The 140,720-nt window shown below is 47.0% G+C and overlaps 3 protein-coding genes and 1 non-coding gene across 4 annotated transcripts; 2 read left to right on the top strand and 2 right to left on the bottom strand.

Moving 5' to 3' along the window:
• Positions 1-18,022: 18,022 nt before the first annotated feature.
• LOC144097937 (putative transporter YutK) lies at positions 18,023-49,103 on the top strand. The gene is made up of 11 exons (XM_077630533.1): positions 18,023-18,235; positions 22,801-23,159; positions 30,525-30,672; positions 32,539-32,823; positions 35,371-35,532; positions 38,449-38,574; positions 39,315-39,442; positions 41,484-41,652; positions 44,193-44,345; positions 45,846-46,026; positions 49,033-49,103. Exons 1-11 carry the CDS (start codon positions 18,023-18,025, stop codon positions 49,101-49,103), a joined length of 1,995 nt encoding a protein of 664 aa, XP_077486659.1.
• A 9,956-nt stretch (positions 49,104-59,059) lies between these two features.
• LOC144097335 (26S proteasome non-ATPase regulatory subunit 6-like) lies at positions 59,060-74,955 on the bottom strand. The gene is made up of 8 exons (XM_077630077.1): positions 74,710-74,955; positions 73,684-73,889; positions 71,507-71,652; positions 68,871-69,090; positions 67,727-67,835; positions 64,326-64,494; positions 61,709-61,814; positions 59,060-59,206 (listed from the first exon to the last, which is right to left on the bottom strand). Exons 1-8 carry the CDS (start codon positions 74,849-74,851, stop codon positions 59,138-59,140), a joined length of 1,167 nt encoding a protein of 388 aa, XP_077486203.1. The 5' UTR covers positions 74,852-74,955; the 3' UTR covers positions 59,060-59,137.
• Positions 74,956-91,533: 16,578 nt separating this feature from the next.
• Positions 91,534-127,692, top strand: LOC144097334 (uncharacterized). Its single transcript, XM_077630076.1, has 8 exons — positions 91,534-91,933; positions 100,409-100,497; positions 102,517-102,748; positions 104,558-104,677; positions 105,587-105,675; positions 108,713-108,929; positions 111,002-111,047; positions 127,615-127,692. Exons 1-7 carry the CDS (start codon positions 91,748-91,750, stop codon positions 111,011-111,013), a joined length of 945 nt encoding a protein of 314 aa, XP_077486202.1. The 5' UTR covers positions 91,534-91,747; the 3' UTR covers positions 111,014-111,047; positions 127,615-127,692.
• An 11,936-nt stretch (positions 127,693-139,628) lies between these two features.
• Positions 139,629-139,699, bottom strand: TRNAG-GCC (transfer RNA glycine (anticodon GCC)). Its single transcript has one exon. It is a non-coding gene; the product is annotated as a tRNA-Gly (tRNA).
• Positions 139,700-140,720: the final 1,021 nt, after the last annotated feature.

The raw sequence follows: 140,720 nt of genomic DNA, 5'->3' as shown, positions 1-140,720 counted from the left end.
TGCGGCGGATTAATCGCGCCGTCGCTTCTACCGTGCATTTTAGCTTACTGAGTGTGTCATTATTCTTTTCATTTGTTTGTAAATACAACTCCGGTATTCTCATGCTTTGTGCCTCTTTGAAGTATCGTCCATTGACATATACGTTTATTTGCGAGGGGGGGGGGGAGTTGCAGTTCTCCTCTTTTTGTTTATGGCGTATCACGAAGAGTTCAGATTTTTGCTCTGAACAAGTGAGGCCGGATTCCCATTCGCATGACGATTTTGTGATCATCGGTCGGTAAGCGCGGTAGAAGGGCTTTCTTGCTGAGTGCAAGTAGCTTTTTCCCGTTCTTTCGCGATGGAAAATTCGAGTTCGACTTGCCTTGGCCGTGCCGCTGTGCAGGCTCGTCGTCAGTCGATGAGAGCCCTTCATTCGTCAGGCCTCGTTGTCGGTTGTGGTTTTGAAGAACAGCTTCCCATTTTTCGTCCGCGAGCTCCGACAGTGATATTTTCTTGCCTTCCACGGCGTATTCCATCATTGCGGGTCCCTGGGCGCTCAGTTCTCGGCGGAGAGGTGACGAGTTGGGTCTAGCTCAATGGCTAGGCCGGCAGTCGGCCGGCAATGTGACTAGGTTTCCGTAGGTTGGCAAAATCCGGTTTCAGCAGGCACAGGACGATGGTCGGAATGTCTTCCAAAAGATTCGAGCCCGCAGGCTGACTCTTTCCGCCGAAAGTGGCTTAGAGGCGGGAGCCCATGCGACACACGTCAGCACAGCTCCGGTTGATATCCGCTGGAGGTCTAAACAAGGAAATCGCCCGTCGTACTTTCGTCATTTTCGATCCGCCTCACCATACGCAGTTTAGGTTTCGTTCTAAATTAGGAAAGTGTATCTCGAGGCGATGATGGCGATCCATATTAACGGTCAAGCCGACGCTCGGCACTAAAACTGTAAAACCAGTGTTTTTTATTCTTTAGGTGATAAGCTGTGACCTATGGAGACACGCGCTTCCCTCCGCTGTGCGTTTCTTGTTTACGGCTCTTTAATGGCCCTTACTTTAAGAACTCTTGAGGGCTACAGTTCTCGAAGAAAACTTTGGGGGCACATAACGCACTTTAAAACTGGATCGGTGAGCTTTAGAGATCCCCACTGTTGCGACTTTGGGGTTTCTGTGTCTCGTTTCTTGTTCTATCCTCATTTTCCCATCATTTTTCTCACTTCTCTTCTTTCTCGTTCTTGTCCTTTCCGTCTTCTTTCTTCGATGGGCTGGTTGTGATGACCTCACAAGGTTACGTGACACCTCTCTACCAATGATTATTCAATTCCCACCTGCCACGGTAGGCAGGCTGCTCAGAGTGGTGGGTTATGAGGGTATCACAACGGTCACGTTGGGATGTCATGTACAACAGGTTACGTTCTGACGATGACATTACAGCGTAACGTGACCTCTCTCGACCAATCAGCGAATTTCGAGACACATGCCACCTTTTCTGCGGAACATGGTGCCTAATGCTATTAAATTAATATTAAAGTCTCAGGATGCAAGCTAGTGGCAGGAGGAAAAGGAAAAGAAAACCTTCGCAAAAATGGGAGAGGACACTTAAGCTCCGCCTTAAGGATATGACGCGATAGTGTAGTAGGTTATACTTTCCACTCCGAGCAGTTTGATGACTTTGAAAGCATTTTTTTTTCAAATGATTCAATCAATTAATTCATCAATTACACATCAGAAATTTTCTTAATTAGCATAATAAAGTACTGGCTTTTCATTCTGGTAACTTTGACTCTTTTGAACAACCCTTTTTTCAATTTAACAATTTTTCATTTCTTTAAATAATAAATTAACTACAATGATTTAATTTACTCATCGTCGCCTATCACACCGCAGCCAATCGTCAATCACTACAACCACAAATTACCATGATACGATTTTTTTACGCAGCCCCTGATTATTTCCGACACGCGGTGCTGACTACTGCTGCGCCGACGGCTTCTCGAACGAACGAGCTGTGTACGCTATCGTGTAATATCGTCGGCTTTCCATTTATGTCTTTCCTGTTGTACTTTCCGAGCGAAAGCTCTACTTTACGACCAAAGCTGCAAAAGCCGGGCCATCGCTGAAGCCTTGACCTTCATCTTGAATAAAGAAATAAATATTACCATGGCTGGGTTTTGAACCCGCGGCGGCGCCAACAGGCGTGCCGCTAGCCACTGCAAGAGAGCATTATGCTGTTACCGCTGCCGATCACACCTCGTGTTGTTGTTGTTGCCTCTAAAACGGCGGCACATACTGACAGTTAAACTTCTTTCGTAGTCGTCTTCTGGCTCTCACCCGCCGTGCTCGCCTCTCTGGGGCGCCGGTGCTCGTGAGAGGGTCCGGCGGTCTGTTGGGCTGTGCCTGCTAACACCTTGGAGGCAAGCTGGGACTAGCAGATTTACTTCGTTTATTGCATCTCGATCGTCTCTCCATGGTTCCCTTAAAACACATTATTAAATACTGTTCCAAAACAAGCACACCAATGACACATATGCCCACGCCCTGGGGCGGAGCGATAAGTCCCCCGCTTCTGTTTTTACCGTCGTCCTTGGAGCGGGCCACCAGTCCCTATGCCATGTACTCCCTCGGCGGTTACTACGTCGCCGCAAAGTTGCCGCGTCACGTGGTCGGCTATACGTGCACCGGCGAGCTGCGCGTGACTCCAGGGCTCCAGGAATTCCGGTTCGTTGCCAAAACATCTTTCACCGCCGCCGGTGGTCCGGAGCGTTGCCGTCAACATGCGGCTCGTCACAGTGGCGTCCGTAACTGCGGAGTCGCGGGCTGGTCCGGCCGCAGAAAACCGCTGTGGAATGTCTCTCCCGAATAATTCCATAATAGACAAAGAAAGACCCACAGGATGAGTCGGGCTTCTCGTTCCCACGGGGTCGCTCAAGAGACGGTGCGTTGAGGAGCGCAACACCCACGATAGGGGATTGGCCAGGGTTTGCTGCAGAAAAGTGCAACACACTCTCGCGCTTTGCATTGCACATCGTCGTCTTCATCAATTTCCATCTGCGGCGCGAACAGATCAAATCAGCTTCAGCTTTTACACGCCTACTCGGTTCAACTATGTTGAAACCTTATCATTTCTTTCTGTGTTTACTTTTCATTCTCCAATCTGTCTTTCGAACGGTTGGATGGAGAACGCTGTGCTCATAGTGACGACGGTTACCGGGCTGCCTTCCTTGCTAACCTCCCCTGTGGTCACACTGTGCGTAGTAATTCACGCATCGCTGTTAATATTGCCATCGTACGAACCACTGCAGTGGTGCCATACCGAGGCCGAACTGTATTACGTGGCACTTGGCACGCCTTAGGCACTCTAGGGACTGGACGTTTTGTTGTCTTCCTTGCTCGAGCTGTCTGCTGTCTTGCACGTCCCAGTACGTCTAATTATAAACCTGTTATGTTTACGTCAACCATTTGTCGGTCACAATATGTACAACCCCCGTCAAAAGTATACAGTCCAAAGGGTTTGCTTGCGAGGCCTTCAGCGTGCCTGGTTATGCATACAAAGCGATTGTAATCTCTCGAACGCTAAATTGTTTGGAGTCCTGAATCATCCCCCGCTTTGGATTGCTAAATGCTCTAGAAAGCCCCGCTAAGCAGCATAGAGCGAACCCCTTGGGCTGTATACTTTTGACGGGGACTGTGCGTACGTACAAACAGGTTTTCTGGCGTGCTGCACCCATCTTCTTCTTCTTCTCCTCAAGTAATATGGCACATACCCACGTGGGGGGATTGGCCAAGGTATAGGGTAGAATGCCAATGAAGCATTTGCGCGGGGAAGGAAACGTCAGAAGACTGAATCAAGATAAAAAAAAAAAAAAATTGGGAAAAATAAAATGAATTCAAGAGGTATGAGTCATCCGGAATAGAATCAATCTAGCCTTTTTGGACATGCGAAAGAATTTTGTGTATAGCTAACAGGATAATCGATTAGTTGCACTTATGTAATCGTGAAGGTAGCCGCATACACTGCTTAACGGGAATCCCTTGGCACTCGCACCGAACGATAGAAGAACTGTAAGAGACAGAGGCAGTCCAAGTCTCGAAAGAGGAACCTCCAGATATTGCTTTCTCTGAACCGCGAACCGCCGGCAAGAGAGGAGAAAATGATCGATTGATTCAACTTGCCCACATGATACACAAAGGTTTGTCGCAGCGAACCCGCACCTGCATAAGTACAAGTTTAAGTGAGGGATTCTACATCGCAGGAGCGTCATGGACACTTCACAAAGCCTTGACTTACACCACCGGATATTCCATGGGTACTTTAGGTGTTGAAAGTCCACGGTATTCAGCAACGGATCACTCAAAGTGGCTGAAATATGTTGGAACCGCTGGAAACGTGAAGCTGCTAACAGAATGAGGTGAGGGACGGGATATATTACAGGTGCGCTGAGAGCTGACCTTGCCAATAAATCAGCCACCTCGTTAAAATAGACGCCTGAATGCCCAGGTACCCAGACCAAACGGATCTCGCGCACTGTGCTCGGAACAAAAAACCTAAGTGAACGAGTCAAGAAAGATTTTTCCGAATTTTGGAGAGAGACAATAACTGAAAGGCAGTCTGTGAGAATAAGAACCCGTGCGACATGTCTGGGAATTTTGAGAAGAGCCAAACCAATGGCCAAAAACTCTGCGAAGAATATAGGAGTATAATCAGGGATACGAACGGAGTAGCTCCAATCTAGATCCTGCGAATATATGCCAATCGCCGCCTTCTCACAGCTGCCGGAGGCATCAGTGGAGAGAACCGTATGATGTGGAAAATTCTGTAGGTGTTCAGAAAGAAGACCATTTAGGGTATGTGCGGGCATATGCTTCGCATGGGACGGGAAAATAAAGTCGTAATAGAAGACGGGATCAGCCTGCGTGTCAGCAACTCGTTGCAAGGAGATCAGATCAACCTGAAGCGGAGCTAACAGATTCTGCGTGAACCTAACTTGCGGAAGCTGATAACGTGGCCAGTGATTAGTCAAAAAAAGGTGTGGTTGGGATACAAAAATTGGAACACTAACGCCTGGGGCCGGGTCAAAAGACTTGAGGAAAGTACGCACTGTTAGAAGTTGGAAGCGGGAATAAAGGTTGGGGATACGCGCTTCCAGATAAAGGACAGCGTTGGACGCTGATTTTGGGAGCCCGAGGCATAGCCGTAGGGCACGTCTTTCCAGTAAGGCTAATGGCTGCAGCTTGTAGTTCGCGCTACCAGAGAACAAGGGGCAACCAAATTCCAGAATCGGTCTCATATAAGCCTTATAGAGCAACAGTAGCGTGTCATGACGCATGCCAAACTTTTTATTGCCAACTCGGGTCAAACGGCCCAGTGCACGTTCCCCTTTAATAACATTATTCTTAATATGGTGTCTCCAGTCCAAATTTTGGTCATAAGTAACACCTAGGTATTTAACCGACTCCACCTGCGGAATTGGAGTGGAGCGGTAGGCTAGCGAGATGTACATAGGAGCGTCGGGTGGAAATACCAGCACGCCGCATTTGCTGACATTAAGTGATAAATTGATTTGGTCCAACCAGACTTCAAGAGCATTCAGATATGCCTGCAAATACCCGTAGAGCACATGAATATCATTTGCTGCTGCGAAAAAAGCTATATCATCTGCGTATACATAAACTGTAACGTTAGGATGAATGGGGATGTCCCGAACTAATATGTTGAAAAGCAGCGGAGAAAGAACAGAGCCTTGCGGCACACCTCTTGATTGACCATAGGTATTAGAACAAAAAGATCCGTCTGTACAGAAGAAAAATCTATCTTTTAGAAATTCACAAATCCAGGCGTAGAGGTAATGCGGTGGTTGTAGTTGAGCAAGCTTGTTAATGAGGACTGTGTGCTCCACGCTGTCATAGGCCTTCGCAACGTCAAGCGTCACCAAGGCCGAAACTTCTCTCTGGCGCATTGAGAGTCGTATTCGGCTCTCGAGATCCACATGCGCGGACCATATGGAACAACCGCGACGAAAGCCAATCTGTGCGGGGCTGAGGCCGTTAATATGATGAACATGCTTTGTGAGGCGACTGTGTACTACTCTTTCTATTAGCTTTACTAAATTTGAGGTTAAAGCAATCGGCCGAATATTGTCTAATTGAAATCCATTGTCTGCATTTTTTAAAAGTAAAATTATTTTCGCAATTTTCCAACTGTGAGGAATCCAAGAGGTTTCCAATGACGCATTTACAATATCTAGAAGGTGAGTTGGAAAGTCGTGCGCTAAAATCTTTAACATGCCCACAGTAATCCCGTCAGATCCCGGAGCAGCAGAGTGCATCGAGGAAACAATTTGCAGGAGCTCCGACACGTCGACCTCAGGATAGTCCGAGCTGGGGGTGAGAGTGTGCAAAGGTTCTGCTTTCTGTACCTGGAAACGTAAGGCCAGCCCCTGCGCGATGCGTTCAAGGTTTTGCTTAGCCTCCTGCGGAGACATTACCATTGACCTTATGCGATTGGAGGCCGGAGAGCTGTTATTCCGCGCCATGAATCTATAGAGAGCCTTCTTATTCTGGGGTTTTGAGAGATACGTGTTTAAATTTTGATTATAATCCTCCTTTGCCTTTTTAACAGTTCGTTTGAAACAGGCAGAGAAGAACTTATAATTTATCCAATTAGCTGGGCTCTGATTATAGGAAAGGCTTTTCCAGGCTGCTTTTCTACGACGATAAGCTTTCTCGCACTCCTCCGTCCACCAAGGAGACGGCTGTCTGGCAGGAGCAGTAGTGCACACCGAGAATACAGAACTCTCAGCAGCATCTTGCAGAAAGGTAATTGTCCGCTGAGCTCTTTGTGCTCGACCTGAGCTAACTATGGAGGGGAGTGAGGCAGATATCAATTTTTTGTACATAATGTGGTTTAGAAATTTCATGGTTGCACCACCTTTTCTGATAGGCGAGGATATAATAGAAAAGGTTATTGGAAAGTGGTCACTAGATGTACCTGATTCTTCAGTTGACCATGCAGATACGCCAACCCCACGAGATGCTAATGTTAAATCTATGATTGAACGGGATCCTCCACGCATAAAGGTTACTGCTCCGGAATTACAGCAGCGCACTGCATTCATTGACATCCAGGACCACAGAAGCTGGCCGCAGGAGTCAGAGCGACTATCCCAGGCACTGTGGTGCGAATTAAAATCTCCTGCGATGACTGTGCTGTTTGCGCCGCTCAGTAAGGTGTCCAAACAGTCTGTCCTGTGAACACCGATTGGGAAGTAGACGTTAGCAATAGTGACTTTGGCGCACTGTGGAAGGGAGATTTCAACCGCCAACAACTCACAGTCAGGGCGCATAACTGTCTGCGAGATTGATGCCCGGTGACATATTTTCGTAGAGATCATAGTTATTAACCCACCACCCCTGCCATTAACGCGATCTACCCTGAAAACACGAAATTTTTTAAATGTGAATGATTTAAGTGGTGAGAGCCACGTTTCTTGTAAAATCACAATATCTGGATTATGTTTATGAAGAAGTAATTCAAGATCCGGTAAAGAAGAAAGTACGGAGCGACAATTCCACTGCATAACTTTTAGACCCGCCATGATTATCGACTGGTTAAAGAGGCATCAACAGCCTCCTTCAGCACATCAGTCTGGGGAATTAATTTGGGGGGTCCTTTCTTTGCTTTGACTTGCGGAACAGCTGACTTCGAGGGTGAGGAAGAAGCTCGACGCTTCTGGGAAGTGGTGAGCATTTCAACGTCCATACTACAAGGATCTACGTGAGCGACACTGTCAGGAGCGCTGTTGGCAGGCGGTACTTGGGGCACGGTAGGAGGCGACATGGAATGATTCTTACTAGCAGCACTCGGGAGTGATGCCGGCGTAGCCGCCGAAACATGTGATTCAGTAGGCAGAGATTGGCTAGCAACAAGTTGAGATAGAGCCTCGGTGAAACTGCCCAGCATTCGCTCGACCACCACAGAAAGAGCCTGTTCTACTGAGGACACTATTGAAGTAGTCAAACTTGACGGTATATCAGCAACAGAGCTTCGCGCACGGCTGGCATATGTATTACCCCTCCGATCCAGAAGTGCATAAGCATCTGCTCTCGAACATCGTTTCGCTTGAATGATATCGAGCAGGCTTTGTTCGTCGGCTCGTTTCGAGCAGTTGACATCATCAGCTGAGTGGTTGCCCTTGCATAGGCAACACTGGGGCTGATCAGAGGCGCAGCTGTCATCTGAATGCCCTTCTCCACAAACCCGGCAGCGGGTCGCCGACTTACACGCTTTACCACTGTGACCGAAACGCCAACAGTTGTTGCACTGAAGAGGACGGGGCTGCAGAGGGTCCACACGATACACTATCGGCCAAACCTTGAGTTCAGAAGGACAGGAGGAACCAGCAAACGTAGTGATAACTGACTCTGTCGCAACACGCACACCATTGAATTCTCTACTGCACCGGTAGACAGAAAGAACCCCCACACCTGCATCCTGAAACTCCTTCAGTATATCCTGCGGGGAAGATGCTGGGTCCACGCCACGAACAATACCTTTGGAACATGCGAGCTGTTCCGGGATGAAGGCTTTAACCGCTAAGGACTGAAATATTTTGCACTGGAGCAGGTCTGTGACACAATCAATGTCAGCGGACCTGCAAACAATGCCTCTCCGGCCGAACGGTCGCACCTCAGAGATCTGGAGGTAGTGGGTAGTGAGAGATCTTAGCTCCTGCTGAAGGACCTTGGGGCTTTTCATCTTGATCGTTCCCTCACCGATCGGCACAAAAGCCACAGGGATGATGTCAATTCCATTTTTACGAAAATTTTCTAGCGGCAAGCTTTGGGTGGGCAAGCTGGCAAACCAGGTTGCCGTCCCTCCACCCGGGGAGGTCAGCGACATACCTAAGCCAAACGCACCCTCAAATGCACATTAACCTGGCCTACAGACCTAACCTGAGACCTGGCCAAATCCCCCACAGAGAACGGCCTCACCAGAGATGACCACGTAGGCACCACCAGGGAACCACAGTTGAGCTCGAAGCCAAGCACCAGCAAGAACACGTCAGCAAGAACACGTCCCGGCGGCACCGTCCAGCGGCACCGTCCTTCTTCTCGGCACCCATCTTCATGAATATCGCCGTCGTCTTCTTCGTCGCTGAAGAAGAGGCTTAGAAGAAGAACAACGTGCACCGCGAAGCTTAAGGTGCAGGATTCCCAGTTTGAATTTGTATCTATGCAGGTGTGGGTTGACACCGACTTACCTATGTGACGCATGCGGGGAAGTTGAATCTGTAGACCATTTTCTCCTCTACTGTCCAAAGTTCGCACTTCAGAGAACGAGTTACCTGGAGGTCCCTTTCTCTAGGTTAGGGCTCCCGCTATCTCTGCCAGTGTTATTATCGTTCGGTCCGAGGGCCAAAGGATTTGCATTGGGTTCAGTTTGTGAGATTCTACATGATTACATAATTACAACTGGTAGGTTGATTTGCTAATTATTTTAAATTCTAGGAGCTTTCTTTTTTCACCAAAATGCTGTCAGTTATATTACTTTAAATATTCCTATGTCGTTTTTTATTGATACATTTTTCAAAATTCACGCTTGGTGCTAAAATTTTGTCGTAATCTCCTATGGAAATTTCCTTGTTTGTGCCACTACACTTTGGCCAATCTCCCCATCTAAGTATGTGCCACGTTTTAAGAGCAAGAAGACGAAGGAGAAAAACAGCCACTTAGGCCTCTGCATCAGTTGTCAGCCACTAGCCTTTTTGCACGACGGGCTACCCCTGAAAGGCTAATAGCAGCCAGCATTTATTCCCGTGAGTAACCTTTTATGACTGCCGCTTCCTCATTCACATTGTCAGCCGGTGTTCACTGCTTAAGAAGTCCTTTTTTTTCTGTATAAAGCGATGCTACTCTAGGGACATTCATTGGGGCATCCGGTTTCACCGGCAGCATTATCTGTATTTACCGAAAACTCCCACCTTATTCCGCTGGCCAAAGAAAATGTTTTCAACGTGGGCGGATACATGGAAGGGGGGTAGCCGCTCTCGAGAATGTACGATCTCTAGTGGTTATGCGACTGAAGTAGGCCTGCCAATAGGTGTGCCTAAATGTGGGCGAGCTACAATGCTGTTATCCCTTGCTAGCCCTGGATGTTATAGTTAATCATTGAAGTTTTTGCCGCGGCGTCAAGGCTAAAAGCTATCGTCTAAAGCTCTCTCTCTCAAGTCTGAACCCAAGTTTCGAGAATGGCTAGGACAACAGCCTAGCGATGCCAGCGCGCAAACTATGCGTCGTAGCCGTCTATAAGACGCACTTTTGCAGACGACACACACGCGCACTTGATCCCCTCTCACTACAGAAAGGAACCTACGTGAACATCACCGAAAGGCCAATACGTCGATGGCCAACCGGATATAGCAGTAAGATAGGAGGAATGGAGGATGGTATGCTTCTGTGCGGTTGTGACACCTCACGCTACCAGCACGCTGTGAGCGGTTAGTGACCGGATGAGTGAGTATGTTCGAACACATGCGTCTCTGTACAGCAATTAAAAAGACAACTGCACATTTGAGAAACCGTGTTGCACATTGTTTCCCGACTCTTACCTCGCTTAAACGTGGCTTTAACGTGAGTTTTTTGCTCGCCAGGCGTTACTCCAAGATAAAGGCTTCTGAATCAAATCTCCAATGCGATGCTATTACGCGAATACTTTAACACGTATCTATATTCGTGAATATTAAATGTGCAACACATCTAACTCTCTCTTTGCTGTCTGCCTTCTTTGCATCCAGTTCGCACAAGCAGGTTTTAAGACTGCAGCCTCGACAGGTGGACTTGCGTCATGAATTCAAGCCCCAGAGCTCAAACTTTGATCATGTCTGCTCTCGAAGGGGCACACATCATCACTTGCCCTTCTATTATATTTATATTGGCGTCGATTCACGTATGAAAATGCAAAAAGCAACGTCGGTGTTACTGCACGAAAAGAAAAAACTCAAGTCTTCTTTATTCCGCAGTCCGACGAGTGAGCGCGTCAGAAGCGAATGGCCTCGAGTACGTCCAAAGAGCACCTGCAAACTGCGAAGTCGCCAGTCATTTCCTCAACAGAAGAGGTGGTGTCTCGACCGGTTACAGCAGCGCCGGAGTCCGGTGCTGACGCCGGCAACCCGACGAGTCCCCTGACAGAAGAAAAACCGCGACAGGTCGAAGATGCCCAAGCAGCAAAGACGGTGAGCTACGTCTTGATTCCGAGCATCACTGTAAGAATTCACAGAGTGTGCAAGCTGAGTCAGCTGTTCGTTGTAGGACTTCACGACGTGTAGGAGACAGAAAGTCTAAAAGTTTCTGGTACGAAATCATGGCAGGCAGAGCTCGCTGGCGCTTATTAACTCTTGTGAACGCATCTCATACATACATACCCGAATCGCTTGAACAAAATCAATGACACACTGTACACTTAGGTGCTTAAGGGGTTATGATGCCACGTCTGTTGTGACGGAGTTCTTTAAGATCGTCTAACGCTTTAATGATTTGCGAAATATCTGTTTACTTGCTCTCTGGAGGTCCCGATGCACTATATGCCAGAGCACACAATGCTTTAAGATGTCGATAGCAGTTAGTTTCTTTAAGGAATAACTAAACCGAGGCAGAAATCTAGCAAAAACCACATTGTATTGACACAAACAGATATTGGCGTTGACGGAATGCTTCCTAGACAAAATTCGTAGTTGTCACGACGTGACGTTGATACTTGAAATGCAGAGGGATGGGTGTTCACGTTGAAAGGTAAAAAAAATTGGAGGAGACGATTAAGCTTCGTTTAAAGCATACCCAACAATTCTGGACAAAAACATTTTTGAACGGGGTAGAGTTTATGACCGCAATTTTTTCATATATTTTAAAATTGCACCATAACAATCAATATATCCGTACATCTCCGGTCGGCAGGCTTGCATTTATTGCTATTTACGATTTTGCTATTGTCAAAAGCGCTCGCCATTGCTTTTCTATGGAAGTCTTAAATGCTCAATGCGAGCGATGGAAACACAACAAATGAAAGACTATGTTACATATTAGAAGAATGGGCCATTACTTTAATATTTCTAAACCACTACCTTACCGTCGTCCAAAATCCAAAATTTGTGTCCAGGAATGTTGGACATGGGTATGACACGATAGCGTAATGGGTGAATACCCACACATGCAGAAGGTCATCCTTTACTTTACATTCATAGATTCCTGGGGGTCCTCATACCAGTACTCCTGGCGCAGTGGCGCAGCGGTTAAGCGATGCGCCACTGCCCTGCGATGGCCCTTGTGCGACCTAGGTTGCTCTTCCGTAGTGACCAATCACTAATTTAACTGTCACCTGCCACGGTGGGTAGTTTGCTTTGTATCCGTTCGTCTGGTTGTGATGACGCCGCAACGTCACGTGACCTAGGTGGCCCACATGCCTCCTATATAGTGCCTTCTGGGCACCACCTGCCAGAGGGATGCTCGTGATTTTTCGCTCACAACGCCGACGACGGATTTTCTGCGTAACGGAGCTTTTAACGTGATAGCGTTAAAATAATATTAGTTACCCATGCGGCCGCAGTGAGGTAGCATATGTTGCAGCTGAGAGATATCGCTCACGCTTACTTTAAGGCCTAAATGAGGCTCAGAGAAGCCGATCGACCACAAAACTGAAGAGAATTATGAAAAATAAAAAATGCAACCGATATGGTTCTTTTTAACTGCCTATCAGATATTCCTTGATTTAACGTCTTTTTTATGACACAACAAGAGTCGATTTGCGACGATTTTAGCAGTGAATTTGAGCTGCACTGGTGCAGTCTTTGCAGCCCACGGCTTGTGTCGCTCAGTGATGTTCATTTCTGGGGATTTTTTTTTTGAGCGGAATTTTTGTTCAATGTAGGGACTAAATGGAAAAGGGAACCTTTCCGAGATTTCATGAGACAGTGAATATTATCATAGAAATCAGGGCGCTTTTTTCGCTTTAAGCTATTGCCGGCTTAAAGGGACACTGAGGAGAAATTGAAGTTGGTTTGTATCGATAGATTACCAGCTGCTGATCACAAAAACGCCACTCTTGCTGAAAAGAAAGCTCTTGTAAGGTAGAAAATAGCAAGAACCAAAATACAAGTATCGCCGCCACAGGACAGTCTCGCAAGTACAGCCGTGATTACGTCATAGGACAAGAGACGCCACCTTGGAGGAATTTTCCTTCCTACATGGGGCGCGAATCTCTGAGGCTGACAAAGGAAGGTTGCGGGGTTCAGTATTGAAGTAAGTTTTGCTTTAAAACATGTAGTGCACTTTTATCACACAAGGAAGACAGACAAAAGACAACCAGAATGCTGAAAGCAAAGAAAACCGATGCTTGGCGGCGCCGCAGGCGGCCAGGAGAGTTTCGATTTGTTATGGCGCTTCGCGTCTATGAGCTTTGCGTGCCCCGTGGTTTCGTTTCTGACGCGCCTCGATTTACAAGCGCTGAACAGCAGAGGAACTCCAAGTGCCGCTTCAAGTGCTAGTTAACCTTTGAAGGAGCCTCTTAAGGCTGGTCAGATGATCGCCAAAGTCGATGAAAAACTATGATGGCACGATGGTCGGTGATCGTACAAGGCAGTTAGCAGTATAAAAAGCACTTGTGTCTTCGTATGCTCGCCCAGCGAAACGTTCCCGGCTGTGCCAGTCAACTTCAAACTACTTAACGGAAATTGCTTATTAGGGACGGGAGTTAAGATACAAGGCAGTTTGGAAAAGGAGATTTGGAACCTGCAGAGACCGTGATTCCGCTCTCCTCCAACTCGTTTGTTTGCGACTCCTTTCAATAGCTTCGGCAGTTGGGCGGAGCTGTTCTATTCTAGCTCTTGGCTAATTTAATCCATTCACAGTACATATCTGAAGTTACGTGCAAATGGGCGAGAGAGCCCGATCCAGTGGACCCCGTACCTCCGGAGATTCGCGGAACCCGTTGAAGCGTCGTGCGTCGGCTTTACTTTCAAGCTGCCAACTTTAAACGAGAGCCCCCTTGAGCTCCCATCCGTTTTTTTTTGTGGAAAAAATAAATAACTTGGCCCTTGCAACCGTGGGAAACCTCCTCGACACCGCCTGCTGCACCGTGCAACCACGCCGCTCAAGGAATTACAATCCGTTGGCCCCATAGCACCAGCCAGCCTCCGATGGGCGCAACGCGCCGACCTTGTCCTGGCCCCTCGCGACACCCCGCACTGGGTTATGATATATAGTTCGCTAACGGCTGCTCACGGCGGAAGGGGGAAACGACCCGCCAGCGCCTAACCGAACCGTGCTCCCTCAAAAGCATCGCACGCTCTGTGGGGCTGATGTCGCTGAAATGCAGGCTGGAGTTTTTGCGAGAACTTCATGGTCGGGTTCGGGAACGGGATCTATCGTAACGCTGGCAAGACGCCGGTGCAGACGTAAACGAAGCGATGGTAGTGACCCCCCGATAGATGCCTTGAATGTGTAGCGGCGGTAGCTTTCATTTCGGCAGCTGCTAGACCGCACCGCGAGCCGCCAGAAATCACGGAGTCTCCGTTTACGTCACGTTTCACGTCACTCCGTCCTATGACGTCATAAGAGGTCGCCGTGGCGTCATAAGAGGGCCCCGAGTTTGAATCGGAGCGGCGGGAAATATTTTTTCAACTCCTAATCCAAATTTCTTTGAAATAAATGCATCTTTCGCCCCCGGACAAGCGGCAACAAAGCCATGAAATGCTGAACTATCAGATTTTGCTAAGAAAAAAAAATTGATAGAGTTCTCCTCACTGTCCCTTTAAGATAAGGATCATAGTGGCAGGGTCGGACGCGAACCGGGCTGCAAACGCGTAACACAAAAGGAGAGAACGGCGCATTCGATGAGAGTGCGGAAAGCCTCTGTTCTTTATGCCCACTTTCGAGCCTTCTCAAAGTACGACATGCGGGCACTGATTATAGGGCTCAAAGAAAACTTAGACCATAAATTCGTAACATGAGTCGCCTCAAACGGATTGTAGAGGGACGTTTTTCAAAGCTGTCGTTTCTCTTTCTCGGACAGTTTTTAGCGCGATAGCACCCGTAGAGGCCATTCCCCGCATTTAGCCGTTGTGTGTCTTGCTGAAGCCTGCTTTGTGGCAGGCTGTCCACCTGCCCATGAGGTTCTGGGCACCCCGCCAAGCGCATTAAATTGAAAAATGTTGCTTCCAAATAAGAACCGCGCACGAAAAATTTTGAAAAAAGTTCGGCCCTTACCCGCATGTATACGGTATATATACTGCCCACCGACACAGGTGGCAGTTCAATTAGTGATTGGTCGTAGAGAGAGGTTGCTCGGAAATAGCAATGGAGGACTCACAAGCCCCACCAATGGCAGCAGCTGCCATCGCAGGGCCTTAACGCTTCGCTTAACCGCTGCACCATTGTGCCAGGAACGGCATGAGGACTTCCAGGGGTCCGTGAAAGTAAAGTAGCGAATGACCATTGCCCCATATATGGGCATTCACCCGTTATCAGTATCCGAACAACTTGATCCGTGAACGATGGATTCGAACACCGGAACCGAAGTGACAACCAAAGTGCTGGCACGCATAACTGTCATTTGTCCTAACTACGCGAATAGACCGTCAATTTTTTCTGCTCCCTTCGGCGCTGAAACCAAAGGCAGTGCGGCCAGTAGGACGTCGACGTGGTCACAGAAAATACGTCGACAAAGTGTGTTACGTCGAGCAGTGATTGCAATGGAAATAAACTATCAAAGTACTAAACTGGGCAGCATACTTTTGAGAAAGAGGTTGATGATGTTGCTGGCTACACGCGAGTCTAGACTTGCGAATACGGCCGGGAATCGCTCGGTCGTACAATTCCAAATAAAGAAAAAGAAACATTGCCGTTTGTGTCCAAGTTCAGTGTCTTTCACGTGGCATGACAACGCCTGGAAATGGGTATCTTTATAATTGCCGTAACCCGACCGCGGCGGAAGCGTTTCCATGGAGGCGAAACGCAAAGGCGCCCGTGTACTGCGCGATGTCAATGCACGTTAAAGGTCCCCAGGTGGTCGAAATTATTCCGGAGCCCTCCACTATTGCATTTATTTCTTCCTTCATTCTCTCAGTCCCTCCTTCATCCCATCCCTTTCGGCGTGGTTCAGGTGTCCGCCGAGATGCGAGACAGATACTGCGCCATTTCCTTTCCCCAAAAACAAAATTTACATTTTTCATTTTCTAATTGCCGTCAACACGGCTCGTCGAACAACTCTGTGGCACAGATGTATCATAGTAGATGCTGGTAAGCCTGTCCACTAGATTATATAGCAGAGATTTATTTGAGTCACGGCATTTACCATATTGTTGTCATAGCGCCCTATCACGACGAGAATGTCGAGTGTGTAGCTAAGCGCTCTTGTCGACTGCGCTTCTTCTAAGGATAATAACGTGCAACGGTCCGAATACCCGCTCTTTTAAAACTCGCCGGTATTCCGCATAAATGACTGCGAGAATACCGTTTTAAGTGCTTTGGGATTCTACGACACCATACCATACCATACCATACCATACCATACCATACCATACCATACCATACCATACCATACCATACCATACTGTTGTAAATAAAAAGTGACCCAAATTAATCGTTTCCACAAAAAACGTGCTCTACACACTGCAGGCTATTTTTATAGTGTTAGGGGTGGACTTAGCTGATGTTTCTGGCTCAAAACGCTTGGATATTCCGAAAGCGAAAGGCTGATAAATCAGACTTACAGCTTTAAAAAGACGCTGCATTTTGCTGAACTGCACCCTTCTCGGTTTGCAAGTAAAGTTTGCTGCATATTGAATGCGCACGCAACCACATTTTCTCTCTTCTCAATGTATTTTCTCAGTGCACTGAAGACAGCGGGATGGAACCGGTTTAAAAAGGTAGCTCAGAGATGTTAACATGGCTTCGGACAACTTCGGACCCGCATTCCCCCCTACCCGTCCGCGTCACCGCACAAGGCTGTGCCTTCGCCCCCGTCGTATTCAATCTTGCTCTGTCCGGTCTCCTGGTACCCCTTTCGCCGGTAGTGCAGGCCTTGAGCGATGCGCCTCTGCCACCGGTGGTGCTTGTGAGACCCAGGCTGCTCGGCCCGAGCTCTTGTAAGACTCATTTTTTTTTTTTTGCACAGCAAGTTCATCAGGATGCTGTGCTGCTATATGGAAATGAGAAATGAGTGCCATTCAGGGCAGGTGGCAACTGGATTATTTTGATTAATGTGTGAGCATTAGAGGGAGCATGTCGCGGAGAAAGTGAAGCCCCATAGGAGTGAAGCCTTATGATTGAAACCCTGCCTACCGGATTGCGAGCAAACAGCCGACCGAGGCACGCGGCAGTTAAATTGTTGATTGGTCGCGAGAGGTCGCCCGGGAAGAGCAACCTGAGTAGCACAAACCCCACCAATGGCAGCACATGCAATCGCAGGGCAGTGGCGCTACGCCTAACCAGTCCGTCACTGTGCCAGAGGTCGTATGAGGACCTACGAATGTAAAGTAGAGAAAGACGGATATCGCGGCTTTGAAAGGTTGTGACGAGAACGGAGGCGCCAATAACGAAAAATGAAAAAAACTAAAATAATCGGTGTGGTTAATTTACGTATTTCGAAAGTAACGGTGATCACACACGCATTTCCGTCGAGTCGCCGAAGCGGGCGTCACTGAGTTTTTTTAATTGATTTCATTGCCAACTGCCTCAGTGGGTAGGTTGCCTACAACCCGGTGGGCACGTTGCGCCTGCTTTTTCACGACACGAACAGACGGATGCCGGCACTGCTTGTGAACGGAATGATCCTATGCAGTTGCATTAAATTGTTTAGAGCGCTGTTTTCTCGTGTTTCTAGTTTCCGAAAGTAATAAGCAAGTGCATGATCGGTTTCTCTTCGATCACCCTTCCTTTTGTTCCAATTTTCGTGCTCAAGGCAAAAGGAAACGCCGGCCAGGTGACCTCGCCGGTGCTCACAACCAGCAGGGGCGCTGGACGCAAGGGTCACCGACAGAAGGCGAGAGCCCAAATGGGTCTCCAAGCAGTAGCGCCGTTGTCCCAGCCGGTCACAGCCGAGGCGGCCGCATCCGGGCCGGTCGCAGCCGAGAAGGTCATAGCTCAGCCGGACACGGCCGAGCCTGTCCAAGCCCAACCGGAGCCGGCTGCGGAGACAGCCATGCCGGCATCCGCCGTGGCAAATGAAAACCTGCGACAGGCCGAAAATACCTTCGCAGTAGATTTGGTGGGTTACGTCTTCACTGCAAGGTGTGACGGATGAAGGCAATTTTTTTATCCTTGTATAAACTTGATAATCGCTTCACAGTTCAAAGCTGCGCTATGCATTATCATTGAAAACCTTTGCTCTCGCAAGCCCATCAAGCTCCGTGAGCTTACACGCTAAAAAAGCGAAACAAGTAAACTGGCTCTTGTTAGAGGACATATTCGTGTTACAAAGCACGTTTTACGAGTGTGCCTTTTACGCAGCGCAATACGATGAGTTTTTAATGGTGTGTACTTTATATGGCTCGTCGAATTTTGTGTACTGTATATGCCATCTAACTTTTTACTTGCCGACTTCTAACGCGACTTTTTCATGGAGAGAAAACACTCTAGAATGATGAAATTGTCTGGCGAGAACGTGTGACTGTCAGCGTGATGTGCAATGCGAAACTTTGAATGAAAAGTATCCTGTGTGACAGCTCTTGGCCAACACACACATTGAATTGCAGTGCTGCACCTTCAACAAGCAGACAGACAGACAGACGGACGGATGGACGGACGGACGGACATAAAATATGCTGGGGCAACAAAATGAAAAAGATATATAGGCCTCACCCACCCTACATGTGTATAACCACTTTATTCTAAATAGTAATATAAAAGATGTGGCCCTTGAGCATTTGGAATCATGCAACCCGAAGGTGGAAAGAAATCAATGGCGGAAGTACTACTATAGCGACCCACCACCGGAGAGTTTACCCCTGATCTTCGCTGGGAAGTAGCGGATTGAGATGGGACGTGGGAATGGGATATAAGAAATATAGGTAAGGTTGTGGGAATTAGGAGGGCTTGGGGACAGCGGTAATTTTGTCCGTATTTATGATCCCTATGAGCTCCTTCCCAGGCCTCCGTAGAGGGCGAGCACTCGAATTTCAAACGATAGTGCGGCCCTCGGCCTCAAAGCGTACTTCCATACTACAAACAACGTTTTCCGGAGTCTCCGACCGTCGGAGACAGGGTAAACTAACAAAGGCTCAAGCAAGATCCTCTCCCACAAGCCAGGTTCCACCACCCCGACTGTCCATCAGTACTAAGATGGCAGAGCTTTCGCTCCACTCGTTCGGTGCTTCGGCTCTTACTCTACGGTACTTGGACTCAGTGGGAACCCTTTCACGGTTTTCGAATGGCGTTGCACCACCGGCGTTCGCCCCCTGACAGTCTGTGACACTCCACCTCATGCTACATAAGGGGGGTTTCATTTTATGTCCGCAACTCACACCTCATGCTACCGCAAGATATATATTTGCGTGTGCTTACCAAAGGCTATCAATCAATCAATCAATCAATCAATCAATCAATCAATCAATCAATCAATCAATCAATCAATCAATCAATCAATCAATCAATCAATCAATCAATCAAATTTTTATTTACATCATCCAGATGTTAGGGGCGCAGACAAAAAGCTCTCACTGGAGCTTGATTGCGCGCCTGCGCCCCCGTACAAGGTTACAAGGTTTGTTTGATTACATATATTGGCAGCAACTAACATAACAATTGCGTTTGAGGAAAAATAAGCGAGACACAACTGACTCGGAAAAAATAAAAAAGAGATAAAAACAGACAAAAACAGGAAAAGAAATAAGATGCAAAAATACTGGTTTGTAAGACTAACACAAAGCATTTAGCAATAATGGTAAGAGGTAGCTGAGCATTTGACGTCCATAGTTAGTTCGTATTTGGGGAATGAACCATTTATCGCGGTTTCTTATGGCATAAGTGTGTTTTCTAGGTGTTAGTTGAGACAAAGTTTCAAGAAAATTACGATAGGTATTACTTCTCCTATATCGTTTTATTAAGTTGACATTATATAGCTCGTGTATTGGAGTTATGTGGAAGACATTAAAAAGGGGTTTTGTCGTAACGTCGCGGGGGATGCTTGCAATGCTTCTTATGGCTCGTTTTTGGATTACATGTAACCTGTTTAAGTTTGAGAGTGTAGTAGTTCCCCATACCGTGAAACCGTAGTTTAAAACGGAAGCAAACATGGAATTATAAAGAATTAGTTTCACTTTTTGTGGCAAAAAATAGCGTAGTTTACTTAACACACCAGTTATTTTTGACAGCTTGTCCGCTGTTTTATTGACATGTGTTGACCACGATAAATGCTTCTCAAAATATACTCCAAGGCTTTTTACGACGGAGACAACTTCTAAAGGCACAGACCCAATCCGAAGTGAAATGTCGCTATCGCACACTATTTTATTTCTTGGCCTAAAAAGCAGTGAGTTGACGATCGACCAATGATTTAAAAGATGTAAACACGTGTTTGCTTGTTCAGTCAGATTTTGTATATTGCTAGAGTTGAAAAATAAACTGGTATCATCAGCATATATTATAAATGTTGGGCGTGGGTCAATGAGAACGATGTCATTATTGTAGATGATAAAAAGTAGAGGGCCCAATATGCTTCCTTGCGGGACACCTGCTAAGACTGATTTCGGGTCGGATAATTTATTGTTAATTACTACTAGTTGTACTCGCGCAGATAAATAAGAGTTCAATATGGTATGAAAAACGCCACGGAAGCCATAGAACTCAAGTTTAGCAAGTATTGCCTGATGATTAATAGAATCAAATGCCTTTGAGTAATCTACAAATACACCGAGAGTTAATTGGTGCTGTTCGAAAGATTGCAGGATTATTTCCTTTTGAGTTAAAAGCGCTGTATCTGTGGGATGGCCACTTCTAAACCCATGTTGATGAGGTGTCAATAAGTTATGTTTGATACAAAAGCTAATGATCCTTTTGTACAGCAGTTTCTCTAGGCATTTTGAAAAAATGGAGAGGATCGATATGGGACGATAGTTCGACAAGTTATTTTTCTCGCCACCTTTAAAAACTACTGTCACCCTAGCAACTTGCATGGCTTGTGGGAAAACTCCCTGCAGAAAGCATAGATTAAATATATGCTCTAAAACAGGACTAATTAGATCAATGGTATGTTTAATAGGTTGAATTTTTAGATCATTTACGTCCCTTGTACTACTCTTTCGGAGAGCAAGAAAACAGCTTTCAATTTCACTGCAATCCGTTGGTGATAAAAATGCACTACTGTGATTTCTAGATTTCAGATAGCTCAGGGAATCAGGATTATGTACGCTGTTAACTAAAGACACGAAGTAATTATTAAAAGTATCTGCTAGTTCTTTTCCCGAAAGTTTCTGATTTCGGACTAAGATATCTAGCTCCACGGGTTCCTGTTCTGTACGGTTTAGAACTTTATTTATTTCTTTCCACATGAGGTCGCTTCGATTTTGTACATTACCAGAAAATAATTTTTCCATGTATTCCTTCTTGGTTTCTCGAAGAAATGAAGTTACATTGTTGCGATATGATTTAAATCTGGCTAAGTCGTCGGAAGACCTAGTTCGAAGAAACCGTTTAAAAAGATTATTTTTCTTTTGAATCATATTTAAGCAACGACGATTTATCCAGGGCTTGCGCGCTTTACTAGGCTTCTTGCGGTCGGTTTGCGATTTCGTCAGGTACACAACTGGCACTCGGTATTAACTACCGGGCTTTCCCGAGTTTCGGGGCTTACTGGCCTCCCGAGTGGGCTACTGACTATCTCTTTTCCTGTTTTCTAGCCTAAGGGCGACTCCCCCAAAACCCAGGCTTGGTTCCCCCAGCCGCCTGGCCCCGCTTGGTACCGAGCTCTTCTAAATCGGAAATCAACGCGTCCGGGGCTGGTTGGGACGCCCTTCGTACCGAGAGGAGACTGTGCGGCTTATTTTTGCCGAAAGAATTTCAAGCCACTGTTCTGCTTTCTGGCCATATTCTACGTGTCCAGTGCGTAACCCTTATGACCTAACCCCTCACACGGGCAGCGGGCATCGTGGGCTTCGACACGCTCATAATGTCGCGGAGAGGCCGCTGCACCCTCTCCTGGTGCGTGGCAGCCCCACAGAGTGGGACCCGGCCGTCCCACTCTGCCCGCTGGCGTTGCACCAGAACAATGCCTAGTAGCGGAAACCACTCCGGCCCGAATCCGGTGGCGGGGAGGGCCACGAGCAGGACGCGAATCGGACAGACTGACTGACTGACTGACTGACTGACTGACTGACAGACAGACAGACAGACAGACAGACAGACAGACAGACAGACAGACAGACAGACAGACAGACAGACAGACAGACAGACAGACAGACAGACAGACAGACAGACAGACAGACAGACAGACAGACAGACAGACAGACAGACAGACAGACAGACAGACAGACAGACAGACAGACAGACAGACAGACAGACAGACAGACAGACAGACAGACAGACAGACAGACAGACAGACAGACAGACAGACAGACAGACAGACAGACAGACAGACAGACAGACAGACAGACAGACAGACAGACAGACAGACAGACAGACAGACAGACAGACAGACAGACAGACAGACAGACAGACAGACAGACAGACAGACAGACAGACAGACAGACAGACAGACAGACAGACAGACAGACAGACAGACAGACAGACAGACAGAGACAGACGTTTGGCGTTTACTTCTGTTCTCGGGAACCGCAGGAAGGAGGTGAACCTGTTGCCGTTCTCTCTGCCCCGATGAGTAGCCTGTCGCCGCTGACAGAAGGGAGGAAGGGAGTAGAGACCCCGTCAGCGTGGAGGGAGTGGCTGCCCTTCTTGGCCAGGGTGATGGCGGCGGTCCTTTGGCACGTCTACCTGGCCACCGCCATATCCCTGACGTGGAACAGCGCACCAGACTTCTGCCACGACGTCAAGTTCCTCACGCTAGTCACATGCGCCGCCTACCCCTTCGTCCTGTGGCAAGCCGTGACCGCACTGCTCGAGAAGTCCGCGAAAGGAGCTCACGTGCGGGAACGCGTCCGCAAAGTCGTCCATAGCATACATGACAAGTTCCCGACGCTGTGAGTTGTCCTGAGATGTCTTCTGTTTTGGCGTTTAGATAACCAGATTGATGCGGTGAGCGACAAGCATTAGTTCAGACTCCAGAAGGGCAGTGTACCAAACGGTCTGGCCTCTCTTATGTAGCTCAAGAAGGTCCGATAACAACAACAAAGCAGGTGGTATTTTTCAGGTCAAGGGCGTGAGTAGAGTTTTTTCGGCCACATCTTATCAGGAATTTGGGACAGCTGCTAGCTAGCGCTCCTAAGCCTTGCTGCTTATGCAGCTTCAATGCAAGAAGTGACGTTTTGTTGTTTAACGAGTCATGCAGGTAACAGACTGGTTTTTCCACAGGACGTAGGTGAGGGTAACCTCCCGCACACGTCATAGGCAACTGCGACTCGATGCCTAGCCTAATGTTTGTTCCAAAACCATTAAATGTTTAAGCCATAGGCGTCTATGGAAACGAAGATAATCAGAGCTCTTTTAGTTGGCATAAACTTGATTTATGAAACATTTATAAGTCTAGTCGGTTTTTTCTAGTGTCCTAAAGGAGAACAGGGAGAGCGCTTTGCATTATTCGATATCAGTCGAGAGAAAAGTAAAAATTGTCCAAGGTTGACATTTTCTCAACACAGGCGCCCCATCTCACGCTGCAGGGCTTTATAAGCCAAACCACGTTCGCCTATACGTTGTGCCCTAGCCGTATGGCGTTACGCCACTCAGCACAGATACACACGTGCTTCGATAAAACCTTCTGTACGGACGTTTTTTTACGCAAAAATATACAGCCATTCGCCTCTCGCCGTGGGCCAAGTGGCGAAAAAACAAGTGAATCAATTGGTGTCACGGATTCCTGGTAAGGGCAAATGTGCAGACGAAGTGTCTCTCGCAGTGGCTCATTTGGGAATCAGTTCAGACTTCGTGCCGCCCTCACGGTAATGCTTTTTTAGGCCGGAACCGAGAGTAGTAGTAGTAGTAAAGACTTTTATTCGACCATAATTTATAGGCCGAGCATGTCGACCGCCTGGGCGACCAGAAGCCGCTGTTCTTCTTCCCCTTCAGCGCCAAGCCAGTCGAGCCAGGTGGTGATGGATAGAAAGGGTGGGGGGAAGGAACCCGACTGCTGAGCAGCCGGGCAATAGAAGAGGCAATGGGCCAGGTCCGCATAGATGCAGGGGCAGTTGGGACAGGAAGGGTCCGATCGATAGCGATAGAGGAAGAGGCGGGACGGGGTGATAACTGCATTCATCTGAATGTGCCGAAGAAGGCGAGACTCCGGCACCGTGAGTGATGGATGAGGAGGAGGGTAAAGGCGTTTGTCGAGGCGGAGCTCAAGGTAGACCTCTTTTATGGTGCGGCGAAGGGTGAGCCTCCCACCGTCCTCCGAGGGCTTGGGCCAGGGGATCAACGGTGCCCGGAAAAGTGTGTCGCGGGCGAGCTGATGAGCCAGCTCATTGCCGTCAATCCCTGAATGCCCAGGGACCCAGCGGAGGAAAACGATGGAAGGCTGCAGTGCGGAGACCGCTCGTTCGACCTCCTGTTGGAGAGAAGGGGTCAGGGTGCGTTTCTGTATGTGGTGTATAGCGGCTTGTGAGTCTGAATAGACTGTGTACTCTTGGAGAGAGGGAAGGAGGGCAAATGACTGGAGGGCATGCGCAATGGCGAGGACCTCGAGGGACAATGCGTCTGGAGGGTGTAGATACGGCCCGCTGGTGTGGGTTTCAGGAGCAGGGAGGTGTGGATGGTACAGGGCGTAGCCGCAGGAACCTCGAGGAGCCACGAAGGAGGCATCCGTGTAAGCTACACCCTGGGTATCAAAGAGAGGAGAATGGTGCTGTGCGGCCGCATGACGACGTCCGGCGTGCAGGACGGGGGACATGTTGGTCGGGAGGGGAAGGATACGAAGATTGGGAGCGGGGGTGGGAATAGGAGAGGTAAACGGGGAGATTGGAATGGGCGAGATACCCGCTTGAGTCAATAACCACTGACCCTGACGGGTAAGGGAAAGCCGGGCAAGTTGCAAGTCACGATGGAGACTGAGAAGAGAACGAAGAGGATGGAAGAGGCCTGTGGCAAAGAGCTTAGTGGTAGAGGTAGTGATAGGGAGGTTGAGAGCTGCCTTGTAGAGGCCCACAAGGGCAGTCTCGAGAGTGTTAAGTTGAGTCTGATTGAAGGAAGCGTAGGGTGCAAAGTACAAGACTTTGTTGAGGGCCAGCGCGTGGGCAACGCGGCACGCGTGAGCCTCGTGGAGACCTGAGCGTCGAGTGACCACGCGCCGCAGGAGGTGAGTTACAGAGTGGCAGGTGGTGACAGCGCGGTGGAGGGCTTGCACATTCTTAGCCGCATGCAAAGGGAAGCCAAGAACTTTGCACTGTGTGACGACAGGAATGGGAGAGCCAGAAAGGTGGAGAGAGACGAAGTGGTTGTGTGAGCGCTGGTAGGAGGAATGGTTGAGAAGGAGAAGCTCGGATTTCTCAGGAGCAGGAGAGAGGCCAGCGGTGGTGAGAAAGGAGTCGATGAGATCTAGGCCACGTTGCAGGGTGTCCTGTACGTGACCGGGAGAGCCAGATGAACACCAGAGAGTGATGTCATCGGCGTAAAATATATGATGCAGGTCGGGAATTTCAGCTAGCTGGGAGGCGAGAGGGGCCATAGCGAGATTGAAAAGGGTAGGAGAGAGAACAGCACCTTGAGGAGTGCCACGGGTGAGGTGGTGTGGGTTAGACAAGTGGGTATCTACACGAAAGCGAGCCACACGTTTAGAGAGGAATGAGCGGATATAGGAGTACATGCGGGAGCCACAATCCAAAGAGGCGAGTTGAGAAAGGATGTGATCGTGGCAAACACCGTCAAAGGCCTTGCGAACATCGACAGTCACAAGTGCGTAAATTTGAGTGGGTGTAGGGGACAGGAACGTTTGCTGGAGAATCAGAAACATGTCCTGTGCACAGACGCGGCGTCGGAAGCCAATGAGAGAATGGGGGAAAAATTCCCGTGCCTCAAGAAAATCAGAGAGGCGAGTCAGAGCCATTCGCTCAAGGGTCTTACCAACGCACGACGTCAGGGAGATTGGAGCTTCCTTAAGCAGAGCCGAAAATTCCTGTTTGCGACCCTTTTTTTCGTGCAGCTCTTTTGAAATTTCTTTGATTTGAAAAAAAAATTTTCACTTCGCGAAATTTTCTTAGCAGCTATAAAAATTCCTTTTTTTTGCCAAATTTGGCTTATGAAATGTCATGAAGAAGAGAGTAGAACATCATTGCCTCATTGAGAACGATAGCCTCAGGTATCAACATGACCATAAATGGCGCTATTTCGCGAGGCGAACCACCCGGTTGCTTGGCTTTTATGGCTCAGGCTTGACTGGAGTGCATGGCAACATGTCACAGCACGACCTGGAACTCAAAATTCCGCCCCGTCTAGCGCAACGTGATGCGGCATTGCCATGTCGCCTGTGACGTAGCGTTGTGCTCACGAACCAATACTCCTTTCTGACAGGCATAGCTGACAGCCCTTCCGCCGTTAGTTTCAGGTGCGACAGGTCTATAGAACACTTATTCTGTGATCCTTGATGAACTAGCGCAAAAGGACGACGCACAAGTAGAAAAAAGGACGAAGGAGGACTTCTGTCCACGTAGTCCTCCTCCTCGTTGACCATTGTCCTTTTGCGCTGGTTCATCATGGATCATGGAAGACCAACTAGCCCAACAAGGGTTACTTACTTTGTGCATGTCCTGAGTATTGCGCCGATAGACATTCGCTGTGCTGTGCATTGGACCATCCCTCGCCTGCTGAGATAGATGAAGGTCCTCACTTGGACGGTAGAAGCTGCGATCGTCGCTTCTGAATGCTATAGGTGCAAGACCCTGTTTCGTTTCTTGAGGGCGTATACTGCCTTCGAAATAGGCTGTAGACTTTGTTCCACTATTTTAGTGCGCTAGAGATTCTAGTGGCCATTCCCCGCAATTAGCCGTTGTATGTTTGCCTGTCTGTATGTTACCCTGAAGCATATTTGGTGGCAGGCTGCTCACCTGCTTACCGGGTAATGAAAGGCTTGTCCAGGCGCGTGTGCGTATATACATGGTGTTCCGTATTTATCTGCCCAGGTTGTAAAAGTATCTGCTGCGTAAACTACTGGCCTATATTGTATCAAGCACAAACCACAGGGTAGCTTATGATAGTCTGCGCTTTCTGATGATAATTTAATATCAGATATTTCCTCTATTGTCCATAATCAGCGAAAAACAGGAATGGTTTGCGCAGACGACTGCAGTTTTCGCCGAAACCAGGCAGCCTAGGCAAATTCCAATGTTAAATGACTTATTACAGAACATAGACTATAATAAGCTACCTTGTGGTCTGGTCTGTAGTTGAGCACAAATAGTCCAGTAGCTTGCGCAGGACAGCTTTTTACAACCCGGACAGACAAATACAAAGCACCCTGTATATACACCTAGGATCTTTCTTACGTGACCGTGTCAGGTGCAGCTCAGTTAACAGCGAGAGGCTGCTCTGGAAGCGCAACCTGGGTCGCAACCCAAGTCCCGCCGTTGGCAGCATCTGCCTGCCGTAGAAGGGCAGTGACCGCTTGACATCCGCACCACTGCACCAGGAGTGGTAGGAAGACTCCCAGGGATATATGAATGAAGAGGATGGCAGATTCAGCATATATGGAATTATTAACCCTTTATCACTATCAGCATAACTTCCATCCGCGAACACAGGATCTGAACACCGGAACCGAAGGGAAAACTGATTGCTTGCGCACCTAGGTAATTCGCATCTGGCCTAACTACGCAAATCGATCATAATTTTTTTTAAATTTAAACTTTGTCTTTACCCTTCATGTGCCCTACCCCTTTTCCCCAGCGTAGGGCAACAAACGCATAATTTATCCTGGTTAACCTTCCCGCCTTCCTTTCTCCCCTCTTTCTATATTGGCCATGGGATGATGCCAGTTTAACTCAATGCCTTTACATAGGCATAGCTGTAATGAGACATGCGTGAAACCGCCCAAAGTGCCTATATTTACACTCTGCGCTACCGGACATTAAGCACTGTGAGCAAACGTGAAGGAACGAAGAAAGAAGTGAAGGGCACCTGCTTCTTGACCAACAGACGTCGCCGCACTCAATGGTTTCAACGTGCTTACTTTTTTTTTTGCCTACGTGCTCATAACGTAATTTTCTTTGCCTCTCTTGTGCATTGAAAAGGCCAGAGGGTATAGTGGTTCTGCGACGCAACGGATGGCGTGCCAATGTCGTGAAAGGTTAAGCGGGTTTAAAGAAGTGTACACAAAAGCGGGGAAGTGGCATCAAGGTCCCAAATGGGTCCTACGAAGCGGTAAGCGGTGCTGCGTTTGAAGTATTACTACGAGTAGGAATGCTGCATTTATTCAATTCTAATGCCCCTCGATTGTACGCGCAGCCATTTTTCATGGTAGAAGAAAAAACAAACTGCATTGGCTTCGATTGTAACTCACACCAGACGTTTATGCTTCCCGCACAAAAAGCGGACAACATGTGGCGAAAGCCCACTGGAAGAGCCTCCATGGAAACAACCACACGAATGGAAGTGGGAGAAATGTACAGGCGCAGCTGTTTTGGCTTGGCTCGCTCTTGCGCGGCTGGTAGCCGCCGTTCCAAAGGGCTGGCCCAAAGCTCAGGAAAGCGAAACCGAAACTAAGCAGTCAGAGTATTCTCGGAGGTGAGGCCCAGTCTGTTTTTCGTCACGCCTTCCGTTGCACGCACGTCAGAGGTGCGCGGGAAACTCTGCAGCATACAACTGAGTTTAAGAAGGCCTATTTTGAAGATCGCTTCCCATGCCGACCACACATTTTCAGACGCCTCCAGACCCGCTCTCTGTCATCCCCTCAGCTGTTATCCCACTATTGTGGCCCGTCCCCTGCATGCTCCCTATGCGGTAACCCTCACGCCACACTCTCCCACATCCTTTTCGGCTGCTCTGCTGACCCTCCCCCGAAGGGACAGCACGCCATCTCGAGCTGGGAGGACCGGGAGGTCCTGCTCACGTCTCACATCGCAGCTTGCTGCGGTGATTCGGGCTGCCGACGTCATGTCCCGACATGACCTACTTGATGCAGTGCGGGACCGCGCAGTGGTCCAGGGACCAAGCAGGGTCTAAAACTCACTGCAGAAATAGTTTTTCGTCTGTTTGTACGTGGCCTCTCTTCATGGAACTGTTAGAATTAGTCGGTGCGAGACTCGTAGCGTCCGAATTAGCGAGCGTTCAATGACATAGACTTACATGGCCGCCAACCAGGATCGCGCATGCTGTTCGATTTATCCGGATTTTCTAATTTATGCGGGGCCGAATAAACGATCCTCTACTGTATCGACGCACACGATGTATTAAGCCCCCATTTTGTGTTGCCGATGAGAACAGAAAGTTGCTGGCGTATTTTCTTTTTCGTACTAGATTCTAACATGCACCTCATTTCTAGACGAGTTATTGAAATAAAAGGTGCGCGTTGGAATCGAGTGAATAGGGTATTTGCTGCGGTTTCAGGAGCTCATTACCCAATACACTATCCCTTCATGCTCTTAAGGGGAGCTTAAGTATCCTCTTCAATTTTTTGCTCGTCTTGCCTACCGCGAAAGCAAGTCAGCTTGAAATGCTTAGGGCTAGCGTTCTTTGATCGTGTGAGGTCACGCTTATAGCTTGTGTTCCGTTCTACTCTTAGCGCCGAATGCTGTGAAATCTGCGCAAGTAGTGCTCTAGCAGCAGGATGCCCCACTCGTCCGCGTATCACTCCTACTTCTCGGTGTCTAAGTGAGGGACCGCATGAGAACATGCTGAGGTATACAATGGTATGCTGGACGCTGTAAATCGCAGAATATTTTGCACTGTCACAGCGATAGATACTTGCAGTGACCGCAAACTAGGTTTTGAGCACAGAGTAAGGTCGAGCAGGCCTGCTAGCTTTGGAAGCCTCGAAGGCCAAGTAGGAAAGAGGGCGCTTCATTCGATTAGATGAAAATGTTTTATAAAAATACTTCTCTCTAACAAAGCACTGCTTTTGGGAATAATTTACCTGGCCAGGCGCACACTATGCCTAGGCGAGACCAGGTATATTTCAATAACGCTCGTCGTTGGGCTAATTGGTTCACAATCTTTATTGCTAATAAATGTAAACCCCCACAACGACTGGAAGACAGGAACGCCTGTGCTGTGCCTGTCTGTTCTCGCCTCTGCGGCGCGCTGCGTACATTGGTTATAAGGAGACATTTGTTAATATTATTTAGATAACCTTATTTATTAGCTGCCTCATAAATCTGTTCTTTTACTCTGCATTCGATAAAATGAATCACTCTGCATGCAATTACAGAGCGTGCAATGCTTCGCGCTTTCCGCATCACACATTGCAGGCTCCCGCGCCTGTGGCTGTCGATGTGGATGTGCGTCGCCGTGTTCGTGATCGTGGACGCCATGTACGACAGGTACCGCCTGACTTCCCTCAACGGCATCGTCGTACTCATCCTGATCGGCTACACCTTTTCCAAGAACCGCGATTGCGTGAGTTTTATTCATAAGGGCGCCAAACATGGATATTGTAGTAGTGATAATAATTGGTTTTTGGGGAAAGGAAATGTCGCAGTATTTGTCTCATATATCGGCGGTCACCTGAACCGCGCCGTAATTATTCCGGAGCCCTCCACTACGGCACCTCTCTCTTCCTTTCTTCTTTCACTCCCCCCTTTATCACTTCTCTTGCGGCGCGGTTCAGGTGTCCAACGATATATGAGACCGATACTGCGCGATTTCCTTTCCCTAAAAAACAATTATAATTATAAGACAAGGGATAAAGGAGCGAGTGAAAGAAGAAATAAAGAAAGAGGTGCCGTAGTGGAGGGCTCCGGAATAAGTTCAACCACCTGGTGATCTTTAACGTGGACTGACATCGAACAGCACACGGGCGCCTTAGCGTTTTGCCTCCATCGAAACGCAGCCGCCGCGGTCGGGCTCGAACCCGGGAACTCCGGATCAGTAGCCGAGCGCCTAACCACTGAGCCACCGCGGCGGCTGGAGATTGTGCCGCCATCATTTTCCACCCTTGATATTAGTTAACGTCGCTTTGAGCACGGTTTTTCACACTAGCTGCGGAGTAGGCACCGCGTGCCAGTGGGATAAAAAACTCACAGGATGGTTACGACTGTGTAACGCGAGATTTAGCTATAGCTTTTCAGGCGTTTAATTTTGGGGATATATTTCTGGTGCACTGGTGTAGTGGTCAAGTGATGCACCCCTGCACTGGCCGGCGGCTGTAGCAAACATAGCCACTCGTACGCTTATGCGACCCAGGCTGACCGGCGGCGCTACCGGTGGGTGGGTTAGACTACGAGGCTAAACCCAGGCGCGGGCACTTAAGAGCTATCGCTGTTATCCAGTTCGGCAACAGTGCTCAGCTCAAAAGTGCGCTGCTCGTAAGCGACCGACGTGCACCGGATAGCAGTCACGATGACATTTCTTGGCCTACAGGGTCCAGATGCAAAACTATGGTGGCAGCGTATTGCAAATCGCATGGACACAAAAGACAAGCAACAAATGAACGCTGATGACCAACTAGTTCGGAGCAAAAGCAATCTTTAGTTTAAAGAAAGGGGCAATATACCAAAAGAATGCTGCGCCGCCGTCGAGTGTCGCAGGTGTGGTACATCGCCTTGCAGCTATGATACCACTTTAGCAGATGCAGCGTGATGACTACGACGTCATGATCATAGTACCGAAAGTAGGGCAAGTTTGGAATTGTTCATGATAAAGTGCAGCACGGAGGGAACATGGACGGACAGGAAGAAACGGACGTATGATAACTGTGAGCTTTCAACAAAAAACTTCCACTCCCTGTACGCGTTCTTCCTGACCGTCCTAGTTCTCTTCCAGCTGTCATTGTCATTCATCATGACAAATCTATGATAATGTTATGTGACGGCAAGCAGGTGAAAGCAGGACTACAAAACAGATGGCGATGGAATGATTTGATGGCGGTGGCCCTAGCGGGAGCGCTCCGTGCCGCGCCACTGCTCACTTTGTCGTTTTCTAGTCCGTGACAATATGTCATGAGACTTCAACGGCACAAAACACAATATGGGCCATGAGAGACGCCGCATTGGATTCCTACGGATCACTTTAAGCCGCCGGGGTTCCTTTAACGTGTACCGACAATGCACTACCCATAGGCGTGCCACAGGCAGGATTCGATCCCGCGAACTTTGCATGCCTCAGCAGCTGAGCGCCATACCACTAAACAACCGCGCCGGATATTCTGACAATAGCTCGACGTCATGCGTTCTGGGGAACCCGTTCAGCAGTCTGCCACTCTACACTTGATTGGTGCCCAACTGAAGTGTTTCCGAAGTTCCTTACGCTGCCGGCACCTTTCAGGTGAGCTGGTACCCGGTGATGTCGGGCCTGATGCTGCAGTTCCTGCTGGGTCTGTGTGTGCTGCGCTGGAGCACCGGCCGCGACGCGCTCCGCTGCCTGTCGGCCAAGATGGAGAACTTCCTCGGGTACACGACCCACGGCTCGTTCTTTGTGTTCGGCCACTTGGCCTCCGGCTGGAACCTCACCGACGCCCTGGGAGACCTGGCCTCGCTCATGCCGCACCGTGACCTGGAGGCCCACGAGCCCCGGGATATCAGGCCGCTCCTGCCAGTCTTCGTGTTCCAGGTGAGGGTTCCCCAGTACCGTTGTTCCACTGCAGTAGCTGGGTGCTCTTACCTGAGTATCGTGTTCCTTCCCTCCGCAAAGCCGAATATGGAAGGCATATGGCTTCCGCTGCCCGATGTGCACTTCACAACAAGGACCTTGCTGGAGCCCTGCGCGTATGCCTCCGCAGTGTCGTTATTATGAGTGATAACGTAAAGTCCTGTGTACTTGTAACAGCGAATGATCAAGAGAAAGGGGAAACATTTTCGGGCTTCGTCTAAGCAGCAGTTCGTGCCTCTGTTCAGGTACTAGAGAAAAACACAGAGGTGTTAGGTAGACGCCATTCTAAGCGAATTACTTTTATAAGGCGGTGCTCACCTTTCTGGCAACACTGAGCTGCTACAGCTGTGTACAGAATTGATACCCGGCGGTGAAAGGAGAAGGAATTAAGCGCGAGAAAATCATTTCCAGTGACTTTAGGTCTCTCGTGTTCGCAGTAGAGCTACCTGAAAACGCTCACAGTTCCTGTTTTTTTTTTAGCAAATGGTCAGGCAAGGCACTGTGCTGTGCCACATAGCCGCAACGCTGCTCGGATTCAAATGCAAAAACGAAAACCGAAGTGTAGACTCCAGTGGTAGGGCCGCTGTTGGCTGACGACCACACTCAGCGCGCTCTTTGAATCATGGCAGCAGTACTGGACAGTGCAGTGGCCTGCAGAAAGCCGAAACTTTTGCCTTCCTGCATGAAATCGCGGCCTCGAAGCATTTATTGGGACACAGTGTTCTACACCCTGGGTGGCGAAGCTAGGCTTCGAGACGCACTGGTGTAAACATTTTCGGTCTCCGCGTCGTCGTCGTAGTACACGAAAACCCGCGTTCGCCCGCTAGACAGCAAGCATGCTACCAAGACATTGTTTTGCCATGAGGGAAGTGAGTCCGGCCACTATGTATGATCTCGAGAAAATTCACCGGACGTTTACTGTAGTGGTAATGTAGACTTCTGGGACAGCTAGGAGCTGCAAGCGACGGTGCGTCACGCGTATTCACGTGGGTCGCATGTACACCTTTCCATATCCATCAGTATAGAGCAGGCGTGACAGACGTAACAAAGGAAAATGATGGCGCGTGGAAGGATGAGAAATCGTGACGGACGAGTGTGTTCCGACGAGTTAGTGATTGGCATCATAGCAAATCAGCGTGGTGGGTTGCCATGACGTCATGGGTGACGTCACTCAGTTCTCATCAGTCAGCTTGCCGCTTTGTCACGACGTAAATTGTTAAATGCCACCGACAACAGTGACGCAGAAACAGGAAATGTGACCCTAAGAGCTGTCGCTATTGATATGGGTGATCTATGGGCACGTGATTAAGGCGGGCCCGAGGCGCGCAGTCCGTGTGGGTTGAGGAGTTCATTCACTTGTTAATGCGTGAGTTAGCTGGTTACGTTGTCTGATCGTGGTTGGGAGTGGGCGGAGAGCAGGTAATAATCTGCGAACAGGTGCATGTATTCTCCGCTGTGTATTCATTCACTTTGCGCGTGCTCGCGGAAAGTAACAACACCGTCTTAACATGTTTATATGTTGGTACATATCTGTAAATATGCTGGGCGAACGCGATTATTATGCGAATAAAGTGAAACAGGATTACAGGTTAGAGGCTCAGCAAATGCATGCCCTTTACTTGTGAGGCTTTTGTCACTAAATGCGTGCGGACCTGTGATTATGTATAATTAAATAGATCTCCTCACTTCAGCTGAACTGACACCATGATGTCTTCGCATAACATATAAAAGAATTATAGCGCAAGACGTGCACCACACAAGAAAGAAGACTGAAGACAACACGGGCGCTTACTCACAACTGCCTAATGAGCTGAAACCTTTCAGAAAAGACATGGTCAGCGTTTCGTAAAACGTGCCACAAGTGTAGTCTACATAATTTCCCTGTCTTGAGGAAAATTCTACATTGGCCAAACGGGGCATTGCATCATTGACTGACTTAGGCAACATGCGAAAAATATAGAAAATAATGAGGGCAAGCGACTTGTTGAACACTGCAGGGCTTGCACAAACTGTAAAGCATGGTTCAGCGATGTGAGGTTTCTCGGAAGAGGAGACAACGAGCAGCTCGAGAAACTTTGGAAGGCTTTCACATAAAAAATGAGGGTTCAAACTGTGTCAGTGACAACTGTGTCTACCTCTATAAGGGTGAGAAGAAATTCCTTTCACGGCTGCTACGATAAGACCTTCGGTTGTGTTTTTTTGTTACCTTGTACACGTGCGCATGTGCAAAGGTTTCGGAAGGGTATATATGTCCATCGCTTTCACCTCATTAAACAGTCGTGAGTAAGCGTCCATGTTGTCTTCTGCTTTCTTTCTTGTGCGTTGTACGTCTTGACGCTACAATCCTTTTAGTTTGTCTGACAGCCAACTAGCCCAGCAGCTACGTCTTTTGTAGTATAATTTTTCGTATAACGAATGGGCCCAAGTGTCTTATTCTCCGGCAGTTCACAAGAGTATTCACTGCTCACGTGTCATGAACCTTACACATCTGACGCCTTTCACTCGCAGGTGCTGCCGGTAATATTCTTCTTCAGCCTGTTCGTGAACATCCTCTATTTCTACGGCATCATGCAATGGGTTGTAGTGCGCCTCGGTGGTTTCCTGCAGCTCACTATGGGCACCACCGTCTGCGAATCGACGACTGCAGCGGCCAACATCTTCCTCGGACAGGTATAGGCATGTGGATGCCCATGCTGATTAAGAGTAGCGCAGTGCGGTGCAGTATATTGTCATGTGGTAGCGACAATACCGCGGATAAGACAGGAGTGGAATGACTTGACCCTGAGGTGAACTCTTTCTTGGGCTGACTGCGCACAGAAAGAATAGAACAAGTTGGCGGCGGTGACAGCATCAAGCATACTTGGTGGCCATTGAAGAACAGAATCGCTGCTGCTCTCGGCCATGCTCAGCCTGAACCTAATGAACATTTGAGATAAGGCGCCGCCAAAAGTATCTACAACAGCCTCGAATAAAGTGGAAGCAGTTGCATGTGGCTGTGATTATTGGAAGTAAACCCAGACGCATCTCCTGTCACAAAGTTATCTAGCGGCGTGCTGGTGGTTTTGAACATGAAAAAATCCCCGTTACAAAGATTTGTGGCATCTACACCCCCCCCCAGAGAATAATCGGGCAGATGCTTCAAAACGAAAAGAAAGGTAGTCAAAAACACTAAGAATGCACACTACAAGCGTCCTTTAGCGCTCATGTTACGGCTTAGGCGCACGACATGCACATCGTCTGTGCGCGCGCGGCGACGGTGGGATGCTGTCGCTTCATCGAGGACCGCTTTACTGCCTTAGTTCTGGAACCACGAACACCACAGAGGCAGAATTGCTGGCCATATCTACGTCTATAGCACACACCTTCACCCTGCTCAGATGCAGAATGCCTGGCCATATCTGTTTTTTTAGAACTTTTTGTTGGGCTAGATGGTGCATTTTGCAACAAAAGAACTGTAGCGCAACCAAGACGAACACAAGAAAGAGGCACACAGGACCAGCGCTAAACTTCATCTAACTTTATTCACTGGCAGCGCAGCAAATATAAGGAAAAAACCGAATCACGTGCAGATTCCAGGTCACACACACCACTATCAACAGAACCGTTCAAGATATGCCATCTTCGATTTTTATAGATTCACAGACGTATCGCTAACATAATATACGCCTCTCTTCCTTATATATAGCGGCAGAACATTTGCCGCAGGCTAGATGCCAGTTCTGCAAAACGTGTCAACCACGGTTTCACGAGATAAAGATTTTGGGCAAAAGCAAAGATACTAGGACAAGGGAACTACTGGATGCATTTCATATAAGGAAGAGTTATTGTGTTAGCGATACGTCTGTGAATATATACAAATCGGAGATGGCATATCTTGGACGGTTCTGTTGATAGTGGTGTGCTTGACCTGGTATCTGCACGTGATCTGGTTTTTTTCTTATATTTGCTGCGCTGCCAGTGAATAAAGTTAGGTGAAGTTTAGCGCTAGTCCTGTGTGCCTCTTTCTTGTGTTCGTCTTGATTGCGCTGCAGTTATTTTGTTATCTATATCTATAGCACACATCTGCACCCTGCTCACAGACTTTACTCTCAAGCAGCATAACGACTCTTTCGTAAAGGCACTGTTCCTTCATCTTCAGCCCAAATACTATCTAAGCTATCCGAACCACAGCAACAAATCACCATATGCGTTTGACCTAGGGCATCACGGCATCCCCGGAAATGAGTGCATTCATTCGTTTGCCAACGAACTTGAGCCCAGGCGTCGGTGGATGACCTCCCCAATACAGAACCATACTTTCACATACAAAACAAGCCCCTTAACTACCACACTGTCACAAGCACTACAGGCAAAGGCGCATTTATACCCTCCTGCAATTACCGCACTAGACCACTTACAAAGCATACATCGGAGACAACAGACGAACCCGTTCCCATCCCCCAGTTTGCACTTTTGTTCCTCCCCAGCCACTTCCCTTCACACTATACCACCTGTGGATCCAGCACCCCCACACTATATCAATACGTATGGGAGTGCCCACATGCCCATATTGGAGGGCTCAAATTTAAATATTCACTGCAACCTCCTAGGAGACCGCTATTTTGGCCACGCGACGTTCGGAACAGCGCAAGCTGATTTACCAGGCTAGGTTAGAGGGGAAGGCCAGATGGTTCTTGGACTGAGGAGCCCTTCCGGGAAGGTTTTATCTTTGCCGTTAAATAAAATGATACTCTTCCTCCTCCAACTTGAGGAGGGACCTTGTACGAGTTGAATAAGTGGCGCAGAAATTGTGCACTCAGGCTGCGGCGGCGAATGGGCACCCACGTCCATACATGGTCACCCGGCTCGTATTCCGTGTGACGTAGGCGTAGATTGTAGCATCGGGCGTCGGCACGCTGTCTGTAATGCGTAGTCCGGCAAGCCATCGGGCTGCTTCTGCGCGCTGCAGGTAGGCGGGGACGTCGAGCAAATTAGCGAGCGAGTCCAAGAAAATTCAAGACGCCTTTATGTGAACGAAACAGATTGTAGAGACCAGATGGAGGAGGGATGGTCTCTCCTCGCATCCGGGAGAAATGCACTGCTAACAACAGTTCAATACAAGATGTTTTAATTAGTTCACTTTAACGGGTCGTTAAATTTTATGGTGGTTCGCCATTCTCATTGTTCCTTCCTATCACTACTGCAGGTGCCTCGACTTGCATGTCACTATTTCTTGGTCGGGGTCACCATTCGGTACCGTGTTCACGAGCCTGGTCTCGTTTATTGCTGATGGCTTCGTCTGTACCAAGATTTTTCTCCTTGAAAAAAGAAAATGTTCACGTCTAGCACAGCTTTATGAAATAATAATGACGAAATTGTCCTGCCCTGTAAGACACTGGGAATCGATGCTCTTATTGTGAGACTACGCTGCAGAGCGCGAAACGCAAGAGTTCAGACCCCCAGAAACAATTATTGAAGATTGTTTGCAGCACAGTGGATGAAGCATCCATTTAGGTGAAAAGAAAATAATGAATTGATGAAATTCTCTAACAGCGCGACCCAATGCCAGGAGGCGCGCACTCCACTATAGCCGAACGTCTCGCGCAGACGGAGGCGCCTCTGGTAGTTCGGCCCTTCCTGTCGAAGATGACCAAGTCCGAGCTGCACGCAGTGATCACCGGCGGCTTCTCCACCGTCGCCGGCGGCATGATGGCAGCATACATCAGCTTTGGAGTGAGTGAAAACGCCGGACAGTCGCACGAACGCTCAGGCAGGACTGCGTTGCGTGAATACCGTCTACGTTGTAAGCATGACATGCTGCTTTAGAGATGTCAAGTCATCGCATGTTGCTCACCGAGGCGCTACGTGCGGCCCGTGTTGCAATGCTGAACTATAGAAACCGTGTTTGCGATGCCACTAGGGTATTAAAGCCGCGTTTCTGATGCCTCTGACATTGACGGGAAATTGACTGAGGCTAAAAATTATTGACGGCTTGACCCTCAGCTCGCTTTTGTCATTTTTTTGCCTTAACTCTGTCTGGACTGCCGTTTTGATTCGGAAAGCTCCTCTGTTCTTCTGAACTGAGTGCGACTAAATAAAAAGACGCAGCTCCCTTTCATTCAGCACAGTCCAATTTATCGGGCTCGCAGAAAACTTCATAATTTGTTCTAATAGGAAATGCTGAATGTATAGCTTAGCAGATATATTAGCTTATATGCATGTATGGTGGCCACCTTTACTTTCTTCCTCGCGCACAATGATTATTTAGTCTGCCTGTGTTGCTTTAATCAGAAATCTTACACGGCTACAGTGTTGTCCAGAAGCAAATAAAGCACTCATTTGTGAGATATTTCATTTTTCCTTGTAAATGAAGTGGCCGCGGCGCAGTGACCCTTCGGACTCGCCATGCCTTTGTAGTAGTCTCCGCTGGCACTTACAGCTGTTACAGCTGGTGCGCTGACGCCGCCCCGCAGGTGAGCCCGGCCCACCTCATTACTGCGTCCATAATGAGCGCACCGGCTGCCCTCGCCTTCTCCAAGCTGGTGTACCCGGAAACGGAGGAGAGCAAAACGCAGGTCGGCAACATCGAACCGCCAAAGAGGTACGGCATCACTTCCGGTTTCTTTCAGCTTTGTCGTACAGCGGCTTGCGCTTCGCACATAACCATTTTAGCCGGATACCTGTATGTTGCATGCTATTAAGGCTGTTTATTTTTTTAGGGCCCAGCGTGTGGTGTTAGTTTGTGTAATATTTTACCAAGAACTTAGAGCTAGGTAACCCCTTCTGTGCTGTTTTGTCGCCAGTGCTATGTTGTGTTTAAGGATCCTTTTTGTGCATGTGATGCTCATATTATCTGCTGTTCTTATCACAAATTTTTCAATGTGTTAGCCAGGGCTGAAGCACATTTGCTGCTTTGATTTAGTATTCATTCCTCTGTTTCTTTCCGAATGCTTCCCGTGTACTACGGGAAGGGAGGCCCGTGTCAGGCATTGTGCGCTTGGCGTCGTCCTTGGGCTGTATGCACTTGTCAGCGTCAGATGACACGCAAACACGGCGTTTGAAACTGGGAAAGAAGACCGAAAAAAATTTTCAGCCGAATGGCGGATTATCAGAGGCACCTAAAAATAGAGTTCTGCGTCAACATACGTTAATTTCACCCCTGAAATTAGCACGCGCTTTAGCATGGGTGAGTGCGGAATATCGAGCAGTAGCACAAGTTAGGGTGGACACTTAAGGTCCTTACGTGCTAAAGGAATTTAATCTAAAGGCCTTTACTATAAAAGCCTTCTACCTAAAGGCCTTTACACAGAAGGCATTTACAATGAAGGCCTTCACCCTAAAGGCTTTTACCATAGGGCCTATGACCTAAATTCTTTTACCGCAGAGGTCTTTGACCTGAAAGGCTTTACCCTGAAGGCTTTTTTTTTTTTAAAAAAAGTATACAGTCAATAGTATACAGTTCGAGGGTTTGCTTTTTAGGTCTGTAGCGTGCCTCGTTATGCATGATCAGCCACCGTAAACTCTCGAAAGAGGAATGGCTTGGAGTTGTCAGTCTTACCAAGCTTTAAACTGCTGGATGCGCTAGGGAGAGCTGCTAAACAGCTTAGAAGCAAACTCCTTGGGCTGTATACATTTGACGGGGGCTGTACGTATACCTATGCCCCAAATCAGAAAAGACGCCTAGTAGTGCTTCTGCACTAAATATCTGTAGTCGTTGATTATCTCGTTCGAGAAATATGCTAACAATAATTGTTTTTCAGCGTTCCGCAGAAGGGTGGTTTGCGTGCGCGTTTTCAGATAAACCAACGTACTGTATGTGTCCTCGGGACCCATAGAGACACAGCCGCGAGCGCGCGAAAAGAGAAGAAAATCTGGCGTTGCGTATACGCACACAGCGTAATGTCACAGGATTACAGAGTCTATGATCACACAAAGAACGCTCACAGCATGGTCTGCGACCACCCGGGGATCTTTAACGTGCACTGACATCGCACAGAGGGAGTGCAAGAAGAAAGAGAGGCTTCCTTCATGGCTTTCAAGGGTTGGCAACAAGTGAAACTTGGGGCGCTACTAGTAAATCTGGAAAAAAAGAACATGTTTCATAAGTGTACGTATATGCAAGCTATCCTCAAATTGTTTACCTCAATACCGGACCTGTGGCCTAGTGGTTTGAGCAACCGCCTCGCATGCGGGAAGTCCAGGGTTCGGTCCCCAGTGCCGCTGGGTACCCACCAGTGATATAATCGGCACAAACATTCCCCTTGCCTTATGCTCAGATATTTTAGAGTGAAATGCTTGAGAACTGGGTCTCTGACCCCATCTTACGTAGAGAAAGAACACCTTGTGCCATGGCGCTTTTTGGACAGGCATTCTCTTGCACCATAAAAAAAAATCATCGTCATCATTCTATAGCTCACTATACGCCAAACAAAAATACCTGAATAGGTGTCACTGAATTTTGTTTTTTTTTGCTTTTTTGGGTTATAAACGCTTCGATTTCGCTGATAGTAACGTCTTTGTGGTTAGAATTCGGTAATTTGTCGATACAGCCTAATTGTCTTCACTGTCACTATAAAAAGAAAGAAACAGAAACGAGGGGTTATGTGTGTGCTTTGTTCTGACGACCTACTTTTGCGTCGCAGCGAGGAGACGAACGCCCTGCAGGCTGCGTCCAATGGAGCCGTCATTGGCCTTATCATGGCGGGCAACATTGTGGCCAACCTGGTCGGATTTCTGGCCCTCATCGCCTGCCTCAACAGCATGCTGCTCTGGTTCGGCGCCATGGTCGCTGTGGACTACCTCAGCTTCGAGGTCAGCCCGACGGCCGCGTTCGCGGTGGCGTGTGCTCAGCCTGTATTCGCCACTCGCGGTGTAGAAAGTCCTCTGTGATGATTACCAGGGCGTTGTAAGGCTTTCTTTCTAATCGATGTATGTTTACTGGAATCCTCTTTCAATTAGAGTGGGTGAAAGCGCCACTATGCTTAGTAGATTAAAATGGCTGTTTTAGTTGTTTAGCACTTTTTAAGAGTTTCAGTCCTACTGCAGAGGCGTCCTCTTCGAAGCCCCTGACTCTATGCTGCCCGCGATTGAATTGAATTGACTGTTGGAAAAAGGAAATGCGCAGTATCTCTCTATATCGGCGGACACCTGAACCGCACCCTAAGGGACGGGATAAAGAAGGGACTCAGAGAAGAAAGAAGATAGAGGTGCTGCAGTGGAGGATTCCCGAATAATTTCTACCACCTGGGGATCTTTAACGTGCACTGACATCGCACAGCACACGGGCACATTTGCTGTGTGTGCAAAGTGTTGTGCGCGTGTGTTTTTATTTTTCCTCATTGACTGTACGCGCGCACGACCTGGACAACTTTATTTGGAATCTGTAAATAGTGTAAATATGACTACTCCCTATGTCCTTTCTTGCTATCCCCTCACCTCTTTCGTTTGTCTTCTTCATACTGCCTCCTATCCTTTATTTCCGCTGCCCCAGCTCAGGTGCCGCCGATACAGTGATGGCAGATGCCGGGGTGAGCAAAAATCTTTTAACTTCCTTTTAATATATTTTTTGATTAAACACTTACTACTACTGCTACATTTGCTGTGGGATGTCAGTGCGCGTTAAAGATCTCCAGGTGGTGGAAATTATTCCGGAGCCCTCCACTACGCCAACCCAGTGAGATTTCAAGCGCGCACCGTTCTTGTGTGCAATATTTTCTTGGGTTGCATCGGGCGCAGTTAAATATTTGTGAGTAGTATTATTAATAATATTGTGCTCACTGACAACTTTCGCCTACGAATAGCTGTGAGCAAATTAAAATGCTCAGCACATTATTAGCAACTGCCTGTCATTTAAACGAACTGAAAGCATCAATATGAAGGCAGTCTAAATTGATAGACCACCCTTAAATGAGCTGTAGTGTGTAGAAATTGTACTGGTGAATGTCTTTATAAGACAGCAAGAAACTGCGTAAAAATAAAGTGCGGACGGCAACTCAACTCGCAGCACACTTTTGCAGATCACGAGTGATGGCTCTGTTCTGGGCGGCGAGCTAATTGTCGCGGACATCGTGAATCGTTTGCAGTGAATAGCCAGACTGCCGTAAACCCAGACACATAGTAGGTCACCTTAGTTTTTTGTAGTTAAATATGGGGTGGGCGCATAAGGCATGTCTCTCAGATCATGAATGGCAGTTTGCCAATATCTCTCAAGAGAAAAGTACGTAAAAGCTACATCAACGGTACTCACCTATGGAGCAAAAACGTGGATGCTAACTAAAAGGCTTCAACTAGGACAACGCTGCGAGCTATGGAAAGGAAATTGATAGGTGCACGTAAAGTTAAGAAGCAGGAAGAGGGAATAGTGGGTCAGGAAGCAAACGTGGGTTAATGACATCTAAGATAACTGATGGTCGTTAAGCGTAAGACACTGATTATAAGGGGGTGGCAGAAAGTCAGGTGGGCGATGAGATTAAAATGTTGTCTGGGATAGGGTGGCCGCGGCTGACGCAGGACAAGGTTGATTGGAGAGATATAAGAGAGACGTTTACCCTCCAATGAGTTTAGTCAGGCTGATGCTGACGATGCTTTTTTACAACATAAACCGGCATGAAAACGGGTAGAATTAGTGAGTTTGGGTGCACTGATGTCGCTATGCGTAGCCAGCTAAATCCTCATGCGCGCTTATGACTTTTATCATGTGACTTTGCGCTTGACGTCAAAACTTCTCACTGCTGCCGCGGAAGGTACAAATTCGTGTGTTCAGCTGTTTTCAACTTGTCTGCAAAATAGTTTATCGCACCGAACAATCGGCGGAACATTCGCGAGTAGGGGAACTATACTTCTGCATTAAATGTGTGGTGTACAGGAGCCGAGTTAATTCCATTTAAGCGCACGGGATACCCGCGTTAAGCGATGGAACGAATGACAGCTACAGTTACGAGCGGTATGAAACGCAACAGCTCAACCGCACTGCAATGTAATATATATTTTTTTATTATTGTGTAGAACCCAAAAAAGCACAAATTTCATCAATCGTCCAAGGAAAACCAGATAAAAGAATCGAAACAAGATCGTTTCCTTCCATGCCGGTTTGTCGAGTGTATATGCGGAAGAAAAAAAAATAAACGAGTAAAAATACAATGCGTTATAGTGTTGGAATTTTTATACGCATACAGCAAACAGTGGAAATCGAATGCTTGTTTCTTTATTATTGCTGTTTGTTTAGGTCTGAACTGCCCGCTAGAGTACGCCTCTGAGTTAATCTGTGCTTGTCACGGCGTTTTAAATGTCACCTGCATGCCGAACTCGTCAAATTTCGACGCTTCCGCAACCATTCTCATCTGCTGGCACAGTGGCTTCTGGCGAAGGTGTTCACTCCTCTGGCGTTCGTAATGGGCGTGCCATGGAAGGACTGCGGCGTGGTCGGAGAGCTGATCGGCATCAAGACGTTCGCCAACGAGTTCATCGCTTACTCGCGGCTCGCCTCCGTCATGCACGAATTGCAGGTGAGCGGCCCCAGCCACCTTTAGAGAGAGAGCTCTGCTCTTCGAGGTGATAATAATAATAATTGGTTTCAGGGGAAAGGAAATGGCGCAGTATCTCTCATATATCGGTGGACACTTGAACCGCGTCGTAAGGGAAGGGATAAAGGAAGGAGTGAAAGAAGAAAGGAAGAGAGAGGTGCCGTAGTGGAGGGCTCCGGAATAATTTCGACCACCTGGGGATCTTTAACGTGCACTGACATCGCACAGCACACGGGCGCCTTAGCGTTTTTCCTCCATAAAAGCGCAGCCGCCGCGGTCTTGTTCGAACCCGGGAACTCCGGATCAGTAGCCAAGCGCCCTAACCACTGAGCCACCGCGGAGGGTTCTTGGAGGTGCAACTTCCGATTTCGATGTGGATGGGAAAACGACCTTCATTGCCTCACAGGGTCTAACCAAACTTAACTGCGTGGTGGTATGGCCCAAGCTATGGTAGTGTGACCACATGATCATATGAATATGACCATTGAGTACCTGACCTTGACATTTGACCTTGAAATTTACATTTGATTTGAGACAGCGGAGTCCATGCTTAATGCTTAACAGAGCTTTCGCTCGTTTAACTGGGTTCAAGTCAAATTGAACTCCAGCCATTTTTTCCCTGTCAGACAATACCCAACAATTCTGGACAAAATCGTTCTTGAACGGGAACCACTTCATGAACGCAAAATTTTCGTATAATGGAAGACTTCACTATAACAATCAATATATCCGCAGTTCTTCCGTCAGTAGGCTTGCATTTTTTTTGCTATTAAAGTTTTTTCTGTCGTGAAAATAGTGTTCCTCATTGGTTTTCTATGGCCGTCTTAACTGCTTGATACGAGTGACAAAAACGCTCTAAAAAGAAGATTTTGCTGCACATCGCAAGAATGGACCATTGCCTTTAATATTTCCATAACAATACCTCACAATAGTTCAATATTCAAAATTTTTGTGCAAGAATGTTGGACATAGACGCGAGTTCGATCCCGATCGCGGCAGTCGCATTTTGAAGAAGGCGAAACGCTAGAGGCCTGTGTACTGGGTGATGTCAGTGCACGTTAAAGAGCCCCAGGTGGTCGAAATTTCCGGAGCCCTTCACTACGGCGTCCCTCATAACTTGAGTCGCTTTGTGACGACAAACTCCATATACCTAAACAAAAAAAGAATCAGAGGTGACAAGCGCTACTATAGTTACAGGTGTCAGACTTGGAATCATTTGACGATCTGGATGTTCAAGAATGAAATGAAAAAATAAAGGTGTTCATCCTCCAAATCACCTGCCTTAAGAAGCTTCTTCCTTCTCGAGCCTCCCGTATGAGCTTGCAATTTGGCCTATTCAATTTTTGTTGTTTTTTTGCCGTCGGAGTTTTTGTGATGTCTCATGCGTTGAGCTGAAAAGTATTCTGGCCTGATCCATCCTATCAACGAGTGCCAATCGTGCTTGCCCAACGGCCTCCACTGTTGTCCTCTCCCTGCGTGCAGGAGCGTTCCGTGATGATCTCCACATACGCGCTTTGCGGTTTTTCGAACGTGGGCTCCATCGGCATCGCGCTGGGCTGTCTGGGCGCGATGGCGCCCGACCGCAAGAGCGACTGCGCAGCCGTCGCTGTGCGAGCCCTTCTTTCGGGATCACTGGCCTGCTTTCTCACGGCCTGCGTAGCCGGTAAGCATATCTACGCCCTCCACGCTTTCTGGCAGCTAGGCTAACTTGTATGGCCCCGGCTACGGCTGGGTTGTACAGCGCCTTTCGGCGCGATATCTGTATCAAATAGTAGCCGTTGCCATGGTGCCTGGTAGAAGCATTAAAGGGTCCCTGAAAAGGGTGTTTGAGATTGTCTATAAAATGCCCGCACTATGTAGAGTACAGGCCGACGAGCGTGCATGCCCCGTACAACACCTTAAAAGCGAGCCGATAATTTACAATAAAATTTTTAAAACCCCCGCTTTCATGCCTAGTGGTGACCTGCGATGCTAGGCTTTCGCCCGAATCCGCGGTCATTACGTCAGCATCCGCGCTCGTTGCGTCATGTAGAGCTCGTTAACGACGTCAGAAGCGGACTGCTAGCATTGGTTCGCGTGCGTCGGCAGCCGGCGGAGGGGGCGAGTGCGAGTTGCCGGTGTTCGGAGCGCCAACATTTGAGCGTGTAAAATGTGACGAGAGGGGAGAGAAAGGCGCGAAGACGCAGAAATTCAAATTCTGACTAGGTATAACTCAGCTTCAACGAAGCGCATCTAAAAATTTTTTGCTGGAGGATATTTGTGAAGTGGCGTCCTTTAGCCAGGATCCTAGGCGCATCGCATCTTTGTTGAAACCCCGTTTCACAGCCCCTTTAAGGGGAGGAGGGGAACAAGGGGTTGGAAAAACAGCACGATATGTGTGGTTGATTTTATGTTTTTATGGCGGTTTAAGTTGCCAAAGCGACTCGGGCTGAGGAACGCCGCAGTGAACGGCTCCGCAAATTTCGACCACGATGTGTTAGAGAGAGATAAAGAGGAAGAGGGAAGGCAGGGATGTTGAGAAGAGGGATGATGGGTTTGAGAAGAGAAAGAGAGAAGAGGCGGAAGGCACAGTAACAATTGGTCCCTCAAGCCAGTCGCTATCAGAAAGCAAAACAGTGCATTGTAGGTTTTGAGGGGAGTCGATTGCTGTGGCTGCGGCCCCAGGATCTTATCCTCTGTTATGGGCGAGGGTCAAGGCGATTCAGGGCACAACGCAGAGTACATTTTTTGGTCACCAAAGCAGGGCACTAACAGCCTCAAAAAGGAGATGTACAATTTCCACTTCGCAGCCACATCTTTCACAAGCAGGGCTTCGGCCATCCCAAACCGGGACGTCTATAGCTTTGTAAGTGAACACCGAGCCATAGACGACAAATCAATGTTGCTTCGCGACACGGTATATTACGGTGAAGACGAAGGCGTAGTCCAGGGTCGAATACCCTTAGGGGACGGTTCAAAAAATTGGCTGTGGTTTAGCTCTGGTTAAACCTGGTTGAATTGCGAAAGCTTGCTTAACTTTCGCCTTATAATTTAACTGTTCCGAAGCAGTAGAGCAACTCGATTCAGATATAGACTCTTCGTCGGTAACTTCCATGGCGAGGCTGATCAATCAACGCGTAGCACCCCGCTATATATCCGAGAGAAGCCGTCACGTAGCGAGCGCAAGGCGAGGAGGTCGTCATATCAACGGAGAGACCACCTGCTAGGCGCGGCGCCGGCTCGGGGGCCACGGCACACGCGACGAGCGGCTCCCTTCTAGCTGTGGCGGGGAGCAAGCTGACATCGCGCGTCGTCATAGCAACGCAGAGAGCTGACGTCACACCACCTGCCAAGCGCAGCGCCGGCTCTGGCGTACAGCATACGCGACGGGAGGTTATACGTTGCGTGGTATTGCTTTCGCAATAAAACTGGCCAGTGTTCTACGCAGAAAGTGTGAGTCGCAGCGCCAACACGCGCAGCTTACACGCTGCGCCAACTCTCTATATAGGAATGCAGAATTGAAGTCCGTCATGGCGGGCATATCGAACAGCCTCGTCTGCGTGGTTTTTTCTTTTGATACCGCAGTGACCTGGAAGCCACTGAAAAATGATATCGCCTTTCGGTATGACACAGTGGTACACGTCGCGAATCTCAGTTCTTCATGTGACCCGCGGCGTAGAGCAGCTTGCAGGAATTGAGCTTCTTTGGGATCAGTAAAAACTGACCATTCATGCGGAGCTTTTTGGCTGATGAACTCAACTGCAGCCCGATGGGCAACAAGTTCCGCGCCATTTGAGGAAGTGTAGCAGGTCGTCTTCACCTTCACAAAGATGGACCTCGCTGGGAATCACCACATACCCGCCGGAACTGAATGAGTTGAATGAGCTTGTGTGGACATCCATCTGTGTAGACATGAATGCGCTGACTGCGGTTAGAATGCAGACGTTCCAACGTGATCTCTTTGAGATGGAGCCAATGATACACCAGATTTCTTCGTAATTCAAATAGTAGAAAGGTGCCCCTAGGGTTTATTTAGACTCCTTAAGGGCGAGCACGGTCTTGAGGCCGGGGCGAATTGCGATGGAAGATAGGCGCGATGAGCACCAATGACTTTGACTAATGCAGTAGGTGGCCTAATTGCTGGAAGAGTTGCTGCAAGATGATGACAAGGGACCCGTGTGAAGTGCCCAATACGTGCTCTTATGGTATCAACAACAATGTATATAGAAACTGGATGCTCCCGGGCGACGACGACAACAGTTGCTGCTGTAGAGGCACATTTAGGCAGTCTGAGGAAAATACGGAGAGCTTGCGCTTGCACACTTTGACAAGTCCGGACATTTGCCTTTCTAATGTTAGTAAATATTGCAAAGCTGTATCGCAGGTAGGCCAGGAATAGTGAACGATACAGTTGTAGAGAGGCCTTTGCCCTGCAGTGGGCTTAGTCGGGCTGATGATGATGATGAGAGTTGTAGCATCGAGCGCACTGATACGCCCCAGGACTTTCCCCTAAGGAAGGAGAGGACGTGGATAATCGCCATCATTCTCTTTCTCATCAGCTGATGAGGGCTCCATGAGAAATTCCTGATGACTACACCAAGAAAGCAACGGCTTCTCTCATAGGGAGAAGCTTTACATTTGATGCATAATGCGTAACGTGGCACTGTTTTGCGTGTGAACGCCACAAAAGAATACTTCTCGGTCGACACATTGAGGCCCTGCAGACAAAGGTACGACGTCAATGCAGATGATGCCTTCTGATGTCTTTCACCAACTTGGGGGACGAGTCGCAGTTGAAGCCCAAATACAGATATCGTCCGCGTAGATGGACATCTGAGCAGATTGCTTCAATAAGTCGACCAGGCCGACGAGATCAAGGTTAAAGAGAGTTGGGCTCAGCACCCCACCCTGTAGGACTCCGCACATGGTTTGATGTAAAGACGTTGGTCTGTCCTCAATCTGGACAAAGAGTGAGCGCTCCGATAAACAACTGCGTATCCAGCTATACATGAGGCCTCCAATCTCAGCAGTTTCCAAGGCGTCCAAAATGGCCTGATGTGTTACGTTGTCATAGGCGCCCTTGAAATCCAAAAACAACGCCACGGTAAATATTTTAAATATTTTACAGGCTAATATTCCCCATATAAAAACCAAACCAAAGAACTCTAGAAGTACTATAGAGACAACTCCAAACAAACTCTCCCTAACCCTGCAGTTCTAAGTCATGTGTACCAGGGCAGATTTATGCCGGAGTGCAGCAAATGCAGCGGCAAAGCCACCGCTGACCACATCTTCTGCGACTGTCCGACAGATCGCCCACCAATATCGCTTCTGAGGCTCGAGCACGCGGGCTCTTGGGAGACCTTGCTGTTCAGCTCCGACCTGAAAACACAAGTACAGGTTGTGACAAGAGCCGAAGAGGTCGTCGCCAGTCTCCACTGGCGGCCACCTTGGTCAACTAATCCACTTGTTACTCAAGCCAATAATAGAAGTTTTGCAATCCAATGGAGCTGAATGGACGTTACCAAGCCAGCTACACTGTCGATGCAGGAGCGTCCGCGTCAAACTCGGACATAAATTCTGGATATATTTCGTATTGCTCCAGGTACCCTTCTACGCGTATTAGCAACATTATTTCCAGCACTTCGCCAACGCAGCTGGCAAGGCCAGTCGGATGTTACGACGTAAGGTCGAATGGTGATTTCTCATGTTTTAGATGTGGAACCAGACGACTTGTCTTGCATTCAATAGAAACTGTGCCTTCACTCTATGGCTTATTATAAGCGGTCAAAAGGGCCTGTCGGGCCTCTTCACCAAGGTTGGTTTGGCAAGTGCGGAGTACGTCACACCATAGGGAACTGGCGATGATGACCTTCTGCAACAAGCCAGCGTAGCGTCAAGTTCTTCCATGGAGAATAGGATATCCATCCATGAATCCCGTGAGGCTGAAATATTGCTGAAGTTAAGCGTTGCGGAAGGATTTGGTAGGCCTGTTATCCTTGCGTAGAAATCTTCGGCTCCCTTGACCTCGCCGTGTTTTTGGTGGAGTGCGAGGGACTTGAAGTGGTGGCGCTGTTGAGGGGACTTGCGAAGGCCACGAGCGATATTCCAAACGCAGGACAGAGGCTCCCGTGGATCCAGCGTTTTGCGAAATGATCTCCAGCGTTGTGCATACAGGTCTTGAATGTGTTCCTGTTCTGTGTCTCTGTCCTTTGCGCTGGTTTTCTTTCTGCAATCATGTACCGACTCGCCCAGCTCTCCACTCTGCTTAATCCGGTCTTGAATTAAGCGCTGAATCCTGTTCCGTATGCGCCTTGCATTCCTGAGGTCGAGGCGCGACTTTGTGCTACAGGCGCGCCGGCTGGATAGCACAGCGCGCATGGAATTCATTACAGACTTCAGCATCGCAAGCACTTGTAGGTTTTGGCCATGGTCTAGATCTTGGCTTTTTTCTGGACCAGCAGTAGGTGCAGGACATTGGGATCGCGGCACCACTTGTGACCCAGTGGACGTGCGAAATTTCGGTAGCGATGGCCAGGTAACGTCTGAAGCAGCATGACCGGCTTCACCACCCGTCGGGCTCCCTTGATTTAGTCCGGCAGGTGGAGGAGGAGGATAAGACGCAAGAGTGCTCGAGGCCTCCCTACCAAAGGTACCTGCTTTCTTAGAGAACGTTCGGCGACACAAAAGACATCGTCGCACCTTAGCAGCGGCCCCTCTGTACTGAGAATGAGCTCGCACCATTTGCTTCAGCACTGTCCGTTCTTTCTTTCGGCGGGGGCAGTCTTTCGAGGAGAAATCGCTAGGGCCACTGAAGTTGGCGCACTTCAGGGCAGACGCGCGGCAAATGTAGCCGCTCTGTGACTCGGAGCATCTAGGGCACACGATGTTGTTAGTGCAGACGCCACTCACGCTCCCGATATTCATGCACTTCCGACATTGAAGTGGCTTGGGCACAAAAGACCGAATTGGGTGTCGGAAGTGCCCAACTTTCACATACGATGGTATGCAGTCGCCCTTCAAGGTCAGCTTCATGCATTTAGATCTCCAAAGAGCTGAACTTGCAATACTGAAATGTTGCTTGACGCTGGCTTGGTTAAGGTAGATAAATCGGCGTCAGAGATGGCCATGTCTACATTGTAAATGACGCCGACCGTAGTGCCGCTGTCTAGGAGGATATGAGAGCGTACGCCGATGCCGCCGAGTTTGCTGTTGGCGGTCAAACTTTCCAGTGCGCTGCTCTCCTTGACATCAATGGCGATTACGTTTCTGTAGGGGTTGACTCTCACGTCTGTAATCCTTCCAGTGACGAGGCCTTCAACGAACATTGACGTGACTCGCCACTTCAGGAGGTTGAAGTTGTCGGTTAGCGTCTCCAAAACACAAACAAGACAGTATGTCTCGGCAGACCTCGCGCTGAGACGAGTTCTCACGTCGGCTCTGTCTTTGCTTGGCCTTCTTGCTAAAGACCCGTACGAACCCATCGTCGGTCGAGGAGTCATCACTAGCCATCGAGTACTCCACGGTGGCCTGGCTGTTTGCGTAACTCAGGTGGTACAGGCGTTTCCTCTGGGCGGCCGCTGCCGATCCGTCGGGTAGCAAAGGAAGCCCATGGGGCTCCACTTCCATCGCCGTGTGAGAAAGGGAGCGACGCCTTTCTGATCATGGCACAGTCGCAACAAAACACTCAATGCCCTCAGCGCTCCGGAATTACACGATTTCCTCATCCCCAATGACATTGGAAAAGGGCCCTGTTTGACCTATTCGTCACAGGAATGTGTCATAAATGGTTTTGTGGTTCGTGCTTTTGGTCTTTTTGGCTTGGAATGTTGCCTTGTGTTAGTGCTTCCAGGCATTACGATAGCGTATGCAGCTCGTTCGGTCGAAAATGAGCCGCCGTGAACTACGATTAGCAGGGAGGACTGAGAAACGTGACGGAAATATTCATAGACGTTCCAAATGAAAAAATAAATTCGCAGTCATTGTGTTCCAAACCAAACCCTTGGCCTTCCGGGCGGGCACTCAACGTACAAGCCACAAAGGCCCGTTGGTTTAAGCGTGTTAGAGGGACACCAAGTGAACACGGTGTGGTGTATATGACTTTAAATGGCGTTGGGGGATGTGTACTGATGTTATAGTAATTTAAAAAAAATAAAAGAAGAAAAAGGCGCTATCGCGTCTACTCTTAAGGCGAAGCTTAAGCATCCTCCTGATTTTCACACTGCAGCAGAAGTACGAGAGTGGCTCACTGGTTATGGCGCTCGGCTGCTGACCTGAAAGACGCGGGTTCGATCCTGGCTGCGGCGGTTGAAGGAGGCAAAATTCTAGCGGCCCGTGTACTGTGCGATCGATGTCAGTGCACGGTAAAGAACCCCAAGTGGCCGAAATTTCCGGAGCCCTTCGCTACGGCGTCCCTCATAGCCTGAGTCGCTTTGGGACGTTAAATCTCCATAAACCAAACCTGGTGTTGTCTTGAATCCTAACCGAAAAGGTACTGGATGTAATTTTAAAAATGACTGATAAATTGACGCAGGCGGTATGTAATGCACCACGCTGGCAAGAATATCTAAACTATAAGCACTCCACGTCCGTATGAAGTAGAAAGCTCACTATCTCATTCAGAAGGTACCATGTCCTTTCCAACGACCTTTCAAGTACCAGCCGTTCTGAGGAACGCACCTTAATGGGTACGGATCCAAGGAGTATAAAGGAAACCTTTCACTAGTGTGCCTCAAAGAATACACCCGATGCATGAAGCTTTTTGCTTCTTTTAAGCAGAGTTTCCTTATAACTTTTTCCATTCCATGCCGATAACAGACGGACTAGCAGACGGATATGAAAAATCTCACAGGACGGTTAGGACATAAGACAGTGTAAACAGAATGTTTGAGCATTCGCTGTGGTGTGAGAGCAAAGAATTGTTCATAGAAATGTTTAGTTTTCACAGTATTACATCAATATTATTATAAAGGTATTGTCACCACTAACCTTAGTTATTACATGCTCAATGTCTCGAATTAATTCATTGTGTTAACTTTATTGCCCTCAGCAACAGTGTCCAATGCCAGATGCCCAAATCTACAGTAGACAAAGAGACCATGTAGAATACCGCCTCTGGACTTGTTTTTCTTTTGTATTTACCTCTATCCAAGTGAACTAGGATGAGTTATATTATATTCGGCTATATTCAGGTGAACCCCTACGTGTTCTTCGTTCGTATCCGACTGTGCAGCACTGCCTCGAAAAATCAACTACACTGCAACCGGTTTCGTGGTCCAATATGACTACACTTGTCGCATATGGAAGTCCAATGCAAAACAGTGAATCCGCGATAGCTATCGCTGAGTGCACCTTCTGTTTTCATTTGTTTCCCCAAATTTGAGGTAGACGTACTCCTTCCGACGACATCTTTGAGACTTATGCATGCTATCAATGATTTATGGCGTTTTAAGGTGCGCTAAACTTGCAAGCCCAACAGTACTGCTTCTTGCAATGGTGAGTAATGCAGGTGCTGTGGTGTGCCGTCTAGGAGACAAGGAAATATAGTGCCCGTGCTCAGGTGTCGAAAGTGAATGGAACGGTTTAAAAATCTCTGGGCGGGCCTTGTATACGAACGCTGCTGCCTGTTGTACGTCAGGGACTGACGAAATGTCCAAATAAGAAATAAAAATGTCCAGTGATTGCAAAGCCACCCCTACTTTCGCATCTGACGTTGACACTTTTATTTACTTAGCAGTGGAAAGTTCTAGTTTGTGTGATGCTATCAATGTGACACCTCAAAAGAAATAAGTGAACTTTTCTTGTTTTGAAGAAAGTTGGTGTCACGAACCGCAATATTGAGCACTTTGATGCGAGACGGAAATTATTTCTTTTGAAGTTTTTCTGAGTTAATGCTGCACTTAACTGCTAAGCACGAGCTTACTTATTTGTACAGCAAATGTGTACAATAACGCCCACGCAACCGTTCCTTTCAACGAAAAAATTCTTATTTCTCTCATGCAGGGACCCTGACTGCTTGAGTTACAGACCTCGACGCTGAGCAGATGCCAATTTACTGACAGTGGTGTTTTCGATAATACATTTCGCTGCGGACCAACGTAAAATATTGCTGTCACAATGCAGATGTGAAGGATTTACGCAGTAAATTCGGTCAGTATTCGTGGTTGTGTTTTTTGGTGGGGTTCATTCCTTCTGCTTGCCTGCCATGTGGCGTGAGAATTCGCTCTATGCTTCTTTTCAGTCCAGGCCACTGCGCTGACCCTCAGCGCAATGGGAGCTAGTGGCGTGATGCTTGAGTTGGCAGTGACTTAGTTTGTTTAAGTGTAAAAAAGGTATATCCGTGCCATTTATTTATTGGGATCGTCAAATTCAGTTAGACACAGTGTAGCCAACCAGCTTATTCCCAAGAAGTAATCGAAAAGGCATGTCTTTTCGAGAACTTCACACACATGTTCCTTCACGCGTGGGTGCGACGTGCACAGAGGCCTGCGGTTACATGTCCAACATTCTTGGACAAAAATTTTAAATATACTGGAAAATTGTAAGGTACTGGTATAGACATATTGAAGGTAGTGGTCCATTCTTCCGATGAGTAGCAAAATATTCCTTTTAAAGCTTTTCCATCGCTCGCATCGAGCAGTTAATGCCATAAAAATATAAACGGGAACGTTTTTTACGACAGCAAAAACGTTAATCGCAAAAGTAATGCAAGCCCGCCGACGGGAGGTCTGCGGATATATTGACTGTTATAGCGGAATCTTGCTATATATGAAAAAATGGTATTCAAACACTTTCCCGTTCAAATATGCATTTGTCCAGAATTGTTGAGTATGAGACGTCAGGAAGAAGCTGGGCTAAACCAGAAGGTTACCATGTGTGGGCATATTGTTTTAAAACTATGTGCGAATTTGGCAATAGTCCTGGATCTCGAAAGAATATTTCTGTGTTAGCCTTGCTGCGTATGTCTCAGAACTCTACGAGAACTGGGCTAAGCTGAGCTTGCTTGCAATCACCAATAATTTCTATACCACCGCGTAGACACCTGGCTGCGCATGCAGGGTGCCTGGATGCCTGATCGCCTCCACTTTCAGGGTAGGGACACCCTTTGTGCCAGCCCGCATCGCCGTTTCCGCTTCGCGGTGGCATGTTGGGACCTACGCCCCCACGCGCAGGTTGTGCGTACTGCGCGCTATGCGTGCGGCGTGGATTCTGTGTGGTTGCATAGCGGCTGCAAAAATGCGACTGAACGGGCAACAGGCACTACGTAATTGCTTCGCTCGTGGCAGTAACGTTCAAGCAGTTGTGTGTTTTATACATTAGGCAGTTGCTGCGGCTGCACGGCGATCGTGAAGTTATGACTGGCTTCTGTGTTCCCCAGTCACTGGGTGCACAGAAAAAAAGACACCGGGTATTCGGTTATTTAGAGTGTCAGAGTATCGGAGTCGCCCAATTCTGTTGGATTATGCTGTAATTGTTGTCCGTACGTATTGACTGTTCACAAGGCCCCAAGTTTCTCGCGCTTGCCATAAGCACGGAGGATGACCTGCCAAATAATAGTACTTTTGCCTAGTTAGCCCCCCCCCCCCCTTTTCAACATACTCCAGGTTCTGTCTTATTACTGCGCGATATCTGTAGAATGCCACGCAGTAATCTCAAATTTTTTTTCCGAACGGTTCACCGGCACAGTGTCTTATTACTGCGCGATATCTGTAGAATGCCACGCAGTAATCTCAAATTTTTTTTCCGAACGGTTCACCGGCACAGTGTTGTGGCGTGCACAGCTGAGGACATGTCTGAAACCAAATGGTCATATTTTCTCAGTTGCTGCCTGTAGTGGCTTGATCCGCACCAAAATCATGCAGACAGTTGAGTTTCCCTCTGGATGGTGCTTAACGGACGTGGATTGATACGATGCGAAGTCATCTTGGTGATTCGTAGTTGCTGAGTAGCCTTGTAGAGCACTTCGTCGAAATGTTAATTATTTTCCTAACAAAACATGAAAAAATAGGGGATCTGAACAACACCGGCAACCTTCCTCGCTTTCTCGGAACCGGCTGCTCCAGTTGCCAAGAGAGACGCTGGCTTACCGCCTCACTCGATAGTCGTCGGGCAAAGCAATAGACCCCTCATAGTTGGAAGACCACGTTTGAAATAAAGCACGCTGAAAGACATGGACGAGTGAACGCAACAAACTCTCATCCCGGCTGCTTTCATCAAGAGAGTAAAAAGAAAGTAACCTCTAGAACTTGCCTGCCCAGAAAAACACGTGGCGAATTTTATTGATGTGGATACGTGACGCCAACGAAAGGTTTCTTTTTACCACAGTAGTGGTTTATTTGAATGCAGTACCGAAAGGAAGGAACATAAACGGCTACTGGGGAAGAAAGGACCTTTTCATTGGTGACGCAGCCACGGATACTGCTTACTGACTTGCTGAAGGTAGCTACACCGCCGTGATACTCCTAGTGGGCTGATGCAAAGAAATAGGGGGAAAGGTGTAAAATTCCTTCATGGCTTAAAGATTAAATGAAATGAACAAAGTGCAGTCACGAGAGCTTCACATTCTCGCCTACTAGCACGAGCGGCTAAACACGGCTGTCTTATTAGGAAACGTCTTTGTCGACAGGTTCTCAAGAAAGCGCTCAGCAAATTTTAATTTGGCCTGGCAGGTTTTAACCCTCACCTTCCTTGGTGCCTTCATTTAAGTTGAAGGCGCCAAATGCCACAGCGCCGACCATATGCTGAACAAGAAACCGCCTGTAGTATTTGTAGGGCTGCGGCATGATTACAGCCTTCCCAGCCCACGTCATTGGCACACGAGCTACACATGTGACTTCTGACAGTGTGGCGCAGAAGGGGCGACATGTACCGAGACGATTGTAATCGCGAGAAGAAAGGCTGCGATGCGTAGCGAGGCGTCTCTAATAGAGAGAAGAAAGGCGGTGGGGGAACACTGGAAACTTACAAAATCAAGGCAAAATGGGCACTTTTGCCTACCGGGCCACGCCCCTTCCACGACATGTTGCTCACAACGGGGAGAAGTCTATTAAAGATGCGTACGTCAGCGGATGTCTTGTTCCGTTCGTGGGTGCTTGAAATGAGCTCGTGTTGTGCGTGTGACACAGCAGTCCGAGATCCAGCTTTGACGGGCTGGTGTGTTCCCAAGTGCCGTGCCAAAACTGCATAACTTTAAACTAGCATCCTCATAATTACTGAAATTAGCTCTCATAGGCGACTTCTCGGACTTAAATACATGGCGTTGGAGGAGCTGTCCGAATAGCAGCCTTTGGTGAATATGCAACTGCAGCTCGAAATAAGTAATCCTGGTTACTGAAAAAATAATCGAAATGTAGAGCATCTGATTCAACAGATTACGCTAGAATATGCTGCCTCCGTTGGGAAGATGTAAAGACTGTTCACGGGGCGCCGAGTTTATAGGTAGATGAGCCGTGAAAGATGATATACTTTTGCGTAACTTATTTCGATTCACTGTTCGAACTATCTCTGGTACCACCCTGTCTTGGCAGAACATCAAATGTTCGGAGTTACGCGCGGCAGCTGCAGCTTTCTCTTCGAAACGGCCCGCCACCGCATCGCGCTCAATGCAGCCGAAAGTGAGAGTGGGACCCAACATACTTCCGTCGAGAACCTGAATGCGGCGCTGGCTCATCGAGGCACCCACCATGTGCTCAAGATTTAACCGCGCCATCTGATGGTTAAGCAGTGTCTGCAAACTCGGATTTAGGGGAAGGACCCCTTGCACAAATATTTGAAGCGCCCTCTAATGCTTAGCTGAGTAAACCGAACGGAGTGACGCTCACTCCGGCTCTGAAATTCCCTGCAAAATGAAACAATTGATGCAGCGCGACCACGGTGGCTCAGTGGTTATGGCGCTCGGCTGCTGACCCGAAAGACGCCGGTGCGGACCAGGCCGCTGCGGTTGCATTTCGATCGACGCGAAATGCTAAAGGCCCGTGTACTGTGCGATATCAGTGCACGGTTAAGAACCCCAGGTGGTCGAAATTTCCGGATCCCTTCACTACAGCGTCCATCATAGCCTCAGTCGGTTTGGGCCGTTAAGCCCCCATAAACCATAAATATTTGGTGCAGATTTCAAATAGGCACGACTTTTTTTGCAAATAAAAAGTACAACAAAAAATCGTGCGCACATGAGACTACCGGTCTTGTACAAGCAATCAAGTGAGGGCATACAAACATATCATCGCAGTTTTTTTCTATTACACATGCTTTTTTGAGTGAAAGCCGATATGCCAGCGTCATTCCGGATTATTATCCCAGAACATGACTCATCGAAGAAATAAGTAGGCCTGTTGTAAAGAAAATTACAGGTTACTGAGGTTGATGATCAGTTTATTGATAACCCTCATGAGGAGCTATGAAGGGGTTACTTAGGTGTGAACACAGCACTCGTGTCCTGTGCTTCCTGTCCTTCGTGTGCGCGTGCGCAAATGCATTCCAGGCATGGGCCTCATTAAGGAAAGTGCAGGAACTACTGTGGGTCAGCTTCGAATCACTCCTCAGATTGATCAGCGCTGCAGTCCGTGAAGCGATTTGTCTATAACACACAACGAGAGCACGGTGAAAAAATGTTTGACGCCGCGCATGTCTGGTGTTACATACTGCATACTGGACGTCGAGGAAAAGGCACGGTAGTGTAGCAGAATGTTTTACTGATGCCACAAGGGGGGGGGGGGGGGGGGTGCGATGAGGCACGCGACAAGACGCTGCACGAACTTGCTGGGGTGCAGTGCGTTGAGGTGGCACGGAAGAGCTGCTCACATGTTGATGACGCGACTCAGCTTCTGTATCCTGTTCAACAGGATATCCCCCTGCCGTATGCAGGACTGGAAGATAAAAAGAAAAACATAACTGGTTTTAATATGCGTTGGTTACGTTGCCGGTTCGCCGCTCTAATTATGCTCAGCGCACATTCCACCGCAAGGAGCGTAAAATCTGAACTTCCATTAATGGCCAAAAAAGTGACGGGTAAGTATAACGCTGTGGGTTTGCTTTTTTTTTGGTGTAATGTGCGCCAAAATTTCATTACAGGAACCCATGTTTTACCGTGATGGCTGTTAAGTGCGATTTATTTATGCGTTGTCGGTGTCGTTGGTGTAACGCACAGGGTGAAATCTGTCACGCCGATCGGTCAGAGCAGCGTGACATCACGCATCACGCCATGACAGCACGCCATACTGACAGGCCAGTATTGCAATCGTTCATTGATCCCAACATGACTGCGTCACTCGTGCCATCTCGAGGAAATCACTACAGCTTATCCTTGACGCTGAGGTGATCATAACGGTGTAAACGCCACAGACGTCCTGCACCCCTATTCAAAGCTACTAAGCTATTCGCACCATTTGAGCTGTCACTGAAATTCGCATTGCCCCGATGGTAAACGTCCGGTCAATATCTTTTCTAATTTTTCTTTCCTCGGCTTCTTGAATGTACAAATGATAATGAACTTTTTGCTTTGTCGTTTCCTCTGTTTCAGTATTTTGAGTAGTTGTGCCTGCCAGACGTGGCGGCAAAATTTCGCATGCAGTATCTATGAAAAAATAAGAGAAGAATAATGGCTGGGGGGGGGGGGGTGCCGTTCCTTTGAAGGCAACAAAACTACATGCCTCATTTTGGTGACTTGCATGCCTCTTTCTACTGCCTGAAAACTATGCACGAATACTCCAACGTGCGGCCTGGATTGACATCAATGCTGCGGGAGTCAGTCTATGTTGCAGAGTGCGTTTGTGACTGTTCACAAAAGCATGGATCACGAAAGCACCCCAGCATGGTCTCGGGATCAGTAGCGAAAAGTTCTCGGCGCTGGTCCAAGCACCGCGCTGGAAAACTCGTGTCAAGTTTGGCGGCGGCGGTACGTAATTCATCCACGTTATCTTGCTCCTAATCACGTAATCGGACATATTTATCGCGGAGGAGTCGAGTGAACATGAATACAAGAGCACAACTCTAAAAACCAGAGAAGAAATGAATGCCTTCACAAGAACTTTGCCCTTCTACTGAATTTTTGTAAACTTCACCTTCAACAGGATTGCGTTACGAAAGCTATGCCGCCGCGGTTAATATCGAGCTAAAGAAGAAAAAAAAAGAAAAAGAAGGGAGCGGTCGCATATATCTGCAGTTGCACAATACACCGTAGCTCTGAAGACGCTGGTCTAATTTTAAAGGAAAGGAGCAGGGTTCGATCTCCAGTGCCGCCGGGTAGCCACCTGTTCTCCCAGGCCTCGTGCTAGGCCACTCTGGGGTGATGCGGGGGTTGGGAGCCTTCTGCCCTCTTTGATACTTGAATCGCAAATTGCCTTGCCCAATTTTTTTAAATAGTATTTTCCTCCAAATATTTTGCACTCTGGCCACTTTCAGATCCTAATTCTTTAATATTTGATTGTTTTAATCCAGCGACAACTCCGTTAGACGCTGGCTCTCTGCGCTTTGTTTGTGGCTTTTTTTTCTTCTTGGGGGGCTATGAACATGGGGCGAACTGCATGGGAAATTAGTCTGTCATTCCACGATGTGTACACCAAAACAATTCGCTCCATCGCGTTCTTTGGCCATGCTGCCCTTTTGCCATTAAAATTCATCATCATCATCTATTACCAAGTGCAACCGCTTATTAACGGCCGTGCTCTGCAGTACAGAGACCAAATTGTATCTATTACTGCTGGCTTCCTACATATATTACGATAAGAATCCGTGGTGACCCGATATCCGAATTTCTATTCATGTTTGGTAGTGTATGTTATCATCGTAGCAAAGCGCTTGTGAGGGAGCTGGACCTGTGGAAATGCGAAACTGGGAAGTTTGGCGACGTCAGTAGTGGAGACAAAGCAGTGGGGATTCCTAATAAACTACATCGCCGATTTGCCGTCTTGCCAGACCGAGCGAAACAGTGAACAGAAAGGAGGAAAATGAAAAGCGATGGGTGAATCTGCGTCTTCAATAGCACCATCCTTTGAGGAGAAAAATTGCCCAAGCTAGACATATATACATTCTACACATTCTAAACATGAATACACCTACGTGGGAATAATAAAAGGAGTAAGCCGTCCTTTATTGCGCTTAATGCACACGCTTTTATAAAAGGACGTGCGCTAGAGTACAGCTTACTCCCCTTTTACACCGTTCTGTTTAGAGTGTAGGCGGTTGCCTCTGGAAAGCTGGGCTGTGAACAAAGAAGGACTTTTAAAAGTATTGTAGACGCATTGGGGAGCCAAATCTTTTGATTGCTACAGGCTGCCCTAACAAAATAGAGAATATACATAAAGCCGAGGAACTGCTTTGGTGCCTTCATTTGAAATGTGTAGGCCTAATAATAGCTGCAAAAAGCTTACCTGGTACTGCAAGTTCTTGGAGTCGGGACGCATCGACTCCACCACTCCGCCCACCTTGTCGATCTTGCAGTGAAGCCGCCCTGCGGCGATGAACCTTGCCAGCTCCCTGGGAATGGGAACCACATGCACCCCTTGAGAGACAGAGAATGCAATGCACAGACCAAACTTCTGAAGAGAAACGCTGATGTTAAAAGGGCCGCCTTGGTTCCTTCTTGGAGGTTTTCTCCATGGAAAACGCCTGCTACGTTGCGCCGTGGTACTTCGTAAACGAAAAGTCCAGATGAGACATTAAAGCCCCTGAGGTCCATGGAACAAGGAAGCCACGCAGGGGCTGCTATTCATAATGCGCCACCTCTGATCATTTGATCAAGGTGGCTTGAGAGAGGGTGCGATCATGAGCGTGGGTGAATGTTGCACCGAGGTGTAGGGTTGTTAGAGACTGAGACACGGTCAAGTCCAGCTTTCTCGCGCGAAAATTTGGGTAACCGGAAAATTGAAAGGCACTATAACAGAAATTTTGAAGGCAATCGGCCATTATTCTGATACGTAGCGAGATCTTTTCAAGTGTTTCCAGTGGTCGCATCGAATTGTTAAGACTGTCGCAGAAAACCAGTGGGGAAAGCTATTGACGACAGTAAAAACGTGAATATAAAAAAAATTCAAGACTGCAGTTGGGTGATTTGGGGATATATTGATTGTTATAATGAAATCTTAAATTGTGCTAGTAGTAGTAGTAGAAGTAGTGGTTTATTTAAAAAAAATTGCACTCATGAATGGTTTTCCGCTCAAAGATGCTTTTGTCCAGAATTGCTGGGTATGTTTACAGGAACCAGCCGCTGTATTTAACACCCAATTTTTATCGGCATGACGCAACCTTCCTGTCTAAGGTGCTCGATTCCGCAGCGCAGTTTTTAAAATCGCTGTACAAAATTTTCATCGAGAATGTTTCGATAAGTGCATGCCCCCGTTTTTATGTATTCCTATGATGGAAATCATGACCAGCGAGCGTGACAAAAATTGTACGTCGGCAAAACTTTTGTACTGAAAACTAATATAAATATCACCCGGCAGACAGTAAGACCTTTTCAGTATTGGGAATCATTCATTTCAGTTGGAAGCGCCCAAGGAAGTTACGGCACAGTGACGTACGCCCTGTCGACGAAGCCTTTAGTCGACCATGGTTACCGCTTCAACCAAAGAAACCACTGTGGTGCCATCTTATGACAAAAGACAAAGGCTCAACATTGGCGATGTGAAGGAAGGGTTACTTTTCATCGACGGGAGAGCTAGAGAGCGTAAACTATAGTAAACAATGACGGCCACTCCTTAAAAAAATTGGCGGTGGTTTAGCTCTGGTTAAACCTGGAGTGACGCGATAGCTACAGCTGGCCGAGTGGAACTTGCTCAGTTGAATTGCAAAGTCAGTATTTTGCCGCTCCGTTTCGCTGGGCGTTTCTTCATCTTCGTCCCACTTGACACGGCGCATGAGCAAAGCTGTGGCAGCTCGGTTTCGCCGGCGCGCCGCGCCGCCGGGCAAGCAGTTGCTCCACACCACGTGGCTGGTCACGTGACCAATCACGTGATCAGCCGCGCCGCCGGCAGCTGCTCCGCACAACGTGACCAACCACGTGACAGCGCAGCGGCGCCGCCATCGCCACGGCGCCGTCAGGCTGAAGGCTCGAAATGCTACCGTAATGTAGCTATCGCTACAAAAGAAAAACATGCGCATTCAAAGCAAATCGGTAATATTTCGCGGGTAGTGGTCACGTGATTGGAGACACACAACGGCAGGGCTTCAGCTCAAGATGGGGCTTCAGTTGGTGTTATGCGAAACTAAAAGTATAAATCCTAATTTTTTGGATATTGGAGCACTCAGTCCTTACAATACGAGACATCGTTTCTCTCCCACCATATTCTTATGGCACGGTTTTGGCAGTTATCAGTCTCTTTGAGACTACTTTTCCCGTTCATGCGGCGTCAGCTTCTTTAGCTCAACATATCAGGCGGGATGGCGCAACGCGCTCATTGGTCAGAATGAAGTGACGTCATGCGTCAAGTCATGACACTGTGCCATGGTGATTGACCAGAACACAATGACATTACTGATTACGTTATGGCAACATGCGCCACGCTGATTGGCCGAATGCCGCACACTGACCAGTGAGAGCACACTGACGAAACTTAAGACGTTAGGAGGCACTGAGCTCACCCGTGGCGCTAATGAGGGTTTGCGACATAAACGCGACAGGCATCCCATACACGGGCCCGGTAACCAACACTCCGAATGCTGTCGATATATGGCACCGCCCCAGTGGTCTCTGAAATTTGTATTGCCGTAGTGGTAAACGAATGGTAAAATTTTTCGTTAGTCGTTAGTTTCCAAGGAAACGGAGAATTATTGCATCGTTGACGGGTATACGGAGCTGACGGCAAGCCTGCTGAAGCAGAAAACCGATTATTTGAGGTATTTCTTTCTTATACTTTCTTTTGCTTGATCCACTGCTAAACTGGGAATAAAATTTCAATAGTATCGTGACTTCGTTTTCCCGGCCTTGAAAAATCTTTCTCAAGCCGCACTGGCCCTGAGGGCGAGGTGACAGTGGTAATGGAGGCTCACTGGTCGATGAAGGACACGGTGACCCCGAAGGTGTCGGCCATGTACTGCAGCGTCAGGCTGCGGTAGGACTGCAGGAGCTGGCTGTAGGCCAGGATGCGCATCTCGCGGACGTAGTAGCGCACGTGCGGAGCCCACAGCCGGTCACGCAGCAGCAGCTGCTCCACATAGGCTGCGACGGTAGGTGGATGCCACGAAGAGTCAGATTCAATCTGGCGTGCGTTTACCAGCTTAATCGGCTAGTCTTCCGGGTCGTATAGCATAACGGCGTTTTTTTTCCATAAACTTTCTTTCAATATCTTCTCCTCTAACGGTTTAAAGTATTACGTGTACAAAATATGTGCGAAGCCATATACGTAACTATATTATACAGTGCTCATTTACAAAGAACTCACTCCAATGGCCACCGTATAACTGTATGACTACATGTATGAAAATGTTTGGGTTTATGGAGGTTTAACGTCCCAAAACGACTCAGGCTATGAGAGACGCCGTAGTGAAGGGCTCCGGAAATTTCGAACACCTGGAGTTCTTTAACGTGCACTGACATCGCACAGCACACGGGCCTCTAGAATTTCGCCTCCATCGAAATTCGACCGCCGCGGCCGGGATCGAACCCGCGTCTTTCGGGCCAGCAGCCGAGCGCCATAACCACTGAGCCACCGCGGCGGCTGTGTATGAAAATGTGTAGGTCGCTTCAAGATAGATAGAGAGCAGGGAAGAGAGAATTAAAGTAGGGTTGGTGTAAAGTTTGTGCTATCGAGATAACTTAAATGTTGCTTTGAAAACTGGTGATCCCTTTTTTCCCTCTCCCCTCAGCATTGCATTCCTGCCTGGAGATTATTCTAAACAGATAATAAATAGGGCAACTAATGTGAAGGTAGGCAAAACGGCAGTGTGTGTGCTCACCAGAAGCGGGATAATTACGAACGGTAGTATCGCATCGTACCGGCAACACTCTAAGGTGCTCAAATTAATTAATAAATAACAAAGTTTGATTGCTGCAGCACGCACTTGTATTGTTAAACGATAATGTTTCGTCTTCAAGGTCGATAACTGTGACAGGATCGGACTGAAGGAAAAAATGTATCGCGTCGGCACCTGGCTTACCGCTTCTTCCCATTTGAAAAACACAAAAGAGAAATCTCTGTCATGAAAACAGATTTTCTATAGTGTTTTTGCCCAAAAACTTGCTGTAACAACAGAAAATTTTTGTAGTAACAAGAGAATTTTCTGTAGTTACTACAAAAAAGTACTACAAATATACATACTGCAGAAAAATATATAAGAAAAAACTACAGTACTACATAATAATACTACAAAACAATAGTAAATACTGTCGCTACGACAAAGCTACAAAATGTGTTATCGTAATTTTGACACAGTTCTGTCGTCTTTTTCGACTGCGTTGCGCTCTTCACTATCCGATGGCCACACCGTAGGCAGCGGATCTCAAGCAGAGCAATACGTCACACCGCAACGTCACTTATGCCCTCACGCGCCATGTCACTCATATTACGTCAAATTTACTAATTTAAGATTTAACTTTAGCGCGGAAGGAGCGCTTGTGTTGCGCGAGTCTTTTTTGCTCAGTAAGAAGTGAAATGCTCGTGTCAGACATGGCGCGAGCAGGTCTGAAGCGGAGAGACTCTCGCTCAAAGTGGCATTGAAGCAGCTTATCTTAATTGTTTTAAACGTCCTGGAACTAGGGCAGTGGACACTTAAATTGGGACAAAGTAAAACAAAAACAAAACAAAACAGGCATAGATCCGCTTAGAATTACTTCGAAAGCAGATGTGCGCGGAACGTCGACCGTAGTAGGAACGTTTACATTGCGAAATAAGTTGCGCCATCGACTGAACAAGTCAAGGCCTTCAATTTAAAAATCAATAATAAAAATAAAAATCAAGGCCTTCAATTTAAAAACAACACCTGTTGTTCTGTCGACCCATGCATACACTGATAACACCAGTAGTCAACATAACCCCGTTCAATGGTGAAAGTGGAATGGGCGCATTTCGCTGATGAGTTTTGAAGGGGTGTCGTGCCGTTGCGTGAGCGTGCACAATTTATATATCAGAGCGGTTAAGCGACAGCCTACCCTACCCCTAACATTTCCTTCATTCCAGTCACTTATTTTATGCCTGTACATTGCAATATTCTTAGCGCCAAATAAAAAGCGTACAGCGATCACAAAAGCACTAAACTATATTTGCCGGGCAGCAAAAATAGGCCGAGTCAATTACGCCTTTTCAAGAGCGTTCCTCGCGTCTTCGAAGTGCAAACCAACTATTCTATATTATTAAGAATCACTCAATCAAGACATCCTTTTTCTGTTCGACTTTCTTCAGGCGCTGTCAGTGTTGTTTTTTCTACGTCTACTTGTGTAACCACTTCATGACAAATGCCTCTGGACGCCAGGGTATCGATTGAAATATATAAAAAAACAAGCGTGACTCCACATTGCCGCTTTTGGCAATGCACGCGTATGAGAAATTATCATTTTAATCATGAATAAGAGCTTCAAACAAGACAATTTGCTGAGTTTGCTAACGCTATAGCGTAGCCGATTGTTAAAATTAAGGAAAGTAGTTGGAAACGAGGAATCGGCATTCTTTACCTAATTACTTAAACACTGGGATTTACCTTGAGAACAGAATGTTCCTCACGTATGCCCTTACACACTGCACACTATTTTTATTCAAGCTTGTCCAGGAATATATGAGACACCTGGGGCTGAAATTTCGAGTGAGAAAAAAGTAATGGGCCAACAAAAAAAAGTCCGAGTTCTCCCGAAATGGCCACGCCGATAAGGCTATCAACACTGTTATCCCTGGCAGTGTTAAGGTGAAGGGGCCTTTTAAAAATAGGCCTAAAAAGAAGTGTTTCTGTGTAGGACCAGGAGAACATCAGTGTGATAAAAGCAGCATGAAGATTACAAGGTTAAGCTTTATCAGCAATTGACGAAACGCCGAAACCTGCTCTTCGTTGAAACCCTGCATGTAAAAGGATTTTGGCAAGAAACTCAAGACCTGACTGCAAATGTTCCGGATATATATTTGCAACAATAAGGCAGCTGCTTCTAGACCAAAAAGATCGAACTTATTTGCTAGCGACCAAAACAATTTATGCCCGGATTTATCTCTTATAATGATTTAGAGGTTCGGAAAAATTATCCCAGGGAATCGTTTCGTAAAATGCGTTAATAGAGACTAACAAAGATAGTCTAATATATTAAGTGCTGAAGAGAGGCCCGATTTGTTTTGTCAAACACTGAGGGATGCGAAATAAGTGCGACAGTTCAGTTCGGTGGATAGGAGGTCTTTTCTTCAGGCAAATGGCGTTTCTCCGCACCAAAGGAAAATATAACTCATGTGTCTGACCGCATAATGAAAAATTCTCACCGAGCTTTCTGAAGAAGATGGCGTAACGGCACTTGTACAGGGAGAGGAGATACTCGTAGATGTCTGGCACTCCATGCAGCACTTGTAGAATCTCAGCTCCCTGGACAACCTGCGTGAAAGAGCATTCGTTGAGCAGAGAAGATGTCATGACTCGAAATGAAAGCATGAACCGAAGGTACCGAAGGGCAGCACCGACCTTTGCTAGAGTGAACTAAAACAGACCGTGTAGCGGGTGGGTCTCCGTTTGTCCTCAGCGGCGTCGCCAGTAGCAGTCCGCGTCAAGTCCAATCGCAGCGCCACCAGAAACGAGTGGATTACCACGGCGTTCGAATGGTCGCATTTTTTCGCCCGCGTAATGCACTGCTGAAATACTGTCTGTACAGCAGAAAACAAAATATTTCGTATTTTTATGCCCCAAGCACGGGACGCAACGCAGGTCACCAGTTCTGTTTGCAGATGTACTCAGGAGTCCATATAAGATGATGAAGATGAATTTTTATGGCGCAAGGGCAGCTTTGGCCAAAGAGCGTTATGGCACAAGGTAGTTTTTCATTTCACAAGGTGGGGTCAAAGACCCATTTCCCAAGCATTTTAAGCTTAAGAACCCGAGCACCAGGCAGGGGAAATCTTGTACCCATTGTATCACCGGTGGGTGCCAGGCGGCACTGGGGATCGAACCCCGCACCTCCCGCATACGAGGCGGATGCTCAAACCACTAGGCTACCGCTGCGGTGCAAGTCCATATAAGAACGCGTTCAAGAGTGGGAGATAGCAGCGCCGCCGCTTAGTTTGTCCCTGGCGGGAACGAGCGCCCAGCCTCTCCAGCGCGCTACACTGCCTGTTCTAGTGCACTGTACGTTTGCGAAGCGCTTGAACTTTTCCAGGACTGCGTACTGCTTAGCACTGAGCAGCGCTTATTATACGAAATAAAGGCAACCAACGGTTATTTAAGTTAAATAAGTGGGTTCCAAGTAAAGGCAACCGTAGAAGGGGCTAGAGAGAGCCAGGAGCGCATATGAGAATCGGAAGCTTGCGCAGATAAGGCTGCAACATCTGGCGAAGGACGGTGTTCTTTGGAGGTCAGTGGGGGTGGTCACTGAGCTGCTCTAAGCGTATTTAGGTTGATGATAATGATGGTGGGTACCTTCTCCCGGAGCTCCACCCGGGACAGGGAGATCATGCTGGCCAGGACAGCGTAGGTGACGAAGCGCTGGTAATCCATCAGCTCGTAACAGGTGAAGGTGGACACGGTGTCCAATAACAATGTGGCAGCCCCCTTGAAGTCTCGCACAGCAATGCTGTACAATGCCTGGTAGACCTTCAGCCGGTTCCTTCGATCCCAGTCACCACGTTCTTCAATGAGGCTGCAAAGAGGCGTCGGGAGAGATGAGAGATGGTGGTAATGTATGTTGTGAGGCTGGCTAGTGTGTACTACAGGAACCATGGAGCGGAATGGAACACACAGCACAATGGGGAAGACACATACAGACGCACGCGGCATGGTTCGTACGTGCGTCTGCGTTGTGTATGTTGCGTTTTTAGCGGCTGCATTATTTTCGGAGTGGCAGTGGCCACTGCCACTCCCAGCCCCAGCTAGGCCCAAGATACTCGTACATACTCGCACATCACATTGACACCGCCTTCAAGGGTACGAAGCGAGAGCGCTCATGGCTCCCTTCAGCGGTTTCTCTTCACACACAGCCACCGTTCTTTCTTCACACTGCCACCTTTGTCCCAACACAGTATCCACATTCTTGCCTTTGAACTAGTCCACCCTGCAGTTTGCGCACACATTGTCGCTTATGTATATACATATATTGACTACTACTCACTGCACTACGTACACAATCACCATAGCCACAAAGGAGCGTTCCGTCTGGATGCATATTCCGCAGTGAAATCTTTATGGCGCATGCGCGATCTCTTAGGACAGCGGCGTACATTAAGATCGCGGTGTTTTTTCTGTGGCCGCCGCATGCAGGCGCACTGTGCCACTTCAAGCAAAGAGGACACCAACATGCACTTCACTACCCGCTTAATTAATATTTCCATAATTACTACTTCTCAAATTACACAGGTACTAATAGCAAACACTCGAAAGATACCACTTTCCGTGTAAGACAACACCACACACTTATTAAACACCGCTTGTGGCTAAACTGTACGAGCTTGTGCGCGGTCATGTTAAGTTTCGAAAAAGCAATACAACTTCAACATGAAAAAAAAAAGCTTGGAATGCTTCTTGTCAGCTAAAAGTGCTGCGTTTTTGTAAATAACCACCTGTCATATATTGCATTTATTCCGACGCCTTTGAAGACAAGAACTAAATAAAAAAAACGCATGCGTGGTGTAAAGACCCAGTGCTCTGGGGTTCGAATCCTGAGTGAAATTTATAGAATTTTTCTTCTCGTAAAACCAAATACTTTGCACAGTGTTTGAGGCATGCGCCGGCGTTTAATTTACATTACAAGCCCTGCTTGCAATTATTTTTATTTCAGATGTTCACCTGTGACGTTGTTTCTTGACACGCGTGGTGTGGGTTTCTGGCCACGACAATGCCGGGTTTTCCACTGAACGGCAGCCTTGCTCCTGCTTTAAAACAGACGCACGTGTGCTGTGCGATGTCATTGAACGTTGAAGAACCTTAGGTAGTAGAAATTTATCCGGAGCCCTCCACTACGTCGCCTCTTTAGCTCCTCTTTCGCTCCCTCCTTTCTTACTTCCTCCACAGAGCGGGTGAGGTATGTAACGAGAAATGAGACTTAAGGCGCCGCCCGACTAACCACGCGCACAACCCGGACACATTTCTTATTGTGTAAATAGTTTGTGTACATTACCTCGCCCCATATCCTCTCTTCCTGTCCCCTCACCTCTAATTTCATTTCTCCATTCTGCCTGCTATTCTTTATTTCCGCTGCTCCAGCTCAGGTGCTTCAGTATCGATGGCAGATGCCGGGGATAGCAAAAATCTTTCCCTTCCTTTCTATTATTATTTTAGTAAAAACCACTTACTACTACTACGCCGCCCGTGTGCTGTGCAATGACAGTGCACGGTAAAGATCCCCAGGTGGTCGAAATTATTCCTGAGCCCTCCACTACGGCACCTCTTTCTTCCTTTATTCTTTAACTCCATCCTTTATCCCTTACCTACGGCGCGGTTCAGGTGTCCACCGATATGTGACACAGGTACTGTATCGATGGCAGATGCCGGAGCTAGCAAAAATGTTTTCCTACCTTTGTACTATTATTTTAATAAATAAACTACTACCACCACGACCACTGCGCCATTTTCTTTCCCCCCCAAAAAACCAACCATACATCTTTTCTTTCCTAAAAAAAATCAATGTATGAACGCTTATACTGAAAAAGACACGAAAAAATGTGTGCACGTTTGGTGTTGAAAATGAAAATGAAAATTTGTTTTGGGGGAAAGGAAAAGGCGCAGTATATGTCTCACATATCCGCGGACACCTGAACTGCGCCATAAGGGAAGGGACAAAGGATGGAGTGAAAGAAGAAAGGAAGAAAGAAGGGGCGTAGTGTAGGGCTCCGGAATAATTTCGACCCTCTGGGGATGTTTAACATGCACTGACAGTGCGCAGCCCACGGGCGCCTTTGCGTTTCGCCTCCATCGAAACGCGGCCGCCGCGGTGATGTTGCAAAAGAAAATTCGTTTAGAGGAAAAGAATAGAGCAGCAATTGCTGATGATGATAGTAACGACTACGCTGAATCCGGGTACCTTAAGAGCTTGCGCTGTAAAAGCCGGACTGCATATATACCTCTTGGCCTTGTCAATGTTTCGGGTGATGAGGTCATGGTCGAGGTAGAAGAGCCCAATGCGGATCACGTGGAACAGCAGGTCCATCTTTTGGCCGAGGGAGAGCGTCTTGTCGTACGTCTTGCGTATCTGCGCCAGCGCCGCCTCCTGGAGAAGCAGAGCGACATAAAAACGCGTCACGAATGCGTCAGTATGAAGTGGGCAGCCTAAAAGAACCGGCGGCGGTTGGTTGGTTGTGAAACTTTATTTCCAGCGGATATAGAGGAGCGACACGAAGTCGCCCCCCGCTGAAACGGCGGCCGCTATCCCTTGGGCAGCGGCGGCGTCTTCAGCCAGCTGGAGGAGCTTGATCTGTATCCCCGGGTCGGGGCTGAGCAATAGAGCCTCCCAATGAGCAGAGTCGGTAATGAAGTGACTCGCGGGTAGGGACTGCGGGCAGTTCCAGATCATATGATTTAGATCGGCTTTCGCATCACAATTTTTGCATTTGTTTGAGTAGAGTCCTTCCGAATAGAAGCTACACAATTGGGGATTCGGTGGCTCAATGGTTAGGGCGGTTGGTATCTGAGCTGGAGTTCCCGGGTTCGAACCCGGCCGCGGTGGCCGCGTTTCGATGGAGGCGAAACGCAAAGGCTCCCGCATGCTGTGCGATATCAGTGATGTTAAAGATCCTCAGATGCTCGAAATTATTCCGGAGCCCTCCACCACAGCATCTACCTACCTTTCTTTTTCTCTCTCTTTCTCTCTCTAGTTCTTTCTTCCTCTCTCTTTCCTTCCTTCCTTCTTTTTTCTGCCTTCCTTTCGTTCTTTCTTTCACTCCCATTTTCCTCTCCTCCTTACGACGTGGTTCGGGTGTCTAGAGATATATGTATCAGACAGTAACTGTATATGTATCAGACAGTATCAGACAGTCCTTTCCTAAGAAAACAATTTACAGTCTTCAAGTGCTACGCCCACAGGAGGCCTGCCTCGCCCTCAGGAGCACATATTATAATTTCCCCAGCTTTTTGACCCAGCTTTTCCCAGCTTCACAACCTATGAACAAGACTTGTGAGCGTGTCTTCTTTATCGAAGGTGTGAATTGACAACTCTAACATCACGGCAAGGAGTGCCTCTAACCGTAAAATACTATCGTCGTAGTGACTACTCAGTGAAAGGGGGTCCTGCTTCTTAGGCAGAGTTTCTTCTCAGGCACACCAGTCGCATTGACTGCATTAAGTGCGGGGAAAATAAAAAAAAACCCGTGTACTCAGGTTTTTGGTGGAAGTTGAACAACATGTGCTCGACCTTAATCTGAAGTCCTTTACTGTGCAGTGGTGAATAGCTCATGTGGTTATGACGCGTAAAGTACATTTAGCTAATAATCGCTTTCAGCATAACAAGTTTTAAGCAACTTAAGTTAAAAATGATTTAATCCAATAAATCAGACCTGTATTAACTTTGAGCTATTCGCTTTAAGCTAAGCTGGATAATGAAATTATGAAAAGGACAAGTTTCAGAAAAGCACTTGCGCAATAATTGATGTCGCAGAAAAAGCGAAAAAACTACACCGAATGACGACGAACAGTGGGTTTGCGTCATCAGCAATTCTCGTGACAGCAATGAGCCCTAGTTGCGACCATGAAAGCAATATTGATTATATGACCTCTCCATCTATCCTCTCTTCCTGTCCCCTCACCTCTTTCATTTCTCCATTCTGCCTGCTATTTTTATTTCCGCTGCCCCTGCGCAGATGCTTCAGTATCGATGGCAGATGCCGGGGCTAGCAATGATATTTTACTTCCTTTTTGTTTATTATTTTAATAAACCACTCACTACTACTTCACAATGTGGACATATGCCGATACGGCAAATCATGCAGGAGAGTGCGAGTTACGATTGCGCAATCTTGGCATGTTGCGTACAAGACTAAAAATTTAAAGAACTTTTCCCACTGAATAAAAATTCGCGTGCAAGGAGAATAAACAAACCGCTAACAAATAATTCAAGGCTTCAATGATTGTCCTGTATTCGGCAGCCTTAAAATTTTTGTAGATGTCATCAGCTTACAGGCCGAAAGAGTGCGCTACCATCTGACCGCGCAAACAGCTCAAGGCAGCGACGTCACAAGTCGCGCGTGCTCCTGCGTTCGTCTAGAGTCATTGGGAGCTACGTTAGCGCACCTGCGAGCGCACCAACCTTGTCTCCGATGCGACTCAGGTACTCTGCCTTGGCCAGGTGAGCTTCACGCACTTCCGTCTCGCTCAAGTTCTTCTCGGCGTCCTCGATCGCCGAGTCCAACCGCACGATCTCGGTCGCGTTGGCCAACTTCATGTTGGCCAGCAGGTCGGCGTCCACGGTCCAGCCGAGCTCGGCGCAGGTCTCTTCGTAAAAGGGTGCCATGTCTACGGAGGTTGGGGTGCCACAGAATAGGGTCAATGACTGCTATTTGGCATACAATCTAAAATTATACAAACTTATGTGGAAGAAGACAAACCGTGATATGGTGTCAGCAAAGCGCACCTGGAAGCGGCTTAATTTGCGCGGATTATTTTACTACAAAAAAAAAGCTGCGTACGCTGGCGTCACCTTCTCGGATCGCGTTAGTAGCGAAGTTCTTATCGCCTTTAAACTAACGCCAAGTGATGCCCGTTTCTGCTTTTGAATGCTTAAAAATAAATCGCCGGAATCAATACGTCAGTTTTGTAGTGTCCGTTGCAGACCGTGTTTATTGCGAGCACCATGTAGTTGGGACACTCATGCACCACTTGTAGTAAAATAAAATGAAAATTGGTTTTCAGGAAAGGAAATGGCGCAGTAACTGTCTCACATATCTAGGTGGACACCTGAACCGCGCCGTAAGGGAAGGGATAAAGGAGGGAGTGAAAGAAGAAATGAGGAAAAAGGTGCCATAATGGAGTGCTTCGGAATAATTTCGAACACCTAGGAATCTTTAACGTGCAGTGACATCGCACAACACACGGGCGCATTTTTCCGTTTCGCCTCCATCGAAACGGAACTCCGGCTTCGTAGCCGAGACGCCCTAGCCATTGAGCGACCGCGGCGGGTAACAATGTACTGGACAAGTTTCTACCAATGCGCCTTTGTTAGACTGCCATGTTATTCACAGAAGTCGGCGCAAAGCTCCTTCTTTGCTGACGTATTTTAACGAAACTACGTGCAAAAAACCAACAAGTCGAACCAGCCTGAGCTAGCCTCGCTTACTGTGCTCCGTGATGGCCGTCATCAGGTCCTGTTTGAGCTTGTCGTTGTGCGGTTCATGGCGGACCAGCACAAACTTCATCTGCGCCAATTCGAGGTCGGGATTCTTCGGCAGGCTCTCCTCTTCAAGATTCTCCAGCGGCATCGCGCAGCTTGCCTTGTGACACACTCGAACTGAGAGAATCTGTACCGCGCTCCGGTTGTTCGTCGTCGACTTCTGATCCCCAGCAGCTGGCACGTGCCATGCTGCTCGTGTCTCGACGGCTCGCGCAGACATCGAGACGGCTTGTTCATTTGAACCGACATTCTTTTTTTAATTGGTTTTTGGGGAAAGGAAATGACGCAGTATCGGTCTCATATATCGGCGGACACCTGAACCGCGCCGTAAGGGAAGGGATAAAGGAGGGCGTGAAAGAAGAAAGGAAGAAAGAGGTGCCGTAGTGGATGGCTCTGGAATAATTTCTACCACCTGGGGATCTTTAACGTGCACTGACATTGCACAGTACACGGGCGCCTTAGCGTTTTTCTTCCATAAAAGGCAGCCGCCGCGGTCCGGTTCGAACTCGGGAACTCCGGGTTGACGTTCTGCGTGGGCGCTATAGAAGGTACTGGCGCGAGGCGATGGCTTCTTTCCTGCGTGCCAGGCGCGCGACTATACGCGAGAATATGATGCGTACCGATACTGCCGATACGTACCGGTGAACCAGCGCAAAATTAAAATAATAGACCAAGAGAAAGGTTGAGGCAGACAAAACTTTATTGAGCACTAGGGTAGCGTATTGAGACAGGTTAGCTAGCGCGCCGCAGGACGTGGAGACCTTTGGAGACGCCGGCCCATTAAACGGCCTTGGACTGAATGCTCGGGTCATCGCTGGGCCTTACCTTATCCCAAGCTTCTTTAGAGGTATCAGGCAAGAATTCTGAGGCAGGCTTGTGGACTTTGCACGGCGTGGTCATATGGTCAAAGTTATCTTTCTCACCACAGAAGCGGCAGAAGCGATTGACATCCTTATTCATGACTTCAGATGTGTAGTTTGTGTTGCGGAGGGTCCCCGTATGCAGATGTCTCACATGACCTGTTGTTAAAGCAAAACACAAGACAAGCACTGCTCTGTGTCTTTCTTTATTCGAGTCTATTTTATGCGCCGTTTTACAAGCATAAATCTTCATAAACTCGCCCAATTCAACGTATTGCTGAGAATAACATGGCCGTGGAGCCTGCGCTGTTCACGAAGTTTTTTCAAATTGCTTTACTCAGGCGGCTTCTGGTGGAGGCTGTGTCGGAACAAAACCGAAAACATTGTATCCCTTGGAGAGACGAACGCCTGTCCCACAACGTTGCGAAGCGCAGAATACCCCCTTGTGCTGTGCGACCCCCTGGCATGTTTAACTGTATCCCTCCACTATGGCACCTATTTCGCAATAACCCTCTTTCCCTCCCTCTTTCCTCCCTTCCTTCACGGCACAGGTGACATGTGCACAGAGAGTGTGGCTGTTACTGAGCCGAACCCTGCCGCGGCGGCTGCGTTTCGATGAAGACGAAACGCAACAGGCACTCGTGGGCTCTTGTTATATCAGTGCACGTTAAAGATCCCCCCTTGGTAGAAATTGTTCCGGAGCCCTCCACAACGGCGCCACTTTCTCTCTTTTAGCTTTCATTCTCACCTTCCTCTCTTCCTTAGTCCATGAATTGCATTTAGAGGGCGAGAAAGAGGAAAGTGGTGTCTATTCGGCTTCTGTTCGGCTGATTACTCACCTTTGTTAATTAGCAGCGTGTGTGAAAATCTGTTATGATCCATAGCGCAGCAACAGAACAGGGGACAAACACAAACGCTAAACACGAGCGCTTTTAGCGCTTGTGTTTGTCCCCTGTTTTGTTGCTGCGCTATGGATCATAACGCATACCCACTAGCCCGAACCATCACCTTGTTAAGTGAAAGTCTGGTACGAAAATTGAAGGGCTTAATAAACAGAAAAAGACCTTCCCGAAAGATTAACTGCTTGTTGTTCCCTACATTCATCGTGTCTCATATAACATAAAAAAGCGGCTAGCCTTTACAGGGTAAAGGTCGTCTTCTCGGCTCCATGTAAGCTTAGCAGAGTGTGCGCCTTGGTGACTCAAAAAGAAAGCAGGGTAGGCCCCAGTGTTGCATCAAGCACGAGAATAATAATAATAATAATTGGTTTTTTGGGGAAAGGAAATGGCGCAGTATCTTTCTCATATATCGTTGGACACCTGAACCACGCCGTAAGCGAAGGGATAAAGGAGGGAGTGAAAGAAGAAAGAAAGAAAGAGGCGCCCGTAGTGGAGGGCTCCGGAATAATTTCGACCACCTGGGGATCTCTAACGTGCACTGACATCGCACAGCACGCGGGCGCCTTAGCGTTTTGCCTCCATAAAAACGCAGCCGCCGCGAGAAGAAATTGACAGAGTGCATTTCTGGGGTTGTGTTTGTAATTCCCTTCACGTGTGACAGGGTCTATATTGGACTATGAAGCAACAAGCCCGCAAGAACGTCCTACTAATTCGTTAGTATCAACTGATTAGATGAGTACACGGTGCAGCTTAAAAGGTTGTATTAATTACGATGCCTTGTTTGAAGCATTGTACTTCGATTCCAAGCATGAATTAAGGCAGGCAGCAAGAACGCGTAACCCGGTGGCTCAGTGCTAATGTTCCAGAGTACCAGGGTTCGAACCCGACCGCGGCGGCACCGTTTCGATGGAGGCGAAACGCAAAGGCTCCCGTGTGCTGTGCGATGTCAGTGAAGGTTAAAGATCCCCAGATTGTGGACATTATTCCGGAGCCCTCCACTACGAAACCTCTTCCTTCATATCTTCCCTCAACCCCTCCTTTAACCATTCTCTCACGGCGCGGTTCAGGTGTCCGCGAATATGTGAGACCAATACTGCGTCGTTTTCCTTCCCAAAAACCAATTTTCCAATTTTACCCGGTGGCAATTAGGGCTGAGCCCCGCACTGTACAGCCAGGTAATTTACAGTAAATACATTGCCAATAATAATTTAATCCGCTATTTCAAGATCTCTGATTTCGATATGAATAATGTGCAGCCGGAAACTGGCGACAGGAATATAAATTTATCCCGTACTCGGCGCTTCAAACACCTATTTAGAGAGAGCTTTAGCCATGAATCTTTTCACAATGCCCGCCCAAAGTTAGACACTGAGGTGGTAATTAGCGCTGAGCCTCGCGCTGTACACCCAGTTCATTTACAGAAAATACATTGCCAATAATAATTTAATCCGTGATTTCAAGATCTCAGATTTCGATATGAATAATGTGCAGCCGGAAACTGGTGACAGGAATATTAATTCATCCCGTACTCGGTGCTTCAATCACCTATTTAGAGAGAGCTTTAGCCATGAATCTTTTGACTGAGGAAAAATAGGGAACTAGAAATGATTAACAGGCAGCTACTAAGAGAGATAGAAGAGCTTAGAAGGGAGGTACAGATGCTGAGAGAAGGCACCCCCCCCCCCCCCCCCCAAATCACCCCCGGTCCCAGAACATAGACCCCAACAATCCAAAGATCCCAGCATAGCAGAACAGCTAAAACCGCTTATACAGGCTATGCCGCAATTCAAGCAGGTACAAGAACAACAGAGCAAACAAATAGAGCAGGTAATGCTTAAACAGGCAGCTCATGATCAGGATATACAATACATCCGGAGCTACATAAAAAATCAAAACACACAGAAAATAACGAGTGAAGCCAGGGATAGGCTGTACAACGAAAGAAGATTCGGCGCAGAAAACTCAAGCAACAACTCCAACGAACTATCCTGGCTGGACAAAACCAATTAAACGTTTGGCAGTGGAACAGTAGAGGCTTCAAAAAGAAACAAGGACTCCTGCAGCAATTCATTGATACACAGAGAACGCCGCCAGATTTAATTCTACTGCAGGAAATAAAAACTACACCGGCACTCAAGGGTTACACATGCCAAGAGAACGGCAGAATAGCAACCCTCATTAATAAGAAGCTAATTACAATAGATCACGGAGAGATTCCGGATACAAAAATCGAACACATGATAACAGAAGTAATATCGAAACGCAAGCTGAAGGCAAATAGCACCTTCGTCGTCAACTTATACAGCCCCCAAGCAAGAAGGATGTAGATTTCAGCAAACTCTTCAAAGATATAAGCAAGATGGCTAAGGATAACATCCTCATCATAGCTGGAGACTTCAATGCGAGGGATCCAAAGGGGGGTACCAAATTGGAGAAAGGAAAGGTGTAAGAGTAAACGAAGCGGCGGAGCTCATAGGGTGCACCCTCCTCACAGACGAAAATCAACCCACCCGCATCGGAAATAGCGTCAGTGTAGACACATGCCCAGACTTGACCTTCGTCCGAGGAACGCAGGCAGAGTGGACAAATCTCGTAGAGAACCTGGGCAGCGATCACCACATAATCAAGACCACGATAGAGGCCAAGCATGTCAAAAGAAAAATTGGCGCTGCCAAAATCACGGATTGGGATAATTTCCGCAAGAAATGTAAACAGATCAAATGGGAGTTCACCTCAATCGAGGAATGGACCGAACAGCTAAGTCAAGCGCAAGAGCTGTATACACAGGAAATAGATAGATCAGAGACCACACCAGAGATAGATTCGAGGCTAATTAAGATGTGGGAGGCAAGACGAGGCCTCATGAAAAGATGGAAAAACCAAAAGTAGAATAGAAAGTTAAGGAAGAGGATCGCCGAAATTACAGCAAAGGCGGAGGAATATGCGATGCAGATAGCAAGACAAAATTGAGAGCAAATAAGCAACTCCCTTAACGGCACGTTGAGCACGGCTAAAACGTGGAGGATTCTAAAGAGCCTAATGGATCCCCCCAAAGCAAAGACGGAATGCAGCAAAGCCATTCACCGGCTTGTCCACTAGCACGAAGGAACAGATGAAGAGCTGCTTAAAGCAGTCAGCACCAAGTGCTGTGGTCAAGACAAACCCGCGGCCTATCAAGAGAGCTATAAGGGCAGAGAAAACCCGGAGCTAGACAGGCCAATCACCAGAGAAGAGGTCTACGCTGCAATTAGGTCCATCAAAAGAAACACGGCAGGTGGAGAAGACAAAGTTAAGAACTCTCTAATCCGCGACCTGGGTGATGAGGCAATCGAGCAGCTCACTACCTACCTAAACAAGCAATGGGAGGCAGGACTGGTGCCCAAGGAACGGAAGCACTCTATGGTTTTAATGATTCCCAAGCCTGGGAAGAAATTACACATAGAGAACCTGAGGCCCATCTCACTCACATCTTGCCTCGGCAAGCTCTACGAAAGAATTGTGACCAAAAGAATTCAAAACTATCTAGAGGATAACGAGCTGTGTCCTCATAGCATGTTTGGATTCAGGGCAAACCTGTCAACCCAGGGCATCCTGCTACAACTCAAACACGAGGTCATTGCCAACGCCCCGCAACAAGGAGAAAATCTAATTATGGCACTCGACATCAAAGGGGCTTTCGACAATGTCAGCCATGCGGCTATAATGGAAGGCATCAACACCAACTGCGGGAAGAGAGTCCATGACTGCGTAAGATCTTTCTTGACAGGAAGAACGGCCAGAGTGGGCTTGTGAGATATAAGAAGCGAGACCATGAACACTCCAAACAAAGGCACACCGCAGGGCTCGGTCATATCGCCAATCGTTTTTAACCTTACCATGATTGGCCTGGCAAGAAAATTGGAAAGCATCCCAGGCATAAGGCATGCCATATATGCGAACGACATAACTGTATGGTCGAACCAGGGATCTCTGGGGCAGATGGAACAACAAATGCAAAAAGCAGCGACTAGTGCTGAGCAATATATCAAGAAAAGGGGTTTAGCCTGCTCAATTGAAAAATCGGAAATCCTTAGGATAGGAAAGAAGCCGACTGATGCAAGAATAGAGATAAAGCTCGAAGGCAAGATCATCCCGGGAAGGGAGATCATTCGAGTTTTAGGCATGTGGCTACAGAGCAACGGCAAATGCAACCACGCGATTGGCCTCCTTAAAAAGTCAACGGAACAAGTTTGCCGTATGATAACCAGAGTATCATCCAGAAGATATGGCATGAAGGAAGGCGACACGCTAAAGCTGGTGAACAGCCTAGTCATCAACAGAATAACTTACTCACTTTTATATCACAGCATGCTGAAAAGTGAAGAAAATCAGGCAGAGGTCCTAATCAAAGGAGCCTACAAGACAGCTTTGGGCTTACCCAGAAACACGTCGAACGACAAGCTGGCAGAACTGGGGCTGTACAACACGCTCGACGAGTTAAGCAGGGCACAAGACATGTCACAGATCCAAAGGCTAAGGAACTCGGCAACAGGGAGGGCCCTCCTAATAAGGCTGAACTATAACGGGGTCCTGGACATAAAGGATAGATCGGCAAACATCCCAGACGAAATACGTCGAACATACCAGGTCAGCCCTATACCCAGGAATGTGGATCTAAATCTATACGCAGACAGAAGACAGGCAAGGGCTGAATATGCAGAGGCGAAGATAGCCACACAAGATCAGGTAGTCCACACTGACGCCACTCTGTACCCGTGGACACGTAACCAAAGCATCAAGAAAACGGTATCGGTTGCCACAACAAAGGGGGTGGCCTCCTCAGCGGCGCATTCACGAGAGATGGGACGATAAGTGAGGCGGAGGAGATCGCCGTAGCCCTAGCGGCAGCGGAGGATTATCGCACCAACAAATCTCTCACAATCATAACAGATTCCCAAGAGGCGTGCCGACGCTACATGGTAGGAAGAATCAGCAAGAAAGCACTAAGGATTCTCTTAAAAACACAGCGAACCAACGAAAAGATCCAACATAGAATCTACAGGGTACCGGGACACGCCGGAGTCGAAGGCAATCTGAAGGCGGACAAGCTAGCTCGCGAGCTTACTATCCGAGCTGGTGCGTCAAACGCCTCGGACGGCCCGGAGATAACGGTACAGCTCACGTACGCAGCTATCCTCATCCTCATCAAAGGCAGAAGACGCAAATACCCTCAGCCACATCCTCTGCTAACACAATATGAAGCGACATGTTGGAGAAGACTCCAAACAGGAGCCTTCCGCAACCTTCACATTCTACATAAGATGTATCCAGAGGCCGGCAAAGAGATGACAGACGCGGCCTCGTATCGTCCTGTATTGCTGACGTCGTGTGTGGCTAAGCTCATGGAGAAGATGGCAAGTAAGCGTTTGTCTTGGTGGCTTGAGGATAGAAGGGCACTACCAACATGCATGACTGGATTCCGCACAGGTTTATGCGCGCAAGATAGCGTCCTGGACTTGATAAGCGACATTGAACATCAGAGTGCTTTTGGACTTTCAACACTAGTTATTTTCCTAGACGTATCCAAGGCTTATGATAGCGTCCTCCAGAGCTCAATACTGAATAGTCTGCAGGTCATAGGTGTACAGGGCTATCTTCTGAGATTCATTCACTCATTTCTCAGTGATCGTAAATTTCGAGTGCGGTTAGGCAGTACAATGAGCTCCGAAAGGGCGGTATCGCGAGGGGTACCTCAGGGTAGTGTCCTGTCCCCAACGCTCTTTAATGTTGCCATGGCTGGTCTTCCCGCAAAAGTGCAAAAACATTGTAGGCATGTCCATATGTCGATATATGCAGACGACATTTGTCTTTGGTTAACCGGATATCAACACAAACGCTTAGCTCTATTAGCGCGACAGGCCGTGCTTTCAGTTAAAAGTTACCTTCAAGGTGTTGGGTCGACTCTCTCGGTGGAAAAATCTGGCTTCGTCCTGTTTCCAGGTAGGGGACGACGGTATGCGCGGCTGAGCATAGATCTTGATCAGTCTTGCCTTCGTCAGGTTAACCACATAAGCCGTGGTAAAAACAGCGCAGCGACGACAGACACAGAGAAGACAGGAGAAGACGGACAGCGCTTGTCCGTCTTCTTCTGTCTTCTCTGTGTCTGTCGTCGCGGCGCTGTTTTTACCACGGCTTAAAGATGCACCAACTAGCTCAGTTGTCGGTTCTTAACCACATACGTTTTTTGGGCGTCACTATTGACTCACGTCTACAGTGGCGACGAGCTGTGGACTCGATTATGGCTTCACTATCTTCGCGTCTCAATGTGCTTCGTAGAGTTGCTAGTGAGCAATGGGGAAACCATCCTGCTTCAATGATCAGGCTTCACGATGCCCTGGTGACAAGTCGCATAATGTACCAGCTCCCTTTAATCTCCCCCTCGGTATCGCAGCTGGAACGCCTTGAGGTTTTGCACAGAATGGGACTAAGGAGGGCTCTCGGCGTTCCGCAGGCTGCTCCAAACAATGCAAGTCGTGTCCTCCACAATGGCCGGAAGCGTTGCCATTGAGGCAGCTCTAAAGAAGCTACGGTGTTGTACGCCTCAACCTACTGTCATAATTACGGATTCAAAATCTGCCCTTCAAAGGTTAGAGTACGGGTTCCCCACTGATGCCTTGAGTCTTAGATCCCTACGTTTGGTGCAGAATCTACATAGCAAAGGCTTCTCTATACGCTTTCAATGGGTGCCCTCGCACATAGGTGTCTTAGGCAACGAGATAGCAGACAACCTCGCCCATACAGCTCTCTCCGGGATTCCAGTACATGGAGTCCCTCATGAAATCAAGCAAATGTTCAGAGATGTGGTGTTGTGCCACTTCAGTTCTTTGTGGAGCTCTCCTCATCAGCCATGTGTGACCAAACGTCTCAAAAGGTACCAAGCCACCTTGCTGCACCGCGTTCGCACGGATTCTGCTCGTACGCCGGCGTGGATGTATAAGACTGGCCTAGCGTTGTCACCATTGTGTTCAACGTGTGGTGTGTGTGGTGACATAGAACATTACCTCTTGTGCTGTACTTTGCACAACGCGGAACGGGCTGTGTTATTCGGATCCCGCAAGAAAGCAGGAGTTCCTCACAGTTATCTTCAGGACATTGTTTTCCCGCGCGGGAGCCAGTCGAGTAGAAGGGATGCTTCTCGCCTTTTTCTACTTTACCTGCAGGACACGGATTTGGCCTCCACATGGTGACCTCAGGATTTTGCGGACTGGGTCAGGATTGGGTTTTTGCGGACAGTGTTTTTGTGATTTCTATTTAAGTGTCGCTACAGTGGAGCAATTGCCGGCAGCAACTGCAAGGCTAATCCCACCGGTAGTTTACAACCACTCAACTCAACTCAACTCCGGAGCAGTATAGGGATACATGTCCGTGGTGCGGAGCATCCCCCCGCTGTATCATATCACATGGGAATGCATACATAATGTAGCTTTCCGAGGTAACAAAGAGCCAAATGCGGAGCAGTGGGAGGACCGGCTAACCAGTAGCCAGCTCAAGGTCCAAAGAGACCTAGTGAGCCACGCATGCCGGATGGCCAGGGACAGTGGTGCCTTGGACTACGGGCGCCAACCACGTTCAGCCTGGAAGACATCGGCAGTCTTCGGGCAAACAGCAAGACTCCTTTATTAGAGCAATAATGTTTATTCACTCACTCACTCACTCACTCACTCACTCACTCACTCACTCACTCACTCACTCACTCACTCACTCACTCACTCACTCACTCACTCACTCACTCACTCACTCACTCACTCACTCACTCACTCACTCACTCACTCACTCACTCACTCACTCACTTGACAATGCCCGCCCGAAGGTATAGACACTGAGGTGGTCTATACAGCCTCGCGCTCTACAGCCAGTTCATTTACAGTAAATACATGGCCAATAATAGTTTAATCCGCGGTTTTAAGGTCTGTGATTTCGATATGAATCATGTGCAGCCGGAAACTGGTAACAGGAATATTAATTAACCCCGTACTCGGCGCTTCAAACACCTATTTAGAGAGAGCTTTAGCCACGAATCTTTTGACAATGCCCGCCCGAAGGTATAGGCACTGAGGTGGTAATTAGGGCTGAGCCTCGCACTGTACAACCAGTTCATTTACTGTAAATACATCGCCAATAATAATTTAAGCCGCGATTTCAAGATCTCTGATTTCGATATGAATAATGTGCAGCCGGAAACTGGTGACAGGATTATAAATCCATCCCGTACTCGGTGATTCAAGCACCTATTTAGAGAAAGCTTTAGCCATGAATGTTTTGACAATGCCCGCCCGAAGGTATAGGCACTGAGGTGGTAATTAGGGCTGAGCCTTACACTGTACAGCCAGTTCATTTATCGTAAATACATTGCCAATAATAATTTAAGCCGTGATTTCAACGTCTCTGATTTTGATATGAATAATGTGCAGTCGGAAACTGGTGACAGGAATATTAATTAACCCCGTACTCGGCGCTTCAAACAACTATTTAGAGAGAGCTTTAGCCACGAATCTTTTGACAATGCCCGCCCGAAGGTATAGGCACTGAGGTGGTAATTAGGGCTGAGCCTCGCACTGTACAGCCAGTTCATTTACTGTAAATACATCGCCAATAATAATTTAAGCCGCGATTTCAAGATCTCTGATTTCGATATGAATAATGTGCAGTCGGAAACTGGTGACAGGAATATTAATTAACCCCGTACTCGGCGCTTCAAACAACTATTTAGAGAGAGCTTTAGCCACGAATCTTTTGACAATGCCCGCCCGAAGGTATAGGCACTGAGGTGGTAATTAGGGCTGAGCCTCGCACTGTACAACCAGTTCATTTACTGTAAATACATCGCCAATAATAATTTAAGCCGCGATTTCAAGATCTCTGATTTCGATATGAATAATGTGCAGCCGGAAACTGGTGACAGGATTATAAATCCATCCCGTACTCGGTGATTCAAGCACCTATTTAGAGAAAGCTTTAGCCATGAATGTTTTGACAATGCCCGCCCGAAGGTATAGGCACTGAGGTGGTAATTAGGGCTGAGCCTTACACTGTACAGCCAGTTCATTTATCGTAAATACATTGCCAATAATAATTTAAGCCGTGATTTCAACGTCTCTGATTTTGATATGAATAATGTGCAGTCGGAAACTGGTGACAGGAATATTAATTAACCCCGTACTCGGCGCTTCAAACAACTATTTAGAGAGAGCTTTAGCCACGAATCTTTTGACAATGCCCGCCCGAAGGTATAGGCACTGAGGTGGTAATTAGGGCTGAGCCTCGCACTGTACAGCCAGTTCATTTACTGTAAATACATCGCCAATAATAATTTAAGCCGCGATTTCAAGATCTCTGATTTCGATATGAATAATGTGCAGTCGGAAACTGGTGACAGGAATATTAATTAACCCCGTACTCGGCGCTTCAAACAACTATTTAGAGAGAGCTTTAGCCACGAATCTTTTGACAATGCCCGCCCGAAGGTATAGGCACTGAGGTGGTAATTAGGGCTGAGCCTCGCACTGTACAGCCAGTTCATTTACTGTAAATACATCGCCAATAATAATTTAAGCCGCGATTTCAAGACCTCTGATTTCGATATGAATAATGTGCAGTCGGAAACTGGTGACAGGAATATTAATTAACCCCGTACTCGGCGCTTCAAACAACTATTTAGAGAGAGCTTTAGCCACGAATCTTTTGACAATGCCCGCCCGAAGGTATAGGCACTGAGGTGGTAATTAGGGCTGAGCCTCGCACTGTACAGCCAGTTCATTTACTGTAAATACATCGCCAATAATAATTTAAGCCGCGATTTCAAGATCTCTGATTTCGATATGAATAATGTGCAGCCGGAAACTGGTAACAGGAATATTAATTAACCCCGTACTCGGCGCTTCAAACACCTATTTAGAGAGAGCTTTAGCCACGAATCTTTTGACAATGCCCGCCCGAAGGTATAGGCACTGAGGTGGTAATTAGGGCTGAGCCTCGCACTGTACAACCAGTTCATTTACTGTAAATACATCGCCAATAATAATTTAAGCCGCGATTTCAAGATCTCTGATTTTGATGTGAATAATGTGCAGTCGGAAACTGGTGACAGGAATATTAATTAACCCCGTACTCGGCGCTTCAAACACCTATTTAGAGAGAGCTTTAGCCACGAATCTTTTGACAATGCCCGCCCGAAGGTATAGGCACTGAGGTGGTAATTAGGGCTGAGCCTCGCACTGTACAGCCAGTTCATTTACTGTAAATACATCGCCAATAATAATTTAAGCCGCGATTTCAAGATCTCTGATTTCGATATGAATAATGTGCAGCCGGAAACTGGTAACAGGAATATTAATTAACCCCGTACTCGGCGCTTCAAACAACTATTTAGAGAGAGCTTTAGCCACGAATCTTTTGACAATGCCCGCCCGAAGGTATAGGCACTGAGGTGGTAATTAGGGCTGAGCCTCGCACTGTACAGCCAGTTCATTTACTGCAAATACATCGCCAATAATAATTTAAGCCGCGATTTCAAGATCTCTGATTTCGATATGAATAATGTGCAGCCGGAAACTGGTAACAGGAATATTAATTAACCCCGTACTCGGCGCTTCAAACACCTATTTAGAGAGAGCTTTAGCCACGAATCTTTTGACAATGCCCACCCGAAGGTATAGGCACTGAGGTGGTGATTAGGGCTGAGCCTCGCACTGTACAACCAGTTCATTTACTGTAAATACATCGCCAATAATAATTTAAGCCGCGATTTCAAGATCTCTGATTTCGATATGAATAATGTGCAGTCGGAAACTGGTGACAGGAATATTAATTAACCCCGTACTCGGCGCTTCAAACACCTATTTAGAGAGAGCTTTAGCCACGAATCTTTTGACAATGCCCGCCCGAAGGTATAGGCACTGAGGTGGTAATTAGGGCTGAGCCTCGCACTGTACAGCCAGTTCATTTACTGTAAATACATCGCCAATAATAATTTAAGCCGCGATTTCAAGATCTCTGATTTCGATATGAATAATGTGCAGTCGGAAACTGGTGACAGGAATATTAATTAACCCCGTACTCGGCGCTTCAAACAACTATTTAGAGAGAGCTTTAGCCACGAATCTTTTGACAATGCCCGCCCGAAGGTATAGGCACTGAGGTGGTAATTAGGGCTGAGCCTCGCACTGTACAGCCAGTTCATTTACTGTAAATACATCGCCAATAATAATTTAAGCCGCGATTTCAAGATCTCTGATTTCGATATGAATAATGTGCAGCCGGAAACTGGTAACAGGAATATTAATTAACCCCGTACTCGGCGCTTCAAACACCTATTTAGAGAGAGCTTTAGCCACGAATCTTTTGACAATGCCCGCCCGAAGGTATAGGCACTGAGGTGGTAATTAGGGCTGAGCCTCGCACTGTACAACCAGTTCATTTACTGTAAATACATCGCCAATAATAATTTAAGCCGCGATTTCAAGATCTCTGATTTCGATATGAATAATGTGCAGTCGGAAACTGGTGACAGGAATATTAATTAACCCCGTACTCGGCGCTTCAAACAACTATTTAGAGAGAGCTTTAGCCACGAATCTTTTGACAATGCCCGCCCGAAGGTATAGGCACTGAGGTGGTAATTAGGGCTGAGCCTCGCACTGTACAGCCAGTTCATTTACTGTAAATACATCGCCAATAATAATTTAAGCCGCGATTTCAAGATCTCTGATTTCGATATGAATAATGTGCAGTCGGAAACTGGTGACAGGAATATTAATTAACCCCGTACTCGGCGCTTCAAACAACTATTTAGAGAGAGCTTTAGCCACGAATCTTTTGACAATGCCCGCCCGAAGGTATAGGCACTGAGGTGGTAATTAGGGCTGAGCCTCGCACTGTACAACCAGTTCATTTACTGTAAATACATCGCCAATAATAATTTAAGCCGCGATTTCAAGATCTCTGATTTCGATATGAATAATGTGCAGTCGGAAACTGGTGACAGGAATATTAATTAACCCCGTACTCGGCGCTTCAAACAACTATTTAGAGAGAGCTTTAGCCACGAATCTTTTGACAATGCCCGCCCGAAGGTATAGGCACTGAGGTGGTAATTAGGGCTGAGCCTCGCACTGTACAGCCAGTTCATTTACTGTAAATACATCGCCAATAATAATTTAAGCCGCGATTTCAAGATCTCTGATTTCGATATGAATAATGTGCAGTCGGAAACTGGTGACAGGAATATTAATTAACCCCGTACTCGGCGCTTCAAACACCTATTTAGAGAGAGCTTTAGCCACGAATCTTTTGACAATGCCCGCCCGAAGGTATAGGCACTGAGGTGGTAATTAGGGCTGAGCCTCGCACTGTACAGCCAGTTCATTTACTGTAAATACATCGCCAATAATAATTTAAGCCGCGATTTCAAGATCTCTGATTTCGATATGAATAATGTGCAGTCGGAAACTGGTGACAGGAATATTAATTAACCCCGTACTCGGCGCTTCAAACAACTATTTAGAGAGAGCTTTAGCCACGAATCTTTTGACAATGCCCGCCCGAAGGTATAGGCACTGAGGTGGTAATTAGGGCTGAGCCTCGCACTGTACAGCCAGTTCATTTACTGTAAATACATCGCCAATAATAATTTAAGCCGCGATTTCAAGATCTCTGATTTCGATATGAATAATGTGCAGCCGGAAACTGGTAACAGGAATATTAATTAACCCCGTACTCGGCGCTTCAAACACCTATTTAGAGAGAGCTTTAGCCACGAATCTTTTGACAATGCCCGCCCGAAGGTATAGGCACTGAGGTGGTAATTAGGGCTGAGCCTCGCACTGTACAACCAGTTCATTTACTGTAAATACATCGCCAATAATAATTTAAGCCGCGATTTCAAGATCTCTGATTTCGATATGAATAATGTGCAGCCGGAAACTGGTGACAGGATTATAAATCCATCCCGTACTCGGTGATTCAAGCACCTATTTAGAGAAAGCTTTAGCCATGAATGTTTTGACAATGCCCGCCCGAAGGTATAGGCACTGAGGTGGTAATTAGGGCTGAGCCTTACACTGTACAGCCAGTTCATTTATCGTAAATACATTGCCAATAATAATTTAAGCCGTGATTTCAACGTCTCTGATTTTGATATGAATAATGTGCAGTCGGAAACTGGTGACAGGAATATTAATTAACCCCGTACTCGGCGCTTCAAACAACTATTTAGAGAGAGCTTTAGCCATGAATCTTTTGACAATGCCCACCCGAAGGTATAGACACTGAGGTGCTAATTAGGGCCGAGCCTCGCGTTGCACAGCCAGTTCATTTACAGTAAATATATTGCCAATAATAATTTAATCCGCAATTCCAAGATCTCTGATTTCGATATGAATAATGTGCAGCCGGAAACTGGTGACAGGAATATAAATTTATCCCGTACTAAGGCGCTTCAAACAACTATTTAGAGAGAGCTTTAACGATGAATCTTTTGACAATGCCCGCCCGAAGGTATAGACACTGAGGTGGTAATTAGGGCTGAGCCTCGCACTGTACAGCCAGTTCATTTACTGTAAATACATTGCCAATAATAACTTAGGCCTCGATTTCAAGATCTCTGATTTCGATATGAATAATGTGCAGCCGGAAACTGGTGACAGGAATATAAATTCATCCCGTACTCGGCGCCTCAAGCCACTATTTAGAGAGAGCTTTAGCCATGGATCACAATCCTTGGACAACGACCGCCCGAAGGTACTGGCAACGAAGTGGTAATTAGGGCTGAGTCTCGGACTGTACAGCCAGTTCATTTACTGTAAATACATTGCCAATAATAACTTAGGCCTCGATTTCAAGATCTCTGATTTCGATATGAATAATGTGCAGCCGGAAACTGGTGACAGGAATATAAATTCAGCCCGTACTCGGCGCCTCAAGCCACTATTTAGAGAGAGCTTTAGCCGTGGATCACAATCCTTGGACAACGACCCCCCGAAGGTACTGGCAACGAAGTGGTAATTAGGGCTGAGTCTCGGACTGCACAGCAGTGCATTTACTGTAAATACATTGCCAATAATAATTTAAGCCGCGATTTAAAGATCTCAAATTTCGATATCAATAATTTGCAGCCGCGAACTGGTGACAGCATAATGAATTCATCCCGTTCTCGGGGCTTCGCAAAAGGACCAATTTAGAGAGAGTTTTAGCCATGAATAACCATCCTTGGATAACGACCGACCGGAAGTACTGGCACCGAAGTGGTAAATAGGGCTGAGCCTTGCACTGTACTGCACTTCATTTACTGCAAATACATTGCCAATAATAATTTAAGCCGCGATTTCAAAATCTCTGATTTAGATATGAATAATGTGCAGCCGGAAACTGGTGACAGGAATATAAATTCATCCCGTACTCGGCGCTTGGTGGAAAGACCTATTTGGAGGGAGCTCTGGCTATAAATCACCATTCTTCGACAATGCTCTCCCAAAGATATAGGCACTGACACTCTGTTCTTAATGCAAATCCTATGTATAATATTTCGTTCCTGCTGGCATAATAGCAGACGCCACTGTCAAAAGCTCGTCTCTAGAACGGCCTCTCTGAATGAAGCCTATAGATCTGCGAGCGTGTTAGAGAATTATGTGCAGCTGTACGAAAGTGTGCGAGTAGACAATGATGTGGAACAATAAAGCTACGATTGTTCACTGCTCTTGGTGAGTTTAGCCGGAAACGACCGTTGGCCTTGCCACCTGGCGACCGTCCGGCGCGGCAAAATATTCTCTCTGCGGCCTTTTTTCCTCAATGCTGTGCTGCCAGCTGGCGCCGCGTGATGGCGATGAAATCAGCAAAACGTACTCGGCGATGGTAGGCACAGCATGCCTGGCCTGGTACTGGGAGCTAAACGTGACCATTGTTTCAGGGACGCCCGCATTCTGAAGGAAATTTACGTTCACTTCAATCCCGTCCGTATTCGAAGCCTTCTTCACAGCCAGTGCTGCTGCGCAGTATCGCCGGTGCAGCCCTGAAAGACGGTCGCCTCCGACACCTGGGACTTCTTGAATTCGGCTGCTGATCCGGCTGCTGCCAGCGAAGACCGAGGTCCGAACAGCAGAGGACTGAAACGACACAAGGCCGAAAACCAAGCCACGGGTGCCTCGCCAGGGACGGTTGTAGAAGGAGCCGTCTACTCCAGCAGCAGGTCCAATGAGCGACGACTTCGAGTCTGTTGAGCCGGGCAGGGATTCGATGACTTCGAGTCCGGTGCACAACGAGCTGGTTTCTGAGAACGGGATGGACGACGGAGACGAGAAGGATGACAGCCCGCTAACGGAGGGCATCATGAAGGTCTTGGGCTCCCAGTCGAACCCACACATATGCTACCGCTACCCGGTAAGCCGTCGAAGCTCTTGTTGGTAGGTAATAGGCGCATAAGGAACGCTCCAAGTGCAAAAGGACGTTCTCTAGCGTTTCAAAGAAAGAGAGCAGAAAAACAGGTAAGGTCACATGGCTGCAGAAGCAAAAAAAAGATAAAGAAAAAAACCCCAAAAGAATGGAAGCAGAGTAGTGCATAGAGTTGAATTGGTGACCTATAGGTTTAGTAGTGGTTATAACACTGTTGAGGCGTTTTTTCTGGAGGTGATAAATTATTCTTAACGTTCTTCCAATGAGTAGACCAGTACATTATGCACTTAGGAGCTTGGGATAAATTAAAATGAAAAGATGGAGCAATATAATTTCACTTTCAATCACCAGGAAAGCAGAAGACCTAATGTCTGCTTCAAAATGCGGCAACTAAGCATGGCAATTAACGCTCACCGCCATAAAGTGCAGGAAAGAGTAATGTGCATGCGCTCCGTATTTCCTGCACCTAAGATATTGGAGAACGGTGCCATGCAAAAAGAAAAAGTAACAAAGTCCCTAAAGAACTCATACTTTTTAACCCCACGATGATGGGGGCATTGAAGACCGCATGGAATTGTTGAAAGATAATCATGAATGAGCTGATCGAGGCAGCTCATTTGGACGCGCCAACAATGGCCGTCTTTTAGTTTGCGACTTCTCTCCGTGGTCATGCTTGCATGTGAACTAACTCCGGCGGTCGCGCAGCCATTGCACTAGCATGATGCGGGCTGGAAGCACGGCAGCAGTACAGTCAGCTGAGTAACGAGCCGCTGACTGGATGTGATCGAGTCGTAACGGTGTTTACCAGTGTTTTCATGAAATGCCTCCCCTGTGTAGGGTTGATCATTATTCAGACGCCAATACACGGGCCCGTGTCGTATGCTCAGCTTTGGAGGTAAATAAAACGTCACGCAACACGGCAAACAAGCTGCAGACTCACGTTCGCTCGCGAGGTAAAAAATCATCCTTTTTAATGCATGTCCGCTTAAGCTTCCCCAGAAAGGCGCAGCTTAAGTGATCTCCATAGCTTACAGATTCTGTTTGGTAACAGCTCTGTTGGTAACAGCTCTGGTTACAGATTCTGTTTGGTATGCTTGTCTATGAAAGGTAACACTAAAAGAAAACTTCTGGCTAGGAGGTAAGCTTTATATCACCCCCGCTCCCACTTCCCCTCACACACACACATTTTAAGGCGTACAGTCTTAGTCTGTTACTCCCTTCTACGATGTCCCAGCCAGCTTTACTTCTTCCAGTCCTCCCTTGCGGCGACAGCAGCTAGTGATCCGGATCACTGAGTGGGCACGACACACCAACACCACCTACTAAGCGCCTTTAGGCTTACGGACTAAGCGGGCGTTGTGGGAGAAGAGACAGTGGAGTGGCCTTGAGTTTGAATGATGGGAGTCCTGCCGGGATCCCGAATCTACCGCTGCGCCCCGTGTCTGGCTGCGTGGTTAGACACCTCACGTTCTTTACGCCCAACTTGGGGCAGCACCTATAGGCACCAAGTATATTGCGGTTCTTACCGCAGCTCAGACCATGCACACAGGGCGCAAACCATTTGGCTATCTACGATCATACCTTTGGCCGTGAAAAATAACTCAGGTAAAACCCAGCGATACCCAGCAGGCAAGAAGTTTACTATGGAACTCCCCTGGTAGCCAATCAGTTAGGCAAACAGCTGTTAAGTTCGCAGAGCGGAGGGAGATGCGTACCCGAAACACCTTTTCCTAAGCCCCAGGCGCGTTTCCCTTTCGTCCGCATAGAGGTCCCTCCTCTTTCGCCCTTCGTGGCGGTCACTGGCCCCCAAACACAGGGGCGGTCCACGAGATGGCGCAGGCATGCCGCGGCTATTCAATGGCTGGTCGGACCACCGGAGAAGAACTGCAACGGTATCGTGGTGCACGTTGTGGGCGAGGGAAATAGGCCACAGCTTTGCTTCTCCTCGTAGAAACTGGGAGTTGTACAGCGGAAACTGTTATACGGAGCTCTCGAGAAAAGCCTTACGTCGTCCATTATGCGCTCCCGCACACTTCCTCCTCCCCTCCAAACTTCCAAATTTATTCGTTTTATGTAAAACACACCAGTCTAAAACCTAAATAAAATGAATCACTTGCTACGAGTACCTCGGCACAGATGTGAGGCGGCGCTGCCGAACCACTGCTGATCTTTGTGGTGGCCGCGGATGCCGCAAATGACGAGGTGAGCTGCTTTCGCGGACTTTAGCGCGCCATACAGCGAAGAATGAGCACATGGCAGTTTTACAGTTACAGCTGTTAAGGGAACGTACCGCTGTTCTCCGGCGTTGGCGTAAGACCGAGCCATGTTGATTGACAATCATCCACTGACGTCACGCATGAGGTAACTGGAGTCCGCAATGCTGAGTGGTCCGAATACAGTGACGTCACAAGTCACAACATAATGGCGCTACGCGCACTCTGCGGAAGACAAGACAAATTACAAGGAATGCAGAACATTGTATCGCCACCGCGAACTCCTGTCGTTCAGTGGTACTATACTGCACTATACTATACTATATTACACTATACTATACTATGTGCCGCAGCGGTGGTTTAGTGGTTTGGCCATCCGCCTCGTATGCGGGAGGTGCGGGGCTCGATCCCCACTGCCGCCGGGCACCCACCGGTGATACAATGGGTACGAGCTTTCCCCTGCATGCTGCTCGGCTTCTTTGGGGTTAAATGCTTGGGAAATGGGTCTTTGACCCTACCTTGGGTAGTCGACTACACCTTGTGCCATGACGCTCATTCACCAAAAGCTTCCCTTGCGCTAAAATAATTCATCATCATCATCATCATCATCACTATATTATACTATAGTATACTGTGCTTTACTATACTATGCTATAATATACTGGTACTATAGAGTGGTCGGCACGGACCCATTATTCACGAAACTACAGCGCACAAGACAGAACGACACATAGAGTGGTAACTGATTCGAGTCTTTATGACAAGTTCAAAACAGCGATGGAATCACATTCCTTTGAAACCCCTCCATCGGTTATAAAATATTATTTTCTTAAATGCTCAGCAAAATAATTTTAAACTGTATAACCAGCAAACAGAAGGTCGGTTGCGTGGCTGAAGGTGATGATTGCCGCGACGCACCCATTGCGCCATAAATAGTTGTTGAGAAAAAAAATGACGGTCGATTTGCATAGTTAGGCCAAATACGAATTAGGTGCGCTAGCGCTGTGTGGCCATTGTTTTATATTCTTTTTCGCCCACCTGCAACCTTGTTTACGTGACCTTGTAGCGTCATCAGAACCTGCCAGGTTTATACCGCGTGTTTCAGAAAAGCCCATCACTAATTTTTAAATACAGGGTTTTTTAAGAAAATGTAACCTTTTTTCGGTACAGTAAAAGCAGTGTTGTAGGACGTCAAAAACAGGCGAATCATGTTGACTAGTAAAATAATTACCTAAATTCTAATAATTTTCTTTTTAACTATTACCGATAGACACCTGAATTCAGTTAGAGATTTGTAGCCGGTCGTTAGTAATAGCCGTATCAGTTTTTTTGAATTTCGAAAACGCTATTACCCTCGGCGCTGTGACTCGACAAAATTTGGCTATTTCGACTAGTTACGTGCACTGGAGGGGTTGCTTTGCCTGCATGCTTTTCGAAAGCGCATGTATTTTGGCATGATGTAGCCAAAATTAGTTGACGCCTAGTTACAAGCTAAAAGCGGTGAAACGCAGTCCGTGGTCGGTCAGTCATAGCAGGCTCTCGCTCTGAGCGACGGCAATGAGGCTAGCGGAAGGCCCATCTTCATTAAATAGTATATCCTAGGCAGGTTCCCCTCAATCCGCTGGGCAAGTGGGCAGCCTACCGCCCAGCAGGCCTCATACAAACAAACAAGCACACACGTACAAACACACTTACATACATACATACGTACATACATACATACATACATACATACATACATACATACATACATACATACATACATACATACATACATACATACATACATACATACATACATACATACATACATACATACATACATACATACATACATACATACATACATACATACGTACGTACGTACGTACATACATACATACATACATACATACATACATACATACATACATACAACGGATAAATTCGGGGAATGCCACGAAAAGTACTAGCTCAATAAAACTGGAACGCGTGATGAACGACTCAAAAGCGGCTGATTACAGTGAGGTTTTCCATAAATGTATGAAATGACCGTACGCTAGCCTCACATATCTTGGTTTGCAGCGAGGAGCGGATATCAAAGTGAGGGCTTCGTTTCTGACAACACAAGCCCACTTTATAGGTGTCGTCTGATTAGAGGTAAAAAGAACGGCAATCTTCATTCACGTGGAAACGAAACGTCACACATCTCTTAAGCTTAAAAAAAAAGAATCGTCCTGACGTCTGAGGAAAAGCAGCAAACAAAATTTAGTCAGAGATAAGTGAACCTCGAATAACGGTCGGAGTTGCAGATTAACGTGTGAATCCTCGAAATATCTTACTCATATTTAGTGTGTGAGCGTTATTATATTTAGGGGTCGCAAGGCACTGTAAAGGCCTAGAGTCACGCCAAAATAATGCTCCGTTTCACACCGCAATATTTAGCTGCATGGACAGGCCGAAAAATTTGGCAGCGAGCAATAAAGCTGGCAATGAGCATATGGAACTATATGGAGTGGAGGTTTGAGGCTATTTGATATGAACTGACTAAGCTCAACGGAAAAACAAATCTCGCTGAAAAGTGACTGACACACGGTCAGGCAAGAAGACAAACAAACTTTAAAACAAGAGCGTATGGCGTTCAGGTGCTTTTTACGAATTCGGCGTACTTCCCAACTAAGTATCACACTCAGATGGAAGCTTGTCTGCGGAATTTTGAACAACTTTTCGTGCGCCAGAACTGCGGACCTCTCTGCTTTTCATAGAGTTAAAGGAGCACTGAAGAGGAATCTGAACTCGTCTCTTAATCGCGGGAACACAACCTACACGTTCCGAGCATTCTTAGAAGCTTCGAATCATTGCCCAGTGCGGCCGATTTCTCTAATTTAAATCAAATTGAACGTCCCGGCTCCCGCCTTCTTTTTTGTAACTGAACGCTGAAAGTAGGGGGAGTCAACCAACGCATGAAGTGCCTTTCAGCTAGTCCCGTGGCTGCTTGCCGCTCTGCCATCGGTGGAGTGATACGTAAATTAGAGTCCTTGCGTATTTTTATTTCTGTGGACCTAATTTGCGGCTATGTTGTCTGAGACTGAAGTTATTTATTCACACAAACCTAGAAAACAAAGTAAGAATTACGAGACACTTTTGCAACTAAAGTGTTGAGAGGTAAAAGCGGACCATTCTGAGTCAATTTTCACTATGCCGTGAAGACTTCAGGTGGATGTGACGTCACACCGTTCCCGTGGCTATATTGATATTCAAAATATTCTTCTTTTGGAGATCTGGAGTATTAATTACGCGGAATTACACATTTTTCTATCTAATTTGCTACAAATTCGTCGTTTTCCCGACCATTCTGTGACAATTTTCACTATGCCTTGACGTCTTGTTGTGAATGTGACGTCGCATCGTTTTCGTGGCTATATTGATACCACTATTATACATCTTTCGGGAATGTTAAGTAAAAATTACGCTTATTTTCACGTTTTTAATCTAATATTTGACACAGATCCGAAGTTTTTCCTACCATTCTGTGACAATTTTCACTATGCTGCAACGAATGTGACGTCACACCGTTCCTGTGGCTATATCGATACCCAAATCATACATCTTTCCGGGAATCTTAAGCATTAATTACGCTTAAATACACAGTTTTTTCATCTAATTTCACACAAATCCGGCGTTTTTCCGACCGTTCTGTGACAATTCTCACTGTGCCCTGACGACTTTCGGTGGATGTGACGTCACACCGTTCCTGTGGCTATATCGACGTCCGTGCTATTTTGAGGCGATTTCGATATTTTTGCTTGTAATTAATTAATTGCTCTACAGTCATAAATCTTTGCTTCTAGGTTTCTGGTTTCTTTTTCCTCGTCTATCTGAAGCAACCATTCTTTTTCTGCTGCCTTCTTTTAGTTCCCGAGTTAAACGTGTGACACCCTCTGCGAACGGACAACAGTATCAGCCATTAAAGACTTGCGCCTTAAAACGAAAGCAAAGCCGCCACGGGACTGGCTGAAAAGGACTCCCCGTCGTGGTTGACTCCTCCTACCTTCAGCGTTGAGTTAAAAAAAAAAAGAATGCGGGAGCCGGGACGTTTCATCCAATTTAAATTAGGGAAATCGGCCGAACAGGGTAAAAATTTTCAGTTTTTAAGAATTTTCGGGAGATCGATTTCCCGCGGCAAAAAAGATGAGTTCAGATATGTTCGGTTGAGAAACAGACTGGAATGGGGAAAACTAGTGCTGTAACTGCGTAAAACATACACGCACAAAACGGCTATCGCGCTGTGAAACATATAACAACATTGGACGTTTATTCTTGCTTCCTAAAGCCGCTTTAATTGTTTAGCGAATATAAGGACCTCGCTAGCCGCACTTACAAGCTACAGCAGAGACACAGGAGTATTTTACACCATATGCGACTAGCCTCCTAGCGTGCAGAGCTCAAGAGAGCCTGGCATGGAATACCGCAGTCGCGGAGCGATGAAACATGCACATATTTTTACCTGATGGTGCCGCGTTAGTAGAAAAGCAACGCGACAGGCTACGAGAAAATTTGCGTGCGGAGACACCCAACTCGGAAGCAATTCCTTTTTCTGAACATCTCTGCTAAGGTTACTTGACGTCCGTAAAAAAGTGCTCAGATTTGACAAAGCAAAGTATAAAAAAAAACTGACAGGGATGTTACCACTGTAAAACGCGAGGTCCAGCGCCAGCTGTTTGCGGTGCTGAATATAATACTGTTTATTCATTATTATTTGCCTTCTTCTCTGGTAGAGTGTGTGACATCTATGTGCTGTCGCTCTTCACGTCACTGTGACGTACCACTCTACGTGACATGTTGGAGGGGCGTTGCACGTCGTGCGCAACGTCACTGGATGTTTATTAATCATCGTCGCCCGCTTACGCCAACGCCGAACCAAGAAATGAGTCCTAAACAGTCGAAGCTGCAAAATCGTTTTGCGGGCGTTCACGTATTGTTACCGATTTCAGCCTCAGCTGCGTTTGTAAGATCAGTATGGAACAATGTGACCAGATGATATGCTGGGCGATCATTAACACAACAAACATTCGGATAGGTCATTAGGCCTTTCTATGTGATGGCGTCATCTGGTGAGAACGAGCAACACGTGATTTCAGAGGTGCTTGGCTACAACAGCTGACGCAGTAAAATGCCAAGATTCCTTGCCATAATTTTCAAAGCAGACGGACAGCTACAACTGACATCACAACCGCGTCTTTGAAGCCACCAAGTTTTCGGACCTTAAGGTTATTGTGAAAAGACGTGCGGGGCAACAATAACTCTTAAGAAGACCAGGAATAAAATAGTGTGAAGGAAGGCCAGGCCGAGACGGCAAGACGTCTGTGGAAGGCTACTCATTCTACTCATCGTGTAGTCTCTTTCCGACCAGGTTACGAAGTACTCCTTTTCACACCACTGCGCATCCCTGGCCTTAGTGACAAATTTCTCCACCGTTACCTTGGTCCCTACAGGGTCATCAATCGCACTTCCCCCGTGAACTACAGTGTCACACCTGTTGTTCCCCCAGCCGATCGACGCCACCGTGGTACTGAAATTGTCCACGTTTCCCGTTTGAAACCGTTTGTACGCCGCGATCCATCGGTTGCTTAGGAGCGGCCAGGATGGCCGCTTCCGACCCCCCGGGCAGATTATGTGAGCCTTCCCGGGATCATCTTCTTTCTCTTGTACATATCATCATCATCCCGTGGCTGCGCCTGTGGCACGCGCCCGGGTTCGCTTTTGGAATAAACACCAGGCACGGCCGTCTTGCCGTCTCGGTCTAGCCTTCCACAGACGTCTTGCCGTCTCGGCCTTGCCTTCCTTCACAAGAGTTCTAATCTTAAACAGTGGGCTCGTCTTGTAGTAACTGCAATTTGTGATATCGCGTCAATAGTTCCATAACCCTAACCTTGGTTGCTAAGTAAATGTTCGAATCATACAGCGCACAGAAAGGCCCAGGACACAAAGACGAAGAATGCGCACGTAAGTAGGCGCTAACTTGCAAGTGAAGTTTGCTAAATGGAAGGAGGTGTTTTTATTCTCCTTTAATAGACCAATAAAGAGCGCTAAAGATAGAATGAAAACTGCCTTCGTTGTCCGCTCTGGTCTATAGATAATTTCTCTATAAGTATCAATGGCATCATGTGTGCATCTATGTCGTCCACTTATCCCCAGCCAGCTGCTTTGGTTCAAGTTTAATAAAGATTTTCTCTCCGTTACTCTCGGCCTAACACTCTCTCCTGCTTAGGTGACACCCGTCTACATCAAACTCCCCAAGCCCATCCAGGAGCTCGGTGACATCTACATGCAGATGGTGATGCCCGTAGACTTCAAGAGGTAATCGGTTCTGCATGGTCTCGAGTTTACAGGAGCAGCCTGGAATTGCAGAATCTGTTTCCAGTAATGTTCACGGGAAACTTTCGGCCGGGGCTGGGCCCAACGTTCGCGTAATTGTTTTTTTTAAGATTATCACCAGCGGGGCTCTGTCCTTTTTAAGGAGCCGACGACCACATTTCATTATAGGCGGGAAAGAGGCGTGCAAGAGGTCAGTCTCGCCCAGCTGCCTCTTTTCTGGAAGACCTTTCGGGGCAGCAGTATTGATGTTCGGATAGGGGTTTTTCGAGCGCAGAAACATTTATGGAGACAGAGAGTGGGGGGGGGGGGGGGTGAAATACGCTTGTGTGGGACATGAGAGGAGTCTCAATAAAAGTGGCAGCCTCTGCCGAAACAGTGACACCGAGCGGTAAGAGGCGGTGTGACATTTCAGTCCCTGGGCTTCGCCAGTCGTAAGGAAGCTAAGGAGGCGGAGTCAGAGCTGTATCAAAAGAAAAGTTGCTTGTACAACCCAGAGAATGGCGATAGGTAGCATTGAACTGCACAAGCAATTCTGGTTGCAGATAGCATAGAAGTTGCAATGCACGGAGAGGCTGCCTGAACATTAAGTAAATGTAAGCTAATAAATGTAACGAGGGCATGGCAAAAGCGGACGCGAATACACTTGAGAATAATATATAAACAGGCAGCGCAGCCACCGCAATCATCCGAAGGAAAAGTTTTAACTACCAGTAAAGAAGGGTGCTAGGCAAGTGAACGCAGTCTGTGTTCCTTGTACTTCAGTGCATGCTTACACGAATTATTCATAGTGTTTGACTGGGAAGCCCTAGGTATGAGAGTAATCTGGGAACACCTTAGTAACCTCTGATTTGCCAACGGCTTTCTAGTGCTAAGTTTAATGGGATCAGAGTAAATTGTGCAGAGCCTAAACGCACGAAGTGGGATGGTCAAGAAATGGTCAAGAGTGAGGCAAGGGGTGAAAAGTTCACGATCACCCGTGAGACATCAGAGGGAGTAAAGGAATAATTATATCTAGGTCAAGTAGATTGAACGCAGATCGGAACCACGAGAAAAGAAATTATGAGGAGAATAATATTATGTTGTGGGGCCCAAGAGGGGAGGGGGTGCTGGCACTATGAGGTCACTAATAGAAATTGTACAATTTTTCTGGAGAGGAAAGTACATAATAGATGCATGTTGCCAGTACTCCCATACGTAGATAAAACCTAGAGGTGGACGAAAACGCTTGAAACAAAGCTGAGGACAGCCCAGTGGGCTGTAGGCAGGAGAGTGACCGGAATAATTTTTAAAGGCAGAAAGATTAGCGCGCAGTAATGACCAAGCTCGCTTTAATGATATATTGTCGGAAATACAGAGGAGGAAATGGCATGGCCATGCCATTTAATGTGTAGAACTGATTACTGGCGGACGATTAGTGTAACAGAATAGATTCCAGGGAAGGTAAATGTATACAGTGACAGACGAGAGTCATGTGTGCGAATGAGATTTGAAAGTCTGCGAGGATAGGGTGGCCAGGTCTGGGGCAGGGCAGGGTTATTTGAAGCGATGTGGGAGATAACTTTGCCCTGAAGTAGACGTTAGCAGAGCTGATGATGATGAAGCTAATACAATGATAGCAGCACAAAAATGCACGAATTATATTCACTGAGCACTGCGGCAGTACCTCGACCCATGGACGCTCTAACAGTTTCCCTGAATATGCTCACGCCTCCGTAATGGTGTGCGTTCGCCACAAGTCACTGATGATTAGGGTGGCGGTGCATGTAGTTGAGCCGGTAGTCGTACGGTGGTGGTCTATGCCCGATCGCAGGAGTACGTTGAATGTGGGCTCTATTTAAGGTAACATTTACACGCACAGTAATATTGCTTTAGCCAGAAAGCCTTCAGGAATTATACCTTTTATCACCCCGGTTTAACTACCCAGTTTCTCAGCAAAATTTTGCTCAGCATGTATGCGCATGGCGTGCTAGCCTGTGGCAATCACGTACGCTTTTCTCGTAGGGTGAACTGGGAGTTCACGCAGTCGGCGGACCGGCACCACGTGTGGAACTGCACGGAGATCGTCAACATCGGCCACCACACTGTGCGCGTCACCTTCCAGGATCTGGTGGATGGCAAGGAGGACAAGTACGAGTGGCACAATTCGGACGTCGGATCAGTGTGTCCAGTCTTCAAGCCGCACAGTGAGCACTTCATGCAGCTGCACTACGACAAGGAGGAGAAGCAGCTAGTGGTGAGTTGAAGTGGCAGCGACTTAATTCGCGCAGCCCCCCCCCCCTCTCTACCTCCACCCCCCAAAAAATGTTCATGCGAATGCAGCTCTCTCTGTCATGACCCATAGTTGAACCGCTGCTTCGATGGGAAAGCTTGGTCCCCAAAATCCACCCATAAACAATGAGAGCGTTGTGGGGTTTGCAAAACTTATCGCCTGACACAAAAAGTAAAAAAAAACCTGGCCTCAAACTAAAACGCAGTAGCTGCTTAAATTGTCGCGCTGTTGTCGTGATAAACTTACGAAAAACCTGGACAACAATAAAGATGGCAACGCATAGTATCGGAAAGGTGAAGGAATGACTGGATGAGTGAATGAAAGAAGTTAATTCGGCTCAGAGCATCGCTTTATCAACTGGTGCTATTAAGCTTCATAGGTACTGCACCCGCGCTTTCTACGTGGCATTGCTGGCCTGTGGGATTGAGGGAGGGGTCGGCTTGTTAGACTACGTCAATTGTGGTTGGGTGCTCATGATAGTGTTAGAACCAAGGAATGAATGCAGGCAGGAGAGAAGGGGATGAGAAAAGTTCGAGATTCGAGATCACTAAAGGTCATGACCTTCCGGCTAGAAAGAGACGGAGAGGGGAAGGGGCGGTTGAGGTGCGCATGAGGCAGTGCTCGGCTGAATAAGGAGAAGATCGTAAAGAGAGAAATGGGGTCTCGGCACAGTAATCCTCTGAAGTTCGATCGGATATATCTTGCCGGAGCTCATGAGCACGCTAATTACCGGGGGAAGCAGTACGTCCAGGCACCCAGATAATCCCGTAGGAGGACGCAAAAAAAAAAATGTGCTGCGTAGGAAGCTAGTAGCGTCGGGGTGGAGACAGAGAAGTGGTAAATGTTTACAAGTCGCTGGGGAATCAGAACATATTTACGGGCTCAGGGAGTACGCAGGAACGGGTGAACAGGCCAGTTACGGCAGTCGCGCATTCTAATATGGGCTGAATGCCTGTGAAACCTAGTCTAAGGGACGAGTGAACTGGGTATATATAGACTTTCAGTTGTGTGCGGTGTTAGTTGTATTTAAGTCCACTCAACGTGACAGTATGTCAGATGGGTGCTTCTTTGAAACAGCTCAACTGAGTAATTGACTGAAACATCTTGGAACTCTAGCTTTTAACGAGAGCGCTTTTGGGTGATTTTAACGCTCTTAATTAACATCAGCAAGTTGGAGTTCGATAGCACACTGAACGCGAAATGCTGTCTTGATTCACCAAAGAGTTCTTTATTAATAATGGTAAGTTAGGACGTTCAATTCAAAGAGAATATTTTGCTGCTTGCGTTTTGCTTGATGAACAGGTACACAGAATAATGGCCAAACAGCCAGCTGATATTCTCATAAATTCCTCTTTCTGCTGATTGATGCACTTCTTATGATGGAGTGAAGACTTATCGTGCAGGCACAGTGCACGTGTGGCGCCTCAGCAAGTTAGGTCGCGCAAAAACAAGGCCATTAGTACCAGTATGCTTGGTGGAAAGAGCAAAGCACTTCCACGAAATGCGCCACGTACGGCACTACCTGCACCCAGATTTTGCAATAAATAGGTTTAAAGTTTAGTATTAAAATATTGTTTCTGACACTAGATATCTGCGTAGCTTCGACCAGGCGTGTTAAAAAAATAAAGTATCGAAAAAAGGCCTATTTCATGATCTCGAGGCGCGTGTAAACTGGTACAAGCGTTTCGCATGTGCAATTCATTATCCCAACTCACGCGCTCTGAATCGTGGCGCGACGTGTGGTAAATAGTGAGTGCTTCCATTTCGTTGCAGACTCTAGTGAACGGGCGTGAGTACAACAGGCACGACATGGACGAGGGTGGCAAGGCCAACGAGTTCACACTGTACGGCACCGTCTTCATCCCCGATCTCGTCATCCCGTACCAGTTTGGCGTGAGCACTCTGCATATACTCTCTCCGACTTCTCACTACCACCGTCAGGGACCAAGAGAAACGTTGGGCGCAATTCGATTTTTGCTTCACTCCCGCTTTCAAGAGAAAATTGGCGAAATCCCTTCAGCAATGATCCCGAATATTGACCGCGAAGTCATCAGCATGGGCTAGATTACGCTGTCATTTGTTGGAACGCCGGACGCGTCGGGCAGGTTTGCTTGTGAGAAGTTTATATGCGACGGCTCTGATGTTATTCACGCGTATTCGCGCTGAAAGTTTGTCCCCGGCGTTAAACTGTTTGATGGCCATGTTCTACTCTCCGGTCGAATATCTGTATTTAAAGGTGAAATATCAACATAGCTGCAGCTAACAGTGATTTGAGCTGGCTCCATTATTCCAGGTTAAGGATTTCATAATTGCTTCAACATTTATGAAACCGGTCATAATTATGCAAAGCGAGGAGAAAACGAGTAAATACCGGACTGCATCGGCCACATCACGAATTGTTCCGGGAAACGCGGTTGGCTTTTTGGTTTGCGGCGAACTCGTAACAAACCTCTGAGTCTAACTCAACTAAGAGCAATTTGATTAGTTCGGTTCAGTTAGAACTTCTTTCTTCCTTGTCTTCTCACAGCTTGCAGCTGGGGGAACCCTCACGCAAGCTCACTATTTCCCACCCTCACATTGGCCCCAGCTTTGCTCCCGTTTACCCGTGAGAACTGCTGCTAAGGACTGAGGCGCAATTACTTTTCGACGTGCTATGATATTAACAGTTGTGCGCAGCCACAATTTTTGCTTCCCACTGTTACCGATTGACCATAGACGCCTGGCTAATTATGCGTGTGGTTCGCGTGTTGAAATGCGAGTGCTAGACTTTTTCGAATAGCACATTTGCGCTCTGTCTTGCAGTCGATGCCGTTCAGCGTGAACTTGAACGGCCCAGTTGTGTACAACGACACCTACTCCATTCGCTTCCACGTCAAGCCCAACGGAAAGAAGTAAGTTCCGTACTAGTACAGGCGTTTTCTGCTTTTTAATACCCAGTGAACCAGCAAGAAGGTTTGCACAGGAGCAATATAATTTGCAAGAATATAACTTGGAAGGACTACGATTGGCGATCACCCAAATATTAAGGAGTGCTTTTAATTTGTCAATTAACGCTTCACACAGTTCACATTGATCACTAGAAAAAAAAGAGGCAAATATCTATAAGCTATAAATACGGGGGTGCCTTCCTAAGCTGAGCTCGCAAGATAAAAGCTTTCTTGTCAAAAAAACAAAGTAAGCCACTGTAAAGGAATCTGGATGGCTTGGAAAAGGAGTATACACTATTTCAAAGGAATTAGGACCTCCTAGAAAAGGAATAAGATAAATCTAATATGAACACTTTTCGCTCTAAAATATTTATACCACGCGGTAGTTTACTCTAGATGCACAGTGCACAGTCTATTTTTTTATATGTCGCTAATACAAACGAGAGACTGAGCCACTAAAGACAAGTGTTAATGGGTCGCAGGCAGGGACACTGAAATGTTAGTTAACAATTAGGAGCCCAGAGCTCGGCATGATATATGAGGCATGAGATATGATTTAGTTGACTGCTGCAAATTGGTAGAGGGGACGAAAACAGTCCAATGGTATACGGCGAAGTGGAAATATGGAATGTCCGAGTACATGAAAACACTTGAACAATGGGCCGCGAGTTGTCATCTGGCTGAAGGCCCGAGATGCCTTAGCAGCTTTTCAACCTTCTCTGGCCAAGTTCGCGGCGTGAGGTCATTTGACAGTGTCCTGCCATCGGAACTCGTCAGCAAAGCGGCTCTAAGAATCCTGAGCAGTACCTTAAGCTAACTAAACAAGTATGTCCTCCCTTAGTAATAATGAGTTGTAACTAGAGGCGTAGCCAAGGGGGTGGCTTATGTGGCTTCAGCCCCCCTCGAATTTTTTTTCGTACTGTTAAGCACCGCCGACCAAAACAGCCACCGGTGCTGTAAACGATGCTGGATTTTGTCTACGATGTCTTTTTCACGTTTGAAAAGACATTTCGGCGCGAACATCGCGAACTCGGGCTGGATTTCGTGGCAGCTAACGCCTATGCACCTGGAGTCACATAAAGCAAGGAGCCCCTTCCGCGCTCAAAGTTTCAATGCCGTTTTGATGACGAGCAGGCTTGTCGCGGCATCTCGCGGCAGCCGCGGAATTTACGGAGCGCATGGATTTCAGTTCCGAAACTGTATGGACATAAATTTCTCATAATCTTTGCCCTTTACATAGCGAAGCTGCGAAATCGATGCAAGTGAAAAGCTCTGTTCCTTCAGGTTCATAAACTCGTAATTAGGAAAACGTACGAATATTAATTAGCCTTTAAAACCGCAGAAATTTTTGCCTTTTATTGTCACAGTTAGCATCATGATCAATGTTATCATGCGAATGCGAAAATTATGATTACATCAATAACCAATTTTACCGACCTTGCTCATCGAAAGCCCGGCCCACACGGCATTTCCAAACACTCTCGAACTTGTCGCATCATTTGTGGCTTTCGTTTATCTTTTTCTTTCCTTTTTAGCTACCTGACTTTTCTTCGTTTTTGAAGCAGACCAATGTCCTTCGATAATTTTCTGTGCAGAATGATTGTTGCCGCTTTGCAGGCAGCTAAAACACACATTTAATATTGATTTCTGCAATCTTCCTCTATTATTCTATCCATATGGTGCTGTCGCGACCGCAGCGTGGCCAAAATACATATCACGATTTCTGCGATCATCTTTTATTTCTTGTACGATAGCCTGCCTTTCTATGCGTAAAGGTTACTATCTGTGATTGCGCAACATGTTTGACATATTATATACAGCAACTTTACCTTAGGTATGTAGATTTACTAGAGAATATGCGTATATTTAAATATTTCCGTGGCACGTTTTGCGTGTACATGCAGTGAACTTTGTTTCCAGCGACGCTTTTTTGCCCTTTCTCAAGCTGTACCGTCGCATTCGTGACATTACATTTTATCTTCGCATTTACAATGTATATTTTGCAGAACTCTTTTTTATATGTGCTCTCTGTTGCGACTATAATTTCGGTGCAATTACTTACAGTGCTCCATCGATCAAAGCTGCGCCCGCGCAGTACATTGGAACGAAGGACAGCGTCACTGAGATTTTTTCCTGGCCACTGCATATGTAGAAAATTGTAAACAAGGTTTTTGAATGACAAAGATTCGTTAAAATATTTGCCCTCAACTTGATTACTCATATCAGGGACATGCACTACTTTGCTGGTTTCCAACTGATATAGTTCTACAATTCATCACACATTTTCTTTACTTGCTAAATAGACAAAAATATGGAAGCATTTATATCAGTTATTTGCGCCACCGTTTTTTGGGACATACGAATGTATTCTTTTATGAAAAATACATATTTTACTTGTCGTGACAGGGCGTAACGTTCAAGAATTCATTTGCAGCATCTAATACGCAATAGCATTGGCAATTGCAATGCAGTTATGATTAATGTATTTGATCCCTCTACAAATTCTATACGGAGGAGGCTGCGCTGAAACATTAGCTCTCCTCGAACAAAATTTCTGGCTACGCCACTGGTTGTAACTAATGAAGAACATGAAGGTTAGAAGACTCTGAAAGGGCTTGAAACTCCCAGTGACGTCAGTAATGTAATAATAATACACGCCTGCTCAGTAAATACCTGTCCACGCGCTCAGGTAATCAGTGTTTGTAAGGCGTGGGTGCCCGTTCTCAAACTAGAGCGTGCGGCATTTGACGTTCATTGAACAGACAAGTGACGTACCTCAGTTTACGCTATCGCTGCAGTGTCAAGCACCTGCGGGATTTCGCGCGTTCGGTTGACTGCATGGCGGGAACGCTTGGTGTAACGGTAACATTCGTTCATTTATTTGAGCACTCAGTACGTACGCACTGTTCGGCACTCTCTGGCGTAGATTCTCGTACGTCTCGCACTGGCACGGTGACAATTGTTTACACAAATCTACGCGGTGCCTTCGCTTGGTTCGCAGGATGTCGCTGAACTTTGGCGAGATAACCTTCCACATCAACCTGGAAGAGCACAAGGAATTGATGGGCAATGCTTCGTACGAGGAAATGCAGGTGTCGTCCCACTCGAGCTGCGCGTTCGTCACCCTGAACCGCAAGATCATCGACCAGTCCATGCGCCGCCTCGTCACACCCGTCATGATCATCGACGGCGACATCGAGCTCGTCAGCCTGCAGATCGTGAGTGCTCCACTTTTCCTATGATTCACACTTCCTGGAGCGAGCACTTCGCGGCAGATGCAGTGCAAAATGACAGCGAAGACAACTGCAATCCAGAAGCCGTATCAGAAGACGCAGAAACAGAGTTGTAGTCAACTCTAGTCATTGTAGTTGCTAAACTATCGACCCAAACATGTTATTTATCACATCGATAAACCTATGGAATGCAGGTTTTTTTATACTGCAGCGTTTAGAACTGAAAGAAGGATTGAAATCTATAGTAGCGAACAGAAGAACTTGCAGATGCACCATATCTATATATATATTCAATAGGGACTGCATTTAGGAAGCGCTGGATTCTGAAAACAAAAAAATTCATTGAAACGCAAATGACTAATCACACTTGATCTTTATTCGGCAGAAAAAAGCCTTGCGCCTCTTTAAGTTTGTTGATGATGTTTCGAGACCACAGACAATCCTCCCTCGAATGCTGTATACTTGTTTGGTGCCGCATGGACGTTGGTTTCGGGATTTGTTTAGAAGTTTAGACGGATCGTTTCGGGCACGTTGTTTCTAAACTGCGGATTGCATGTAGTGAGTCTCACATTGTTGGTGGCCATTATGACAATGTAACACCTACGTGCAGACACGAAAATACCGCAAGCCTCTTCAGGGCCCGCAGGAACACTCTGCGTCAGGCGGCATCGTCAAAAAACTTGCGTTCTAATGCTCCAAGACGGATGTAGAAAATCACTGAAACAAAAATGCAAATTAATAGCCGTAAACCTAGGGCCGATGGCGATGACTACTAATCGAGGATGTCTAAGAGACTGTGCGCTCGAGCAGTGGGAATTAAGGAATGGCCGATGCATCCACTGGAATGAAGAGCTATAGCTTGTTTCTTGCTCAGATTCTGTTCGAATAAAGAATAAGTTCTTACCAACAGTTGAGCATAATGTCCATAGGACTCTTTAAATGACATCAATGTACACCCAACCACCAGTGACCTGAGCATACCAGGTACAGTTAGAGTTTATCACCCAAGGAAATCATTAACCGTAGACAGTGTGGGCTATTTTTAATTATATAGTGTTCAGTAACGAACAATCAAACGCGTTTAGAGCTCTCAATGTTCTTTTGCATTATGATGAAGGAACTGTCCACCAGGCATCACTTATATGCGTCATCCCACTACGTAGAGTAGGCAGCTCATCTGGCGGAGAAGAAAAAAACAAACAAACAACTATGATTCACAATGCCCACGGTTAATAGAAAACTCGCAATTTCTCAACAGAACAATGCTAAGATCCAAACGAGGAAGTCTGTGCCATAGTTTAACTTTAATGATATTATTGACTTAGCGTTAAGAACGTCGCACCTTCAAAGTGAGGCGCCGGCCTGTAGCCGAACTGCGCCAACGCGATAAAGGAGTGAGATCTAGCATTGCCATATAGGTCTGAGATGAATCTTAGCCTGCTGTGCGTGAAGGGGCGTGAGTGAGGGCTGGAAAGAACCCCACGACCGAGAAAAGCAAGAAATCTGCCACAATCCTGATAGAACATTCCAGTGCATTTCTCACACTAGCTGCCGCTGAGGACTTCGATCATTCAAAATTGCCAATAAATTGCTTCGTTTTAATAAGAAACAAAGCGTACGCATGAGTAAAACACTGATGCTGGAGCTGAACGAGTAATGCATTGCGGCTCACTGCATTGAAGTTGAAGCTGCGTAAGAACAGTTTTAAATCTTGTATTTTATTAATAATATGTAATTATTATTATTACAAAAACAAGTTGGTGATTGTGTTTTCAAGACTGCACAGAGTTAAGTTGGTTCATGTTTATAAAGGAGATTATTTAACAGTCCCAAGTCTGAAGCCAGTTGCGCAAGTTAAAGCCAAAGGGTGCTTCGCGTAGTGTCACGCAGAAGCAGCGACGTAGACGCACGAGGTTGCCGTAATGGGCAGATATCAGTGCTGCCAGGGTGTACTTACCACGATTGCGATACAGCAAGTTTCTTCAGGGAACATCATTATAGGCTTAGTTATTTCTTGTTTTACTTTTTCTTACCTGCAAGCTCGATTCTCTTTCCAGGGCAAGGGCTAAGTGCAGGCTTCAGGAACATCCAGAAACCTCCTCCGTAAGTGCCGTTATTTTTTTTCACGTGGCATCGAGTAATCGATAGTTATTCAAGGGCACTCGTCTTAAGAGTGGCTTCGCTGTAGAGCGTCTGCTTCTATCGAGCCCCTCATTAAGTCGCGTGCACACGAAGAGCAAATTGCTTCATTGAACAAATTAGCAGGATATGTGGGTTCTTTCTGACCTTAGAAAAAAGCAACACGAAATGACCGTTAATAACATTCCACCCTGGTTCTCTTAAAGCTCACTTTTCCGCTCTCGTACAGATTTATTTCTTATTAGAATTGGCATTGGCCCTGTTTTACGTCAGTGTGTGGGCGGGGCAGTATTTTTCTCATTCATTTGGGAATTGTCAAACATAATTTGTTTCATTCTGCTAACAACGCTTGCTGAAAGGTACCTCCATGAGCACGCTTAACACGAACGCTCGATTGTGCGTCCTGCACCGATATTACAGCCCCTGAGCGCTGGGCGCTTTGTCCGAGATCATACTGCACGGTGTTTTTGCTGCTGTTAGAGACAGATCGTCTCTGCTTACACCTTAACTTTGTCTCAGACCCAGTGGATTACGCCCAGCGGCGCTAACGTCACTTCATGTTAAGCGTGCTGACGGCGGTACTATCATGGGCTGTTCGATATCCTCGGGATGGCAGAGCGAAACTTTGTTTCACAAGGTTTTTTAAATGTATCAAGGTATTTAGGAAAATCTATTGAAGGTATTGGCAACAACTGTCTGCAGAGGTATGAACAGAATCGGCGGATATAAAGTTCCTAGAAGAGCTGTACACCAAGAGTGGCTTCTCTAATAACAAACTTCACTAAGCTGCATCTTGCATAGGCAATTAAATGTCGACCTCAGGTTATCGCCAGAGAAATGTAGCCAAGACGCGCTACTGTTCAGGTGGCCTTGAGCCTTTAAAAAGAAATCTTCCTCCTCAAAACGAGCGAAAGATGTCTGTTTTTGAAGAGAGAAAGATAAAGTCACAATTAGTGAGCAGGAATAGCTTGTCGAATGCTTCTTTCAGTGCCAGCCCGCTCTAAGAAACCGAAGGCCGCGTTCAGTTCATACTTACGGCTTTTTGAGACGAACTGATCTGTTTTGACCGGTTCTGATTGTTGCATGCAAACGGCTACGCACAGGCCCGTAATGTGGAAGGCAAGCACTGAGGATGAAGCTGCGAAGATGCGAATCTGTTATTGTGCGCTTGTGCCATTTCAGCAACGGAGGAAAATCACACATTGTGAGAGAAGAATGATCGTGGTAGCTGTATTTAACGCCCTGCATATCACGATAAAAGTGCCTTCAACTGAGCTGCGAACCGATACCCATTTCCACGTCTTGCGAATCAGTCGCTGGATGGCTGGATGCACGGGCGTCGTAGATTGTGCCGGCGTGTGTGCGAGTATGCAGCTTTCATTGCACCGTCGTTAAGTGTTCCGTAACAGTAAGTGGCACTCAGCAGGTGGAACCCATACATCGCAGAGTACTTAAGGAGTGTCATGCGCTTCCCTTAAGCCGAACCCGCCGCTCTCTTCAAAGAGCTTCGAGTCCCCTCGCCGCGCGCACATGTCCGACGCAATCGACGTGCAAGAGCGTCTAGCCGCCTCTCAGGAATACCATGCAAACCGGTCGGCGTTGGCCGCCAACGCAGTATGCAATTTGCTGAGGGCGCGTGGCCGCAGGGCCTTGACATTGACTCGAGCATGCTAATCGAATTGAGCGGGTGCGTGCCGCGAAAGGTACCCAGGCTTGCTGACGTTGGCTCGCTGAATCCTTGAACTGAGGGAATCCTTGTAGTACGTTACCTGCACCGAAGCCTCAGATCGATAAATTACGCTTATGGTCCTTTCTGCAACGCGAAAAAAAAGTAAAGCAGCAAATGCCTTACGATGAGAGCGTGTCGCTTTGCTGAGGGCATGCTTCATTATTTGGTAAACAACCTGTATGCCAGTATAGGCATTGTTTCCATTTGAATTCAAAGCGATTAGCATAAAGCGGTCAGCTACTCCCTACCAAGAAATTGTGAGCAAAAGCGTTTGTCAACGAGAGATTATCAACGCAATTTTTTTTTCATATATTGTACGACTCCACTATAACAATCTATATATCCGCAGATCTCCCGTCGGAACGCTTGCACTTTTTTTCCTATAAACGTTTTTGCTATCGTCAAAAAAGTTTCCCATGGTCTTGTATGGCAGTATTAACTGCGCGATCCGAGCGGTGGAAAAACTTTAAAAGAAAGATTTGGCTGGGGCATTGAAAGAATGAATCATTACCTTTAATATTTGTATAACAGTGCCTTGTAACATTCCAATGTTCGAAATTTTTGTCCAATAATGCTGAATATGCGTACTAGTTCTCTTGGCTGTCCAGCACTGCTTGGATACTCAAGCTTTACGATCATTTGAGAAACCCTTGAGAAGCTTTGGAATCATTTGAGCTGCATCTCGATTAACCTAATAATTAGACACTATCGTGTGCATCGCATATCTGCGTGTTTGGTTTATGGAAGTTTAACGTCCCAAAGCGACTCAGGCTATGAGGGACGCCGTAGTGAAGGACTCCGGAAATTTCGACCACCTGGGGTTCTTTACGTGCACTGATATCGCATAGCACACGGGCCTCTAGAATTTCGCCTCCATCGAAATTCGACCGCCGCGGCCGGGATCGAACCCGCGTCTTTCGAGTCAGCAGTCGAGCGCCATAACCACTCAGCCACCGCGGCGGCTATATCTGCGTGTAAATCTTATTATAACTAATGTGGAAGACCTAACAAGGGAAGCCCATGGACACATGTTTAGCATTAACTTCAATACAATCAAAAACTTCGTTACCATATCCAGCAAAACAAGAATATATAAAATATTTATTACTGCAGACCAAACGGCGCAGCAGAAGAGCCTTTATTTTTGTCTTGTTACACACTCAGGCAGCAATATGTTTTCGTTCAACGGCGAAACCAACCGCACTCCACACTTGCTTTGTGCAGTATTTGTGTGTTCTCCTCGTTCACTGCGGCAAGGCGCCAGATTCTGTGTAATCGTTGGCCCAAAGATTTAGTTTCGACAAAGCTTATCTTCAGTCTTTCAATCTTGGTTTGAAGTAAATACTTGCGCGGCGTGAAGAGAACAAAAATGTCCTGACATTGTGAAGTACGGAGGAGCAGGCGCTCTGGAACAAACTCTCTTGATTGGCGGTTCAGTAAGCGAATTGCAATTTTTCAAAATTATAGAAAGATGCGGCGGAATAAATGGATGCATATGCTTTTTTATGCGTCCGTGGGAGAATCTAGAAGCACTTTGTTTTAAGAAGACATGTTCAGCACCTGATACTGATTTCAGCGGCCTTCCAAATTTCTCTGGGGGCGTTTAGGCGTCTAAGATTTAAATTACGCCATCAGCCTTCGACAACAAAAACATACCTTTAAGGCGTTTGTCGCAACGCAAACAATCAAACGTGAGATAAGCACTGCAAGACTGACATTATCAGATATAAGCTGCATGGTTTGCGCCTGAACCAGACAAAGCATGAGATCCGCTACAGCTAGCTTGATGAAGGTTTCTTGTAGATGGTATGGGACTTAAGTTGGAAGTTTCTACTTTTCAATCTTCTTACGATAAACATGAATAAGCAACAATATTTCGGATTTGTGTGTAGCGCTCTTTCTTAATTATTGATAAAAATGTTGGAAACCACTATATGCCTTGAGGACCTTGTCAGCTAGAAAAAATCACCATCATAATTGTTCATCATCAGGTTTAAGATCAATAGCTTCCCAGCAGCACTTAAGTAAACTACACCTGAAGAAAATCAGTGATAGTTTCTGTTTGAATAATTACTCAAGCGAAACAATTCTCTTCAGCAACGTCATCACTATATCTCTCTCATCAACTACCGTAGTATGGAAGCCGCTATCTTCTTTTTCTTGAGCAAAGCAAGTGGTAATGATAGTAAAACACTTCATTTCAAAGCACAAACTCGGTAGTCTTTTTTTTTTATTCGAGAAGTGTACCATGAGGCATAAGTTGAAATAGGAAAGGGGGGAAGGAATGCACGGGATTGAAAGTTAAAAGAAGGAGTGAAGAACCGTTGCGCTGAGGTAGTCGCAGAGGTTGTTAATGAAACGGTTGTCCATTGTCCACTTCACGAAGTCACTTTTGCGGTTCCACCGCAGGCCCACCTCCCTGAGGAGCCGTTTTCTGATAGCAGCCGTCGCTGGGCACGTCCACAACAAGTGCCGCACATCACATATGTCCGGTGCAGCGCTACAGTGAGGGCACCTGTCAGGTAGTGGCAGATCTTTGGCACGCCACCGATGACGGACAGATGGTGTCAGAGCCGCCCCTGCCCGAATCCGGCGCACGGATACCTCCTCCTCCCGAGTAAGACTACGGGGGAGAGGGTGCGAACACGGAGGAATTAGAGCGCGTGTTCGCTGGCGCAGAACTTCGGAATCGGAAACGTGGGACAGGAACGGATCTGGGGGAAGAGGGGAAGGTGACGGATCGTCTAATGTATTAAGATGAGTCATAGCATCCGCTTGAATGTTATGTGGATCCTGGGCATGGCCGCGAATCCAGTGTATGCGCACAGGACATGGATACTTTGCGCAGAGCAAATGAATAGATTGTGAAATCTGGAACGTTCGTCGAACAGCCTACAGCTGTTTCAGGGCGGCGCGGGAGTCGGTGTAAATGTGAACTGTATTGAATGTTGGAACGAGCGGAAGGGAAGCAATGGCATTGTAAATGGCTTGAAGTTCCAATGCCAGGGGAGTGCACGTATCCGCAGTATACGTCGCGCGAGAGTTGAGATGCGGATGAGATGGACTATACACAGCAGTAACTCCCCTCTCTGCAGAATGAGATGCATCCGTGTATAATATGCACCCTTCAGGCAGATACGCTGCTGATACCGACGGGGAAACAGTGGGGCGATTGTAGTCGAAATGCACACCAGGCGGCGCTTATCCCCTTCACGACTAGGGTGCCTCAATGCCAGCGCCGCATTGAGGCGCCCTATCACGACAAGAAGTGAGCCAGGTATGCCAGGAGCAGCAAAGTAGTATCGCGGCATTCCGCGTAGGATGCAGTGCGTATATGTTGTATTTCGTACACGCGGTTCTTTCCAAATGGCATATTACTTTCGCTCGTCTGAAAGTGATGCACGACATTCGTGGCGCACAAAATTTAGCTGCAAACACGTAGCTTCAGAACCGTGTTTTAGTAACGAATATCAAGTTATCGTGATATTTCCTTCCTGGCGGGAGCCTTTGGGTGTAGAATTCGACTTCACAAAAACCAGGTATTACATGTATACATAGATTGACAGGAAACATGTAACACTAACTGCTCTTTATTTGTCGTATGCGTTATTTAGTTATCGACCGTTTTGTTATAACGCAGTTTCACTGCACTGGCGTCTCGGCGGTGGCTGCCCACCCGTAACGCAGTAGCGCTCCCTGGCCAAGAAGACGCGAGCGGTAAACAAGGCGCGCCGAACCATCTCCTGGCTTAAAGTAGTTCTTTGTTTTTTGTTCGGTATCGAACACGTGACGCGTGCACCGAGGTGAACTTGAGTGATGACGCATGCTGGCCTCCTCTCTGCACTTAACAACACTCGCCCTTTTCATTTCTTTTTCTTATCGGTCAATCTTGCACCGGGCCCGAAGACTGGCCGTGTGCTTTCCACAAGTCGGCAGTCAGATTGGTGTGCTTTTGCTTGTGTCGTTTAGAAAGCCGTCCTGAGGTTGCCTAAGAGCGATCAATTCTGAAAGGCGATAAAAAGTTGCATCCTGGCCTCTTCTGCAAAGCTAGACAACCTTGCCGGCTCGCTTCAGACAAGTTCAATGACGGCAGCAGGTCGAAGGTCTCTGAGATGCAGTGTTTTTGTTGCTGTTCTCAACTTTTCCCAGCGAGACCCTACCGGGCAATGATCTGCAAATCGGAAGAGAAGAAACTCAAACAAGCAAGAAGAAGAAGGAACAGCCAAGAAAGAAAGAAAATTTTCAAATAATTCAATAAGTGCCCGTGATTCCCGGGTCCGCCGATTCGGCTGGGGAGCGCTGCTGGTAGATTCTCCATATTTTCTTATTTTATTCTTTCCCGTCCCTGCTTAGCCTATCCCCTTTCACTTTTACGCTTTTTTAACAGCCAGAACAACTGTCTACACTATTCCATCCTTTTAAATTATTTTATAATCGGCTCCATTAACTCAACCCCCGGTACAGCAGTATTGCGGGAGGGGACCTAGCTCTTTAGGGTGCTTCTTACAGCCTGCCCGTCTGTCTAAGCGTGTTTTTTAGCCTGGCGTACTTCAACTACTGCTCAGTCTATCACTACTGATACATGAACCTCCTTTTTACAATGTTGGGTCTCATTTGTCTCTTCAGACTCTAGCCTCTGTAAGGCTTCGGTGCGGCCTTCAGTGGCCGTAGTCGCGTTTGAGGCAACATTATGTGAATTTTCACTGCGTTATCACTTTGCACAGGAAGCCGGGAGAGAAGACTCTATATACTGATCCGCCCATCTGTCTTGTAGGGAGAAACTATGGCGACGCAATCAGCGCTCGCGTAAATGACTCGCGTGCAGTTCACATCTTATTATTGTCATGCCGGCTTCGGCATGTTTGGGCGGATCATGTCAGTATCCAAACTAGCACGACAAGGCCAAGCGAGATAGACGGCCTCTATCACAGAGAGAACAGAACACTTGAAGCTCGTTCACCATGACATTCAGCAGCGCGTGCAGCGCAGGAAATACAAAAGACTTCATAGAACGCGCCTTTATTGAAAAAGAAAAAAAGAAAATATCACGTCAAAGCCGCTGACTGTACGTAATGTGCCGTATTTTAGGTGATCAGAGGAGCAGAGAAAGAGTACAAAATATTTTGTTTATTCTCCTGTTAAGGAGGGACGGGGATTACAAGGCGAACGTTAGTATGAGTCGAGTCTAGGTAGAATAGCATTCACAGTACTAATGTAGATTATCGTGAGGTACGCTCCTACAAAGTCTTGATATCATCGCGAAGTTTAAGAGATATTAAGTCCGGAAGGGGAGGGTGAGTGAGTGTACGTAGATAAAAAACTAAAATTCCTACAATATTCGATATTTTTTCACTTTTATTTGCTAGATCAGTTTCGAAAAATGACTAGTCAATAAAACTGAAAAGATTTTGCCAGTTTATAATAAGTAAAAAGAGGTCTCATTCAAATATCGACATCTTTTTTTTTTTGTGGTGTGACTACCCCCGAAGAAGTTTTGTTTTAATATTCGCACTGCCAAAATCGCATAAAGCCAGCATGTAGTTGAATTTATGACGAAATGTGGCCCAGAAGGCGAGCTGAATAGTTGTATATTGTACGCGGGTTCAAAAATTATGTTAGTTGGACTCATCGAAATCATAGTTTCCAAACACGGGATTCATAGAGGAAAATTAACTGAGAAATATGGGCTCATTATTTCAGGAGGCATACAGTTGATTTCGGAAACCGATATTATCAAATTTTTCTCGAAATTTATTTCCAAATGAATATTTCACTCAGGTTTGCCTTCATGATCTTCAAAAAGTTCGTATGTTTTCGGGCATGTTTCAATATCGACAGAATTTCATCTCATTTCATAGATTTTCTGTGGGAATACTACCGGGTGTTTCAGGAAGTAGCTTGAAATATTACTAAAGAAAGGAAAAGTTTTCAGGAAGCACTTTTCTGGCACGACGGACGTCGTAAAATTGGTAAATTGGTTTTTGGTGACAGGAAATGGCGCAGTATCTGTCCCACATATCGGCGGACACCTGAACCGCGCCGTAAGGGAAGTGATAAAGGAGAAGTGAAAGAAGAAAGGAAGAAAGAGGGGCCGTAGTGGAGGGCTCCGGAATGATTTCGACCACCTAGAGATCTTTAACGTGCACTGACATCGCACAGCACACGGGCGCCTTTGCGTTCCGCCTCCATTAACGGGCGTCGTTAATTTTGAAAATCTTACTAATTTGCTGCCTACTTAAGTAGAATTTTCTAATTGCCATTTAAATTGAGAATGCCCGGCGGTTAAAGTCAATGGCGAGTTCGTAGCGGCGGAGATCAAATTGTCATGCAAGCTTTGACAAGGAAAAAAAAAACTCATGCCGCAAAGCCCTAGAGCGTAACGAATTGTGAGATTTCTTTTTTCTTTTTGCCCAAAATGCAAAAACACAGCCCACCAGGTTGGCAGGACGTTCAATGCAAGCACTAAGTCCGCTACTGACGTTTTGTGCTGCCTACGGCTTCCAATTCGAATCGTCTGCTCTGTTTTACCATGACCTGCATTTCGTTTTGCATTGCCCTTCGGTGCAAAGAAAAGAATAGGGATCGACAGCTGCATGGCGGTCGGTTTTCATAAATACAAAAAAAGGATTACAAGCGCTTGTGAAAACCTTGATGTAAAAAAAAATCGCTGTGGTTTAGCTCTGGTTAACCCCGGTCGAAAGCGAAAACTCATATTTTCTAGCGCTTAGTGAACACAAGAACACAAATACACAGGACGTACGCTAGCACATCTGAAAAATTCTGAGGTAGGACAGGATGAAAGAAAGGGCCCATTGTACTAGAAATGATATTTAGTAAGGCAGAAACTTGGGCTAGTTGGATATTGTTTGAACTCATATTTTCTATCGCTTAGTACGTCCTGTGTATTTGTGTTCTTGCTTGTCCCTTGTGTTCACTAAGCGCTAGAAAATATGAGTGCAAAGAATATCCAACTAGCCTAAGTTTCTGCCTTACGAAAGCGAAACGCTGCATCTCCCTGGCTACGTTTGTGGTCAGCGACTGGCGGTTCCCATACATAGCCATGCTGATACACACAGACACACACACAGTAGTAGGCATATTGTAGCGTGAGCTACACTGGTCGAGGTTGAGCAGTTTTGCGTGGCTCCTGGAGAGCCGTGCTGCGGATGCGCGAGGAGCAGTGACGTCACATGGCGCACAGCTGGCGCGCCGGAGTCGTTGCCACCGCGCGCGCCTTGCCGGTCAGCGCATTCCAGAGTGAAGTCATAGCCGCCGCAGACGCACTGGCGCCGGCGTGTGCTCAGCTGTGCGCCTCCGTTGCGCAGTAGCCAAGTCTGACGCTGCGCCGGAGCCGCTTGATAGCGCCTCGCATTTTGTGCGCATGCGCAGAGGTATCAGTGGGGGTACACATATAGCGGGGCGTTAGCCAGTGCGGCATAGCCATGGAGAAGGAGAGCGAAATTTCGGCTCAGCGGCTCAGCGTAGCTAACGCTACGTATATCGTGGCATAGCCGAGCTAAGCCACTGCTAATTTTTTTATTTGTTAAACATCTTGCTTTCTTCGAAACTACAGCAAAGGCGCTCACGCAAGACAGTATATATTGCATATAGCTTCGGTGATAATTACAACTGTATTATTGCTCGTTGTATGCGGAGATATGAAACCAAATCCGGTTCCAAACGACGCGCAAAACCTGCAGACCATTTCAGAAAGATAAATTGGAAAATAAATTGGTTCTTTGAGGAAAGAAAATGGCGCAATGTGAGAAAGGTGTCATTTCCTTTTCCTAAAACCGACTTCATTTTCCTTCGCTTACGGAGCGGTTCGGGTGTCCACCGAGATATGTGCCACAGTCGTAATTTCCTTTGCTTAAAACCAACCTTCATTTTATTTTCCTTGCCTTACGGCGCGGATCGGGTGTCGACAGAGATATGCGAGACAGGCGTCATTTCCTTTCCTTAAAAACAATTTTCACTACATTTTTATCCACTTACAGGCATGGTTCGGGTGTCCACCGAGATATGTGAGACAGGCGTCATTTCCTTGTTTGACCGCGGCGGCTGCGTTTTTATGGAGGAAAAACGCTAAGGCGCCCGTGTGCTGTGCGATGTCAGTGCACGTTAAAGATATCCAGGTGGTCGAAATTTTTCCGGAGCCCTCCACTGCGGCACCTCTCTCTTCCTTTCTTCTTTCACTCCGTCCTTAACATTCCCTTACGGCGCGGTTCAGGTGTCCAACGATATATGAGGCAAATACTGCGCCATTTCCTTTCCCCCAAAACCAATTATTATTATTATTACTCTAGCTACGTTTAAGGTCAAACTTGCGTCCCCGCTGACGGCTCGAAAATCTGGCGTAGTGGTTTTTCGCTTCAAAAAATTAGTGTGTTTTAGTTTCACGTACGTAGAGGGTTCACGTACGCAAACGTGAGAAGTCTACGTAGCCTGCACGCAGGTGGTTTGAAACCCTTATAGTTACACGTACGCGAAACTCGTTTCGTCCGAACTGGTGAGAGCTGCCTCCCACCCCTTATGCGTTGGCTGGTTATTATTAGTGACCGCCTGATTTATTTGGCAGGCCCATACCATATGGAACACGTCCACCGTCTCCCATAATTTGCATTGTGACTCAAATGACTCCGGATCTACCGCGTGTAGCCTTCGTGGGTTGTTGTGTTTGCTTTCAACTTGCGGAGGTGTAGTTCCTCCCCTTTGTCTAGTGTCTTAGCCGGCGGAGGGTATACCCGACGGGGTAATCGTAAGTGCTGAAGTATGTCGGTGTAATTTAATAGTGGGGTAGGAGGTACCACGACATCCGTACTGGATGCCCGGGGGAGAAATGCTCGGGCTGAGTCATGTGCGGTCTCGTTCTCTGGGATGCCCTTGCGACCTGGTACCCATATTATGTGTTTTTTTTGGCGGGGGGTCGGGGGGGGGGGGGGGTTGGTAGCCACGGGTGTAGCCATCTTGTAGGAATTTAGCTGCTAGCGGTGCGATCCTGCCCCTGAAGTAATTGCGATACGCTGTCTGTGAATCGGTAAGAATGTATTCCGAGGTAGCGTGTGTTGCAGCTACAGCAATCACGACTTCTTCCGCGGCCAGTATGTCCTGGCTAGCCAGTACTAGTCCGTTTCGGTGCACTAACGCGACGGCCGTCATTCCCTGCTCGGGATCCGAAGCATCGACATAGAACTCGCCCTCGCGCCCGCCGTAGTGCCTTTTCATAGCATCGGCTCGTGCTTTCCGTCTTGACTGATGACAATTGGGGGTGCATATTCCTTGGTAGTGGAGCTCCCTTGAATTGTCCTCTCCATGAGGCTGGATGTAAGTTTTGGTGTCTAGCTGTCGGGGGCAACTGATGTTTAAATCACTGAGGACTTGTCAGACAGTCCGAGTAGGGGAGAGCAGTACCAACTGTGCCGTGAGGTGTGCCTCTATCAGCTCGTCGATCGTGTTGTGCACGCCCAGTCGTAAGAGCGGGTCCGTCTATGTCGCAAGAGGAAGGCCCAGGGCCTTCTTGTAAGCTGTTCTTATTATGACGTCGAGGTTCTTGATGTCACGCTTCTTGACGCGGAGGTAGGGCGCTGCGTAGATGACGGGGCTTACGACGAAAGCTTGCACTAGTCCAAGAGTATCTTCTTCTCGCATCCCTGGTTTCCGGGACGTTATCCTGGCGGTCATCCTGGCCACTTGCTCGCTCACGAGCCGGAGTTTCTGGAGAGTGAGGAAATTGTCGCCGTTATTATTTATGTACAGACCCAGTATCTAGAGGATCCGAACTTTCTTGATGCATGAGTTGTCAACGTGGATGTCGATGGTGTCCTGAGCGAGTGGTCGGAGTATAGGAACAGTAGGTCGGAGCGGCGGAATGATCGGTAACAGCTGCGACAAGTCACATGGTATGACGTCATAGCTACACTTGCGGCGAGCCTCCAATTGGAGGTCAAGTCTAATCGTAATGATTTTGACCTTCACCTTTGCATGCGGGAAGTGGAGCTTTCGCCTCAAAAATGGAACCATTTTTTTTTTGCTATTACGGCATTCATACTCGAGACGACAAAAGCAGGCTTCGTGAACACCGCTTAGAAGTGAATGGCGCTGTACCCTAGACTAAGGGATCCGTGGCAACCAATTATCTTGGAGTCACTGTAGTTTTCTCGGGTAGACGACCAGTGCTCGCTACCTGCATTTAATTGCATTTGTTTACCTTTTTGTAGGTTATAAAAGCTTTGTTTTGGTAGAAATTGAATTGGTTAAAGAAAGGAAATGGCCCAGTATTTGTCTCACAATTCGGCGTACACCTCAACCGCGCCGTAACGGAAGGGATAAAGAATGGACTCAGAGAAGAAAGGAAGAAAGAGGTGCCGTAGTGGAGGGCTCCGGAATAATTTGGACCACCTGGGGATCTTGAACGTGCACTGATATTACACAGCACACGGGCGCCTTTTCGTTGCGCCTCCATCGAAACGCGGCCGCTGCGGTCGGGTTCGAACCCGGGTAGTCCGGAGCAGGTTAGGACGCTCGGCTACTTATCCGGTGTACCCGGGTTCGAACCCGACCGCAGTGGCCGCGTTTCGATGGAGGAGAAACGCAAAGGCGCCCGTGTGCTGTGCGATGTCAGCGCAGAAGAAGCTTCTTTTTATGGAGACGCGGTCGCCTGCAGACCCACACTAACGTCAATTTGTCTTCAGTATTGCTTTAATTCCTCGAATCCAAGCACAATGTCGGTTATGGCCGGCAATTCTTAGGGTTTATGCTTTGTGGTTGCGCTGTGCTTTGCTATTGCTTGTGGGGCATTTTTGGCAACTTTGTCCCAGCTAATGAAAATAACTAATTCTGAACCTCCTAGAAAGGTGCCATTTAAAAGTACAAAGGCTGGTTTACTTGGGGCTGCTTCTATATTTTCTCGGTACTGCACAAAAGCTCATTTTGTGCCGCATTATTTGATACCGCTTACTTATTTGGCAACGCTTAATTTCATGCTGCAGCTGGGAGCCAGCTTTAAAACATCGCGCGGAAGCAAGACCATATTGGTGCTGCAGGAAGATACAAGCACGCCGCCCTGTCAGCGATAAACAGCATGGCCCCCGCGGCGATTTTTGCGTCTTCCAACAGAAGGAAACGCTTTCTAATGTGCCGGCGTCCTATTTTCGCATAGCGGAGCTGCACGAGAGACGCCATTAAGGCCGACGATGCGTTCACGCAGACACTCTTCGCGCATGCTCTTGCGCGGGCTCCATGGGATTCGCTGCTCGAGACCAGACCTCCTCGCAGCATCGAAGAACTGCTTGACGAAAAGGACATTGTCGCGCAAACACGCATAAAAATGAAGAGGCACATAACGGCCGTTTATGTAACTGCTACGCCTTTTGCAACGGCCTTTGTTGCAACTCAGACGGCCTTTTGTTGCGCCAAGGCGGGGAAGGAAATGTTGGTGGCTTCTGGTGCTGGCTGGTTTCGAGGTCAAGTGCTGAGATTACTGGTCGCCTGTCTATCCTGTTCATCCCGGAGGACAACAGAGAGCGTGGAGAATCGATTACGTTTTAAGGACGCCAGCTTGTTTCTCTCCGTTGAAGAAGAATGTGCGGAAATTGACGGTTATTTCTTCGGCACGACGCTGCCACACTGTCGCGCAGCGAGTAGTGGCGATGTGTTGCCATACCTGTGACCGAAATGACACTGGGTGTATACGGAAAAGCGCTGCAAAGGAGTTATTTGCAGTTTGAAACCTCTCAGCTGTTGATATATGTTCTGAGAAAGGTTGGAAAGCAAGATGACAGCAGTTTAATAGCATGGTCTCGGAGAAGAATCTGAAGTTAAGTTTAAGAAGCTGGAGAGATCTATCTGTCGTCCATTGGTGGCACGCGCGTATCAGTGAAGATTACCCTTCTTAGGGCCTCTTATCTGTGGGATAAAATGAATAAGCAGTCAACGGGACATACGTCGATGCTTTCTTTGTGTGCCGCCCATACACCCCACGTTTTCTCGGAAAGAGTGCTTTTTAGTTTGTTGGATCACATCTTTTTTTCGGAAAATTTTATTGCGCACTGCAACCGTTTTTGCAATTTTTATGTATTTTTGTTAATAAGGTTATATTTCTCGCTGCGCGGCATATATTAGACTTTTTGTTGTGATCTGAAAGGTTATATGTATTTTTCCAAGCTAGTTTATATGCACGCAACGTCTGTTGTAGTATTGGCTGCAGCTCTGCCGGCACAGGTGACTCGGCGTGCAAGGCGAATGACACAGTATGTGTGCAACCTATGTGCAAGCGAATACAGATGTATTCGCAATGTACATTCGCAAGACTGAATGTGCATTGCATTCTTGTAAAGTGTATTGCTGTGTACACCCCATTCATGCCTAAAGCCTGACTTTCAGGGCGGCAGTACGCAATAAATAAATAAATAAATAAATAAATAAATAAATAAATAAGATGTGTGCAAATGAGTGATATGACACCAACTTGAGACAACGCGATAATGACCGCTCCTTCTTTTTCCGCTTGCTGTAAAATGTTGCTTGCAGCTTTTTCCTTGTACCCAGTTTGCTAAGCATACTCGACAAACTCTCCGCGCGGCTAGAGTCAATGTACAAGTTCGAGTGCGAGACCTAACGGCCAAATGACGACAGCCTCCACTTAAACGTGTCGCATCACGTGATTTACGCTTTATCGCCAAAAGCGAACTGCCCAAGGCGGCTCCGTGCGGTCTGCGCACCACCGTCAGGAAACCCTTCGCTTCATTCGTGACGCGCCCGACTTAAGTGGCCTTAACACACTGGCGCCCGTCCAAAGCGTAGTGCCGTATTCGCCATCCGAACGCAGGTACTCAGCGTTCAACGAACCCCGTTGGCCCCGTCTCACAGTTATCCACCCTCCTCCAGCACTGCTCCCTCAAGGTTGCGTTGAAGCGGACAGCCGCGCAATCACTCTTTGTGTGTAGTTTGTTTATAGCGTGACTTCAACGGCCACAACACAAACTGAATAGGGCGAGCTGTTATTGTAGGCCGTGAATGTTACCCCCGTTCTTGCGTATCGATTTTTTTCGCATTGCAACAAATTTGTAAGATAGATATATAAATATGAATTCATATTTATATATCTATCTTAGAAATTTGTTGCAATGCGTTTCATATTTACATATCTATCTTAGAAATTTGTTGCAATGCGAAAAAATCGATACGCAAGAACGGCGGTAACATTCATTGCCTACGATAAGAGCTCACCCTAATCTGTGAGCCCGGACTTAAGTCCGGGCTCACGGTAGAATTGCTGCTTGCTATTTTGTTTGTGGAGAAATTTGGCGTACTGAGTGTAATATTATGACCAAAACAAAAGTGATTCTGAAATGTGCCGTTAATAATTGAAAATGCCGACTCAGGGCCTTCGCTGTCTTATCTAGGAAGTTATCAGATCACGTTGCGCTTTGATAGCGTGATTAGCTGTGTTAACTGCTATGTTGTATGTCGAATTTAGCATCCCGAAGGAGCTCATGTGTTTGAGAGACGGCTGATTGGAAAGCTCCGTGTTTATTTCGACCACCTGGGGTTCTTTAACACGCGTTGAAATCGCACAGCACCCGGTCGTTTGTACATTTCCCCTCTATCGAAATGCGGCCTCCACTGCCGGGATTCGATCCCGCGTCCTTGGGCTCAGCATCCGCCCGCCATAACGCTAAGCCACCGCGGCGGGTACCTGCCTGTTTTTGTTTAACGGTTGCTTAAACTAATCCGGAAACCGGTCTTTAAGCGGCTTGTTTATAATGCGCGCCTACACCACGGGTGTTTTCACGACGGCTGCTTCGTGCTTCAACACTTCAGGGTGCTGTCCCCCAGTTTGACGCCTAGCTTCAAGTGTATAAGGTATAAGGCGGCTTTTCTGTTGTTGCGTTTCCCTGGCATTGCAACTAGTACTACTAACTCTACAATGCACTTTGTTGCAAAATTTCCTTCAGAAATTTTCCTCTAGGAAAACAGCTGCAGGAAATGTGTTCATCCCAAGTTCTTCTTGCTTTTATTTTGAATTTTTGTGCGGCTTTATTGTTGCCTCATCGGAAACGTTGACCTTGAAAATGCTGCTTGCTTTCTGCCCAATCATTGCGTAAGCGTGTTCTTGCTTTAAGCGGATGCGTTTCAGTTGCAAGTGAAACACGCTAAAGAGGTACGCTAAGTGCTCAGTTAGCGTGCGTATTATGAGGAACAAAAGTCTCCAGAACACAGGAGCGTGAACTGAAGGCAATAACTGTAATATCAACTGGCGGGTGGGGCGACACTTGTGGTTATAGTCTGGCGCCAGTGCTCTACTGTATGACAGAGAATTGATGTTATCGTCGGATAAAAGTACCACTCCCGCGACTAGATTGCCATTCCTGCTTGCTGAAGGATTTTCTTCCCGGTTTCACGTACGCGTAGTGCAATAAAACAGCCGTGTTCGACATGCAGGATGTCAATCAGGAAATGAACTTCATTAAAACTTCTTTTCGGGCGAGTTGGTGAATAATGACTTACTAAAAACTTATAGCGCAAACACAGACAACCACAGGGAGAGACGGCACACATACATAAGAGCTTGTGTATGTTTGCCATCTCTCCCCGTGGTTGTACATGTTCGCGCTATAGCTTTTTACAGCTAAGAAAGTAGGCTAAATTGTCTCCAAGTATGTGGCGCCACGGAAGCGCTTTTCCGTGTCACACCCTTGCATTTCTTCGTGTTGCTGCTTCTTTCATCTATACCATGCAATAACTGCGATCGCGATGTGATGTTTGTTGGTGCTTATGCACAATGTTTTGCTTCCCTTTCAGTTTCGGGTCACGGCTTTTCTTTTTCACTCGCTGCATCCGGCGTTGGTGGTGGGCCAATAAAGATCGTTGTTTCCCGCATCAGTGCGAATTTCCTATGCTGGACAATTGTTACGCAGGTCAAGCATTAAAATCGTGGCAATTCTGACGGCATTTCTTTTACTGGACACACGGAGCTTTGTTTCAGCGTCAGACCAAGGCTGTGCACCGCAAACGTCACCAATGCTCAAACAAAGCAGCTGGCTTAATTGCTCCACGCAGCAGAACGAGTAAGTGCGAACTGTTGTTTCATCGTTGCTTTTCGTATGGCTTAGCGCAAAGATTTGATCTAGCTAGGCCAGTAACTGAACCAGTAGCCATAACTAGCTCCAGTGCTCAATGGATAAGCATTCTAGATAGTGCTACTGGTTCAGTTACTGGCCTAGCTGGATCAAATATTTGCTTTTAGCTATACAAAAAGCATCGCTGAAACAACAGTTCGCACGCACGCACACAAGGGCGTTAAATTACAAGTACGGGTACACCGGCCACAAAAAGAGAGTCAACGCAAGCGTTTGTCTTCTCTTCCTATATTTGAGTTACTTTGCACTGAATAATTGAAAACGTAGCAACGAGGCTCGAGCTACCTCCATGTGAGCTTTTGCTTTGTCGTTGGAGCTGGCCTGCAAATAAGCTTGCTTCCTACTGGGAATAAAGCCGGAGAAAATATTTCCTGTCATTACTGAGCTAACGAAGCTTGGGACCAGTGCCTGCATCAGAGAATACGGTAGGAAACTCAGCGGTCTCCAGCTAGCAATTTCCTCAGCCGTTTTCTTGCTCTTGCACTGTGCCATTTCTTTCTATCCCTTCCCAGTATTTTGTGTGTTGTGTCTTCACAGCTCGATCAGAGAGAATCGATCAGAGAGTGACTAGGATAGTGCAGATGGTCAGGACATTCGCGGATGTCGGTCCGTATAAAGAATATTTAAATGTCAAAATGTCAGGCGCACTCTGGAAGCAAATGTATTTTCTTTTCTGATAGCAGCACCCGGAAATTTTTCTTACCTTTATAACTATACGCTTAACGAAATAATTTCAACTGTGTGTGCACCTGTGCACATAAAGGACGTGAAGTAACTGCAAAAGCGCGTAATCTATAAATGCAGAAGACATAAGTTGTGGTGCGGGGCTCACAACACCAAGCTAACGCCAAACTAAGCATTGATTATGATGGCAAAATCGTATTGGCTAAAAAATTCGACAAATAAGCTATAATACCAAAGGACAAGTGTTTTGACAGCCCGCCTTGAATACTCTTTAGCGGCTGAGTCTGTGGTCGCTCATGAGAAGAGGCGTAAAATTTGAAGTGGGAAGCGGCCAATGTTGCAATGGTCAGATTCCTATACGGCCGGAAATATTGCGGAGATATTTTAGGTTTATTTTTTAAATCTGCAATTTTTACTTTTCACTTGCGTGACACGAATTATTTAATGTCGTGACGAGGGACGGGTCGACTTGCATACTTTGACGTGACGCGACGTGACGGATAGCGAAGGACCGAGACCAAGCACTTGCAAAGGCACACTGACCAGGACAGCTCTATAAAACGCGTGTCTGATATGTCGAAGGCTCTTCATAACGTATAAACACAACGTGGCCAGGAACCACCGTCATCGTCACTTCAGCGTCTACGAAGTGAGCATATCAGTGAGGCCGACACTAAGTCACTTTCCTGCATTTGGGGTAGTAGTTGTAATAGTAAACCTGCTGTCAGAGAGATGGTTTGGCTTGGTTTATGAGGGTTTAGCGTCCCAAAGCGACTAAGGCTATGAGGGACGTCGTAGTGAAGGTCTCCGGAAATTTCGACCACATGGGGTTCTTTAACGTGCACTGACATCGCACAGTACAGGGGCCTCTAGAATTTTGCCTCCACCGAAATTCGACCGCCGCGGCCGGGATCGAACCCGCATCTTTGCCAGATAGAGAGCTAGGAGAAAGATATTAAACTTTAGTCGTTTTTAAAATGTAGGACGAGTCAGGCGGTCGGGAGAAGTTCAGGAATCCAGTGGCTTGCGCTGATGTCTGGACCCATCCGATGGTCTTACATTGGTCCTCCATATCATCGCTGGTCAGGGCTGCCTCCCACTGCTCGTTTCACAGTCTATGACGTCCTCGGTTGGGATGATTGTTTTCTCACGCAAATCCGCGAAATGTGAAACAGCGTGGGCTCACCGCCGCACCTGGGACATCTGAAACGGTGGATGAAACTGTACAAGTATACTATCCGCAAGAAATGAAACGCGAGCAAGACAATTGGCAAATACAAGAGCATATTAGGTCCTGGAGAGAGAACACAAGCGACTTTGATTAGCGCTTCTAAAGGACAGTCTTCTAGCCTTCGAACTGAAATTAACCTGCGCTAGAGATGAGCTTCCCGCTAGTAAGATATTCTCATTTTGCTGTTCGCGTTTCAGTTGTTTTGTTCGCGTTTCATGCCTTCCTGATAGCATTGATGTGGAAGGTGTTGGTCCATATTTGCCTCTAGAATGTGGCTTATTCTCTGGTACAGTTTAACATAGGGAGGGGGATATTTTGCTGCTGAATTTTTTGTACATATTCGTGCCTACCTGTCGGCACCGCCAATTGGCCGCCTTAATGCAGCCTCAAAGAATCAACAGAAAACATTGGTTTAGTTTGGTTTATGGGGGTTTAACGTCCCAAAGCGACTCAGGCTATGAGGGACGCCGCAGTGAAGCGCTCCGGGAAGTTCGGCCACCTGGGGTGCTTTAACGTGCACTGACATCGCACAGAACGCGGGCCCCTAAATTTCGCCTCCATCGAAATTCGACCGCTCAGGCCGGGGTCGAACCCGTGCTTTTGGTCAGCAGCCGAACGCCATAACCACTTAGCCACCGCGGCGGCTTAACAAAGGGCACGGCGGCACTTTTGCTTGCGTCGTCTTTCGTGTAAATTCGAGTATTGAAACGAATGCAAAACTGACATCTCTTACTGTTTCGAATATGTTTGGTGTCTCTTTGTAGCCCAGAGAAAAATTAACCCCATTTGTCACTGAAGTAGGTTAAGTAACCGTTCAATCCTTGATTGGTCGAAATATTTACCATGCCAGCCCCGTGTATGTTTTGTAGCCTGCAAGAGCCACAGGATTGATACCAAGAACAGGTCCTTGCATTGATCTGCCTAAGGCATTACTGTAAAGCCTGAGATTTTATATTTGTCGCGTCTTCTTTTCTTTTTCATTTGTTTTTTTTTCGCAGTGTGCAACTCTCCTATTTCGTAGCGAGGGAGTAGCCTGCTTGGCCTAAGGGGGCCAACATTTTTTGCATAGGTGTAAATGTAACAAAAAAACGGTGTTTTCAGCACAATTAAAATGTATCACTTTTCCAACCTGTCAAATGGTATCAAGAAACTTTTTTTAAAACCAAAAACAAAAAATTTGCACTGCAAAAAGAGTAATCCAGAAGTCCTGTTTCTTCTTTCATACGGCCCTGCTTGTTGACGAGGTTACAGTGGGCACTCCAGAACAAGACACCAATTAGCCCCCTGTGCTTGTCCTTGAGTGATTCACCGCCAAAGGCGACCTCCCGCAGAGTTAAGCAGACGCTGTCACCATGCGCGGCAAGCCTCAAATGTTGAGCAGAATTTCAAAATTTCCGGCAATTTGTGAAACACGGGAAAAACACTTCGCGATCAGTGCGAGGCGACCGGGAGTGCTACGAATTCAGACGAAGTACTTATACGCGTGAGTTGCTTTTAAGCACTCGGCGGAAGCGGTTGTCGGCGTGATCCCTTTTTACTAGGGGTGTGAGAATATTGAATTTTTCATATACGAATCGAATGCCAATAAAAGGAAGAATAGGATCACCAAGAAATGTCTTCGAATGTCTGGTTCCGGGTTTAAAAAAAATTGAAAGAAGGTTAAACATGCAAACGTTGCTGCACTCACTTTTTTCAATATAGCGTATGGCCTTGAAACGGAATTTTACAAAACTAGACTGGTTTAGCAGCACAGGGAAAGGATACTGTGTTCACAGAAGTGTATATTGCTCGATTAAACAACTTAAGACTATGCAGCCGGTAGTTAGGTCATGCAAAATGAGTAATAAACTGAAATACTTTTTTGACACATGCTTGGAAATAAAAAAAAAACATTGGCGTTTGAACGGTGAGACTGCTTCTAAAAACAAGCAATGAACGGCGGCACCAGTTCGGTTGGGAGGGCTTGCGAATGCGTGGCCGATAACCACCGTGAGCCTGGACTGTGTGCGAAGTTCAAAAGCCGAAATTAAGAAATAGAAAGCGGAAAAAGCGTGTAGGCTATTCTGAGCTGGTCCTAGATGAAACTACTGCATGATGTACAGAGAGAGAGACAGAGTGTAAATGAGTCTAATTGAAGTAGACTCTCCGCACCACTAATGTATCGCGGGTTGCATGAAGTACGTTCGTTAGGTTAGGGCAACCTAAAAAGATTAAAGCCCCTGCCTGCACCACTAACGCACAACAGGCTTAATCCAATCTGAAGATAAATGAAAAGGCCCGAAGGCGAAGTAAGTACCTGCTCCTTACAGTTCTCTGGACGGAGCTCTCATAGAGGCGCACGTAACCTCAACGCACCAATGAATTCAAGAATGCTCCTCCCTTATCGACGTGTTCTCGGGCTCATAATGGTGAGAAGAGCTCCTTCTGAAGTGCATGTATTACAAGTTACCGCATTAGCTCAGATGTCGTCAGGTATATGGATATGCACAAGTGCCAAGCGGAGTTCGTTCACCTTTGCCGAGGTAGTGCACATGTGCACCCCTGCCTTTTTGTCTATGCACACATGTACGCAGACAAAAAGGAGGTGACAAAGGGGAAACCAAAATGTCAAAGTAAGTTATCTTCACGCATTAAACCCCTGTAAATGACCTGTAACAGCTGTTGTGGTTGTGCGTCACAGACGTGGGCTGCGATGCGTTGAACTGCAAACGACCGGGAGCTTCCATACTATGTCCGTCCATGGCTTAATGCAGTAAAGAGGAGAAACAGGATGAAGCGGTCCTTGTGCTTTGCTGCGTATCACATGGCTTACTAAACCACACGTAGTAAAAAGAGCTTCATGTGCATTAAATAGTGTGAACGCAATTAGGAAGCATCTGTGGAAGAATAAGAGGACGTTATAAGGACGCTGTATAACTGCCTGAAAGCCCCAAAGTCCCTGAGCAATAGATGGAAGAAGATTACGACTTCTTTAAGGGAAGCGCGGAGTTTCAGGTTCGAAGAAAGGTATCTGATAATCGATTTATATTTCGAACGCAATTTAATGCATCCAAGTGCATAGTGTCACATGTCATAGTGTCACTAGGGGGGGGGGGGGGGGGGGACTGTGTGAAGCCATTTGGAACGTTCATTCAGTGGTGGTGACGTTATTTGGTAACCACAGTTGCCTGTGCTTTGAAAGACGCGTAAACACAACTAGTTCAAAACAACTGCCTCTATATATCTCACAAAATTTGCGTGACAGGCATGTAACTAGACGGGCGCGATATTTTCACAGAAGGGCAACAAATGAGGGAGCTGGAGAAATTATAAGGCTGTCATATCAACAAGCCTCATTCAAATTAGCGCACTTTTTTCCAATGCACTTTATTCGTTGGCCCTATGTCTGATATTATGCTCGAAAGATGAACCCTACTGCGATTTCAATGATGTAACGCTTAGTACCTGCATCAATCCTGAAAAGATAAACATTTTCTAAGCGCTGCGAGAACCCACTCGTGTCCAGCTAAGGAAGTGCTTGTATTTTGTGGCACAGATCCTGTCGCTTTGAGGCGTGACTACATCTGGAATGCCTTTTAGAACATGTGGCAAGAATCAAGGTTAAGACCGGTACTTTTCCTCTCAGACGGACTACACATGCAGACAGGCGTTAGTAGAAGAGAAAGCGAATATTCGTGTCTGTCTTGGTTTTTGTGGACGACCCATGAATTCGGCGCCGCCGCATATAGACATACAGGCGACAAAGGCACAACACAAGCACCACGCCCTGATAGATGCAGTCAGGGTAAGACTTCGCTGTATTTGATCCCAAGCGCGCAGCTCCAGCGCTCCACACAGACCTGCTCATGTCTTGTGCGTACTTTCATGGCGAGAAAGTGTGACGGTCACTCTTCCATGTTACAAAGGTATAATAATGAATCCATGAAGCATTGCAGACGCTGTTCAGCTACGATAGCACTACTGATTGCACTGTAAAACTTTGGTGCGCCACGGGCGTCACATGTTTCGCAATAAATGGCCTGACAACAACATTTATGCGCAAAGTTTACACGTAAAAGGAAATTTCGCCGCTATTAGGTGTCAACAAGCACATTTAATGCGACTCCCCTCTGCCCAATTTTTCTGCGCACTCACACGCCGACCATCGCTCATCGGCAGGAAATACTGATGAGCCAGCGTTCTCTATCTCAGGCGCCGATCGGACGTAACAGCACTGGGGCCGCTCGGGGCCAATATTTATCCCCGTGTTTCGGACCACGTCATGTTCCCAGAACGCCAAGATTAGGACAGCTAGGCGTTGGAGACTCTTTAAACGACTCGTATACCTTGACGTCTCCTTCTGCTTACACTTCTATTCTCTCTCCCTCCCCTTTCCCCCTCTCCCCTCTGTAACCCCTCCGTAACCTTAAGTGGGCTCTCAGCACCGCAGAAACCAGCAAGCTGAAGAGTATCGATTTAGCACGTGGGTGCAATCGGCGGCCACGATCGGCGCACGTGCGGTTTTCTTATCGTCGCACCTGTTGCCGCTTCGCTAAGGGATCATTTTTTTCCGCGTAATACGGTTTCCCGTAGGTGCGCATACAAGCCTTACCATCCGTAGGAAAACATAAAAACAAGTTTGCCCCGTCTCGCTGCAAGGTACAGGTACTTTTTTTGCTTGGACATTTCAGCCGATTGCAGTGATTGTTTTTTCGCGGCGATGTTTGTTCAATGTGCGCACCAACCTCCGCTGCTCATCTGTCCACTGCTGCACCGTGAAACGGCTGGAAAATCCCCCGAGAACGGTACGAATGGCCTCCCGGTCCATTCGCTGGGCGTAGAAATGAAGGTAATGAGCTCGGCTGTAATTTTTGTGCTCCTGGTAGTCGTTTCCCGGTCGCTTGATAGCGCCAAGAAGGGAACCGACTATGCTTAGGAGGGGATTCCCTTTGTTTTCTTTCTTCTTTTTTTTTTTGCAATGGGCCGCAAATATTTTCATGTGTAAACTAGCAAGAAAAAGCAAACGTGTCACGTTTTTTTACCCAGCATACAGCGTACCGATTCCTTACTTTCGATGTCTCTTTTAGCACAAGCTAACGAAACGGATAAAAAGCTGCCGAAAGAAATCTTTTCCATCTGCAGAACTTTGTGCAATTCAAGTGCGACGGCTGGCAAGAATTATTAAGAGCCTCTTTTACCCAACCTTGCGCAGACGAAACACGTTAACTACAGCACTGTTTACAGAAGTTGCCATTGCGACGTTAAGTAATTATAGCGCTATCATCAACAACTGCAATAATATAATATCCAACGCAAAGTTCCCCGCCAATTAAGTGTGCCAGATAAGTCACATCTCTCATTCTAACTGCGCATGGCGTAACATGATTCCGTTTCAAGGCTGCCTGAGGTTTGACTGGTCTTAACAAAGGAATCATATTTCGCAAATCCGAGGGCAGCTTTCTCACGAACAAACCAGAATAGACTCCTTTCTCTTCATGTTTACAGTTTTTCTCTAAACAGTAACTTTCCTTTGTCGAGAACAATCGCCTTTGTTTGCTATGGTAGTTGTGCCAATTAGGTGTCGCAGAGTCATCTTCTTGGCCGCAGTATGCCTTTCATACCAAAAATCTGAGCGACGCCACTCCTCTGGACGTGTTGAATAGTGCCGTAATCTGCTATTGATTCAAGTCCGTAGTTATCATAGTTCGTTTTTGCGTGTATTAGCAAATGCGGCGGGGGTATACGGCATAGTTATTAATCTTCTTTGTCTCGATAGAGGCCGCAAACCCTGTGAATTGTTTTGCAATTTTATGGGGCTGGCACAACAACAGTCACTGGTATTTACTCTAAAAATGTAAACTCTAAACGAAAGTGACATGGGCCTTAGTGTAGCCGCTAAACATGCGCCTGGCAGCATGTTACATATATTCTGCACTCGAAATGCGCCTCAAAGTTCACACCAAAGTCATTACGTTTTCATCGAAATGACCACGTTCAAAAGCGTGTTGAAATTCCGTGATGTTCTTTCCTGAAATATGGGAGATATTTCTCGCACAATCACTGCTAATTGTACCTCTGTGAAGGTTTATAGCACAAGAGCTTGCCGAGAAATTTAAAATTAATTGCACACGAAGGCAAAACTGCAGTAATAAGTTTTTTTTTTTTACCATTGGATTGGAAAACGTTTATTATCGGCTTCAGTTATAAATGGGTTTATTGATCTTGTTAGGTGGCCGTCAGTGGAGACTGGCGGCGACCTCTTTGGCTCTCGTCACCACATGTACATGGGTTTCCAGGTCGGAGCTGAGCAACAAGGTCTCCCATGGGCCCGGGAGCGCGAGCCTCTTGAGCGATATTGGTGGGGGATCTCTCGGACAGCCCCAGAAGATGTGGTCTACGGTGCCTTGCTTTTTTTCTCAAGTGGGACCTTTTATGTGGTATGCGGACTACGGTGCCATCGCCTGGAATATATATATATATATATATATATATATATATATATATATATATATATATATATATATATATATATATATATATATATATATATATATATCAGCAGACAAGTTAAAGGTAATGAGGGGCCCGTTTGACAAATTTATGAAGGGAGCCAACAGTCACCGAAACCAAGGTGCATAGGGGAACATTAATTTTTTTTTAATGTGCTATGCTTATCAGTAGGATAATAATTCTTAGATTAATAAATTGCTTAAAGAAAATTACTTATAAAGCAGCAGAAAAAACAACCATGCCGCCGGTGGGATCCGAACCCACGACCTCCGAATAACGCGTCCGGTGCTCTTACCAACTGAGCTACGGCGACGGCTGTCCAATCTGCTGCTCTCGTGGGTATTTATGTTTACTGGGTGTAAGCGAGCCATGAGAGTGTTCACCAGCGCCACCCTCGACCATAGCGGCGGACGTAGCACATCCTGTAATACCGCGAGCGTGACGTAGAACGTCATCTAACGGCGAGGGCGGAAACTGTGCGAGAGCCCTCTTATGCTACCTTTGGCATTAAGACTGCCAGAACCGAGACCCTCGTTAAGCTATCAGCAGACAAGTTAAAGGTAATGAGGGGCCCGTTTGACAAATTTATGAAGGGAGCCAACAGTCACCGAAACCAAGGTGCATAGGGAAAAAAAAATTAACGTTCCCCTATGCACCTTGGTTTCGGTGACTGTTGGCTCCCTTCATAAATTTGTCAAACGGGCCCCTCATTACCTTTAACTTGTCTGCTGATAGCTTAACGAGGGTCTCGGTTCTGGCAGTCTTAATGCCAAAGGTAGCATAAGAGGGCTCTCGCACAGTTTCCGCCCTCGCCGTTAGATGACGTTCTACGTCACGCTCGCGGTATTACAGGATGTGCTACGTCCGCCGCTATGGTCGAGGGTGGCGCTGGTGAACACTCTCAAGGCTCGCTTACACCCAGTAAACATAAATACCCACGAGAGCAGCAGATTGGACAGCCGTCGCCGTAGCTCAGTTGGTAAGAGCACCGGACGCGTTATTCGGAGGTCGTGGGTTCGGATCCCACCGGCGGCATGGTTGTTTTTTCTGCTGCTTTATAAGTAATTTTCTTTAAGCAATTTATTAATCTAAGAATTATTATCCTACTGATAAGCATAACACATTAAAAAAAAATTAACGTTCCCCTATGCACCTTGGTTTCGGTGACTGTTGGCTCCCTTCATAAATTTGTCAAACGGGCCCCTCATTACCTTTAACTTGTCTGCTGATATATATATATATATATATATATATATATATATATATATATATATATATATATATATATATATATATATATATGAAGAGCGAGACAGAGATGGCGTCGTTCTCGTTTGTCCTTTCTGCCTCGCTGTTCATAATATATATATATATATATATATATATATATATATATATATATATATATATATTATGAACAGCGAGGCAGAAACGACAAACGAGAACGACGCCATCTCTGTCTCGCTCTTCAAGACAGCATAGGCACCCCTGAGGGCTCGATACGGCCCCACCCACGATGTTAGCAGGAAGAAGCTTGAGGCAGCGTTAAGTATCACTCCCCAGCCTCCATTGTGCCGTGTTCATAAACCTCCGATCCCTTCCCATTCGTCCCATTGCCTTCCTGCAAAATAAATTTGTCCCGCTGCTCGCACGAAGCTATGATATGAGTATGCTAACCGCAAGTACTATCTGCAGTTTGGTACAATTCACACACCACGATGATGGATCGACGAAGAGCAACCCTCCGTACTTCGTTTCTAAAGCATTCGTTTTCTGCCAGCGAGCTTACATTTTACACCTTTACATTTGTACGATTGTTCCTCCCACAGTTGCACGTCTGCAGCACTTGGGGCGCAATTTACTGGGACAATAGCGTCGAGTAGTCTTTATATATCGATCTCCGAAGCTATCTTATCGACAAGAGAATAAAAATTAGTTTCCGAACATTCAAATGTTGTCTGCGATTTATAATACCATGCAGAAAACGTTTATTTGCATTGAGCTCCCTTTTTATTTTATTAGCGAATGCTTTATCGTTATTACTCGTTCTGATTTATTTCCAACCTATATTGGGTGAGAAACGGCTGCTTTTAGAGACCAATGAGAGTCAGCAGGTGATTCACAAACCCATCGTTGCCCATCTAGATGGGCGCCCATTGAGTTCCAATTAGAATTCGAGCGCCATTCAATCAGTGCTGTTTGAAAATGCCTGTGCTAGTGCGGCATAAGAATTTCTCTGTCGTTTTCTGGATATGACAAGCCGCACAGGGCTCTTATGAAGGTACCCAGCTACCTTGAGAGCGCAAGGAAGCAGGGGGCCGGCCTCTGGTAACCACGACGCGAGAAGTAAGCATGTTTTCGGTTCTCGAAATAATTTTTAAACAATTGGCACAAGAAGGAAATACAGTGCCTAAAAGCACCGTGCGTTGCACTCCTTGTTTCGCTGTTTGCATGCTTTTGCAATTTGTCTCGGCGTGCGAAACTATCAAACCCTAGTGTCTAAACCTAAACCCGAAATTGGAAAAACAGTATGCTATGGGTAGAATAGCGATTCATGTAGGGCGTTAGACACCCTTTATTTAAGAAATTCTCCGTTTTTTGCACTTCCATGTACAGTCTCTGCCAAAAGTGTACAGCCCTAGGGGTCTGCTTCTGAGTCCTGCAGGCTTGCGTTCTCAGGGACCCTAATCTCACGAAGGCGGAAGGAACTTAAGTCCTGAACCCTCCAACGATTAGAACTGTCAAATGTGCTAAACAGTCCCGCTACGCGGCTTTGAAGCACACGCATTGGGCTGTATATTTTCGACAAAGACTGTGCATGATCACTGAAGAGAGCACCATGCCTTAGCTTTGTCTTGTCTTCACCGCAAGCGCTGAAGGATAAGATGCCCTATATGTTATTGAATCTGTACAGTGAGAACTCCTAAGCCTAATGAGAGCTAGTGGCAAGGCAGTCGGGGAATGCAAGCATAATAGCAGGCGGCTGCAGAATAGGGCGCGAGTTCATCTTGAGCGGTTAAAAGAAAGAAAGAAAGCAAGCAGCCATCGCCAATTTGAAGCAGGCAGATTTAGATGTGCGACTGCTGGTAGTTTTTTTTTACTTAACGTAAAGCAAATAATTTTTGCACTATGCCACTTACTATTTCTATTATTAAGGTGGTAGCTGAATAAATGGCACGCACCATGAGCGTGCGTTCCGAGTAGAGTCCAGGGAAAAATAGAGCTTGCTCGTTTGGTGGCAATGATGGTGAAATAAAAAAATGCAAAAGGGATGCGTCGGCCGGGAATCGAACCCGGGCCACCCGCGTGGCAGGCGAGTATTCTACCACTGAACCACCGACGCACTTGATCCGAGCGGGAAAACCAGTGAATAAGTGTCCGTGCGGTAAACCTGTCTGGTTAGTGCGCGCAAGCGGCCAGCCACAGCTGTTTTTCAGGTCACCTTTGAGTCGCTGTTGCTACATACGTGGGGCGAATAAGAATGAATACTTATTGTATACTTGAATGACTCTTTTTCTTTCTCGCTATTCTGTGGGAACTATTCAATATTCTTTTTTTCTTTTGCTGGAAATTTTCGCGCACAAGGCACGCACTACTGCTTTTCTGTTGGTCAAGTCCAGCATTCTGGGGCGAAACTTTTGAAAATTGGAAAATTGTAAAACACTGTGATAAAAATATTGAATGTAATTGTCGATTATTCTGATGTGTAGCAAAACCTTTCTTTTAAAGTGCTTGCAGCGATCGCATCGGACAGTTAATTCTGCCATAGAAAACCAATGAGGAACGCTTTTGGGGACAGCAAAAACGTGAGTAAAAAAAAAAAATAGGAGAGTGCCGTCGGGTGATCTGCGGATATATTGATTGTTATAGTGAAATCTAACATTATATGAAGAAATTGCCTCCATAAAAGGTTTCCCGCTCAAAAATGCTTCCGTCCAGAATTGCTTGGTATGCGATAACCTGAGCCCCATAAGCACTTACACGCAACGGTTGCATTGCTTACCGTTTCACCTGAAATTTGCTAGTAAGTTTGCCAGGAGTTGTAGTTAGTTTTAGGAATTATACACAAGTTCACATAGAGTCTGTATTATGGAACTCGTGATGCGTTACAAAAAGGGTCCCAAGTACCCAAACTGCCCAATGTCCGAACATTCCACGGGGTAATATCTGCGTATTGTTTCAGGTGACGCAGCGCGCATGCGATGTGAATAACACGTTACACTCAGAAACGTCCTTACATATCCCTTACCTGTTCTCCGCCTGAAAACGATGTTTTAAAGGTGGCTTGTATTTATGCAGTGACGGCAGCGTCCTCATAAACTCCAGCAAACAAAAGTGTTTTACTAATAATCACTGAAAACAAT

This window comes from Amblyomma americanum, chromosome 7 (genome assembly GCF_052857255.1).
Source record: "Amblyomma americanum isolate KBUSLIRL-KWMA chromosome 7, ASM5285725v1, whole genome shotgun sequence".
In the NCBI taxonomy this organism is placed as follows: domain Eukaryota; kingdom Metazoa; phylum Arthropoda; class Arachnida; order Ixodida; family Ixodidae; genus Amblyomma; species Amblyomma americanum.
This window is presented reverse-complemented; position numbering and strand designations above follow the sequence as displayed.

Excerpts from the sequence above, each read along its gene's own strand:
- LOC144097937 (XM_077630533.1), top strand. The coding sequence starts at position 18,023 with ATGGGTCTCCAAGCAGTAGCGCCGTTGTCCCAGCCGGTCACAGCCGAG. Across the intron at positions 18,236-22,800 it reads ATACCTTCGCAGTAGATTTG|GAAGGAGGTGAACCTGTTGC; the intron begins GTGGGTTACGTC and ends CGGGAACCGCAG. Across the intron at positions 32,824-35,370 it reads TGCCAGTCTTCGTGTTCCAG|GTGCTGCCGGTAATATTCTT; the intron begins GTGAGGGTTCCC and ends TTTCACTCGCAG.
- LOC144097335 (XM_077630077.1), bottom strand. The coding sequence starts at position 74,851 with ATGCCGCTGGAGAATCTTGAAGAGGAGAGCCTGCCGAAGAATCCCGAC. Across the intron at positions 71,653-73,683 it reads TGAGTCGCATCGGAGACAAG|GAGGCGGCGCTGGCGCAGAT; the intron begins GTTGGTGCGCTC and ends CTGCTTCTCCAG. Across the intron at positions 64,495-67,726 it reads CATCTTCTTCAGAAAGCTCG|CCTATGTGGAGCAGCTGCTG; the intron begins GTGAGAATTTTT and ends CTACCGTCGCAG.
- LOC144097334 (XM_077630076.1), top strand. The coding sequence starts at position 91,748 with ATGAGCGACGACTTCGAGTCTGTTGAGCCGGGCAGGGATTCGATGACT. Across the intron at positions 100,498-102,516 it reads ATGCCCGTAGACTTCAAGAG|GGTGAACTGGGAGTTCACGC; the intron begins GTAATCGGTTCT and ends CTTTTCTCGTAG. Across the intron at positions 104,678-105,586 it reads TCATCCCGTACCAGTTTGGC|TCGATGCCGTTCAGCGTGAA; the intron begins GTGAGCACTCTG and ends TCTGTCTTGCAG.